Source organism: Triturus cristatus, chromosome 11 (genome assembly GCF_964204655.1).
Source record: "Triturus cristatus chromosome 11, aTriCri1.1, whole genome shotgun sequence".
Classification (NCBI taxonomy): domain Eukaryota; kingdom Metazoa; phylum Chordata; class Amphibia; order Caudata; family Salamandridae; genus Triturus; species Triturus cristatus.
In genome coordinates this window covers 36,676,109-36,820,287 of record NC_140594.1, presented here as the reverse complement: position 1 = coordinate 36,820,287, position 144,179 = coordinate 36,676,109, and positions in this window count along the sequence as shown.

Genomic DNA, 144,179 nt, shown 5'->3' with positions numbered 1-144,179 from the left:
TATAAAAGGAGACAGCAAAATAAACTAATGGTCCCACCATTACTGCTTCTAAAGTAACCAGAAGCATTGTGTGCCATGCTGGCCATCTGGGTTCTCACCTCAGAATACATGTAGCCAGAATGTCTGTCCACAGCCAGGGGAAAGGAGCTGAGTTTTAGGGCTAGGACTGGAGGTGAGATTGTCCTTGAAAATGCAAGGAAAGGGCAACAGCAGTTCCAACATCGCTGCTCACAATAATGGACATTGGTTGCCCAGGTAGGAACTGGAAAACAAGCACAACTCACCTGGAAAATGAGCCCAAAGCAAGTCTAGCTTCACTTGGAAGGATCTGTGTTCCAACCATTGAGGCAGAATAAAAGAAAGGTCAATACTTATTAACCAAACAGGTCTTGTGCCTGATGCTCATCTAGTTGGTAGTTTCCCCGAAGATGCAATGTTCAGAGCCCGAAGCATCGTTAAATCTGCACATAACAGCAATCAAGCAGTATTAGAGACAGGGTAGGCGGTGACAGCTTGACTGAAAGTGCAAGAGTGGGGCAGTGACCAAGACTCAGGAAGGGCATAGCACATGTACTCAGAGCTGCTGTTTCATCAGAGAATTTTCACAAGAACCTGCCACTGATGGAAGGTCTGATGGACTTAATCTAGTTCAGAAATGGGGAACCAAGACATCTTCTACTAAACATCTCACAACCTGTGTAAGTATCCAGAGTAAGGAGATAGATCTGTGTCGCTCTATGGGGGCATCGATTGTTAATATTGAGAGGGGCATCAGGTGAGAGTGGGATTGAAAGTGTAAGGATGAGATGGTGACAGAGGTTCGGTACACGGATATCAAGCTTCTTAGGCGCCGCTCTTCTATCAGAGCTTTATCACAGGAGAGCATCCACTGACGGAAGGTGTGATCCTCAGTATCCTGGTCAATATGGTAAACAAGTATAAATCTCCCTAAAATAAATGCAAAAGAAGCTGATCACCTCAGCATGATAGAAGACTCAAAGTGACAGACTGATGCTTGTGTTAACGTAAAAGCACCCATGCCAATGATCTGGAATCTATGTCATCTAAACGAGGGGAGCATGAAGAAGAGGGGAATTGATTTTATGCAGCCGCACTTGATGCCCAATGGGAGAGTTCCATTTATTGAATGACAGCCAATGGCTGAAGTGGGCTGACCCATTGTCCAATGTTCTAGGCTGTCCTGTGAATGGAAGACATCTATGAATTTAATGAGCCAGACCAATAGCTGAGGACGATTGACCCAAAGCCGCCCTTCTATGTACGTATATGTATGCATTAATGTACGTATTTGTTATTTTTGTTATTAATTATTTTGATAACTAAGTCAGATCAAAGTATAGGTGTAGATGGTTCCCTTGCCCCTCAGTATGGACTCTCTCTCTTCGTGCAAGGACTGCGAATCAGCACAAAAAACTCAATAGTCCTTGACTTGAATGATGGCAGTGTTTCTGCCATCCTCAAAGGCCCGGCTTTTACTCTCCATTTGGCCAATGATATGGCTTTGGTACCTCTGTACTGTCTATTGCATTTTCTGGATAATTGGAAAATATTCTTACAAGATTCCAAATATATTACTCGGATCAGAGAATAAAACAAATGTTTGTTCCGAATTCCGAAAAGATGGGATGTTGATTAGCAGATGCTGGCTCTCGAGACTGGGGCTCGTGGCTTCCGAATATCTGAGCTTGGTATCACCGTTTGACAACTGGGAAAATAATCACACATTCAGAATGTTGAGATATAACTAGTGTAGTGGGCAAAAGAACGATGGATTTAACCCAGATCTCTTGACTGGGGGAGAATGTCTGCATTGTCAGCATTCCGTCCATCATTTGTTTGTTGTAACGCTTTTCGCCCTAAGTGGGATGGGTATTCCCAGACGTGGGACCCGTGCTCACTACGCCACTGGAGTCAAGCTATCCTGGCTGATGACGGCTGATAGCCAGAAACCGGTCCTAGGATGCTTGATTCCGGTCCAGGGAAGACATGGCTTGGCAGTTCGGGCTGGACTGTTCCCATGAGGCACAGGGTCAAGACTGATTTGCATATGGCCATGTCTAAACTGGGGTGGCGTAGTGGGCAAAAGAACGATGGATTCAACCCAGATCTCTTGACTGGGGGAGAATGTCTGCATTGTCAGCATTCCGTCCATCATTTGTTTGTTGTAACGCTTTTCGCCCTAAGTGGGATGGATATTCCCAGACGTGGGACCCGTGCTCACTACGCCACTGGAGTCAAGCTATCCTGGCTGATGATGGCTGATAGCCAGAAACCGGTCCTAGGATGCTTGATTCCGGTCCAGGGAAGACATGGCTTGGCAGTTCGGGCTGGACTGTTCCCATGAGGCACAGGGTCAAGACTGATTTGCATATGGCCATGTCTAAACTGGGGTGGTGTAGTGGGCAAAAGAACGATGGATTTAACCCAGATCTCTTGACTGGGGGAGAGTGTCTGCATTGTCAGCATTCCGTCCATCATTTGTTTGTTGTAAGCCTTGGAAGTAAACAGAGACAAAATCAACAAAAATATACAGATGTCCTTTAATTTTTATTAGCAGTTCTAAAAATGCTATATGTCAACAAGGAAAACGTATATGTGTGTTCTTCATGCAAAACGGAGGCAGGTGAGAGCGTTAAATTGTGCTAAATCCACAATAAATGTTTTGGGATAAAAGTTAGAGGAGAACGCAGTGTCATTTAAGAAAAAAACTTAAACGAGAACTGCTTGGGATGCTAAAGAGAATAAAGGCTGGTAAACAGTAATCTCTCCTCGTATTCATCCTCTAAAGTAATGTGATTTTTTTTTAAATTTCGATTACAGGTTGAAAAATTCATCAATGATATTTTAATCAATAATACAGCAATGACGCATTATAAAGTGTTATTTCTTTAGCCTGTTACAGCAAGAGAATGGGTGCTTCTTCAATGAATATTTACAGTTCGCCACCTTTCTGCCGTGATTTTAGGGTGCAGCCTGTGGATACGGAGCAGGAGAGAGAGCAGTTCATCATCGTGAAGCGTAACCTTCTGCACATGGTATACATTGTCTCCGCCTCCTCTCCTGCATTTATCACTTCTCGTGACCTTTTAATCAGCTAAGGTGAGAGATGCACGAGACCCCGAACATTTAACCTGCAGCTTTTCAAAACATTCTCAGACAAACAAATCCTGTTTGTAAAACCGGGCTAATGCTTGCCCCCAATGAGGAACAAGTCTGCTCATTGTATAGGAAGGCAACATATGAACAAGCCCTATGGAATGCATGGCAGGTACCCGGCTGCAGCAGAGGCTGGGTTCCACCTGGCAGTATAAGGCAGTGACCTACAACGCGAGGTCACGCTGTCTGCTGAACCAGCCCACTTCTGCGGGTGTCAGCATGCTTTCTGTTTTAGTGAGTGCTGGTCAGTGTCCTGGCTTCTCCCCCCAGGTCCAGATCGCATGAAGTACCGTTATAGCCCAATAGGCGTTTGCTCCCACTTTACACACCCCTGGCCCCTCTGAATGACAGAAGGGGCCGCAGAATATTGGATGCGAGGGGACACCTTTGGCCTTGTGCCAATCCAGTATTACCAACATAATCACGTGGGCCGAGCAGGTGCCACTTGCAAAGTGGCACAACATTAGTGCACCACCAGAGGATGCTTTTTGAACGAAGTCTGGGTCCCTCGGGCCCCTGGCACTGGGGTGCAAACTGCACCCACCTGTGACGGGGAACCATGCCAGCTCCCAAAGGTCAGACCAGTCACATGACTGAGTCAGATGCAGTCCTACGAGCTTCAGCCTGCGCTGGGGAGAGCACATTGGGGCAGATTTATGAGCCCCTTGCGCCTCATTTACGCCGCCGTTGCGTCACTTTTGTGACGCAGCGGCGGCGCAAATCCTGCGCCATGCTGCGGGGTATTTACAACGTGACGCATCTGGCAGATGCGTCACAGTGTAAAGCCCTGCGCCACATGTAGGCGTTCTGGAGCAGGGGGGGGCGTTCCGGCGCAGGAACGCCTCCTAAAAGTGGCTGAGTGAAATCTACAAAATTTCACTCAGTCCCTTTTAAGGCCATGCTGCCTCAAAACCCTACGCCTGCTTGAAGCAGGCGTAAGGATTGACGCAGCATGTAAGGGATAGGGCACCCCCGAGCCTTGCTGGAGCTGCGTCGCACTTGCGACGCAACTCCAGCAATGCGTCGCCTTTCCGACAGAAGATGCGTCACGCATCTGCCCATCCGAGTGCCACGGTGCGCCGCATTGTAAATGCGGTGCATCAATGGTGGCGCACGGGTGGGCAGATGCGTCGCAACTCTTCTGGCGCAGATGCGCCAGACGTCATAAATCTGCCCCATTGTATTTGTAACTGTCACACTTTACCCATCATCACTCGCACACCCATTGAGGGTGAACTCTCCACTGATGAAGACCCTGCCCCCAGGTACAGAGAACGCGACAAGTGTTCTTTAATCGCCACGTAAGGTAGTGGCATCCTTTGAGCACCACTGCATGGTCAAGTGTCGAGTGTGCCCCATGTGCCTGTTGTACTCTTATAACCACAGTAGTCTGAAACAACTCTCGGCGCCTTTCAGATGTCTATAGCAAAGTAACACAATAAATACACACCTCTCTGTGTCTCTGACTTTGGGAGCAGCGTTACATCCTTGAGAGGTTGCGCTTGCCTTGATACCCAAAGGCGCACAGAGTATCACACGCGGATCCATACTTCGGTGTTCCTCAGCGGCTCTGACATTCTGTGGCATTTGCATCACACGACTGGAAATGCCACCTTCTGTGATGGTTTATGATTGAGGTTCTCACTTTATGGTATTTATGTTTTTTACATTTCGGTCTGTCTTTTTACGGATTTTGTCTGTATTTATTAGGGGTGGGCGGAATTTGCGTAATTGCGTTACGCAAATCTCCGCGAAACGGTAAAAAATCTCCGCGAACACGCAGAAATTCCGCGAACACGCGGAATTGCTTGTTCGCGATGCTTTTTTCCTGTTCACAATTGCTGTTTGCGTGCTCGGGGAGAAATATCTCGCGAACACGCATTTTCAGAACGCGAACAAGCAAAAATTTCGCGAAATCGCAGAAAGCAGACTTTTGAGCAATTTCGCGTTCGCCGCGGAACGCGAAATTACGCAAATTCCGCAAATTCCGCGAGCGGAACGGAATTTACCGCCCAGGCCTAGTATTTATCCACATTTTTATGCCAAGGAAATAAAGCAACATAGCTGGTTGTTATTCCCTATTAATTACGATGCAAAATTTGCATGCATATGAAATCAAAAGCACAACTTTCCTCATAATAATAGGAATGTGTATTTAAACATATATTGTGGCAATACCTGTCTTGTGAGACTACTTTCCCTCAGGGACATCCTTTTGCAAACATGGGCTCACACAGCCTGTTCCATGTAGTTATTGAGCTGTAAGCGAGACCTACGGGTGACACACGCGCCTAACACATACCAAATACATACCAAACACATACATAAGCCCACTGTCATTTACCAGGCAACAAAGTGGTGTCCCAGCTCGAAGCGTTGACCCTGGTGACCCCGTCTTTGTGCGACTCAATAATTTCATGAGAAGGTACATGGGTGTAAACTCTGGATCATGTCCTTCTGAAGAGTAACTCTCCAGAGGCAGCCAGAGAACTCCTGACAATACGAGAAGCAGTGAATGGCGTTTACATTGATAGAATTTGCCCATTTGAAACGTAATTACATAGGAGAAAACAGATGTTTTCTGTCTGTATTTATCTTTAAAAATCCATAAATATGGAAAACTGGGAACCTTTTTTAGGATATGGATCTCTTCCTGCATACTGATTTCAGGCTGCTGTTTTGCTGAGTGGAGGGGCCATGGTACATGGAGTCTGTAGGTGGATATTTGCAAACCCCTCTGCCTAAAGCTCCTTCCACATGTGATATATTATGGTTTCTTGAGGAGTAACCAGATTGTCGTCAAGGCATCGGTGCTACACTTGGAAACAAGTTCAATCAGATCCGAGAAGAAGGTGCGAGAGGATATATGCCAAGACCCATGGTTTCCGACCCTATGCGGGCCCTTCGCTGCCTCCTCCTGAGGGTTGCCACCATGGAGTCCCCACACACTGACCTGATGAATCCCTTTAAGACCATGGACCTAGGGGCCCTTTTAGAGAGTGGCCTCGATGGAGGCCCGTTGCCAGACAGAATGCCTGAGAACAGGGACGCATCCCTATCATAATTCTGGAAAGTCCAATCCAATCATTTCAGGCAAGGAAATAACTCATCCTTAACCCGAACAAAATGCAAAGTAGGAAATGACTCCATTTGCGGCGCTACACACTCCCTGTACCTTCTGAAATGCCTGTGTGTGAAGATCTACATTCGTATAACAGAGAGGAAATTTAAATGTAGGATTTTCAACCACAAGTCTAACATTCAAAGTTAACAAAGAGTAACAATAATTGGTAGCTAATAATTTTAAAGAATGGCCCTACAATGTGCAAATTTAAATTCCACTCCTAGATAAAACATATACAAACACAATAATAGAGATATAGAAAGACATAGAAAAACATTGTAATAGAAAAAACTTGAATGAAAGAAACCAAGCCCTCGAAGCCTGTTTCTTAGGCTCAACTGACAAGTGGAACTCTGATAATCGATAGGTTTAAGGATGACAGGTGCGATGGAACAGATCATGATTAAAACATAACTGACAATTTGGAGAAGAAAATATAACACATCAACTTCAAATGGATAATTACTATAAACATGCAGGGTACGGGCAATATTAACGAAGTATCCTAAGAGAATGGTTAAAGAAAGGTGTCCCCGGAATGATAAAATTATGAATATTGAAATTAATAATGTGTTTTCCTACATCAAAACAGTAAAATACCATAAGAAAATAATACAATAAAGTAATGTATCGAGTATGAGATGTTCACATATTCCAGAAACATATTGAGACAAGGTATTTACAACATGTCATATTAATCAAAACACCAATGCAATTTAGGTAATCTTTCCAACTTCCTAGGGACAGTCTATGCCTTGATTCTCTTGTCAGTATTATCAAGAATTCTTCTTCTGTAGGCTTTACACAACCTCTCCATGCTGCACACTTGTCTGTTGTCTACTTTTACCACATTTTTCTCAGCTTCTACAACATTCCTAAGTGGCGAATAATCAGCCATCTCCCTACAATATATATCATCATATCTGTGACCTGTAGCAAATCTCCTCATTCCCGTTAGCTTGTTGATAGGGCCCCACAAACTTAGCCATAATATCCACCTTCCATACGATATCATGGCTAAGTCAGTCCTGAACCAGGCGTAAGGAAAGTAGCGATAAAAGGGGTTATCGCTACTTTTCTTGCTGCTATGCTTCATAGCGTGGGGCTTGATGATAGGAGAAATGTCGCTTAGCGTCATTTCTCCTGTCATGTTAGGTCAGGAACGCCCACTTTGTATTTCATTAGAGATCCAAAGCTGGGCGTTAAGATTTTGTGCGCTACTGCAAGTTTTCATGCTTTAGCGTGACCTTGCTAATTAGGCAATAAAATTATCGCCGCTTTTCGGCTGAAAACGGCCGCAAAAGCGGCGATAATTTTCTATCGTCGTCTTGCTGATATGCCCCTAGGGGAGCTCACCATTCCGATGATTCTTTCAGTCCAATTATTCCAATAGATTTACATTTTTCAAGTTTATTCCTCAAGTGGTGTCTTATAGGTTTGGAATGAAACTTATTTTATGTAGACAAGATTAATCCCCTTTTACAAGTTAATTCAGTGTTAGAACACTTCAGGGAATTTCTTACAAACATCTATTTAGGTGAGAGCTCTTTCTACACGGTAGATTAGATCTGATCTATTAGGATCAAGATGTCTACTAAGTTCTTTTTCATGAACCAAACCTAATAAATATGGGCCTCTTTTTCTATGTAAACCGTTCCTACTGTTGATCTGTCCTTAAAAGAAATATCATTCCTTCTAATGGAATGGACTCTTTGTTATAACTGCCAGAATTAGTATCAGGTTCCTCCAATATGTGCTTGTTAGAATCCGGGTTCTCTGGTTGGCACAGGTAGATACTTGTGACAAGCAGGGAACCGTTCCTCTAGTCAGGGTAAGGGGTTACACTTACTAAAACAACCCCTGCTCACCCTCTAGGTAGCTTGGCGCGAGCAGACAAGGCTTATCTCAGAGCGTTATAGGTTAAGCATTTGTGACTACATACAGTAACCAAGTGACAACACTACAAATGGACACCACACAGGTATTTATACTAAAAATAAGGATTCGTTATATAGGATTATCACAAGACCATTAAACGATTAAAAATACACAATACGGTTGCTTAGTTGGTAGAAGATTGCTTAGTTTCTCTTAAGTTCTTAAATGCGACACTTTAAGTCAATGTACCTTAGATGCGACACGCAGGGCAACAAAAGTGTTGCAGCGATGCAGATGCGTTGAAGTTCTTGGTGCAAAAGAAATAAAGACGGGATCTTCCAGATTTGTTACGCTTCTCCGATGTTGCGAGAAGACTCGACTCGATGCGTCAGCTACAGCGGCGTCACCCTTGACGAGATGCGACGACAGCGGCCTGGCAGCGGCACTCTTCTCAGATGTTACGAGACGCTTCCGCTCGATGCGATGCTGCAGCGGCGACACCCCTTCTGCGAGATGCGACGACAGCGGCTCCGACAGCGGCACGCTTCTCCGTGGATGCCAGGCGCTTTTCTGGATGCAGTGCGATGCGACAACTACGATGGCTGCGATGGCGACACGCTTCCTCCTAGATGCGAGACTCTTCTCTCGATGCGGTGCAATGCGACAGCTACGATGGCTGCGATGGCGACACGCTTCTTCGGCGTTGCGAGACACTTCCGGAATGATGCGAGACGCTTCCGCTCGATGCGATGCTGCAGCGGCGACACTCTCTGCGAGATGCGATGGCAACATCTCCGACGGCGGCACGCTTCTCCTCCTTGCGTCGCGCTCCCAGCTCCTTGCGACACGCAGTCCCTCAGAAGGCCCAACAACAGCAGCAGGCACTTCCAAAAGACTCTGGGGAGCTGGAGGTGAAGTCCACTGGTCCTGGGACTTCGTTCAGGGGGCAAGCTCAGTTCAAGCCCTTGGAGATCTTTTTAAAGCACAAGTTGAAGCAAACTCTTTAGTAGTCTTTCTCCTCTCCTTCAGCAGCAAGGCAACCACTGCAGGCAAATCCCCCAGGTCAGGGACAGTTACTCTTCCTACAGCTTTCCCAGTTCCTTCTCCTCTGGCAGAGGTTCCTCTTGTTTCAGCAGGATCTAATTTCTTGGCAGCAGGCTCCCAATACTTATACCCCTAATTCCTTTGTTCCTCTGGGGTTGAGGGGCCTTTGCCCAGTCCAAACAAGTTCTTGAGCACTCTGTTGACATGACTCTGCCTTTCTATTCAGGGTGCAGGGCAGAGACATCAGCCGCTCCGCAGGAGGTGGAGCCAGCATTGTGGTAGCAGAGCACAACCCTATTCAGAGCCCAGGTGTACTCCTCCCACCCATCTGACTGCCAATCTTCCTATTCACCACCAGGCTACCTAGCCCTGCCCCTCCCGGTTTCCCCAGCCCTGTCACTCACACAACCAGACAGGCAGATACACATCATAGCAGAGGCGGGCTGAAATGGTCAAGCAAGCAAATACCAACTTTCTAAAAATGGTATTTGCAAACACAGAATATTAAAATAAACTTTACTAAAAGATGTATTTTATTATTCTGAGTTCATGCATACTAATCTCGAATTTCTACCATGTTCCCTGGGTCTGTTAGGATCATAGAATGTAACAATTCTAACAGCCCATTCTGGCCTATGGAGAACAGGTAGCCTTACAATAGTGAAAAACGAAAATGGCTGTAATTCACTATTAGGACATGCCACACACATCAGGGCTTGTCCTACCTTAGGCTTACAATGCACCCTGCCCTTGGGCCTACCATAGGGGTGACTGATATGAAGTTAAGGGAAGGTTTTGGGACTGGCAAGTGTGTGCACTTACCCAGTCAGCATGACAGTACCCGACTGCATGCAGGCTCTGCAATGGCAGACCTTAGACACATTTTACCAGGCCAGTTCTGTGGGTGGCACAACCAGTGCTGCAAGCCCACCAGCAGCATTTGTATTTACAAGCACTGGCACTCCCGGTGCACTTTACTGGGGTCTGACAGTAAACCAAATAAGCCAATCATGGAATCCAACCAACATATACATTTTAAATAGGGAGCACTTGCACTGTTGAACTGGTTGGCAGTGGCACAGTGCTTTGAGCAGCTAACACCAGCAAAACACATGAGGCACAGCGACAAAAAGTGGAAGGGAGACTCACGCCAAGGTGCCAGGTCTAACACGTGTCCCCTCCAGCTGAAAAGTGGGGAGAACTACCCTACCCCAGGGAGTTCCTCATCACTAAGGCGGAAAAATCTGGACAGACCGTCAGCATTGGCGTGATCTGTACCAGGGCGATGTTCCACCGTGAAATCCATACCCTGTAGGGAAATGGACCACCTCAACAGCTTTAGATTCTCACCACTCATATGCATCAACCATCTGAGGGGTCTGTGGTCTGTCTGAACCCGGAAGTGAGACCCAAACAGGTAGGGTCTTAGCTTCTTCAGCGCCCAGACCACAGCAAATGCCTCACGCTCAATAGCACTCCATCTCTGTTCCTGTGGAAGTAACCTCCTGCTAATAAAGGCTACCGGTTGATCTAGGCCCTCTTCATTAATCTGTGAAAGAACAGCCCCCACACCATGCTCTGAAGTGTCTGTCTGAACGATAAACTCTTTGGAGAAGTTGGGAGCCAAAAACATGGGCACCGTGCACATAGCAGCTTTCAGGGCCTCAAAAGATTTCTGACAGGTGTCAGTCCAGATCACCTTCCTGGGCTGCTTCCTTGAAGTCAGCGCTGTCAAGGGGGCAACCATGTTGCCATACCCCTTGACAAACCTCCTGTAGTACCCGGTGAGACCTAGGAAGGCTCTCACCTCTGTCTGGGTTTTGGGCGACTCCCAATTCAGGATGGTTTCTATCTTGGGTTGAAGGGGTGCCACCTGGCTACTCCCAACTTGGTGCCCCAAATACACCACTGAACCCCGCCCGATCTGGCACTTATTCGCCTTGATCGTGAGGCCTGCCCTCCACAGCGCCATCAACACTTCCCAGAGGTGGCGCAGGTGTTCCTCCCACGTGGAGCTAAACACTGCGATGTCATCCAGGTATGCTGCAATGAACGAATCCAGCCCAACCAACACCTGGTTGACCAACTTCTGGAAGGTGGCAGGGGCATTTTTCATCCCAAAAGGGCATAACCCGGAACTGGTAATGCCCATCAGGGGTGGAAAATGCTGACCTCTCTTTGGCCCCTTCGGTCAAGGCGATCTGCCAGTACCCAGACGTTAAATCAAACGTGCTGAGGTAGTTGGCAGCACCCAGCCGATCTATGAGCTCATCAGCTCTGGGGATGGGGTGTGCGTCAGTCCTGGTGACCGAATTGAGTCCTCTGTAGTCCACACAGAACCGGAGTTCAGGTGTGGCTCCCGGCGCTGCAGCCTTTGGGACCAAGACCACTGGGGTGGCCCAAGGACTGCTTGAGGACTCAATTACCCCAAGGACAAACATCTTGGAGACCTCCTCCTTGATGCAGGCCCTTACCCTGTCAGTCACCCGGTAGGCCTTGTGCCTCACAGGTGTACTATCCCCAGTGTCCACATCACGGACGCACCAGTCAGTGACACCGGGAACCAGGGAAAACAGGTCAGAAAATTGTCCCAGCAGCTGGCGACAATCATTCTGTTGCTCAGGGGTCAGGGTGGAAGAGATGATGACACCATCCACTGACCCATCTTGCTCCTTGACTGACAGGAGGTCAGGAAGAGGCTCGGTCTCCTCCTCCATCCCAGCATCTGTCGCTAAGAGCATGCCCACTTGGGACCTCTCCAAGTGGGGCTTGAGGCGGTTGACATGTTGGACCCTTAAGGGGTTCCTAGGAGACTTCAGGTCCACCAAATAGGTAACCGGACTCTTGCGCTCCACCACCTCAAAGGGACCGATCCACTTATCCTGGAGCGCACAGGGTTTCCACTGGGGCCAAGACCCATGCCTTCTGTCCAGGCTGAAGCTCTACCAGAGTGGCATTCTGGTCGTACCACCGCTTCATCTCCTCCTGGCTGGCTTCCAGGTTTGACTCAGCAAGTTCCCTGAAACGCCTAGTCTGGTTCCTGAAGGCCAGCATGTAGCTATATACATTCTGGGGAGGTTTCCTGGGAGATTGCTCCCAGCCTTCCTTGACCAGACTTAGAGGTCCTCTCACTGGGTGTCCGTACAGAAGCTCAAAGGGACTGAACCCTAGAGACTTCTGTGGCACCTCTCTGTAAGTAAAGAGGAGGCATGGTAAGAGGACGTCCCACTTACTCCTCATGGGTCCTTCCAGGCCCATTATCATGCCTTTGAGGGTTCGGTTGAATCTCTTAACCAACCGGTTTCCTTGGGGGTGGTAAGGTGTGGTGAACTTGTAGGTTACACCACACTCTTGCCAAAGGGATTTCATATATTTAGATATAAAATTGGTACCTCGGTCAGACACCACCTCTAGAGGGAATCCCACTCGGGAGAAAATTCCCATCAGCGCACGTCCCACCACGGGGGCCGTCACTGTCCTCAGAGGGATGGCTTCCGGGTACCGGGTGGCATGGTCCACCAGGACCAGGATGAACCTATTGCCCATCGCGGTCCTGGGGTCCAGTGGCCCTACAATGTCAATCCCCACTCGCTGGAATGGGGTACCGACCACAGGGAACGGTTGGAGTGGAGCCTTCTGCTTCCTTCCACTTTTCCCACTTGCCTGGCAAGTTTGGCATGTTCTGCAGTGAGTATCTGAACTACTGCGCATTTGGGGCCAAAAGAAGTGGGTGACAAGGCTTTCAAATGTCTTGTCCTGCCCCAAATGTCCTGCTAAGGGTACATCGTGAGCCAGCCCCAGTAGGACGGCTCTGAAGCGCTGGGGTACCACCAGCACACGGGCTGACCCAGGCTCAGCAACCTTAGGCTCAGAATACAGGAGTTCGTTCCCCCAGTAAATGAAATGTGTTCCGGACTGATCACCATTGGCCTGGTCTGCGGCCTGCTGCTGCATACCCACAAGAGAAGGGCATTCTTTCTGCTCCCTGCAGAACTCTTCCCTGGAGGGTCCTCTTTCTTGCTGCCAATGGGTCAGCTCAGGCAGGTCCCCCAGTTCAGCTATCTGTTCCCCTGTAGGTTCCAGGGCATCCCCCTCAAGGTCTGCTCCCTCCTGGACCGTGGGAACTTCAGGGGCCGGCTTCCCGCGCCCCCTGCTCCTTCTCTTTAAGGCCGGTCCCTGGGCCTCCCTCTCAGGCTCCAGGAACTCTTGAGTACCTCTACTGGCTGCCATGGACCGTGTGGTGACACACGCCCAATCCGGCATATCCACCATCTACAAGTGAGCACTCCGCTCCACCTTAGCCCAAGGTGAGCTCTCCAAGTCGTTCCCTAACAGACAGTCTACAGGCATGGCAGGCCTCACAGCTACCTTAAGAGTACCAGAGACCCCTCCCACTGAAAGGGAACCTGAGCCACTGGGCAGTGACTCTCGGTGTTGTCGGCGGCAACAACCGGATAGAATGCTCCTGGGACAACCTGCTCCTGAGACACCAGGTGGCGCTTGACAGCCGTCACACTGGCTCCTGTGTCTCTGAGAGCTTCAACCCTATGGCCATTGATGGTCACCCACTGCCTGTATTTTTTAGTGTTCTCAGGCAGCTGGGTTTGGGGGACCACTTCACGGTCTCCTAAGGAGACAAGGGACATCTCTGTGGGACCCCACCCACCTTGGACACCCATCTCCTCCACCAGGGCTACACTAGTCACCTGCCAGGATGGAGCACCAGTGGGTGCTGGTTTACCAAACAATGGAGACTTCACATCAGAGGCAAAATGCCCCATGTTACCACACTTGTAACATCTGATGGGCCTCTTCTGAACAGGTGTACCTGTCGGGGCCCCAGTCGGTTTCTGTGGTGGGGGAGGCTGAGAACCTTTCCCTTGATTCCCTTGGGGATTACTTTGGGGCCTCTTCTGGAACTCCCTCTGTTTACCCTTGTCCCCCCCACTCTTCTGCTGAGGACCCTGCCCACCTTTGGCGGAATCTCCACTTGACCCTTGTGGACCCTGGTACTGACCCAGCGGTCCGCCGCCTCAGCAAGCTTCCTAGGGTTAGTCAGCCTACTATCAATCAGGTGCTGGCGTAGCTCAGGAAAACAATTACTAGACAAGTGCTCCCATGCCATTAAATCAAGAAGCCCTTGAAAATCATTTACTTTGCTACCCTTTACCCAACCATCCAGTGCTCTGCAAAAAAAAGTCACATATTCAACATACGTACTGTTTGGAATCTTGGTGCAACCCCTGAACCTTTGCCTATACAACTCAAGGGTCAACTCGTACCTAGACATCAAAGCAGCCTTCATATGGGGATAGGAATTATAATCATCTGAAGGCAAATCCAGCAGTGTATCCCGCCCCTCACTAAGGAACCGTCCCCACAACCCCGCTCCCCAATCTTTCTCAGGGACCCGGTGGGAAGACATGGCTACCTCATAGGCCTTAAACCACTGCCCTATGTCATCATTCTTGAAGAATTCCTTAACCACATCCTTGGGTATGTACACCCTTGATTCAGTCTGCACTGACGGTGTGCTGCCATCAGAGGGAGCCTTTTCTAGACTCTGAGCTTTCAGCTCCATCTCTCTCAAAACCTTCTCATGTTCATATTGTAGCTTCTTTTCTTCCAGGGCTAACTTTCTACTCTGCATTTCCAATTCTAACTGCCCACTTAACTTGAGCTTGGCCAGCTCCAATTCGTGCATCCTACACTCTTTTCTATCTGCCAGCTCCTCTGGAGATAGACTGTTGTTAGAAACACTGCTACCAGCAGGGGAAGGGCTTCTCCTTCCACTTAGACCTCCTGGCCCATCTAACTGTTCCTCTGCATTACCATCATCAATGGCATTCCTTGCTTCTACCCAGGCCCTCAGCGCCTTGTAGAACTCTGCCTTGTTTTTACATCCAGTTGTAGAAACTTTAAACTTTTTGCAAAAGGATTTCAGCTGCTTCGCAGTGTAGTTTTCCAATTTCTCTTCTTCCCATTCCAATTCCGTATTCACAGAGATTACGGATGCTGCTTTCTCCACCATGGTTACGTTTGGCAGTACTCAAAAATAGAAAGTCCCAAAAGAAATCTACCAACAAGTATTGGTTACGTTAAGGTCTGCACTCACTAAGTAGTGTTCACCAATCACTGTACATGAGTCACAAATGCAAGTCCAGAATCCTCACCGCTGACCACCAATGTTAGAATCCGGGTTCTCTGGTTGGCACAGGTAGGTACTTGTGACAAGCAGGGAACCGTTCCTCTAGTCAGGGTAAGGGGTTACACTTACTAAAACAACCCCTGCTCACCCTCTAGGTAGCTTGGCGCGAGCAGACAAGGCTTATCTCAGAGCGTTATAGGTTAAGCATTTGTGACCACATACAGTAACCAAGTGACAACACTACAAATGGACACCACACAGGTATTTATATTAAAAATAAGGATTCTTTATATAGGTTTATGACAAGACCATTAAACGATTAAAAATACACAAAACGGTTGCTTAGTTGTTAGAAGATTGCTTAGTTTCTCTTAAGTTCTTAAATGCGACACTTTAAGTCAATGTACTTTAGATGCGACACGCAGGGCAACGAAAGTGTTGCAGCGATGCAGATGCGTTGAAGTTCTTGGTGCAAAAGTAATAAAGACGGGATCTTCCAGATGCGTTATGCTTCTCCAATGTTGCGAGAAGACTCGACTCGATGCGCCAGCTACAGCGGCGTCACCCTTGACGAGATGCGACGACAGCGGCCTTGGCAGCGGCACTCTTCTCCGACGTTGCGAGACGCTTCCGCTCGATGCGATGCTGCAGCGGCGACACCCCTTCTGCGAGATGCTCCGACAGCGGCTCCGACAGCGGCACGCTTCTCCGTGGATGCGAGGCGCTTTTCTGGATGTGGTGCGATGCGACATCTACGATGGCTCCGATGGCGACACACTTCCTCCTCGATGCGAGACTCTTCTCTCGATGCGGTGCAATGCGACAGCTACGATGGCTGCGATGGCGACACGCTTCTTCGGCGTTGCGAGACACTTCCGGAATGATGCGAGACGCTTCCGCTCGATGCGATGCTGCAGCGGCGACACTCTCTGCGAGATGCATTGGCAACAGCTTCGACGGCGGCACGCTTCTCCTCCTTGCGTCGCGCTCCCAGCTCCTTGCGACACGCAGTCCCTCAGAAGGCCCAACAACAGCAGCAGGCACTTCCAAAAGACTCTGGGGAGCTGGGGGTGAAGTCCACTGGTCCTGGGACTTCGTTCAGGGGGCAAGCGCAGTTCAAGCCCTTGGAGATCTTTTTAAAGCACAAGTTGAAGCAAAGTCTTTAGTAGTCTTTCTCCTCTCCTTCAGGAGCAAGGCAACCACTGCAGGCCAATACCCCAGGTCAGGGACAGTTACTCCTCCTACAGCTTTCCCAGTTCCTTCTCCTCTGGCAGCGGTTCTTCTTGTTTCAGCAGGATCTCATTTCTTCGGAGCAGGGTCCCAATACTTATACCCCTAATTCCTTTGTTCCTCTGGGGTTGAGGGGCCTTTGCCCAGTCCAAACCAGTTCTTGAGCACTCTGTTGACATGACTCTGCCTTTCTATTCAGGGTGCAGGGCAGAGACATCAGCCGCTCCGCAGGAGGTGGAGCCAGCATTGTGGTAGCAGAGCACAACCCTATTCAGAGCACAGGTGTACTCCTCCCACCCATCTGACTGCCAATCTTCCTATTCACCACCAGGCTACCTAGCCCTGCCCCTCCCGGTTTCCCCAGCCCTGTCACTCACACAACCAGACAGGCAGATACACATCATAGCAGAGGCGGGCTGAAATGGTCAAGCAAGCAAATACCAACTTTCTAAAAGTGGTATTTGCAAACACAGAATATTAAAATAAACTTTACTAAAAGATGTATTTTATTATTCTGAGTTCATGCATACTAAACTCGAATTTCTACCATGTTCCCTGGGTCTGTTAGGATCATAGATTGTAACAATTCTAACAGCCCATTCTGGCCTATGGAGAACAGGTAGCCTTACAATAGTGAAAAACGAAAATGGCTGTAATTCACTATTAGGACATGCCACCCACATCAGGGCTTGTCCTACCTTAGGCTTACAATGCACCCTGCCCTTGGGCCTACCATAGGGGTGACTGATATGAAGTTAAGGGAAGGTTTTGGGACTGGCAAGTGTGTGCACTTACCCAGTCAGCATGACAGTACCAGACTGCACGCAGGTTCTGCAATGGCAGACCTTAGATACATTTTACCAGGCCAGTTCTGTGGGTGGCACAACCAGTGCTGCAAGCCCACCAGCAGCATTTGTATTTACAAGCACTGGCACTCCCGGTGCACTTTACTGGGCTCTGACAGTAAACCAAATAAGCCAATCATGGAATCCAACCAACATATACATTTTAAATAGGGAGCACTTGCACTGTGGCACTGGTTGGCAGTGGCACAGTGCTCTGAGCAGCTAACACCAGTAAAACACATGAGGCACAGCGACAAAAAGTGGAAGGGAGACTCACGCCAAGGTGCCAGGTCTAACAGTGCTCTTTGTTTTCCAAAATATAAAACAATATTTTACTGTCTATTATAGTGATGGGAAAGCATGAATCATCAAACACAAAAAATATATGTTTATAGAAGCATATTTCAAAAATAGGTAAACCATTAGTGATGCTCATTTTCCCTTCTATTTCATTTATTTGGAAAACCATTTTGTTTACTGCCTCTGCCATGTTATCTCTGCAGTTGACTTGATTGAAATCTCTGTTTTTGCAAAATGCAATTTTATTTCACTTACGGTTTAGAGAAATTTTAGCTGGAAATGCAATACTGATGACTAAATGACCAAAACATTTAAACATAGTATTGTCATTTCTATTCCTAATTCCTTTTATGCTAACTTCTTCAATCTTGAAATGATCATCAATTCTTCTGTGGTCCTTATTCTCATAAAAAGGTTGATGAGAATGTACCGTCATTTCATTCACACATATATCTATGTGTTCAATTCTTTTTGCAATGTCAATAGCATCTTTAATATTTGAATTGTTTGGCAACAGTTTTTCTTGCATTTGTGAGTTGTTAGTACATCTCACAAGTTGCACCTATTAAAAGTAATTTAAGTAGTCACCAAATTCAGATATATTGGATAATCTTTCTAAGCCTTTAATATAGCAAATAACTGTTTGTTATTTTCCTAGAATAGGACTAAAAACTTATGTCATTCCAGTACTACTTTCAGTTTTTTCAGTTTGTTAAAGTAACTAAAAATACTTCAACTTCTTTTCCAGCTACTTGTAGTGTTGGACTTACTGGTAGGTTTCCTTAATTGTTCCACCCTGAATGTCTAGGTTGTGCAGAAGAATATGTTGTTTTCGCCATAGACAAAACATCTATTCTCCAATGCTAATAAACTAGGATTGAAATAATTTAACCCATTATTTCCATGGTAGGATATTCTCTACACAGTCATTCAAGAATGGAGGCGATAGTGTCATGCTGGGGTCCACCATAGTAGAAAAAACTTTACTTGCCTTCTTTTATTTTTAAAATGGAAATAGTTTAAAACTACTGATACACACAATGAAGTTCATGTGCTCATAGTTGCTTTAGATAAGACAACAACTATAGAATAATAAACATCTGAACCTTGAAAATGGTGCAATGATATTGCAAAATAGGTACACCATGAATTGAGTGCCTATCGCGGCTAGTGATACACATCCTAAACTGTTAAAATATTACTAATTCAATGTGTAGTAGCTGGCAGTGAATACATATCACATATCGACACAGAGTAGTGATGAAAGTGATAAATGTGTGTTTTTATCACAGCAGTTAGTGCACTCATGATGTCTTCTTATACCCATAAATTAATGAAGAAACTAATTATTGTGTACAATGGCACCAAAAAATACATATGTAAATGTAGCATGGCTGTTACATCTGATAGAAAAATCAGTTAGAACTATCAAAGTCAGCATGGAATGGTCTCATATGCCATTTAATCCAGGTTATGCTAATCTTGACAACATTCCAATCTTTGTCGCCAATGCAGGCATAAAATAAACTATGTATTTGAAATTGGTTTACAGAAATGACAGCATCATCAAGTGCTTCCAGGTCCCCCTCAGCTCCAACTGCCAAGTAGAACTCTAAGTACCTAGATCTGTAAGGATTACAGTATCACTAAGCATGATAGGTGAGATGGAACAGACCGTGTGTAAAACATTACTGATAACTTGGAGTATAAAATATGACAAATATATTGTATTCGACTATTAACCAGCCTAATTGACAACCTCCCTGATTGACAACCTCTCCAACCTCGGACTCAGACAGCTCGTCACGACACCCACCCACTCCGCCAGCCACACGCTTGACCCCATCTTCTCCTCAAGCCCCCACGTCTCCTTCAGCCACACCACCAAACTCCACTGGACCGACCAGCGCTGCATCCACTTCACCTTCCGGAAACCCACCATGCACCACCGAACCCAACAGATCCCCCGCCACTGCTGGAGTAAAGTCACCGAAGACCAGCTAAACACCACCCTTGCCCGAAGCCTACCCGTCAACCCCACCGACGCCGACACCGCTGCCCGCAACCTCAGACAGTGGATCGACGACTGCGTCAACACTCTTGCACCGATCAAGAAACCCTCCAACAGTCACACCAACAAGAAAGCCAGCTGGTTCACTGCGGACCTCCAAGCAAACCTGCCGAAAACTAGAGAAGAAATGGCACCGCGAACACACACCGGACAGTCATGCAGCCCACAAGACCGCCATCCGCAGACACCATCACCTCATCAGATCCGCCAAAAGGGCCTCCTTCAAAGACCGCCTAGACAACAACGCGCACAACAGCAAAGAGCTCTTCAACATCGTGAAGGAACTCTCCAACCCCAGCTCCAATACCAATGACATCCCACCATCGCAAGACCTGTGCGAATCCCATGCCACCATCTTCCATCTGAATATTGCAGACATCCACAACAGCTTCAGCAACCTGACCACCCCGAAAGCCACTGAAACCTCCGACCTCATGGCCACCACCCACATCAATCCCCTGCTCACCTGGACAAACATAAACAACGACGACACCATCAAGATCATGAACACCATCCACTCCGGCTCTCCGTCAGACCCATGCCCACACCACATTTTCAACATAGCCAGCCCCACCATCGCACCCCATCTCTGCAAGGCCATCAACATCTCCTTCGATACCGTGACGTTCCCGGAGAGCTGGAAGCACGCCAAGATCAGCGCCTTACTCAAAAAACCCAAGTCTGACCCGAAGGACCTCAAGAACTTTTGACCCATCTCCCTGCTCCCGTTCCCAGCAAAGGCCATCAAGAAAACCATCAACAGACAACTGACCCGCTACCTCGAGGAGAACAGCATCCTGGACCTGTCCCAGTCCGGGTTCCGCAGCAACCACAGTACCGAAACTGCCCTCATCGCCGCCACCTATGACATCAGGGCCCTGCTGGACAACTGCGAAACTGCGGCCCTCGTCCTTCTGGACCTATCAGCCGCCTTTGACACGGTCTGCCACCGCACCCTACGCACATATCTCCACGACACAGGGATCCGAGACAAGGCTCTGGAATGGACCACCTCCTTCCTCTCCAGCAGAACCCAGAGCGTCCGCCTCCCCCCTTTCCGATCCGAAGCCACCGAGATCATCTGCGGCATACCCCAAGGATCATCCCTCAGCCGGACATTGTTCAACGTCTACATGGCACCGCTCGCTCACGTCGCCCGACTTCACAACCTCAACATCATCTCTTATGCCAACGACACCCAGCTGATTCTCTCCCTCACCAAGGACCCTCTCACCGCCAAAACCAACCTCCACGAAGGAATGAAAGCCGTTGCAAAATGGATGAAGAACAGCCGTCTGAAGCTGAACTAGGACAAGACGGAAGTCCTCATCCTCGGCCTGGGAGGACTCCTGGTGGCCGACCGCACTGGGAGCAGCACCGACACCCACCGACCATGCACGCAACCTGGGGTTCATCCTCGACTCAACACTCTTCATGACCAAGCAAGTCAATGCCGTCTCCTCCTCCTGCTTCAACACCCTCCGCATGCTACACAAGATCTACAGGTGGATCCCCACTGAAACCAGAAGAATGGTCACCCAGGCCCTCAGTAGCAGGCCGGACTACGGAAACGCCCTCTACGCAGGAGCCTCGACCAAACTCCTGAAACGACTACAACGCATACAGAACGCCTCTGTACGCCTGATCCTCGACATCCCTCGCCACAGCCACATCACACCCCACCTGAGAGACCTGCACTGGCTTCCTGGTGGCCGACCGCACTGGGAGCAGCACCGACACCCACCGACCATGCACGCAACCTGGGGTTCATCCTCGACTCAACACTCTTCATGACCAAGCAAGTCAACGCCGTCTCCTCCTCCTGCTTCAACACCCTCCGCATGCTACACAAGATCTACAGGTGGATCCCCACTGAAACCAGAAGAATGGTCACCCAGGCCCTCTTGCAGCAGGCTGGACTACGGAAACGCCCTCTACGCAGGAGCCTCGACCAAACTCCTGAAACTACTACAACGCATATAGAACGCCTCTGTACGCCTGATCCTCGACATCCCTCGCCACAGCCACATCACACCCCACCTGAGAGACCTGCACTGGCTTCCCGTCACCAAAGGATCATCTTCAAGCTCCTCACCCACGCACACAAGGCACACCACAACACCGGACCGGCATACCTCAACAGAGGACTCATCTTCTACACCCCAAACCGCCAGCTCCGCTCCACGGACCTCACCCTCGCCACAGTCCCCCCGCATCCGAAGAGCAAACACCAGTGGCAGATATTTCTCCCACCTCGCCGCCAAAACCTGGAACACCCTCCCCATCCTCCTACGGCAGACCCAGGACCTACTAGCCTTCAGGAGGCTACTCAAGACCTGGCTATTCGAGCAGTAGCAGCACCTCTCCCCCATAACCCCCCCAGTGCCTTGAGACCCTCATGGGTGAGTGGTGCGCTTTACAAATGTTCTGATTGATTGATTAAGCCCATGTGGCCTTAATGATAAAACAGAGACGTCTTGTTATTTGTTAACAAACATGATTTGCTGCCTGGAGATCCTCTCATTGGGTTATCATTATGCACAAAAGATGGCCTTGTATTTTAAAATGACATTAATTTGATGATTGCCACTAGTGGAGTAGTTATGTTATTTTTGTCAACTTAAACCTTTAAACAATTTAAACGTTTGAAGCAATAGGAGGTGCACCGAACACAAAACATGTACTCCGTTGTTGTTTCTTTTAATCTCTTCTTTTATTTCACAAAAGTTCATAAAAACAGCCAATGCATTTCGTTCCCCAAAGATAAAACCTTTTGGAACTTCATCAGGGCTCACTTGACAGATAGTATATTACCAATGTAGCAAAAATTATAAATGTTCCAAATTTAAACAATTCAAACGTATAGACTTTTACTCATGGATCGCCAGTCTTCATCAGCATTTAGCTTTCGCCACTGATCATTGAGTACATTACTAGAAAATACAGATACTGCATGCAAACAACTTTCGGTGGAGATTTATTTTGAATGAATGCAAATGAGGGAAAGTTTTTATCATATCAACTGCACATAAAAAGTCAACAAATTGTTCAGTATGGCATTCAGTCTAAGCATGATTGATAACCCCCTTCAAGTTGTTACAACTTCAAATTAATCCTTTTTATATGCTACATATTTATGACAGTAACAATAAACAAATGTTTGGAAATAGCTTTGTTTTTTCCCTTTGAAAAATGTTATTAGGAATTGAATATATGTCTCTGAATTGTGTAACATGTTTTAAACAGAAATTGGTTCCGATAACTATCTAACTGACATCCTATGAGGACAATCCTTGGTTATCACCTGGTGTAAAGGCTATGAACTGTCTACTCTAATGAGGATTGCTCACTTTTAAGTTCATTGCTTATTTGGCAACATGTAAAAAGGTCTACGGACCCTTATGCCTTGTTTAACTGAGTTAAGTCACTGTGTAGACCCCTAGGGATCAGGCAGCAGATTTATCAAAATGTCACACAGCAAGACACATTGCTGCTCTGCATTGCATGACAGGGAAAGGGCAGGCATGCGCCGTATTTAAGATCATAGGGTGCGTTCCTGTTGTATACTTGCACTGGCACACTGTGTACAGCCTAGCACCAGCACAGGCACCCTTGAACCACAGTGTAAGGGTGCCTGTGTTGCAGGCAGGAATGTTTTTGTGATGGACAGGACACCTTCCTGCACTTAAACAATCCTCAGGGGCTTGTTCCTTGTTATGTGTGTGGTGTAGAATACAGCACACGTAGAAAGAGGAAAAATGAGGAGAAATTGAGGAAATTCTCCTCTTTGTGCCTCCCTTGGTAAATCTGGTAATGCACCAAAATCGATGGGTGAATGCCTGGGTACACCCACGCTCCACCCATGTACCGCCTCCACCATAGAGAGGAAATCAAGACAGCTACCTGCACTGCCTTGTGTTACTCCAGATTTACCAAGCACCACAGGGCCACGGAAGGTGGCCTTACGTGGCTTGGTTATTCTCATTCAAGGTTTAGCCTCACCTTGCATCCCCTTGCGTGGCACAAAAGCAATGCAAACCCTTTGGTAAATATGCCCCCAGATATTTTAACAAATATGCTTGATTCATATTCTGTGATTTATTGCTGTGTGCTACAGCGGATCCTGTTACATTTAATCGCCTACTTAGTGTTTTTGTTCATACTCTTTGTTTAGGATGTTGTGATTACATACTTTACTCTAATGAAGCCGCCTGACAAAGAGATCATCTCAAAATGCAAGGGGACATGGCTCATGAACGCCAAAAAAAGTGGAAATTTGATGGAATCGCGGAAGGAATGTGTCATATTTATAAAACATTACGGATTCACAATAATTCATGGTTGTGAATTCCTATTAGCAATGAATGTATTCAGATCAGAAGTGAAGAGGATGTGGCATGTCAGTCAGGGCTGCTTTGAAACAGAAACCAAGGTTTTAATCTCAGCGTAGGCTCAACATCCTGTGATCCTAGGCAAATCACTTATTCTTCCCATGCATAAAAACTGAATGTGACCTTGTGTAATGTAACTGATACTCAGGTGTCTGTGTAATGTAAGTGGTGCTCATGTAAAGCAATCTAAAACCTTTCAGTCAAGTCCACGCTATATAAAAGGACAAAAAATAAAAAGTGGTTTACATCACTGTCATTATATACTTGAGTCCTTGTTTGATATAAATCAGTGTACATAAGTGACTTAATTGAATTCCTACCAGAAACAAGGGGGGCAGGGAATGACACACCTCATGAAATAGATAGTACAATTGTGTGACTATTGATCAGGGCTAAGTGTGATAATTTTCTGACAAGCATGACAGAGAATACGCTAATACTGAAAGTGAATAAAAAGGAGTACTTATTCGGGTGACCTCATACAGTGTAGCGGAAGCTTCATCATAAATTGTCTCTTACTAAAAACTTGTACAGAGACGGAATTACTGGTTGTGTGATCATTATCATACACTCATAGTTTTTTATCCCGATAGATTCCAACAGATCAAACCTGTTGGAATGTATAGTGGAAAAATGCCCAGTATTTGTCAATTCATTCAGATTTTTGTGAGGTGAACACCAATTCCACATGTTATTCCCCCAAAACTTGCAATCAGGTGATATTTATCGCACCTGATAAACTTCAACTCTGCAGAGTCAGATTCTATCAGGTGCGATATATGTCACAGCATTTACGGTCTGCTCATAAGGACGCCCTTTTTGGTGAGAACTACTGATTCAGAGCAAGTGGCGCTTACACCAGCGTCACCAACAGTTTATCATTGGCAGTCGGCTGTCTGCCATATAGTGGCTGCATATTTAGAGCCAACCTCCTAATTCAGATTTTCCTTGCCTCAGGACTCCATGTGGAGCATGGCAACATGGGTATCAAGGAATCATCGATGGCCCTGGGGTGTCAAACTAAAAGAAATGTTGAGATTGCAAACAAAATGTGGTGGCCATCTGGTATTGTAGTATTTGTATCCGACTAGCAGTAGTACGCTTGGAAGAAACATCCCAATGAGCACAGTTGCCGCTGACTTGGGGGTCCCAGCAGCTTCAAAATACCACTGATGGCATATGAGATCATTGACACACAAGCAAGAAATGGCTGTTTATTGTGCAACCTTTAATATAAATAGGCTTTCCTGTTTTCAGTTTCTATTTTTGTTCAATTCTGTGGGGGGGGGGGGTGTTTTCAGTGTTTTCAAGTGATTTCAATACCTTAAAAAACAGTGGTTATCAGCGGTTACACATTTTCTTGCCATTACAAACAACAGAAACTGTGTTTTTCCGGTGTTTATGGAATGTTTGCTTTTATTATTGCTTGCTTTCTGCAATGATAGTGCATGGTAGATAAACCGTGTACGTACAGTGTATATGAGGTCAAAATACATTTTTGCAAATCAAACTTACAATACTTCTTCAATGAGTCTTTGGTCATGTGTGCTTGCTCTTACCTTCCCATGTAAACTTTTTTCTGTGAAAAGACCCTTTCAACATTGGCACTTGAGGCGGGCAACACCAAAACAGCCAATACACAATTTGCTAACTCTGCCCACTGGCATAGCTTTCCATGCCAATACTGGTTTACTTGAAGATTGCGATTCTCTGGGCAGGTTCTGCAACATTTGCACTGAACTGGGTGCTTATGTCCTCAGAGTGACTGAAGCGGTAAGAAATGCAGCAGCACTTTTGAAACTACGGAGAAGATTCCCCTTTATGGAAGGAATCTAGAACTTGTACAGAGTACTGAAGTGAGCTTTCATTGACTTCAAATGCCATGGTTGGTGAAGGGACATTTCTTTGCATCATTGCAAGCCATTTCTCATACATTGTAAAGTAAAAGCTCTTGAATTGCTCTTCAACATTGCTTTGCTCATCAAGCACTCTAACATGGAACATTTTGCAGTGCCAGTCACTAAAGGTGTTGCCCAGCCTACTCTCAAGGTGATGTGTCACATATACACAAATTATGCAGAACACTTGGAAAACAAGGGAGTTTTCTAACTCTAGTTTTTTTTATTATTTCCGCTACAGCAGTCATGTTTTCCTGTAAAGATCTAAGAATGCAGTAGAGTATACTTTTTTCACATCACTATCAATATGTGACCAAAGAGCCTCACATTTCTTGCCTTTGGCATCATCACTCTTTCTGTAAATGGTTGGCACGTGGATAATATAGCAATCACAGCCTCTAGGACTGAGAACCACCAGCTATGACACATTTGGGATGACTCTTTCTTTGATGCCACGGAAAGCACAAAATGAAAAATATTTGCCTTTTAGTTCAGACGCATAACAAAAGAGTGCACCAGGATGGACAGAAAAGTCAATAGCATTCTTCATTCACACAAAAGATTGTAGAGATGCTTTCAGAATCCCATCTAGCAAATGACATGGATTTCTTCAGCACTTCAGCTCATGTATCGATTTTGACAAGGTCATCACACAACCTTTTCATAAACGTAGCTGAATCACTGCAAATATAAACAATATCACTCCAATCTTTGTTGAACTTTGAAAGAATTTTTGCAGCAGCATTCCAAGTGACACTGCGTTCCATGTTTTCTAAAAGTCTGGTGTCATGTTTTCACCACTATCCCAGATGCTTGGTGATAGCGCTCTTTTCACAGATACTTGTCACTATACCTTGCATTGAATGTTTAAAGCCTGAGGTGTTGGCAATTCACCAACAATCAATACTGACCCACTAGAAACTGGGGGCTGATGCATCAAGGGTTTTAACCCATTCTTTGTGCGTAAATGTGATGCCACATATTGGGAAAGATTCTAATGAAACCAGCCATTTTCTGTCGGACAACATTTCCGGGACGCCATAAGGGGAAACGACGGTGCCCGGGCTGTGGCTGGATGCCTACTTGGGCTCCGGTTGCCGCCCGCCGACCTGTTAAGGCCTGTGGTGTCCATTCTTGCCTTCTGCTCAACACCAGATCATTAGGCAGTCATGCCTTGGACATCTATGATCTGCTGGTCAGGGAAAGTCCTTCATGCCTCTTATTGACCGAAACCTGGTTGGGCGAGGCGTCTAACCCGGACATCTTCGCTGCCATTCCTCCAGCCTATAACATCTTTCGGCAGGATAGGGTCAAGGGTAGGGGAGGGGGAGTTGCGGTGGTGGTGAAGAAGAGTGTCTCCTGCTCTCTTCTCCCCTTGAATTCTCTCTCTGGCTCTGAGGCTCTTGCTTTCACGCTTGGTCTGTCCCCGCATCAAGCCTTGAAAGGGCTATTGGTATATAGATCTCCAGGTCCGGTAGGTTCCTTTTTCGAGGACCTGCAAACGGTCATGTACGATTTGGCCCTGTCCTCACAGCACTGTTTGCTGGCGGGTGATTTTAACTTCCATCTGGATGTGGAGGACGACTTAGACGCACTGAGACTGATGGATATCACATCTCCGCTGTTGTCTCGGGGCCTACCCATGATCGGGGTCATACTTTAGATCAAGTGTTCTCTTCGACCCCTCTGGCGGACATCGATGCTGTGCCAGTGCTATGGACAGATCACAGGCTAATTAGGTTTTCCATACCGGGGGATGTGGTCCCACGCAGTAACAATTCTACACAACCTACTTCAGCCTCCAGGGCATTGCACAAAGTTACGCCTGAGATGCTTGCGCAGACGCTGGTGGATCATCCATGCTCCGTCACGGGTGATCTGGAGTGGGATATTGAGGCACTGCAGCTCTGGCTGGCTGAAAGGCTGAATGACCTTGCCCCTGCAGTTGTCCCTCGGGCCATGACCAAACGATTATCTGCGCCTTGGTTTACAGAGGCGCTTCGCCTGTCTCACTGCCAGTGTAAGGTCGCGGAGAGGACTTGGCGCTCCCATTATGATGGGGAGGCTAAACGAGCCTACAGGGCGGTAGTGAAAGTCTATCACCGTGACATCGTGGTAGCGAAGAAGGAATATCTGGCTAGACGGATAGAGGTGTCTATGAACTCCTGTAAGGAGCTCTTCACTGTGGTAAGGGAGTTTATGACCCTGAGATCCACCGTGCCCCTCTTAGTGTCATCCGATACATGGGCTTGTGATCTTGCTAGCTTTTTTACTGAGAAGATTAAGGTCATCCAGGCCTCCTTTGCGGAGAGGACTGGCGAGGGGAGGTGCAGCACTGGGGTGGGTCCAGATCTATCGTCCATGCCAGATGTTGTGCTGGAGGAGTTTTCTGCTATCTCCAAGGAAGCTTCTCTATTGCTGCTGACCAATTTGAAATCTGGTTCGCCACTGGACCCCTGCCCGGCCAAATTTTTGGCCAGGATGGCATCAGTTGTGAATCCATTGGTCAACCCTCTCCTTAATGCCTCCTTGAGGGAGGGCAGGGTCCCATGCGCCTGGAAGAGGGCGATGGTGATCCCCCTCCTAAAGAAGCCTGGATTAGACGCCGAGGTGTTGGCCAATTATAGGCCAATTTCCCTTCTCCCGGCCCTAGCAAAAATCACGGAGAAGCATGTCCATGGCATTCTATCTGGTTTCTTAGAAACCAACCATCTCCTGCATCCATCACAATCTGGTTTCCGTCCCGGTTTAAGTACCGAGACGGCACTGCTGGAAGTCTCGGAGGTTATTCGGGAGACATTGGATGCAGGCGGCAAGGCCATGCTTGTCATGCTAGACCTGTCAGCGGCCTTTGACACCGTCCCCCATGAGGCGCTTCTCGCCAGGCTGTATGACATCGGACTTAGGGGGACGGTGCTTAAATGGTTTACATCTTTCCTCGAGGGCCGCCGCCAAACAGTCTGGGTTTCCCAAAGCACCGCAGAAATTGGGAGTCGGAGTTCCACAGGGATCTGTGTTGAGCCCGACCCTCTTTAATATCTTTATGGCCCCTCTGGCGGCACTAGTGGAGGCTTTTGGGGCCCAGATTGTATCGTATGCAGATGACACTCAACTGCTCTTCACGTGCAAGAAAGATCAGGCATTTGATGGTGTGGGCATTCGGGGCTGTCTGGGGATGGTCTTTGACTGGTTCCAGCAGGACAGTCTTAAGGCCAACTCCAGTAAGTCAGAGGTCCTTTTCTTTGGTTGCACCGCTGACCCTGAATGGCAGGTTTGGTGGCCTATGGACATGTGTCCTCCGGCTCAGTCCTCTCTGGTCGCCAAAAACCTGGGAGGTAAGATGGACAACAAGCTTACGCTAAAATCACATATCCTTGGTCTGGTTGGCACCTGCTTTGGCATCTTGAAGATGCTCCGCAAATTTTTACCACTGCTCTCTGAGGGGCATAGGCGGATCATTGTCCAGGCGCTAATAGGCTCGAGACTGGACTATGCCAACGCCCTTTTCTTGGGGCTTCCAGACTACTTGGTCCAGCGCTTGCAGGTGGCGCAGAATGCGGCGGCGCGTGCTATTTTTGGCCTCCGTAGGCGAGCGGGGGTCTCTGGGCTACTGCAAGCATTGCACTGGTTGCCTGTCCGGAAACAGATTATGTTTAAGACTCTGACTCTTATGCACAAAGCTCTGTTTGGTATAGGGGCTAAGTACTTGCAGCGGAGGTTGACTTTTTATCGCCCCGCCCGCGCTCTACGTTCAGAGGCATTTTACCTGGCTTTGGTGCCACGTGCCAAAAAAGCTCGTATTGGTGGGCGTTCTTTTAGCCTGAATGCCCCCCACCTCTGGAATTCGATGCCTCTGGCTCTACGCAGTATGTCCAATTTGTTTTTGTTCAGGGAGAGCCTTAAGACCTGGCTTTTTAATCTCTAGGTCTTCTACTTGTTCTTTTTATGTCTGTGCTGTCTCTATGTAGTTATGTTACTTTCGCTGAGCTGTATGCGCAAAAGCGCCGGGACACTCTATCGGAGTAGCCGAGCGCTATATAAATGCTTTGTAACATAACATAACATAACATAACATAACATGTATCAGTGAAAGAACCAAATGCAGCCAAAATACCAAATATGATTTTGATATTTCCTGATTCTCTACAGTTTATAAAATAATTAAACAAGACCTAGAACATTCTTCTAAACCCTGCATCTATAGAACAAAGACCACAAAACTGAAAAAGCAAAAGGAAGAAAAAACAATATGTTAGTGACATCCTTAAACAACAAAACTCAAGCAGAATAATGTTAGCCCAGTCTTTCTTGCTGCTAGCTTGTATAACAAAGTTACATTGTATTATCTCCTTCAGGAAGAAAAACATTACTCTTTCACTCTCCTTTTCCTTTCTGTGAACGGCATTCAGCTTGTGGTTCTGCAGGTGTTTTTCAGTGTTTATATGTTTACACTGGTGAGGGCTATTTCCTTTTCAGTGGGGTTTTATCAGTTATTATAGGTTTAAGCCTAAAACCGGACAGCCTAAATATAAATATAATACCCCCAAAGATGCTCATCTCACCTTGCCTTGATCATGCAGCACCAACACCTACGAGGTCTCCACTGGCCCCCTGTCGAGAAGAGGGTCACCTTCAAATTCCTCACCCACGCCTACAAATCCCTCCACAACATCGGACCCAAATACGTCAACCAGAGAGTATCCTTCCACATATCCAAGAGGAACCTCCGTTCTGCCGACCTCGCCCTGGCAGAGGTCCCCCGCATCTGCAGACACAAGACAGGCAGGAGAGCCTTCTCCTACATCGCAGCCAAAACCTGGAACGAGCTCCCCATGAACACCAGACGCTCCCCGACCCTGCACACGTTCAGGAAGGACCTCAAGACCTGGCTCTACCACTGATCTGGAGCCGCCCCCCAGCACCTTGAGACCCTCACAGGAGAGTAGTGCACTTTACAAACCCCTGATTGATTGATTAATTGATTGATCAGCATGTACAAGTGTAATCCTCCTTTGTTTCTCCCCTGGTCCTCTGAGAGGTCTATAACACTAATACTGTTTTTTATTTATTTCGTGACAAGCACCCTGCTCTTTGTGTGAAACCACCTTTCCTCTTTTCTTCAAGTAGTGGAATGATGCTTACCTTGCATTTTACTGCCCCAACTCATTCCTGAACATCCAGTGCTAAATTGTATGAGAAGGTGCTGTTAAAATATGTCCAAGAGTGGCCTCTTATACAGAACCTCCCTACTGATATGGTATCCTGGCAAGCTCTAGAGAAGGCATGGTTAGTCTTGGAACTGACCATCCTGTTCGCTGTATTTAATCCAAAAAATGCTGTCTCACTGATACACTGTCCACTTTGTCCTGTCATTCTGGATCTGAGTCAGGCCTTTTCCACTCTGCTGGTTTGACCAATATGTTAACTGATCCTTTAAATATACAAATATCTCTTTCTTCTGCGGATTCAAGTAGCTGGTTGTGCCTATAAGGCTAGATTTAATTCTTGGAGTTTTGGGCGAGCTCCATCTGCCAAGACTGTGGTCTGCCTGCCCGATTTAAATGCAGGTGGACTGTAGTTTGACGACAGCAGAAACTACTCCACCCCCTCTTTGGTCAATCTTCTCTGATGACCCAAGAGATTATGGGTTGTCGAGGTTTGGCAATTTGTCCACACACCTAATTTAGATGGGACGACATGTAGCCATTTTTCAATGCCTGCAACTGGCAAGAAGAACCTGGCAGTGCTCAAATCACCTCTTGTCATCGGAGCAAACTCCCATGGTGAAGGGGTCGGGTTTTTTTCACAAACAAAATCCCACTTTGGGATATAAAAGAACTTTGTACTTTTGCCGTTCAGCTCCATCATGTTGACGGGGCCATATGGCAAAATTACAATGCATTGACAGAAACTGTTGTGATGCTAGTTCCTGCCAATGCAAGAAATGTCCTCTGAGTCAGTGGACAATTTTTTAATTTGGCCATCGGTACCTCCACCAGGGCAATGGAATAAATTACTCCATCACTCTGGTGGAGGATGGGCCGCCCACCAAAATTTAAATCAGACTCTACAGTCTTGAATTCTTCAACTACTGTTAAAAAGGCAAAAACTAGCAAAGTGGATTATTTGTGAAGCACAAACAAATCAAAAACCAAAGGAAATGATGGACGGAGTGTTGAACATTGCAAGCACTCACCCCCAGTCAACTTATCTGGGTTTAATCCATCACCGTTCTTTAGCCCACTCTGCCACCCCAGTTCAGACATGGCCATATGCAAATCAGTCTGACCCTGTGCCTCATGGGAACAGTCCAGCCCGAACTGCCAAGCCATGTCTTCCCTGGACCGGAAACAAGCTTCCTAGGACCGGTTTCTGGCATTTCAGCTGTCTTCAGCCAGGCTTGCTTGAATCCAGTGGCAAAGTGAGCAAGGGACTCACGTCTGAGCATACCCTGCCAACTTATGGCGAACAAAGCAAAAACCAAAGGAAATGATGGACGGAGTGTTGAACATTGCAAGCACTCACCCCCAGTCAACTGATCTGGGTTTAATCCATCACCGTTCTTTATCCCACTCTGCCACCCCAGTTCAGACATGGCCATATGCAAATCAGTCTGACCCTGTGCCTCATGGGAACAGTCCAGCCCGAACTGCCAAGCCATGTCTTCCCTGGACTGGAAACAAGCTTCCTAGGACCGGTTTCTGGCATTTCAGCCGTCTTCAGCCAGGCTTGCTTGAATCCAGTGGCAAAGTGAGCAAGGGACTCACGTCTGAGCATACCCTGCCAACTTATGGCGAACAAAGCAAAAACCAAAGGAAATGATGGACGGAGTGTTGAACATTGCAAGCACTCACCCCCAGTCAACTGATCTGGGTTTAATCCATCACCGTTCTTTAGCCCACTCTGCCACCCCAGTTCAGACATGGCCATAGCAAATCAGTCTGACCCTGTGCCTCATGGGAACAGTCCAGCCCGAACTGCCAAGCCATGTCTTCCCTGGACCGGAAACAAGCTTCCTAGGACCGGTTTCTGGCATTTCAGCCGTCTTCAGCCAGGCTTGCTTGAATCCAGTGGCAAAGTGAGCAAGGGACTCACGTCTGAGCATACCCTGCCAACTTATGGCGAACAAAGCAAAAACCAAAGGAAATGATGGATGGAGTGTTGAACATTGCAAGCACTCACCCCCAGTGAACTGATCTGGGTTTAATCCATCATCGTTCTTTAGCCCACTCTGCCACCCCAGTTCAGACATGGCCATATGCAAATCAGTCTGACCCTGTGCCTCATGGGAACAGTCCAGCCCGAACTGCCAAGCCATGTCTTCCCTGGACTGGAAACAAGCTTCCTAGGACCGGTTTCTGGCATTTCAGCCGTCTTCAGCCAGGCTTGCTTGAATCCAGTGGCAAAGTGAGCAAGGGACTCACGTCTGAGCATACCCTGCCAACTTATGGCGAACAAAGCAAAAACCAAAGGAAATGATGGACGGAGTGTTGAACATTGCAAGCACTCACCCCCAGTCAACTGATCTGGGTTTAATCCATCACCGTTCTTTAGCCCACTCTGCCACCCCAGTCCAGACATGGCCATATGCAAATCAGTCTGACCCTGTGCCTCATGGGAACAGTCCAGCCCGAACTGCCAAGCCATGTCTTCCCTGGACCGGAAACAAGCTTCCTAGGACCGGTTTCTGGCATTTCAGCCGTCTTCAGCCAGGCTTGCTTGAATCCAGTGGCAAAGTGAGCAAGGGACTCACGTCTGAGCATGCCCTGCCAACTTATGGCGAACAAAGCAAAAACCAAAGGAAATGATGGATGGAGTGTTGAACATTGCAAGCACTCACACCCAGTCAACTGATCTGGGTTTAATCCATCACCGTTCTTTAGCCCACTCTGCCACCCCAGTTCAGACATGGCCATATGCAAATCAGTCTGACCCTGTGCCTCATGGGAACAGTCCAGCCCGAACTGCCAAGCCATGTCTTCCCTGGACTGGAAACAAGCTTCCTAGGACCGGTTTCTGGCATTTCAGCCGTCTTCAGCCAGGCTTGCTTGAATCCAGTGGCAAAGTGAGCAAGGGACTCACGTCTGAGCATACCCTGCCAACTTATGGCGAACAAAGCAAAAACCAAAGGAAATGATGGACGGAGTGTTGAACATTGCAAGCACTCACCCCCAGTCAACTGATCTGGGTTTAATCCATCACCGTTCTTTAGCCCACTCTGCCACCCCAGTTCAGACATGGCCATATGCAAATCAGTCTGACCCTGTGCCTCATGGGAACAGTCCAGCCCGAACTGCCAAGCCATGTCTTCCCTGGACCGGAAACAAGCTTCCTAGGACCAGTTTCTGGCATTTCAGCCGTCTTCAGCCAGGCTTGCTTGACTCCAGTGGCAAAGTGAGCAAGGGACTCACGTCTGAGCATACCCTGCCAACTTATGGCGAACAAAGCAAAAACCAAAGGAAATGATGGACGGAGTGTTGAACATTGCAAGCACTCACCCCCAGTCAACTGATCTGGGTTTAATCCATCACCGTTCTTTAGCCCACTCTGCCACCCCAGTTCAGACATGGCCATATGCAAATCAGTCTGACCCTGTGCCTCATGGGAATAGTCCAGCCCAAACTGCCAAGCCATGTCTTCCCTGGACCGGAAACAAGCTTCCTAGGACCGGTTTCTGGCATTTCAGCCGTCTTCAGCCAGGCTTGCTTGAATCCAGTGGCAAAGTGAGCAAGGGACTCACGTCTGAGCATACCCTGCCAACTTATGGCGAACAAAGCAAAAACCAAAGGAAATCATGGACGGAGTGTTGAACATTGCAAGCACTCACCCCCAGTCAACTGATCTGGGTTTAATCCATCACCGTTCTTTAGCCCACTCTGCCACCCCAGTTCAGACATGTCCATATGCAAATCAGACAAACAAATGCCAGGGATAACGCAATGTGCTATCATGCAATGAGGGCACAGCTCTTGAAGCACAATAAATCAAGAACATTTACAGGTGAGAATAAAATAAAGTCAGCAGTGTGGTCTATGTGGTGGAGCGGAAGAGTCTTCCCTAGATACAGAAGACCTTTCAAAGCCGGGTTTGCCAGAGGATGAGTGCCTGCAAGGGTGATTATGATGCCAGAGTCCGGTGCTGCTCTTCTGTTGAGATCACCCTGATAACCCCACCTGCATTGAGGAGGTGTACCCAAGGCAATGGCAGAAGGGGCATCAACCAGTTTTTAGCAATGTCCTGTTACCACCAACCTCTAAATGAAGTCTTTGAATATATGGCATGGGATAGTGATACACCACAGAACTTTCAAATGGTTAGTACATAAATGCTGTGTTGTTTCTTGTACTTCTCAAGCACCCACACAAAACGTTGTTACTTAAAGGCCTTCATATGGTGAAGCACTTTGACCTCCGTCTTGCCTGGCCATCTGCTGTATGGTTGTCTTTTGGTAAACTCTCCAATTCTTGCATTTCCCTATTAAAGATTGCCAGCTTGCGGCAAACTCAGCCCACCATACTCTTCCATGAACAAGACGATATCATACTGAGGTACACTGTACTGCCTAATACTCCATGTCCAAGGTGGTGGTCTTATCACATGCTGTTTGCAGAATGCTATGTGCACACCTGTGGGCAGGGGATTTTTTACCAGCGCCATTTCATGTCCGTTGTATTAGGTAAGACATTTCTTGCACCAAATACGTTAACTATCATTTTAAGGTAATAGTAATCAGGGTCTTATAATGTGTGACACGAATATTTGTTCATAATTGTTTTGTGGTACATTGTCCTGTTGATGAGGTGTTCTCTTTTTTGTGCTGCTGTGCTTTGGTGTTGCATTACTATAATGTGACTTTGTTGTATTATACCATGGTTGTTGTGTTCCATTTTGACTCTTCATTTGTGATGTGGTCTGTTCTGTTTTCCTTTAGATATGTCAACAGATATTGTTACATTTTCACCTAAAAGCAGCTCTTGTCTTGTAAGTTCCTCAGATAAGCAACCACTTACCACTGTATGAGGTGGTAAAATGGCGCTGCTGTAGGTCTTCAACTTCTTAAGCCAGCCGTCAGCCCAAAACTGTGGCTGAGACTGAGGGGTCCATTTACTAATATTTTACACAGAGTTTGCATCACAAATGTGAGTCAAATTACCTCAAAATGTTAATTTAAAATGTACTTTCCAGTGGAAAACTTGATTTGCTGTGGAAAGTCACCTAAAAGTAACGCAAAGCAGTGCCTAGAGCTGCTTTGCCTCAAGGGGCTACACACCTTGCACTGTTCTACTTAGGTGTGTGTGTGTGGAGATTGGCAGGCTCATTGTTAGTGAACTCTGGGGAGAGAGCAGGACAGGACCATGTCTCTGTACATTTGGCACTGTCCTGCTCTCTCCCTCTCAGCCAACGCCGCACAGCTGCATTGTATGAGATCTTAATAAATATACGCCTGAGTATTAACTTACCGCTCCCGGTGCTCACTGTTGGACCTGAGATCCTTGGCGTGGTTTCGCCCAACTTTCTTTCCTTCCGCCACCTGTTTTTGCTGGTCTTAGGACTCTGCGCACTTTCCCACTGCTAATCTGCGTTAAAGTGCTGGTGCTCGCTCGTTTCAACAAGGTCAATTTGGCTAACACCCAATTGGCATTACTCATAATAGTTTACTCATAAGTCCCTAGTAATGTGGTGCACCATGTATGGAGGACCGGTAAGTTAAATGTTACCAGTGAACCTACAGCACTTATTGTGCCACCCACTTAAGTAGCCGTGTAAACCTGTCTCAGGTCTACCATTGCAGCTTGTGTGTAAAGGTTTAAACTGCTGGTTCGACCTAGCAAGATAAACCTCGTGCCAGGTCTGAGCTTCTTTTTTAACAGGGGCGATTCCTCCATCGGAGAGTAGGGGTGTTGACCCTTTACCCCCACTGTGTGCCAAAATATTTGGATCCTGACTCTTTATTTAAAAACAGGTCCAAAATACTTTGTCATTTATCATTGCTTCCTTAATGGTGGTGGGACTACCATGTCGGAGCTGTCTCTCCCAGCAGGAGGCCTGATTGGAGCACTCAGCTGAGGCTGTGTAACTACCTGGGCTGCACATGTCAGATTGAGCGGTATTTTGCTGTGGCCAGCCTGACATGCGCAGTTCAGCTTTCCACAGTCAGTACTCTCAGGGAGCTGGGGAAGCAGAGACACAGTCCCATCAGTCTACGATGGAGCACTGTGTTTCTCCTGTCCCAGCCAATCCTGGCACTTCTCTTATGCTTTTTACTACTGTAGACAGCAATAAGCAGTGCTTCGATTGGCTGGGTGGGACTGGAGGTGTGGTACTTCGCTTTCACGAGCCCTGCCTTCACTCCATTACAGCCAGGCAGTGGGAGACTGCTGTATTTCCATAGCGCCGGCCCATCGGCCCTCAGGTGTACTGCATTTAAAAGATTGACGAGGTAAGATATTTCCATGGTCCTAGTAACAGTTACAAGCAGACAACCGCGGTAAGTGGATATAGCAGGCAGCCAGGACTGAGGAAGAGAGGGCAGTGCTTTGAGTGACAGGGATGTGAGTCCGGATGCACCGCTGTAAAGAGAGACACAGGCAAGAATGGTGACTTGAAAGGCACACATTTGCAAAGTGTCCATGAGCCTCGCGCACTGCTTCCTCAGCGTGTCCACCACTGGAGAGACTGCACTGCACATCTCCGCTGCTCGTTCTCTAATCTATCTTTATTGCTTTAACTTTTGTGACGGGGGGGGGGGCAGTAGGAGTTTGAATCTCTCCGAGTAGTTTAATAGTCGTACAACATACTGCTTTTGTAACTGGCATAAGGTTCCTTGTTAACCAGCCTTAACCCCACCCCACCTCAGGTTCACGGTGTGCATCATTACAATTCTGAGTTCTATCCTATGACGTAGAGTAAAACGTATTCGATTGATTGGTCCCACGTGCTGCCTAATGTGATTTCCCTTCAACTTCATGATTCCAATGAGCAGTAAATAAAGAGCATGCATGGGGCACTGTTTTAAAAAACATAAAACTTCGCTTGTGACTTGCAATGGGGAAGGAAGGCTGCGGTGGGTCAGCAGTCGTCTGACTGGGCAGCCAGTGTGCTTCTGTCTGATTACTCCTATCATGGGATGTGCATTGCAAACCACCATCAGACTGTGTAAGTGCAGGCTGCTTCACCCCGTGCCTGGCATGGGACACTCCTAGCCTTCGTTCAGCAAGGTTTGGAACATCAGCCTAGGGTTGCTTATCTCTGCCTGTATTTTTATTTTGCAAGGGTCGGGTCTGTGGAATGTTTTTATATCCCCTGTAACTTTCAGAATGCAAAATTAGTGGAGAGCAAGAAAATATGTATCTGTTGTGTATTAGGTGTGCACCAGGGTGCAGACACCAGGAGACTTTGAGCCACTTCAGCAATCCCAGTGCCGGGACACACTGCAAGGAATATGGACATTCCATAGTGGAAGAGCTTCAAATAGACCCCAGCGCTGCCTCAGGTCTGCCTGCTGAGCTATTATCAGATTGCTAAGAGGGCACGTGTAGTATTTCAGCAAACACCATCAGTTATTTTTTTTATTGTGCACATCCTTACTTCGAAGTTTCGAATTTTACTTTGTTCTTAAGATGTCTATACGGGTCAATCCTCACTGTCAATAAGTAGGAAAAAATGTTTATAGCAAGACACTACCTGCAATGTTATTCTATGCACCTTGGTATAAAAAATCTAAATTTAATATAGCTTCTAAGCAGTAAGCGGCATAGAAGCATCTACCTAAGGCTTAGAACATGCAACTGGCATAGTGGGATTTGTTACAAACAATATAGATGGACGCAGGATACATCTGCCATTTTTATTTCCAGTGTGGATATCTTCAGATCCACGAGAACTGATTTTGCAAAAGCCATTCTTCTATTTTACACCCTGACTTTCAAACTTCACAAGCCTCCACTGACTTTTAATACATATAGGTCACCCCACTGGCACTTGCAGCTGAATAGGCCGTGCTCTGCCTTCACACAAAGGACTTGTCACCACTGCATTGTTCCTGAAGCCACCTTCAAGCCAGGACATGGGAGGCAGAAACCTTTATGGACCTTAAAGAGAATGTTTCAAAACCTTCTCCTACTTCAAATTGGGCATCATATATAAACATTGGACCCTCAGATACAACTCTTCAATACACCTCTGGACCTGTAGAAGACTCAGAATGACTGCTGTGATGCTCGGAAAGATGGACTGCTACTCTGCTGCCTGTTGTCTTGCTGCCCGAGGGAAAGGACTGGACCTGCATCTTGGACCCAGGACCACCAGAGTGATTCCAAGGTCTAGTTGGCTGGCCGCCTGATCACAGGCTCAGGACAGAAATGGTTCAACCACCTTGAACCCAGCACCTGGATTCTATCTGCTGTAAGTCCTGCCCCAAAGTAGTGCCACCCTACTCCTGGACCCTTGGAAGTAAGCATGATGTGGTCCTGTGAAGCAGAAGCAATGCATGACCCTGCAGCTGCAGCGGATCTGCCGCAGCGGAATGCATGCACGATGCTGGACCTCGCATCACATTCTATACCGCCGGTGAGAGACACATCTTAGACACATGACTTGTAATTGCAAGCCCCTTATCAATGACATCATGAATGTCTTCCTGAAGCAGCAATTGTATGGTGCATCCTCAGCACGTAATCATGCGACACTCCGCACACCATGATTTAAGGTACTTTGTTCAGTGGTCCTAACATTGGTCCCTGGATCTGGCCTTTACTCTGTCACAGTCAGCCTGAACTAGTGACTTTGTCCCGGTCCAGCGCAACAGATAAATACAGTTAGTGCGATTATCCTTCTAGGCACTGCCTTACTAAAAAAAAACTTACATTGTATATCTCCGGTTTTACTGGTTGGGTTTTTGTAATTTTGTTCTCAAATAATTTATGCGATTCTACTCTAGTTTTCTAAATTTGTGAGAAATTTCTTTTGAGTAGAGTTTTCGCTTTATTACTGTTTGAAGTGCTGCATAAACACTGAACACATTGCCCCGAAGTGGAGCCTGACTGCTTTTGTGCCAAGCTACCAGAGGGTTAAGGAAAGGTTCATTTGGGGTTTGCTGGCTGTTGGACTTGGTCCTTTTTGACAGGTTCACCCCTGAACGTTTTGCCTTAAGCTCTGACATGGTGGTAGTGGTTTTAGGTCTCTGGGCACTTTAGCACTGTGGCCCAGTGTAAAGTGCGTGTGCTCTCTGAATGTGTGTGGTGAGATTGGCCTGTCCTCCCATTGGAATGCATGGGGGATATGTGTGTCCATGGTAATTCCTGGTATGAGGGGAGTGCAGGGTCGAGTTTAGTATGTATGAACTCGTGAGGATGAATGCTGCGCAATGGTGTGCGCAGATTTATGGTAACTGCTGGAGAAATGAAGTTGGCATTTCTGTGTGCTGTGTGTCTGCCTTCCTGATGTGATTTGCATGTCTGGCTTGTGATTGACAGGAGCAGAGGGGTGTGGGTGGCTCAAAGAGACAGGGTGAGTCAGCCCAGTGCTGAATAGAGAGATCTGCATGCAGATGGGAGGGAGGAGTTGCACCTGGGACCTGAATAGAGCTGTGCCTTCCCTCCACAATGCTGGCTCCGCCCCCTGTGGTGTGTCTGATCACTGAGCCCTTCACCCTGACAGAGGTTGTGAATACTGCTTGAGTGAGGTTTCCCCTCCTCAACCAGTAAGCTAATTTCCAACTCTAACTTTGTGTGATATGGTCATTGTGGCTGTGTAATAATTAACTAATGTTCTTGTTAGCAGCTCTAACAATACCGCAGTGTTCCTGAATGACACACTAGTCAGAAATGTCTACCACAGCAACAATCAAGGTTCTAAATCTGAAAGTGTGTCTGTGAAGCCTGAAAGAAAAACAGAGATCATTTCCAATCATTGAAGTTGACTCAGGTCTGGAGCAGCCAAGATGATCACAAACTCCTTTATGGCAAGTGAATGAGCAGGTCACAAAGACCAGAAACAATAAGGAAAAGAGTATGAACTAGTCGGGTCAAAGATTTACAAATAGAGCCGGCTCACTGGATATGTTCTGTGATCTTTGACCACTGACTGTTCTGTGAACATTTATCTGTTGGGACCACAAGATGTTCAAGCTTCAGGTGAATTTGGAAACAACGGAAGGTTTTATAATTCCCCACGAATGAGATAAGCGAGTCAGATGCTTGGTGACCTTTATTCTCCAGCGTCCTACAAGAGCGTGTTCTGTGTTTGAGTAGCTCCCTGAAGGACTTTAGGCTGTTGAAGAATGCTTAAGTAGATGCTGTTTCTTATCACGCACGTGCACCTTGAGATCCAGTGAATACCAGAAACAAAACAGCACTGCTATGCTCTCAAACACACTGACCCCACTGTGGCCTTCATTCACATGGCTTGCAGGTAGCTTTTCTTCAGAAGTACTTGTTGGCATCTGCCAATCATCAGGAAGTTATTCAGACCAAGTGCTTCCCTGTGTACTGTCATACTTTCCTTCCCACTGGCTTGGCGAAAGGTTTCTGTGTCCCTAAGCACTTTTGGGATAAGATTTACCCATGCATAGTGCTTCACCCTCTGGCAATTAACTATATCTCACTTTATCAAGACAACTAGTGACTCTCAAAACTCATACTGCAGCAGGAGTCAACATCCTCTCCTCTGCTCTTCTCTCTTCCCCTCTTCTCTCTTCTCTTGTCCTCTCCTCTCTTCTCTTCTCGTCACCTCCCCTCTCTTCTCTGCCTGTCCCACCTCTGCCTCCTCTTCTCTGCTCCCCTCTCTCATCTCCTCTCTTCCCCTCACCTTCCCTCTCTTCTCTGCCTGCCCCACCTTTGCCTCCTCTTTTCTCCTCCCCTCACCTCCCCTCTCTTCTCAGCCTGCTCCACCTTTGCCTTCTATCCTCTCTTCTACTCTCCTCTCCTTTCCTCTCGTCTCTTCTCCTCTCCTCTTTTCTCCTCTCCTCTCCCTCCTCTCCTCTCCTCTTCTCTAGTCCCCTCACCTCCGCTCTCTTTTCTGCCTGCCCCACCTTTGCCTCCTCTCCTTTTTCTCCTCTCCTCTCCTTTCATTTACCCTCATCTCCACCCTCTACTCCACCCTCTGCCCTACCGCCACCCCTCTCCTCTCCAATCCTCTCCTCCCTCAAACAGAGGTGTGTGTTTCTATTTAGCGGCCTGATTGCCCTTTAGGCCAGCCTGACCTTGTTTGAATCAAGTGACACAGACAGCACCAGCTGAGTTGCAAAGGTGGCCATTCACTGCCCTTTCAATGGGACCGACAGGATAGGCAGTTCTCCTTTTAGTTGGAGTTAGGGCCTGTTTCTCATTACCACCCCAAATGTGGATGATGCAGGCTCATAGGCCCAATGGGCTGACTATGGGAGGGGGGTCAACAGAGACACCTTCTCTGTCCACAGGTCACAATAGACCTGAACACTATTAAATATCTATATACACCCTTACTTCACTCAGATCCCCAGGGCATGGCTAAGAACGGGGCTGGGTAACCTCTGAGGAAAAACATGAAACAGTAAACTCTGCTTTGTATCCACGCGGCACTCTGTCCCTAACAGTAACATTCCTTTTTTATGAAGAATGAAACACACACTAGGGCTAGAGCTCCAGCTACACTGCGGGTCACAGATACTTCTTACCTCGCGTGGCATCCAGAGATCATCAGAGCTTTTGATGGACTTACACAGCCTGAGGTGACAAATCTTGGAAAAGAGCAGAATGGAAGATTGTAGGAATTAGAAGATTGCCCGTCATCTGGAGGAGGTTGGAAGGGAGCAGACCAGCAGTGTTGCAGAAGACAGCCTTTGTCCAACAGAGGCGGTCTGAGATGACCCTCAATGTTGACCTAATCACAGAAGCACACAGATTTTAAAAAGGTTTAACTGGCGAAACGTGGTGCTGTAGAAAAGTGCCTTATAAGCATTTTTCAAGTGAGGTATAACAGAGCAATGTGCACCTTCTTCTGAGTTCGACAGGTCCATTCACACCAGGGGGAGTACCTTCGATTATGTGGCTTCATCTGCAGAGGGTAGACTAGAACTTGTTGGCATTGACTGCTTCAGTAGAGCAATGATATGAAGGAAGGCGTTGGGATCCTGTTGTTCCTTCAACCTAGTTCTATTTAAAGCCCACACATGCTTTAAAATCAACCAAAAACATCAGGTATCCTGTTTGTGCATTAGTGCATCCCCCTCTATTTTTACTCAACAATGAGACTACCACGCCCTCACTTTACTGTCCTTCAAATCTATTGCTATAATGGTACCCTATACATCCATGTTACAAGTAGGATTCAAAACTATCACCCTTGTATGCCTCTTATAGACATACATTTTACATTTCAAGATGGTAGGCACTTAAATCAACCCAGTCCCAGGACACTTAATCAGAACTCAAATACCCAATTAAGTGTCTCCTGGAGACACAAACTGCACAATGGGCATACGAATCTCTCCCATCTCAATTCAGCTGACAGCTCTCCAACACAGTTCACTGCCGTCTCCACCACGAAAAGAGAACAAGCACCGTCACTCTTCAAGAGAGCTACATCTGCAGAACCCTTTCTGTCAAGTGACATAGAGGCACAACATTCACCACTGACTAACCTTGTTTTCCACAAATTACCCACAAGCTATCAGGCTTGACTTCACAGCCTTGTTTGTCTATCTGCATCTGTGCCCCAGGTCAACTTGTGAAAGGGTCTACCACAGACAAGTGTGAAGAACCACAACTACAGGCAATCTCCTGGACCCCCAGAGCAAAAAACTGACACCTATCTTAGAAGGCTTCCTGTTTGAGGTCTATTTGTGTCCTTTGTTTGGCTTCCCTTCCATAGCCTGAGACAAAGGGGCATATTATCAAGGAAACGCGATAAATATCGCATTTCCCACTTTGCACGATTTTGGCCAACGCCGGCTATCGCTGGATGTAATCGCCGAGATATCGCATTATCTCCAAGGCGATTAAAAATGTGGCGATAGCGGCGAAATGCGGGATTATCGCTGGGAATCCAGCGATAAACCTGCAGCGATAGGGGAATCGTTATTGCTAGGGAGTTGTGGACTTAGCCGTATAATCCACTTCCCATGATACAGATAGGCAAGTCAGGATTTTTGCAGACGTTAAGTACAGGCGATAACCACTTGGCTGATGACTGTTGACTAGCCAGAAACCGGTCCCAGGATGCTTGTTTCCGGTCCAGGGAAGACATTTCTCGGCAGTTCGGGCTGGACTGTTCCCATGAGGCACAGGGTCAGACTGATTTGCATATGGCCATGTCTGAACTGGGGTGGTGGAGTGAGCTAAAGAATGATGATGGATTGGGGGTGAGTGCTTGCAATGTTCAACACCCTGTCCATCATCCCCTTTGGTTTTGCTTTGTTCGCCCTAAGTTGGCACGGTATGCCCAGTCGTGGGTCCCTTGCTCACTTTGCCACTGCATTCAAGCTAGCCTGGCTGATGACGGCTGATTAGCCAGAAACCAGTCCCAGGATGATTGTTTCCGGTCCAGGGAAGACATGGCTTGGCGGTTCGGGCTGGACTGTTTCCATGAGGCACAGGGTCAGACTGATTTGCATATGGCCATGTCTGAACTGGGGTGGTGGAGTGAGCTAAAGAATGATGATAGATTAAACCCAGATCAGTTGACTTGGTGTGAGTGCTTGCAATGTTCAACACTCTGTCCATCATCCCTTTTGGTTTTGCTATTTTAAATAGACCCCACAGTGTGTGGTAAGTTAGAATGAGACAGTGTTACGTGTCTTCTTTGCCTTCTGCTTCTTCATTACAGCCAAATGGTTCATGGCAAGCATTATTTGCTTTCATTTTGCATAACTTTATTTATTGTTTAAGAACCAGCTTTAATTTAGAAAGTTTAATTAAAGTGGCGGTCTATTCTTCCAGACCCTATTTATGTCACACAAGCAAGGCCTTTTGATAGACACTGTTGCAGGTGATTGTGTAAAGAGTTCTAGAAAAAGAAAGACAAGGCCATTCAAAGTGACATACCCCAAAGATGCGGATGAAAGGTGAAATCTCTTGCATCCCTTCTGGCTAAAAAGGAAGCCATATGGACAATATTGTGTGGGTCAAGTGGCAGTGCAGGCTCACCAGCAGGAAGACTTCCTCAAAGGTCCTGGACCCTTCAGTGAGCACATCATTATAGATGCATCTTAGGTGCAAGTGAAGCAAGGGGAACTACAGGACGTATTGGCTCCAAGGTGGCCTCTTCTATTCCCATCCTTCTTTACACCAGCTTCAATTGAGCTGGGCCTTCTTCTGACTCTCAGATCTGGCAGCTCTACTGCAGGTTGCACAGCTCTGATCTCCCCAGCAGAGCCCATAAGTAATGGTTCTACAGATCCTAGGCTTTTCCAAGCCCTGGAGGAATAAAGCAGCATGAGGTGTCCTGGTGTAGTCACATGCCTTCTTTGAGCTTGGCCGACACATACAATACATATATTCTGATGGGCTGATTCTTCTACTATTCTGAGTTGCCCTAGCCGACATCAAGAGCCAATTAAACTAGTGCTTGATTGTTCAGGACCTCACAAGACTCAAGGGATGTATACTTCAGGAGACAAGCCACACTTCTGAAGCTGTGTGTTGCCTATTTTCAGGAGGGTTTCATCTCAATACAGAATGAAAGCCCAGAAAAGCTGTCTAGTTGGTCATACTGGTTTTAGTCATTTCTTCTCAATCACTCTGGTCTCTAAGCCAAATTTAGATTGCAACCAAGACAGCAGTGATACTGCTAAAGAGTATCCAAGGTGCAGCTCTAGTTATGATGGAAACCCAGGCTCGATCGATTGCCCCTGTCAAGAAACCCCCATTTACACCTGTATACACTGTGTCCTCTAAGAAGGGACCATTCATACCACACAGTGTACCCTAACACAAGTGCACACAACATGCATAAAGGGACCCAGTTACAGGACAATGCCTATTGTAGCGGCTTCCCCAGCCCTGGAGTGTGCAAATAGATTACGTCACACGAGAGCTGCAGTTAGGCCGTACTTTCTTCTCCAGCATTTTCTTGCAAACTGCGCAATACATCATACTTCCCATAACCACACCCTATTACCTCCCCCCGCATATCATGTAGTTCCTGTTCAGGGTGCGCCCCGGGACCACGAGGGTCCTAGTGCGCATGACATCAATATGCTACACTTACATTTCAGCAAGACACCTCTTCTGTAGTAAAGAATAAAAGTCATGTCTATAGGGAATCCAGCTTGTCCATTAGAGCCAGGTTACTCCTACTAGACACAAGTTTGAAATGTATAGGGTTGGTTTCTGTCCGGAATGACACACTGGGATAATTACTATAGGCTAAGATCAATTCAATCATTCCACTAATAATTTCTTTGCTTCTCTAAGTGAAGCATCTTAATTGTGACGAACATGCCCAGACATGTGTCTTGTGTCCACTGTGCCTCAGGACGTAAACTGAAGCTCACTGATGAGGGCCAAAAGACTGAAACTGGAGTGGGGCTGCTTGACTTCTAGACTAGAGGGGACCTGGCTGGAGACTCGGTTGTACTGTTCTTACTGGAGTAAGAAACAGGTCAGATTTGCTGATGATAAGTCTCTTTATTTTTTTATAGGGCTGATGTTCATGACTCTGGCGTAGGTCTACCTTCTTTCATCAGCTGTGCTCAGTCTGGCACCCTGCCAGTTCCCCAGCAACCCAGATTGCTTTGGGTCTCGGAGGTAAAGTGCGTCGTAGGAGGCAGGCGAGGCAGTATTTTATTGTATCTTTAGGAAATATAGCGCCACTAATTGTTTTTGAAAACCGCTTTTTAAGATCATTAGTGGATTTACCCCAAAGCTCCCCAATGAAACCTTTGTACATGGATCTGGTGCATAGAGAACTGATACACAAGGCGAATTATAGATTGCTAATGTTCTGGTTTAGACTATGGACTGTGGAGGAGCTTGAACCATACCGAGAGACTCTGCTAGATCTCTTGAGATTCCCCAAAGCGTCAAAAATCAACTGGTTTACTACTATACAGAAAATCTTGGAGAAGTTGGGCATGGATGTTTTTTGGACAAACCCGGGAAGCATGAGACGAATCTCAAGAGCAAGAATGAAGGAAGTGTTCTGGGAAACTATCTTAGCAGAGGATGTCATAGTCTCGGAATTTAGCCTGACCAAAGACATTTTTACATTTAAATGCTTCCTATCCTTCGAACTTGGGGGTATATTATCAAGAAACGGCGTTAAAATAATTGCCGCTTTAGCGGCAGAAAACTGCTGCTAAAGCAGCGATAATGGGCTTGATAATATGCCTTTGAGAATTCCAATAGAAGCCCATGTTCTGGTGTCAACATGGGCTTCTATTGGAATTCTCTGCGGCATATTATCAAGCCCATTATCGCTGCTTTAGCGGCAGTTTTCTGCTGCCAATGCAGCGATAATTTTAACGCCGTGCTTGATACTATGCCCCCAAGTATTGATGAAATCGTTCCCTCTTTTGCACTGAAGCTTTTTTTGCAATACCGTTATAAAACACTTCCTACCAAACAGTTTTGTTCAAAATGGTCGAGCAGTACTACTCTTGATGATCTCTGTCCGACATGCCAAGGAAGTCCTGAATCTATTGTCCATTTACTTTTTTTTTGCCCGCCCTACTGGCTACTGAGGAAAAAATGGATTCTCCTGTTATGTACTCTAGTAGAACGTGGTCATTACTTGGTGGTATTAAAAGCTCTGTGCACTGATACAGACAACCCATTGTGTTTGGTCTTTCAAAATTTTGGCATGCACTTTGGATTAAGAGAAGGAAACTATATTTTTTAAGCTTTCTGTAGCCCATAAGGAATGGCTTGTTCCGAACCTTTTTGTAATTGTTTAAGATCTTGTATCTATTGGCTCTGTAACTCAGCACATTAAGCACTTTAATTCTGATCAATCAGACTTGTTATTGGCTGCTATCACACGTTGCACTTTTTTCCTATGGCGTTTTAAAATGTGTAAATTGTGTAATTGTCTTAGTACATTTTTATATTGTTATTTCATTATTGTTGTACATTTTGGTTTCTGTTGTGCTGTATACTTTTCAGAATCCTTGTGATCGTAATAAAGTTACTTACTGGGTATTGTATCTTTCTACCTTTGCCGGTGCCTCGCTGAAACGGTAAGTGATTGCGAGCCATCATATATGTGAGCCGGGAGGACTTTCCTGCTTTAAACATGTGTGATATAGGGTTATTTGCAAAAATGAAGATACAGAAGTGACATATGTTGCATATCAACTTTCACCATTGATTTGACTTTAATTTCTCATTTAAATGTCACTATTGTCTCTGGTCCAAGACTTTGTGCATATAGAGTAGAGTTGCTGTACATTCAAGTAGCAGCACATGGACAAAGCTTCACTAAAGAGCATCTGCTGAAAAAAACTCTATAAAGAATTAAAAAGGAGCAGGTGACTTGGAAAGAAGTCACTCTCTTAACATCCACAATGGAGCATGAAGACATGCAGTTGGAACATACAGTTTTAAAAGGAAAGAGCACCAAGTAGAGCTGCACAGTAAGCAAACATATACCACTGACTAAAGGTGGTAACACAACGCTGCCTCAGTTTTAGCACTCCATGCAGAACCAAGCAGTCTAAAACTGTGCACAGACCATGCCTTAAATAGGGACTTCCAAGGGCTTATTTTCAAGGAGCTTGCACCGCAAATGTGTCAAAACTTTTGATGCAGTTGCGGCGCTATCAGTACTCCATATTTAGAAGGTGACATATCTTTGAGGATGCATCACTTTTTGGAGTCCTGCGTCAAAAGGAACCTACGTCGAAACCATTTAAGTATTAATATATGCAAGATAGGAGTTCTGTTGAAATTTTCACCATATAACTGATGCATGGATATTTAGAACATTTTAGCAAAGTGATTCAGCGGCAGCTTGAGTGGGCGGAAGTCAGATAGCATCAACAATCTTGTGCCTGTGAAACTCATGCATAGGAAATGAGAAGTTGGCTAGCTATTTAAATAGAAGCTTGGCAAGACAGTGTTGCAACCCCAACTACACCATGAAGTTAGTAATTTTGCAGCAGGGAGACGCAAGGAGAGGACCACCACCATCCAGCCATCCCCAACCACCCAGCCCACCCACCCCGACCACCACAAAGGCAACAAAGGAGAAGGGAGCACGTTTATCACCAGCGGACTACTCTAATAGTACTCAGGGAGGATGAGGTAATTGCCTATTACCAGCTGAGGAGGCAGTCTATCGTAGAGATGCTACACCAAATTGCCCCAAGGCTCCAGGTAACAAGTGATAAGTCTACCAACAACCCTCCACTAGTGAAGCTCATGATGGTACTACAAATGCTGGCATCGGGGTCCTTCCAGAGTTGTCAGAATCTCCCAGCCATCTTTCTCATCATTCCTTTCCTCTGTCCTGGATGCCATCATCCAGCTGACACCCACTCCACCTCCTCTTCCCCAACATCTAGGAACTGCAGCTGGAGCCCAATCAAGGCTTCTATACCATTGATGGGTTCCCACATGTGCTTTGAAGCATAGATTGCACACATAGTCAACTGGTAACCCCTGAAGACACATCCAGGAACCAGAAGCATACCCACTCCATAAATGTCCAGACCGTCATGGACCATCGGGCCTCTTCACCAACGTGCTAGCCAAATACCCAGGGAGTGTGCATGACACATACATATTCAGGAACTCATCATTAATTGACCGCTTCCAGAATGGACAGTAGGGAAATTGCCTAATTGTAGGTAAGCAAAACTAAAATACCTAATACACCCACACACAGTTAGAAATGGATGACATAATACCCATCACTGTGTCTGTTGATGCAGATATAAACATATGTAAGAAGCGTGTGGCTTATACATGCACCATGCATCATGACACGTATCCTTATAGTCCAAGGACTACATCTTCCTTGGTGACCTAACTTTCCACATCAACAACCGCAATGACAAAAACACTGCACACCTCCTTGACAGTACGACCAGCCTTGGATTGATCCAGATCATCCACGACCCAGCACACACACTGCAGGTCATATGCTGGACCCAATTTCCACATTTAGCAACTGTGTCAAAAACAGCCATGTCACAGAACTCACATTGACCAATCACTCCATCGTCCACTTCAGCATTTCCAGCCCCCACAATGCCACTCCCAAGATCACCAATACCCCCCACCAGAGGTGGAACAAAAACTCAGCTGGGTGAACGCCCTCAACACCTCCAACCATGCTACTGCCAACAACCTGAACAGGAAGTGAAAACTTCAACTCCTGGATCACCACCTGCGCAGACAGCATGGTCCTTTACCCCACCTGCTGAGGGCAATAAAGAAGACAGCCATTGCTTCATGCACCGATAGTAGTGCCAACAACACCAAGGAACTTTTCAACAACATTAAGGAATTCTCCAACCCAGCTGCCAGAGATAACAAGATCACACCCTCGCAGGAGCTGTGTGACAACCTCGTCTACTTCTTACATGACACAATTACAACCATATAGAGTAACTTCAAAACCCAACCCACACCTATGTACTTCCTTGACAGATACACCACCACCATAACTGACACAAACCGCACACTGAACAACTGGAACATCCTCTCCACCCAGGCACTACCTCCACCATGAAATTCATCATTTCTGATACTCCCACAGACCCATGCCTGCACATCTTCAGCCTCAAAAACCAAAGACTCGTCAATGAACTCACCACCCTACTCAACACCTCTATCCCCACTACAACATTTCCCAACTCCTGGAAACCCACAGAAGCCATACTCCGCCGACCCCAAGAAACTTAAAAACTACTGGCCAATCTCCCCGCTCCCATACTGGAAAAGATCATCAACAATCAACTCAAGACACACCTGGAGCAGAACCAGCTGCTGGACGCCTTCCAATCCGTCTTCCACAGCACCAAAACCACCCTGATTACAGTCACAGCGTCATCTGAACCCTTCTTGATGAAGAGAAACAGCAACTTCCTTACCGGAAGAACCCAGAGGATCCACCTCCCACCTTTCACCCCTGCACCCAAGGAGATCACCTGCGGTGTCCTCCAGAGCTCATTCCTCAGCCTCACACTCTTCAATGCATAAATGAATCCGCTTGCTAACATCATCAGATCCCACAGTCTCAACATAATTTCCTATGCAGACGACATCCAACACAAATCAAGTTGCGCCTATAAAGCGCACAGCTACTCTGAGAGTCTCCCAGTGCTGTAGGTACTGTGACCACGGAACACTACATGATAAAGTTAGAAGGCACCATTAAATAACCAGGTCTTTAAGCTGCACTTAAAAGCGCCTGCATCCTTGGTCACGTGAAGGTGCAAGAAAGGGATTTCCAACCACTGGCAGCCAGAGCAGAGAATTAGGAGGCTCTCTATTTATTCTGTCTTGTTTTGGGCCCACCACAAGCATTGCATTGCAGAATGCAGCCGACGCGCGTAAGGCAACAAGAGAGGCACTCGGTGAGGTAGCTCGGACCTAGACCATAGTAAGCTCTGTGGGCTAGGACTAGACCATTGAACTTCACTCTCTCCCATATAGGTAATCAGTGCAGTTCCTTCAGATGGGCCTGTATAGAGGTATATCAAGGGATCTTGAACAAGATCCAGGCAGCAGCGTTCTGCGTCAACTTAAATTGGCACAAAGGGATACCCCAGTATAGTCCATTAACATAGTCTAGCCGAGCTGTTATAAGGGCATGGACTACCATCCTTTGGCAACATTCTCCATCTAGGGTTTGAAAAACATTCTGTGACAAACTTCACTCCAAGGTTCCACACCACAGAGGTCGGAGTCGGAGGTGAGTGCTAGGCCTACCCCCACCATCCCAAAGTGGGGGAAGGGAACCAAAGACCAGCACTTATGTTTTACTTGTGTTATACTGGAGGTTACTCTGGCTCATCCAATGGAATATTGCTGACAAGAATAAAGCAAATCTTTCCTGGGTAACAGAGACGTTGCTGTCACAAGTCAGAAGAATCTGTGTGTCGTTAGCACAAGATATAACCTGCACTTCAAAGAATTCCACCAGGGTAGCCAAGGGAGACATATATACATTAAACAGTGTTGCACTTAATGCAGAGCCCTGGGTAACACCAGATTTGATGGGTTTGGAGTCAGATGCCAAAGGCGGCATCCATACAGACTGGCATCTGCTGGAAAGGGAAAAACCCAGCCACACCAACACAGTCCCACCTATCAGCATGTCACCTAAACGATGCATCAGGATTCGATTGTGTTGAACGCTGGCAGAAGATCCAATAACAACAAGGCAGCATTCTTCCCTTTGTCTACAGTCTGTCTCATAGCAATAGAGACTTCAACCAGTGTGGATTTAGTGCTGTATCCCGGGCAAAAACCTAATTGTGATGGATGGAGCAACTGATTGGTGTCAACGTATCTAGATAGTTGGATGGTAACCAGTTTCTCTAGGATTATTGAGAATGCTGGCAACAAAGAGATCGCCCTATAAGTATCTAGGACTTCCTTATCAGCTGTGGCCTTTTTTAGCAGTGGAATCAGTCTAGCCCTTTCCAGCAACGAGGGACAATGGCAAAGCCCAGTGAGTCATTTAGAAGGAGAGTCAGGGTAGGATTTATAGCTGCCACATGGTGGCCAGAAACTGAGAGGGGCAAGGGTCATTGGGGGGATCGGACCAGCAAGCTTTAAAATCGTGCTCAGAGTCCTTCTTCAGAATGGGAGTAAATTCTGTCCAAGAGGAGAAGTGATGCCAAAATGTCAGTCAAAGCGTTACAAAAGGGAGCGGTGATGGACAGAGCATCAGAACCAATCAAACACTCACACCCAGTCAACAGATCTGGGTTTAATCCACCACTGTTCTTTAACCCACTCTGCCACACCAGTTCAGACATGGCCATATGCAAATCAGTCTGACACTGTGCCTCATGGGAACAGTCAAGCCCGAACTGCCAAGCCATGCCTTCCTTGGACCGGAAACAAGCATCCTAAGACCAGTTTCTGGCATTTCAGCCGTCTTCAGCCAGGCTTGCTTGAATCCAGTGGCAAAGTGAGCAAGGGACTCACGTCTGAGCATACCCTGCCAACTTATGGCGAACAAAGCGGTACAAAAGAGAGTGGTGATGGACGGAGCATCAGAACTAATCAAACACTCACACCCAGTCATCAGATCTGGGTTTGATCCACCACAGTTCTTTAGCCCACTCTGCCACCCCAGTTCAGACATGGCCATATGCAAATCAGTCTGACCCTGTGCCTCATGGGAACAGTCCAGCCAGAACTGCCAAGCCATGCCTTCCCTGGACCGGAAACAAGCTTCCTAGGACTGGTTTCTGGCATTTCAGCCGTCTTCAGCCTGGCTTGCTTGAATCCAGTGGCAAAGTGAGCAAGGGACTCACGTCTGAGCATACCCTGCCAACTCATGGCGAACAAAGCGGTACAAAAGGGGGTGGTGATGCACAGAGCATCAGAACCAATCAAACACTCACACCCAGTCAACAGATCTGGGTTTGATCCACCACCGTTCTTTAGCCCACTTTGCCACCCCAGTTCAGACATGACCATATGCAAATCAGTCTGACCCTGTGCCTCCTGGGAACAGTCCAGCCCGAACTGCCAAGCCATGTCTTCCGTGGACCGGAATCAAGCATCCTGGGACCGGTTTCAGGGTTTCACCCCTCTTAAGCCAGGATAGCTTGATTCCGGTGGCGTAGTGTGCACGGGACCCACGTCTGGGCATACCCTTCCCACATAGGGTGAACAGCGAAACACACAAGATGATGGATGAAATTTTGCACATAGGCAAAACATTCACCCCCGTCACAGATCTGGGTTTAATCCATCGTTATTTTGCTCACCACGCCACCCTAGTTCAGACATGGCCATATGCAAATCAGTCTTGACCCTGTGCCACATGGGAACAGTCCAGCACGAACTGCCAAGCCATGTCTTCCCTGGACCGGAATCAAGAAACTTAGGACCGGTTTCTGGCATTTCAGCCGTCTTCAGCCAGGCTTGCTTGAATCCAGTGGCAAAGTGAGCAAGGGACTCACGTCTGAGCATACCCTGCCAACTTGTGGCGAACAAAGCAGTACAAAAGGGGGTGGTGATGGACGGAGCATCAGAACCAATCAAACACTCACACCCAGTCAACAGATCAGGGTTTGATCCACCACCGTTCTTTAGCCCACTCTGCCACCCCAGTTCAGACATGGCCATATGCAAATCAGTCTGACCCTGTGCCTCATGGGAACAGTCCAGCCCGAACTGCCAAGCCATGCCTTCCCTGGACCGGAAACAAGCTTCCTAGGACCGGTTTCTGGCATTTCAGCCATCTTCAGCCAGGCTTGCTTGAATCCAGTGGCAAAGTGAGGAAGGGACTCACGTCTGAGCATACCCTGCCAACTTATGGCAAAGAAAGCGGTACAAAAGGGGGTGGTGATGGATGGAGCATCAGAACCAATCAAACACTCACACCCAGTCAACAGATCTGGGTTTGATCCACCACCGTTCTTTAGCCCACTCTGCCACCCCAGTTCAGACATGGCCATATGCTGATCAGTCTGACCCTGTGCCTCACAGGAACTGCCAAGCCATGCCTTCCCTTGACTGGAAACAAGCTTCCTAGGACCGGTTTCTGGCATTTCAGCCGTCTTCAGCCAGGCTTGCTTGAATCCAGTGGCAAAGTGAGCAAGGGACTCACGTCTGAGCATACCCTGCCAACTTATGGCGAACAAAGCGGTACAAAAGGGGCTTGGCAGTTCAGGCTGGACTGTTCCCATGAGCCACAGGGTCAGACTGATTTGCATATGGCCATGTCTGATCTGGGGTGGCAGAGTGGGCTAAAGAACGGTGATGGATCAAACCCAGATCTGTTGACTGGGTGTGAGTGTTTGATTGGTTCTGATGCTCCATCCATCACCACCTCCTTTTGTACCGCTTTGTTCGCCATAAGTTGGCAGGGTATGCTCAAACGTGAGTCCCTTGCTCACTTGGACACTGGATTCAAGCAAGCTTGGCTGAAGACGTCTAAAATGCCAGAAACCGGTCCTAGAAAGCTTGTATCCAGTCCAGGGAAGGCATGGTTTGGCAGTTCGGGTTGGATAGTTCCCATGAGGTACAGGGTCAGACTGATTTGCATATGGCCATGTCTGAACTGGGGTGGCAGTGTGGGCTAAAGAACGGTGATAGATCAAACCCAGATCTGTTGACTGGGTATGAGTGTTTGATTGGTTCTGATGCTCCATCCATCACCACTTCCTTTTGTACCGCTTTGTTCGCCATAGGTTGGCAGGGTATGCTCAGACGTGAGTCCCTTGCTCACTTTGCCACTGAATTCAAGCAAGCCTGGCTGAAGACGGCTGAAATGCCAGAAACTGGTCCTAGGAAGCTTGTTTCCGGTCCAGGGAAGGCATGGCTTGGCAGTTGGGGCTGGACTGTTAACATGAAGCACAGGGTCAGACTGATTTGCATATGGCCATGCCTGAACTGGGGTGGCAGAGTGGGCTAAAGAACGGTGATGGATCAAACCCAGATCTGTTGACTGGGTGTGAGTGTTTGATTGGTTCTGATGCTCCATCCATCACCACCCCCTTTTGTACCGCTTTGTTTGCCATAAGTTGGCAGGGTATGCTCAGACGTGAGTCCCTTGCTCACTTTGCCACTGGATTCAAGCAAGCTTGGCTGAAGACGGCTGAAATGCCAGAAACCGGTCCTAGGAAGCTTGTTTCCGGTCCAGGGAAGGCATGGCTTGGCAGTTCGGGCTGGACTGTTCTCATGAGGCACAGGGTCAGACTCATTTGCATATGGCCATGTCTGAACTGGGGTGGCAGAGTGGGCTAAAGAACGGTGATGGATCAAACCCAGATCTGTTGACTGGGTGCGAGTGTTTGATTGGTTCTGATGCTCCATCCATCCCCACTCCCTTTTGTACCACTTTGTTCGCCATAAGTTGGCAAGGTATGCTCAGACGTTAGTCCCTTGCTCACTTTGCCACTGGATTCAAGCAAGCTTGGCTGAAGACGGCTCAAATGCCAGAAACCGGTCCTAGGAAGCTTGTTTCCGGTCCAGGGAAGGCATGGCTTGGCAGTTTGGGCTGGACTGTTCCCATGAGGCACAGGGTCAGACTCATTTGCATATGGCCATGTCTGAACTGGGGTGGCAGAGTGGGCTAAAGAACGGTGATGGATCAAACCCAGATCTGTTGACTGGGTGCGAGTGTTTGATTGGTTCTGATGCTCCATCCATCACCACTCCCTTTTGTACCGCTTTGTTCGCCATAAGTTGGCAAGGTATGCTCAGACGTTAGTCCCTTGCTCACTTTGCCACTGGATTCAAGCAAGCCTGGCTGAAGACGGCTGAAATGCCAGAAACCGGTCCTAGGAAGCTTGTTTCTGGTCCAGGGAAGGCATGGTTTGGCAGTTCGGGCTGGACTGTTCCCATGAGGCACAGGGTCAGACTGATTTGCATATGGCCATGTCTGAACTGGGGTGGCAGAGTGGGCTAAAGAACGGTGATGGATCAAACCCAGATCTGTTGACTGGGTGTGAGTGTTTGATTGGTTCTGATGCTCCATCCAACACCACCCCCTTTTTGTACCGCTTTGTTCGCCATAAGTTGTCAGGGTATGCTCAGACGTGAGTCCCTTGCTCACTTTGCCACTGGATTCAAGCAAGCCTGGCTGAAGATGGCTGAAATGCCAGAAACCGGTCCTAGGAAGCTTGTTTCCGGTCAAGGGAAGGCATGGCTTGGCAGTTCGGGCTGGACTGTTCCCATGAGGCACAGGGTCAGACTCATTTGCATAGGGCCATGTCTGAACTGGGGTGGCAGAGTGGGCTAAAGAATGGTGATGGATCAAAACCAGATCTGTTGACTGGGTGTGAGTGTTTGATTGGTTCTGATGCTCCATCCATCACCACCCCCTTTTGTACCGCTTTGTTCACCATAAGTTGGCAGGGTATGCTCAGACGTGAGTCCCTTGCTCACTTTGCCTCTGGATTCAAGCAAGCCTGGTTGAAGACTGCTGAAATGCCAGAAACTGGTCCTAGGAAGCTTGTTTCCGGTCCAGGGAAGGCATAGCATGGCAGTTAGGGCTGGACTGTTCCAATGAGGCACAGGGTCAGACTGATTTGCATATGGTCATGTCTGAACTGGGGTGGCAGAGAGGGCTAAAGAACGGTGATGGATCAAACCCAGATCTGTTGGCTGGGTGTGAGTGTTTGATTGGTTCTGATGCTCCATCCATCACCACCCCCTATTGTACCGCTTTGTTCGCCATAAGTTGGCAGGGTGTGCTCAGACGTGAGACCCTTGCTCACTTTGCCACTGGATTCAAGCAAGCCTGGCTGAAGACGGCTGAAATGCCACAAACCGGTCCTAGGAAGCTTGTTTCCGGTCCAGGGAAGGCATGGCTTGGCAGTTGGGGCTGGACTGTTCCCATGAGGCACAGGGTCAGACTGATTTGCATATGGCCATGTCTGCACTGGGGTGGCAGAGTGGTCTAAAGAACGGTGATGGATCAAACCCAGATCTGTTGACTGGGTGTGAGTGTTTGATTGGTTCTGATGCTCCATCCATCACCACCCCCTTTTGTACCGCTTTGTTCGCCATAAGTTGGCAGGGTATGCTCAGGCGTTAGTCCCTTGCTCACTTTGCCACTGGATTCAAGCAAGCCTGGCTGAAGACTGCTGAAATGGCAGAAACTGGTCCTAGGAAGCTTGTTTCCGGTCAAGGGCAGGCATAGCTTGGCAGTTCGGGCTGGACTGTTCCAATGAGGCACAGGGTCAGACTGATTTGCATATGGCTATGTCTGAACTGGGGTGGCAGACAGGGCTAAAGAACGGTGATGGATCAAACCCAGATCTGTTGACTGGGTGTGAGTGTTTGATTGGTTCTGATGCTCCATCCATCACCACCCCCTTTTGTACCGCTTTGTTCGCCATAAGTTGGCAGGGTATGCTCAGACGTGAGACCCTTGCTCACTTTGCCACTGGATTCAAGCAAGCCTGGCTGAAGACGGCTGAAATGCCAGAAACCGGTCCTAGGAAGCTTGTTTCCGGTCCAGGGAAGGCATGGTTTGGCAGTTGGGGCTGGACTGTTCCCATGAGGCACAGGGTCAGACTGATTTGCATATGGCCATGTCTGAACTGGGGTGGCAGAGTGGGCTAAAGAACGGTGATGGATCAAACCCAGATCTGTTGACTGGGTGTGAGTGTTTGATTGGTTCTGATGCTCCATCCATCACCACCCCCTTTTGTACCGCTTTGTTCGCCATAAGTTGGCAGGGTATGCTCAGACGTGAGTCCCTTGCTCACTTTGCCACTGGATTCACGCAAGCCTGGCTGAAGACGGCTGAAATGCCAGAAACCGGTCCTAGAAAGCTTGTTTCCGGTCAAGGGAAGGCATGGCTTGGCAGTTCGGGCTGGACTGTTCCCATGAGGCACAGGGTCAGACTCATTTGCATAGGGCCATGTCTGAACTGGGGTGGCAGAGTGAGCTAAAGAACGGTGATGGATCAAACCCAGATCTGTTGACTGGGTGTGAGTGTTTGATTGGTTCTGATGCTCCATCCATCACCACCCCCTTTTGTACCGCTTTGTTCGCCATAAGTTGGCAGGGTATGCTCAGACGTGAGTCCCTTGCTCACTTTGCCACTGGATTCAAGCAAGCCTGGCTGAAGACTGCTGAAATGCCAGAAACTGGTCCTAGGAAGCTTGTTTCCGGTCCAGGGAAGGCATAGCTTGGCAGTTCGGGCTGGACTGTTCCAATGAGGCACAGGGTCAGACTGATTTGCATATGGCTATGTCTGAACTGGGGTGGCAGAGAGGGCTAAAGAACGGTGATGGATCAAACCCAGATCTGTTGACTGGGTGTGAGTGTTTGATTGGTTCTGATGCTCCATCCATCACCACCCCCTATTGTACCGCTTTGTTCGCCATAAGTTGGCAGGGTATGCTCAGACGTGAGACCCTTGCTCACTTTGCCACTGGATTCAAGCAAGCCTGGCTGAAGACGGCTGAAATGCCACAAACCGGTCCTAGGAAGCTTGTTTCCGGTCCAGGGAAGGCATGGCTTGGCAGTTGGGGCTGGACTGTTCCCATGAGGCACAGGGTCAGACTGATTTGCATAAGGCCATGTCTGAACTGGGGTGGCAGAGTGGGCTAAAGAACGGTGATGGATCAAACCCAGATCTGTTGACTGGGTGTGAGTGTTTGATTGGTTCTGGTGCTCCATCCATCACCACCCCCTTTTGTACCGCTTTGTTCGCCATAAGTTGGCAGGGTATGCTCAGACGTGAGTCCCGTGCTCACTTTGCCACTGGATTCAAGCAAGCCTGGCTGAAGACGGCTGAAATGCCAGAAACCGGTCCTAGGAAGCTTGTTTCCGGTCCAGGGAAGGCATGGCTTGGCAGTTTGGGCTGGACTGTTCCCATGAGGCACAGGGTCAGACTGATTTGCATATGGCCATGTCTGAACTGGGGTGGCAGAGTGGGCTAAAGAACGGTGATGGATCAAACCCAGATCTGTTGACTGGGTGTGAGTGTTTGATTGGTTCTGATGCTCCATCCATCACCACCCCCTTTTGTACCGCTTTGTTCGCCATAAGTTGGCAGGGTATGCTCAGACGTGAGTCCCGTGCTCACTTTGCCACTGGATTCAAGCAAGCCTGGCTGAAGACGGCTGAAATGCCAGAAACCGGTCCTAGGAAGCTTGTTTCCGGTCCAGGGAAGGCATGGCTTGGCAGTTTGGGCTGGACTGTTCCCATGAGGCACAGGGTCAGACTGATTTGCATATGGCCATGTCTGAACTGGGGTGGCAGAGTGGGCTAAAGAACGGTGATGGATCAAACCCAGATCTGTTGACTGGGTGTGAGTGTTTGATTGGTTCTGATGCTCCATCCATCACCACCCCCTTTTGTACCGCTTTGTTCACCATAAGTTGGCAGGGTATGCTCAGACGTGAGTCCCGTGCTCACTTTGCCACTGGATTCAAGCAAGCCTGGCTGAAGACGGCTGAAATGCCAGAAACCGGTCCTAGGAAGCTTGTTTCCGGTCCAGGGAAGGCATGGCTTGGCAGTTCGGGCTGGACTGTTCCCATGAGGTACAGGGTCAGACTGATTTGCATATGGCCATGTCTGAACTGGGGTGGCAGAGTGGGCTAAAGAACGGTGATGGATGAAACCCAGATTTGAAGACTGGGTGTGATTGTTTGATTGGTTCTGATGCTCCATCCATCACCACCCCCATTTGTACCAAGATGTCAGTCAAGGCTGATCCCCCAATAGGATGGACTCCCTATAAAAGATTGGCCCTCAAAGTCACTGTAGCTGCATTTAGGTGCTCTACAATCATCAACTCATCCTCTCACTCACTGATGACCCCACCACTACTAGAACCAACTTTTACAGATGCATTACAAACATACCCGACTGGATAAAGAACAACTGCCTGCAGCTGAACACAGTCAAGACGGAAGTACTGATCTTGGCAATAGCAGCAACACATGGAACGACTCCTGGTGGCCATCGGACCTAGGACCAGCACCAACTGCCTCCAACCATACCAGAAACCTTGGAATCATCATTGACAACAAGTTCACCGTGAAATCACAGATCAACACCGTCTCCTCTGCCTGCTTCCTCACTCAGTGATTGCTATGTAATGTCTTCAAATGGCTACCCCTACACAGAAGCCATACCGTGACACAATCCCTCATCACCAGCCTACTTGACTACTGCAATGCCCTCTATGTAGGAATCACCGTACACCTTCTACAGAGAATTCAGACAGAACAGATTTCGCAGCCAGACTCATCCTTGGCCTTCCCCGATATACCCACATCACACCCCACCTCAGGAAACTCGACTTGCTCCCTGTACAGAAGAGATGACAATTCAACCTGCTGACCCACACACACAAGTCTCTACACAACCAAGGATGCATCTACATTAACCATTGCCTGAAATTCAAGCAACCATCAAGAAGCCTACGCTCCACCTCCCTTTCACTTGCCCATACTTACTGCATCTACTCAAGTAGATATGGATGATGCTCCTTCTCCCACATCACAGCAAAGACCTAGTATAGCCTCCCCACGCACCTTTGGACCCTCACCTCACTTCTGGAATTCTGAATGGCCCTCAAGACCTGGCTGTTTCAATACCTGGGGTGGCAGAGTGGGCTAAAGAACAGTGATTGTTTAAACTCAGATCAGTTGACTGGGGGTGAGTGCTTGCAATGTTCAACACTCCGTCCATCATTTCCTTTGGTTTTTGTTTGAATAAGCCTACGGGGCCTGCAAGTGCCTGGATACCCTATCGGGTTTTTAACCACACTTTATAAATCCTGATTCATTGATTGATTGATTGGCTGGGTCCATGGGGGATACATCTCATGGGACATATTGACTAGAGGAGTGTTCCAGTGAAAAGAAGGAGCAAATTGCCATTTGGAAGGAAAGTCCACATAGACAGTCCACACATGGATGAGATCCACAGGGGGGCAAGCACTTAGAGTGCATTACCTGTTAAGAGGCGCACTGGCATGAACATAAGCACAATGCATTGGAGAAACTGGCCCTGTGGCACATCACTATACTACCAGGAAGATTTCCTTTGCAAAGAGCCGCAGTCCACATCTTTGTCCTCTGATGTGTGTAGTGCCTCACATGAGGGTGGTGTTGGTGGAGGTATGCTGGAGCTGATGGAGGCACACACACATCAAGGGCTGAAGATGTGGACCCCTGGTTTCCAGCAGCATTTCCCCGTGCCAACAAGTAAAGGAGCAATGCACTTAGAAGTGCCTGTTGGTTTGCCTGCACGGCAGCAACATTGGTGGTAGGCATCCATTTTTGAAATGTAGGAGTCCTACTTGGCTCCATGGACTTCAGGATGTTGTGTATTGCCCCCAGCTGGTTGGTACCCTCGCTAGTGCCACTGTATGAGTGCATTTGCACATGCTTCTGCCTCATGACACCGTCGATGTCAGACAGGGACCGGTCCAAGCCATGGAGCGGAGAGTAGGTATTTCTTACATCCTCCGAGGTGTCCTTATTGGGGCTGAGACACCTACGTACTCCCTCTATGGTGCCCGCCATGGTCCCCAACCCTGCCTGCACCTCATCTAGCAGCTCCCACTGGACTCCTACTACATGATGTTGGAAAACTTTTAGAGGGTCCCCGGAGTCCTCGTCTGGAGGTTGGGTGGTAGGTGGTATTTGATGGATGAGAGGCAGATCATCTGAAGATACTGCAATTCTGTTGGCCCTTCCAGTAACCAGAGCGTTGTTTTGGATGGAGTCTAGGATTTTTTGGAGAGTGTCTTGGTCGAGAGTTGATAGTCTGTCATACTCCACATGATCCACTTCCAGGACATGCAGCTGGTCAGGAGTTCTTGTTTCATCCTCTGGAATGGAAAAGATTTATGTTGATGGTGATCCATGTCAGTTGCTCACATGAGTCAAAAGGTTGACAATCAGGGTCCATTTAAACGTTTATGGCATAGGGCAACATTGCAAGCCTTTCTGCTGCACTGCCCTACATCAAATGAAAAGGTTATAAATGCCCCATATTTATGAGATACTGCACATTCCTGTCCTCCTCTACAGCGCTAGGGCACAAATATCTGCCTTGCACTAACGCAGGCACTCTTGCACCATGGTGTCGTAGTGATAAATTATTTATGCAGGAAGAGGCACTTTCCTGCCCAAAAGCAAGTTATGGAGGCAGTTTCCTCTTTCTGTTTGTGCTGCTGAATGCAGCACACCTAGGAAGAGGAAAAAACACCTTCTCTGGGGAGGCATCAGATATTGATGCATTCCTGGGTTTCCAGCCTTTTGCAAATCTGGGAATGTGTCAAATGCCATGGGTGTTACCCGGGAACACCCACCATGAGGCCAATGGCACTCCTCCCCATTGTAGTGTGAGGTAATGCAGTGAATTGTGATGCATGGGTAAGCCCAGTGTGCAGCCGCAACGTCATTAAAAGAGAAGTTCCGGTGGAGCACTGGGCTTGTAAATATGGCCCCATGTCTTTGGATGTATTGACACCACTACTATGCACTTTGCACCTAATCCCCAGAGAGTCTGCATTCCCTGTGACCAGTACTCAGCCCTTCGCTCCTATAAAAGTGATGTGGCTTGGGACATTAATTAGTTACTTGTACGTGTACATGTCTCTTCTGGCAATTCTTTTTTTGGACCAGGGATACAATTTATTGCCCCACACTGATGGAGCCCAGTTCATACATTGACTATCATGTGCCTACAACAACAATATGCATCAACATGTCCAATAGACTGACATGGCAGCCTGTGTTTGAGGGCTCTAGGTCAACCTGAACCCCACATGGGAATAGTGCTGGAATTGGGGACATGTACCTACCCAGGTGTACCACACAACTGGGCCCATTCACGTCAGCCTCCTATCATCCTTGACTCAAAGGCTTTGCGGTGACAAACTAGTTCTTCCTATACATTGACTGATCTCTGTTTCACATCTTCCAACTTTGGTGTATGTGGCATGGTAAGACACTTTGCCTCCAGACTCCCTCCTGCCACATGGTACATCTTCAACTAGGGCCACATCACATGTAGGATGTAGTGCCCTAATTGGCTCCTCTCTGTCATTCTTTACCAGCTACGACACAAGTGTGACACTGTCAGACAAAGCAGTGCATGTGCATTTGTCAGGCTATCTTGCTGTACATATATGCTTTCTCATCTCCTTCCTATAGAATATCTCCACATCCAAACACACCAGCAGTTGTACATGCTCAGCTAGTGCTTACAATACACTTCACTGCCAGAGGCCGACCAGGCCCACATACCATCTTTAGTTTCAACACACAATGTCCTCTGGTGTTCATCACTTGCATTCACCCACAAACCTTAGTGCTTATTTACAAGCCCAGTGTGCCCCCAGAATGTTACTTTTCTTGACGTTACGGAGACTCACGTTACAGATCCATCTCCGAGAGGCCAGGCTAAGCCATATGGACATATAGAAAGAATAAGCAGCGCTTTGCACTGCTTTCCGTTTATCCGTACCTATAAGGCCATTCAAAGCCACACGAGGGTGGCTTAGAGTCGCATCATGGATATGATTGAGAGGCCTCCACCACCAGAGTGTCATTAAAAGTGAGGGTCCAGCAGCACAGGCCTTTTGCAACTAAGGCTTCATTTGTTTGCAGGGTTTCAGGAGACTTGTAGTTCTGGTGACTCATGTTCGTCATATGACTTAAGTGTCAGTTTACAGAGGTGACCGTGGACTGGTGCAGCACTTCACAAAGGGAAGGGAGAAACATGACGGAGCTGGAGTGAGCTGTGCAACATGTAACTGGGTAGCGTGACTTACATTTATGTCATGCTTAATGATACATGACCCACATACCCACCCTTGGCCCTGCACATGGCACACTGGAGCATTGGTACTTAGCTAGCTGTAGTGCAAAAATGACCTTTTTGCCCACTTTGCCCCTTGTTGCGACTTACCCTGTAGGGCTTGCTCTTCCTCATGGGCTGCACTGTCTTGTCCTGAAACTCCTGCCACCAACTCCTCTGGGATGACAGCGACGACCATCTCCTCCAAGGCACCAAGCTCCTCCTGTTTCCTGGACTTCCTCCTCCAGCCTGCATTGTGGCCTTCAAGTTGTTGGCCAGTTTCTCCTTCGTCCTGAGCTTTATGTAATGCCAGCGTTTCTTCAAGTCAGTTACTGACCTCTTCGTTTGTCCCACACTGTTGACCTTGGCCATTTTGGACTGCCACATGGCCTTTTTCTTTCCTAATGGCAATTTAGAGGTGACAAACAGCTGATGTTGACGGTCTGTTACCTCAGTGATCAGGATCTCATTCTCATCCCTGAAGTTGCACCTCCTCTTCCTCTACTCCTGGTCTGTCTGGACATCCTAGCTGGTGCTGGGGTTGTTGGGGTTGTTGTCCTGGCTGTAGGGCTCTTCGCCCCGCTCCATGGCTGCCTTCTGTGAAGTGTGGCATTAAAAAAAATATTGGCATTATTTTCTAAACTTTTTTAACATTACACACATTGAATAGAGAGGCTAAGATGGTTTGGGTAGTGATACGTGCTGCAAATCTGCCTCACAACACATTTCCAGCCTATACGCTAGTTTTTGCGCTGTGTCATAATGTACGTGTCAGCATCATTTCTTTTTCGTGTAGCCTGCAGCTTACGTCATGGTGCACCATACAGTAAATATAGCACATCCATGGCTTTTAAAAATGACGTAGTGTTTGGTAAGTGATTTTGATGCATCGCTGGTGCAGCTCATCGATGCAGCTCTTGTAAATGAGGCCCTCGGTACACACTTTATGTAATAAGATGTCCTGTTTAACCAATTTACACACCATCTTTCACACCCAAAAGACATGTAACTAATGGCTGTAAGTGGTTGATTCATACATGGAGGTTGGGTTAGGTGGGGGCTGCTGCTCCATCAGTTCCGACACCTCTTGCTTTTCTACAAGCTCCTTGAGCCTCTGGTGCATCACTTTTTATGATGCTCCGGTGGCATACAGTGCTGACCCATATCTATGAGGCCTTGTAAACCCACTTTTATGACCTTGTGGATATGGTGTAATGCAACGCAGTGCAAGCCACAGCATTGCCTTACACTGCGTCAGCGAGGTGTTCCATGGGTTTTGATGCATTTCCAGATCTACAAAGATCTGCAAACCTGTTTATTTCTCCAAATTCTTTCCTCTTTTATGTGTGCTGCATTTTGCTGCATACATAGAAAGAAAAAAACACCTTCAAGGATTGTTTATGCGTAGGAAGGTGTCCCTTCCTACACAAAAACAATCCTGCCAACAACGCCGACACCCGTGTCCCATCCTGCACAAAAACAATCCTGCCAACAACGCCGACACCCGTGTCCCATCCTGCACAAAAACAATCCTGCCAACAACGCCGACACCCGGGTCCCATCCTGCACAAAAACAATCCTGCCAACAACGCCGACACCCTTGCTCTCGTGCCTGCATTGGTGCCAGGCAGCCAAGAGAGTGTCAGCGCAGGGGGAAAGGACAGGAGTGCGCCGTGTACCATAAATACTGCACATTCGGGCCCCTTCCTTTTCATGCAGAACAGCTTAGCAGAGTAAATGAGCTCCCACACATTCACCCTGGGTTCTTTTCCAGCCTCCTCGCCCTACACAGGAATGATGCCGCGTGCCCTCCGGTGACCCTTTGCTGCATTTAATATTGCAGATACATAAGACCCCTAGTATTTATGTCTTCTGGCTCAGCAACATTATGCAGAGCATCATTGTAGAGAGACAAGTGCAGTGCTTATCTATATGATAAATAGGCTATAAATCTCTGTCTTTAATTTGAATTATTATATTTTTAAATCCGGTGTTTCCAACAGAATCCTTTATGGGCGAAAGTTGACGTTTAGGGGCTCAGGGCCCTCGCCATGGGAGGGCCCCCTCCTCGTGCTGTTGGCAGGTGGCTGAGGCTTTAATCAGCTTCTCTGACTTGCCTCATCTCTGGATCACCGCCCTGTCTCCTTCTGGCTCACAGAGTCCTACCCGCTGCGACAGCCGTATGCGCAGGGAGCTGCTTTGCAGCTAATTATCCACGGGGAGCTGGTAATGTTTGTATAATGTATTCTGGTTTAATATAAAATATGGTGTAACCCCGAGTGGCCTAGACAGTCGCTTGACTCGGTGCAGACCCAGTCGAACCCCACAATAGGGCCCTGGGGGAGCCCTAGATAAGGGCCCTGGACAAAGGGTAACCCTGGTGAAAAGTCACAAATTGCATTGCCTGACCAAGCAGAATGAGTCAGTCTGACTCCCACCAGGATGTCTTTCATGCTTCTCCCACCAAAAAGTTTGGGAAAATGGAGGCCAAATGCTGAAATTTTAAAGCACATTTCTTAAAATATGGGTGCTAAAAAGTCATATATATTTCACAGGTGGTCCTCAGAAGGAACCCAGGAAGGCCCCGACAATGAGTGGCCCATTAGATTCCAGTATGTGCAAAATTTCTGTTTCACTGTATACATACCACATTCACAACTTAGCGGTGAAAGAATATGTGGTAGAAACCAGGGCTTTCAGCTTTTAGTCCTTAAAAGCATATGGATCCATGTCATGTTCAGGCATTTCAGCAAAATTCATAATAATTACCAATTATCACAGCCAATACATTTCGAACCCTGCAAAGTCGGATTTTAGGAGATGCAGTAAGTCCTGAACCTTTTTTAGGACACTTGAAATCAGTGCCTATAGGTCCATAGCATCAAATCACACATAAGCACCTGAAGACATGGTGGACAATATTTGAAACACCGAAGGCCAGATTTACGTTTCCTTTATACAATGCAGCACAATGCAGCACAATGCAGAAAGGCAGCTTGCTATACTGCGTTGCATAAAAGAGAGAGACCAGAAATGCACCATATCTTCTGCAACATGTGCCCTTCAGCTCTCTCCAAGTGATGGTGCACTGCGTGCTGCAAAGCGCCAGTGCAGGCACTCGTACAATCGTGCAAGGGTGCAAGGGTGCCTGATTTACAGGCTCAACCTTCCTTTACAAAGCAATGCTTCGCGGCATATTCCTCTTTCTATGTGTGCTGCAGAATGCAATAAATGCAAAGCGGAAGTAACCAAGATAATGAAAATATTTCTCCTTCTCGCACCTCGGATGGGTAGAAGCACCATATTGGCACAAACCCAGGTTTACAAGCCTATGTTTATCGGTTTGCATCGAAGTCCATGGGTGGATGCATCAGAAAGCCCACGCTCCACGCATGTAATGCCTACCCGATGCAAAGTAATGCAAAGCATGCGCTGCTGCCTTTAATATTTTTTATTTTCTAAACCAGGCAAAGCAACGCAAATCAACTGTGCTTGGCATAGTAAATGCCAAAAAGGTTTTTGCGTCGGGGGCACAGCCACAAAAGTGAGAAATAACGAGAAGAAATAAAGATAATTCTCCTAGTTGTACCTCTATCGAGAAGGCATACCATCATGAAGCATTCCCAGTTTTACTACCCTTGGTAAATCTGAGAATAAGCCACAAAGCATGGGCGGATGCATGGGAACACCCACACTCCACCCAAATAACGCCTTCCCGGTGCAGTGGACTTGCGCCGCCATGCGTTACTCCAGATTTATCAGGCCACTCAGGGCTACGTAAGGTGACTTTACAAGGCTCGGTAAATGTGACGTACGGTTTGCGTTGCTCTTGTCTCATGCAAGGGCAACGCAGTCCGTTGGTAAATCTGGCCCTGAATTTCTTGAATGACAGCATTAACAGAATCGTTGTTTCTACTGACATAGTTCTGGTGATAGATTAAAACTGTAATAAGTTCTCCCTGGATTCCACAAAGTGGACAGTGACAGTGACACCGCTGTTCTGTGTATTGCCAATCACTCTGTAATATCTAGCAAAGATGATATTAGGAGGCAAAATGCATTGCATATTGGCCGGAGAATTGATCCGGAATGGGATGTGAAAAGCATGCTGGAGGCTGCAAAACTCTACTGTTTTCATGCATTGAACTCTCCTAAATTTGCAAAATCTGTCTTACTCACATGAGTGCAATCTACACCTTACGTGTATTAAACCTTTAAATTCAATTTTTGTGGAGCCCTTCTCGAATAATTCATGAAACTCAAATTCTTTCACAATACAGTATATATTATTGGCCGAAAGACAGTTCTTTTGTAATATCTCTCCACACATGAAAGAAACTCAGACAATAGCAATGCTTTATGTAATGAGTCTAGTATGTACCCAGGTTTCACTAGTTCCAAATGTAAACCGGAGTTGAGTCAGGGACCAGGCCTAGGCGAGGGTAAACAGCAACTACAGACGCTGAGCGATCATCTCCCCTAGGCCTCTGCCATCTTGTTTCCAAAGGGTGCAGCACCACATGTCACTGAAGGAGGGTGTATTTCATTTATTATAGATAGAGTGGAGGTGGATGCTAGACTAGCTAAGCATCCATAGCATTTCTACAGTGTTTATTATAAGTGAGTGAATCCCAGTCGCTTTACATTCTACTATAGCCTTACAACCCGCTGCCGAAGGCTGTGCCTGTTTTTAAAGGCCCCGAAGAAAAGTTACAGGCCTGAGCCACAGGTGAGGGACTACTACAAGGGTGAAGACTTTTAATAACAGGTATGGCCTGAGGCAGAAGGGCTATAAGGTTATCAGAACATTCCACCAAGGATAGAATGTTCTAAATTTAAAAGAGAGAAGCAAAAAGACAAATATTGGAATGTTATACCGGCCATTATAAGCCCGTAACACTCCACTGTCTTCAATGGAGCTCTCAACATTCCAATGTTCCAATTGGTTTTAAAGCTGCGCCTTCTATCCAATCATACCCCTACATACTTCAAGGAATCAACAGAATCAATGTTCATCTCTCCCGAGTGCCATAAACAAACTGCCATTATTTTTATTTTGAACACAGTCATCACCACATCATTAACATTCTTACAGACATTGATAGTTAATAAATATCTTTCCAGTCTCACCAGAGTGACATCACCAATCACAATACCATCTGCATATTGAAGCAAGGATATTTACTGGCGGCCTAGCTTCAGTAGAAACGTCCTTGTGGATTCCAGAGACTACCCCACATCTGCTGTAGACACATTAACCCCTTCAGCGCGGCGCGGATTTCCGCGCTGTGCTGAAGGTTCGGTGCACGGGCGGGGCCATGACGGAGCGGTTTCGTCATGCGCACAGCGCAACCAACGCGCATGATGGAACCGCTCCGTCATGCGCATCGAAAGGGTTAAAAAGTAGGGGAGCCTGCCCACAATCCTGCTTCAAGGCAGAGGAGAGAAGTTGGCCTAACGGCTAGGGCGCTCGACCTCGGACCTGGGGAACTGGGTTCGAGTCTGGGTAATGACGCTGGACATCCTGTGATTCTGGGCAAATCACTTAATCTCACCGTGCCTAACAAAAAATGAATGTGTGTCCTCATGTAACGTAACTGGTGCTATGTAAAGCGCTCTGATACCGGATTGGATTCGCACTATATAAAACTCTGCAAAAAAAAAAAAAGGCACTAGATGTCAGAGCTTGTTTACTTACCTCTCAGCCATCCTGGACCTTACCCCTTAACCAGGAATTTGAATCGAGAAATGGGATTGCTGAAAGGGGGGAGTAAGAGATGCCCCAAACCTTGGTTTGTTTTCCACAGAATTGCTTGAATAACCCAGTAAGTGGTATGAAAACAAGCATGCAACAGGATGTTGAGTGTTGTTACCGTGTTCAGAGCTAGAATCTTTAATGCTAATATGTTATCAGACATTTAATGTCCCTTCCTGAAACCATTCGATATAAGCAGAGAATATGTTTCTACTCTAAAGCTGATGCTAGTTCATCTAGCAATATTTGGGCAAGTATTTTTGCATAAGTATCCAAGAAGGCTACAGGTTGATAACCCCTTGAATTGTTGACGTTATGATTTTTTAAAAATGTGGAGGCAGAATCTTCCCTCTACAGGAGTTTGGGATTATTTAGGGTTGCAGAGAACTTGATGATCACGTCATTGGTTGGATCCAGAGCTGAGTCTGATTTCAGGAATGTCACTGGTACACCATTTGGTCCTGATGCTCCTGAAGAATCTGTTACTTTCACTTTGTTTGTCACTAAATCCCCTGAGATACTGTTTTCATTGGTCATGGGTTGTAGCGCCACCCATGGGCCAGCCTTACAATTATAAAAAAACAGTCAGAAAAGTGCTCCATCCTTTACCTGTTTGTTGATATCCTGGCTCTGCTTGGATCTCCCATCTAATCCTGTTAGACGCAACAGAGTACATTGGCAGGTAATCCCTCGGTCCTCCTGCCTCATTTAACAATGGGAGGACCATCAGTATACTGTAATGAAGCCCCTGTTAGATGCCTGTAATGGCCTGACAGAGTATGGGCCGTTGGAGGAAGGACATTACACTGGTCACTCTATTTATGGTGGGCATTATGTTTTCCTGTCCATCACTTCCTGGAAAAACCTGGTGGTGAGGAATAGGAAAAAACTAAAATGATCAGCTGCACCCTGGAAGAAACATCCCTGGGTGTGGTGGCAATTTTTTGTCTGTTTTCACAAAGAAACTCACACTTTATTAAAAAAATACCTTTTATAAAATTTGACAGCAACTGTCATGACTGACTGTACAGTCCGTCCAACTTTTCCAACATAGATAGGAATCCCTATGATGGCGGCTTCTGTCAATGTAGAGAGATGTACACAGCCCTGCAGATATCTCTACATTTGGTGGACGGGATGTCTGTTATGGTGACAGCGGGAAGTCCTCTATCACTCTGACAGACATTAGCCCATCCCCCAAAGTCTAAATTAGGCCCTTAGTATCAGCACATCTCCACAAGGTGCTTGTGAGTTTCGCCAAGAACAATTGCTTCTTGCGAGTCCATGCCCAAAAAAGAATAAATAGAGCACACCCAGAAATCTTATAGCACAATAACACACTAGTATTACAAATAGGAATCCCGGGAGCATATTTACAAGGGCATTGCGTCACCAGAGCATCATGTTTTGCGATGCTCAAGTGGTGCTGTGCCCTTCTCCAGATTTACAAGGTGGCGCTAAGCATCTTTGCATGGCTTAATGCCGCTTTGTAAATATGGTCCTCCTCGAGGCAGTTTTCTGCAACAAGGGGGCATGCGGTGGGTGTTGCTGTGGGCATTCCCACACAACACCCATTGCTTTTTGACACTGCTCCAGATTTACAAGGATCTGTCAATCAGAGGCAGCGACAAAAACGTACGCCTCCCCAGGGGAAGCATAAGAGTGGCACAACGAGGAGAAATAATGTCATTTCTCCTCGTTTTTTGCTCTTTCCATGTGTGCTGCATTCTGTAGCACACATAGAAGGACCAAAATACGACTGATGATTGTTTTTGTGCAGGAAGGTGTCCCTTCCAGCCCAAGAACAATCATCCCTGCAATGCAGGCTCCCTTGCAGCAAGTTGCAAGGGTGCCTGCGCCGGCGTTAGGCTTCTTATTTTGCACCGCCGCAGGGCTGAGTACAGGATTGTGCCGTATTGTTGTAAATATTGCTCATTCCTGAATTTAGAAAATGACCCAGCTCGGCGCAGCAAAATTGCTTGCAGCACCGCGGTGCACCATTTTCTTACATTTATGCCCCCAAATGTGGTTGGAAATCACATCCAATTATCAGAATTGTTCTTTGTTAATCAGGCACGGTACATTCCACTCCTCAAACAGGAGGTAGCACATTCTTTCCAGGCTAGTCTTGAAGTCTGTCCTTATTTGGGTGGCATGTAACATACTAAAAAATTATCCTTTCACATCTTTTATCAATGTACCTTATTTTGTATTATGTCATATTTATTATCTCTCTTGTCGACTTGTTGTGATATTAAGCCGAATTAGATCATACTTTGGAATATCAAACCATTATCACTATAGCAAGACCATGTTTGGAAAATCAAGGGCCAAATGTATTAAAAAACGCAATTTCCAAATTGCGAATCCTTATGATTAGCAATTAGGAAATCGCAAAACGACATGCACAAAAGTGTGTTGAACACTTTCTATGATTCCCAGTGGGTGCCAAATGACCGACCTCATGAATATTAATGAGGTAGATTGCAATTTGCGACTGATTAGGAATCCCAAAAATCACAGGGATGGTGGCCTGCAGACCACCATGTCTGTGACGGCTTTGAAATAAAACAATATTTTTTTACTAAAGCAGTCCGTTTAACTCAAAGGAATAGAAAATGAAAAGTTTTTCTTTTATTTTTTAGGAGCAGGCTGTGTTCCTTGGGACCACTGCCTGCTCTTAAAAAACGTTTTTGCATACATTCAAAAAGGGCCCCCCTTCTCGTTTGCAAATGGGTTACCACCAACCTAAAGTTGGTGGTAACTGCAAATGTTTTGCAACCGCACTCATGGTCGCAAAAACATTCATACATACTAGTGCAACTCGCTATTGAGAAGGGACACGCTTGGCATACCCCTTCCTAATAGCGACTTGCAAATCCTATTTTGCAAATTGGTAATAGGTTACGTTTGCGAGCAGTAAAATGCTTTATAATCTGGCCCCAAGTCTTAATGACTAAAATTTGAAGAATTTTGAGCTAGGTAAAAACAGAAAGATGGTTAGCTAAAAAACTTTTTCTATTATTTTCAGTCTCTCCATCTTGATTTAGCCAAAATAACAATGTTTGGATCCTTAAATGTAAAGTTTTCGGTACCTTCATACACATTCATAATCATTAATTAATTAGCAACTTTGATTTGGGCTATCTTGAAAAGCCCCAAATCTTGCCACTGTCATCCCTCGCCCCTCAATTTTGTATTAAAAGCTCATTTCTATTATCCCGCTTCCTTGATAAAAACATGACAGCAAGGAGCAGCCATTCCAACCTTTTCCCTAACAACCATGGGCTGATTCAAGGAACACTTATAACTGCACAGAACTAGTCTTATTGACAGAAAACATCTGACCAAAGTTACTCCTGCCCCTATGTAACTATATTCACGCCTCTTCTAATCTATAAAAATGTCACTTTCTTCACAAAATATAAACAATTGTCTTCTAATGTACTTGGCGTTACCAATATGTTCAGCTTGGTTGTATCAAGGACTGGTGTTGTACCTTGACTCCAATGTTATGCTTGTCCTCTCGGTGGAATCTTGATGTGAGAATGTTGGGAGTCAAATGGCCACAGTTGGCTGGGCTGAGCAGCATGCTGGCTGCTCCTGGTGGGGTCTCGCTGTGATCTTGTACCATCTTGAATAAAACCTCTTTGAATCACCTGAACCTGCGTGGACTTGATCACTATAATTTTTGGCGACGATCTTCAAAAGAACCTGCATCTATCACCTCTTCAAACTTCAGGCAACTTCAACAACAGTCTCTACAGTAGCTCAAGCTAAGCATCTACCCTCAACTGGCATCCTTGACCCCTCCAGAGACCACCCATCGGTCGCCCACAGCAGTCTGCCAGTTGTTCGTGTTCCTGGGGAGGTGCTACTTAAGGAGCATCCACCTAAGGCTGTCTACTCTCCAGAGTCCATCTCTAAGTTTCAGAGAAAGCCTACGTCTACTTGTGCTGTACCTTCATGTGAGGGTAAGCCTACTAACGTCTGGGGAAGTGCTGTGCCTTCAGTGAGGGTAAGCCTGATGCTCTTTAAGCCTCCCAACGTCTATCTCCTGTGCTGTGCCTTCAGTGAGGGTAAGCCTGCTTTTGACTCTTATGTGAATCCAAGTTGTCTCTCCTACCTAGAGAGCGCCTGCTTGGGCAGTCACCAAGAGAAATTTCTGCTACTTAACTGGACTGCTGTCCCTACAGCGTCTCAACAATTTCTACAAGAGTTTGAAGCACTTCAGGCTGTTCTTACAGTGTCTACTCTCTACATTGATGATGCTGTGTTTTCAGGGAGATTTAGCCTGCCACTTTTCAACGTCTGCACTTCCTTGCGAGAAGAGTGCTACTATTGAGGAGTTTGCTGCCTTCCTTGCGGTACTTTGCTATCCCCGATCTTGTCAACAGCTTATCTGCACCTTATTTGGAGACAAGGCATCTACTGCGGAGTAGCGGCAAAGTTTTACTCCTAACATTGCTGCCAAACTACTGCGAGGATTCAAGTTTATGTGCCACGGTTCGGCACATCTCCTAAGGTACTGTGTATTCAATCGAGTGTTGTGTGTTCAATTTTAACAGGGGGAATACTTTTTAATAACGTTTTAAGTAATTGATACTCAGCGAGGCTACATGGCAGTTCAACTGCTGCCTTTTGAAAGCTCCTCGTGCCTCTCTACACGCGCACATTCGCAACTCGCGCTGTGTTACCTTATGCACGGTGCCTCCATGCTGTCTCTTGTGACGTATCAGCACTCTTCAAGCTCTGTGTCGTGGAGGGTTTTTCGATGCACGTTGTTGCCGAAAGCCACTCGGCTCGGCGTCTTGATGTGTGGCGCCATCTTTGGTTGGCGAATTTCTATTACACGGTGTGCTTTACACTTCACGTTGCCAACCACGTTACTGGCCTACGTTGCTACCCACTACGGTCCTGTGGTGTCAATAAAGTTGATTGACTGTTTCATTCGACCAAGAATTTTACGGGTTGAAGTTCAGGTTTTCTACACTATTCCTGGTTTTCGATGGACCTCTATGGAAGTGCTGAGATGACACAGGTTTATATTGTGCTTGTTCTTGACTGTCAATGTGTTTCATGTTTGGAAGTTTTTCTCCGTTTCAACTCCAGTAAAAGAACTGAACTTGTCTTGGGAGCATATGCGCATTGACTACTCACCCAAGTTAGTCGCTCACCGGCGTGGGTCAAGAGTCCATTGTTGTCTCATGCATACAATTTGTTCCCTACACTATTTATCTATTTTTTTATTTACAAGGGAGCTATGCAAAAGTTCACTGGTTCGCTCTCAACACTATTGTCCATGGACCCTAGGTATACGCCAAGTTGGTAAACGCCGTCAAGAGTCCATTGCACTATTCTGTTTTCCCTCTCACAGAGAATCTATGCAAGGGGTCGCCGTCAAGAGTCCATTATGCATGTTTTATGTTCTCCTACACTGGGTTCACAGTGGGTCTCAGTCCCACCTGTTGTTTCCCTTCTTACAGGGGATCTATGCAACGGTTTTAGTCCATTTTGCAACCATGCAAGGGCTACAGTCCTGTTGCATATGTGTCTTTCTCTATAACCTAGAGACTGTTTACAGGTTCTTACCCACACATGTCTAGTTGCTGGGTTCACATCCATACACTTTTTCACACGTGCACATTTTTCTTTTGTCTTTCTATGCAAGGGTGTCATTCCTTTTGCATCTGTTACGCATCTCCATCCCAAGTGATTCGTCATGGGTTCTCACCCATGCAGTCGGGTTTACATATTTAGCTTACGTTTTATACAATTTTTGAGTGCATTTCATGCTTTCAATGCTAGGTATGTACTGTTTATATTTAATTTTCTTTTGTGAAATATGCACTGTTATCTTTATATTACAATCTTTTCATATTGTAATGATAAAGGTGTTTGGATGAGGAATCCCCTCTAACTTTTCCTCATCTTCCTTGTTTCTTTCTTCATTTCTGTTTTCCTTCTGAGGTCTTCTTCTCGTGTGTCACTTGTGGATGCTGAGCTTTTCTCTTCTTTTCTGTCGTGTTTCCTTACTCTGCGTTCTTCGCAGTCTGTAGCCCTGTATTCTGTTAGTTTTCCAATTTTAGCCTCTTTTCATTCCTGTTCTGGCCAGTGGGTGTGCATTGGGGTAGTTTTTTGTGTTTCTTTTTTCTCCTCTTCTCTGATGTCGTTATTTCTCTTCTTTTCTGTTGTGTATAGAAGGGAGGATGGTTTCTATGTTTTTGTTATCCTTTCTTCTCTGCTTCTCGTTTTTGCTTATGTTGCTCTTCATTCGATGGTTTTACGGTTCTGTTCCCTTCGTGTCTCCTCTTTCTTGGTTCTTCTCTCTTCTTTTCTCATTGTTCTTTTTTTTCATTAAGAAGAAAGGGGGATATGTTGTACCTTGACTCCCACGTTATGCTTGTCCTCTCGGTGGAATCTTAATGTGATGTCACGTTACAGAATGTTGGGAGTCAAATAGCCACAGTTGGCTGGGCTGAGCAGCATGTTGGCGGCTCCTGGTGGGGTCCCTGCCGTGATCTTGTACCATCTTAAATAAAACCTCTTTGAATCACCTGAACTTGCATGGACTTGATCATTACAACTGGTTATTGTCATAGGGTGGTGGCCGCTGTCAAAGAGTCAAAGATACTTTTGGTACTGCTAGATTATGCCTTGTTAACGGTGGAATGGTGAGCTACAGATTCTGAGCCAATCACCTGCAACTGAGAACAGTATAATGAATGATTTCTTATTCAATATCTTCATCCTAATTTGAAAATATCTTGAAAGTATTTTGAGATTGCAGGTTTATTTATTTCTTACAGTGTTTTTAACTCATGTTCATGTAGAAACCCTTTTGGCAAACTTGACTTCTCTCTGAGACTTTTTCTGATTTGTCTATTTGGTTCTTACAAAATAGCTCACTGCAGGATACAAGGCCAACGCTGTCTTTTTAACAAGTGCGTTTTACACCTGAACATCCATTTCCAAATACCAAGAGATACATCAGCTTGTATGATGTGTTATTTTATCGATTTACCTTAAAAATTTGAAAAAAAATAAAAATTTGAAATATATATATATATATATATATATATATATATATATATATATATATATATATATATATATATATATATATATATACATATATATATATCCGCTACTTTCCGCAGTTTTGTTGAGCACGCCCACTTCTGGTACCAATCCACAACACTACAGACACGGACCTAGGTCTTCAGTGCAATTTTTTATTTATGAATCTCGCGTGCTAGTCGCCATAACGTTTCGGCTCCACCTGAGCCTTGTTCACATGACAACGTGTAATACAAAGAACCACCCTTATGTAGACGTAACTCACTCTGCACGTGATGCTGGTAAATATGCATAAACATGGTAGAAAGATTGCGAATAGCACATCAATCACTTGAGCAATGCTCTTACAATAGGTGGATGTTAAGAATTAACAACGCGCAAGCATAAAATATGGCAATTCTTGAGCAGTCCGTAAAATAGTTAAATCTAAATCACTGATAGGAAAATACATTATTATCTTGTGTATTCACTGCTATCAACTATAATAAAAGTATTATACTGTATGTTGAATATGCCTTCCGTGTTGATACTTCCAAACAATGTATTTGATCTCACCAATAAAAAAGCAGTTAATAACGGGTTTAATCCCACCATGTTGCAGCTGTTTAATCAGCATTTGTATCAATCTCCTGATTCCTGCAGCTATGTCAGCCTAAAAGGGTGTAATAAAGTGCCTAGTGATATGTGCAAATATAAAAAAAAAAAAAATGTTTTTGTGTCATTTATATGTTTATACTTTTCATATTAAATTTAAACTTTAGCAAGATAAAAACCGGTGTAGCAGCAGTTAATTATTTCAAGAAATACATATAGTGGGTAGCCTGAGCCCAGGCATACCACCCATAAATATATGTATGTATGGGCTATCAGTAAATGACTTCCCAATTAACAAAGTGGGTTTTATAGCTTCGTTTCTTACAATGATATGTAATCATAAATCACTGTGTATGTAAACAGATACTCTATCAATCATGAGGTTCAATAGGATTAGAGTGCATCAAGTAATAAGGTGCAAAGTGTGCAAATGTGCCAGGGTATAGAAGATATCACGCATTCATTAGTTGTAACTCAATATAAAACCAACAGTAGATCATAAAACGTTCATTGCCTTAAAACTCAATATTGGTAAACATTATTATACCTAAAATAATAAATAATACATGAGAAGATACAATATCAACCTCTGCGTGTTAAAACCCTTAAAATATTTTCTAAAATATTTAGTAAAATATCTTATAAAATATTTTGTAACATATATATATTTATTGATATTCAAACAGTAAACAGGAAAAAGAGGGGAAAGGGGTAGGGGGAAGGAGTGGGGGAGGAGGAAAACACACCTCGCAAGAGCAAAGCAGTGTGAGGTAGAAGAAGTCAGTGATATATGATATGAGGACAATAGACGATGGTCCACATGTACGACCGTCAGGGTTTGTTACTAGCAAACTGCAATTTATAGTGACTCGCAATTTTCGAGTCGCAAAACCTGATGTACAGCAGTGTCTCAGACACTGTTTGCAATTCTCAAATGTGTCGCAAGGGACCTGCCTCGTTAAATATTCATGAGACAGGTCACAATTTGTAACCTATTGGAAAAGGCCATTCAGCAGACCACCTTGTCTGTGGCTGCAGGATGCATTTCAGAAATGAAAATAAAAAATTATCTTTTATGTTTTTTAGAGTGGACAGTGGTGTGTGGGACCTCTGCCTGCTCTGAAAAATTGTTGGCATCCCCATTCACGAATCGGAAGGTGTCCCTCGGGGACCCCCATCCGTTTGTGAATGGCTTACCACCAATTTGAAATTGGTGCTGTGATGTTTTTAAAGGACAGTTCAAGGTAATTACCTTAATTTAAAAGGTGTCAAAATGAGAAACTATTAACGTCCTGCACCTTGACGATGTTTTCAGATGTGTTTGCTCAGTGAGAGCCCTGGGGGAGCAAACAAGAGTGGCCCAGATAGGGCAGTTTTACCTTCCTCTGTCAACACCAAAGGGATGAGATGCACACAATACTATTGTCCATAACATAACAATGCTCTACACCTCTGCACCAGTCATGTTTAGGGTCCTTCTTGAAACTGTATGCTAAAGACTGCAGTGTTGTGAAGAAAACAGTACCATTAACACTCCATGCCCATGCATTCTGACTGCGGCACGGTTTTGGAAGGGATAAGAGCTTGTCGCACACTCTTTTATATGCCAGACTGCTCCTCACTGATGCCCCCAGCGCATACACCGCCTCACAGGCATCAACAATGCTCTCCATAGGATCAGTAAACAAAGCAACAGATTTGGAAACAAAGATATGAAAATATTGCAGAATAGAAACAATATTCAATAAAGGGATGTGTCAGCATTGAGCTGTGAAGCGTGCCAAATCCGCCCTCTAAGGTAAAGATGGCTTATGTTTCCAGACTACTTGGTTTGTACAGCTGCACAATATATTTTAGTAAGGAGAGCAAGCTTCACAAGCTTCAAGAGTTAGCAAGTCACCGCCAAACCAAGCATGAAGGACACATCAAGTAGCAGATAACTACTATTTACAGCGAAAGTGCGTGTTTCAAACTGCTAGAGACTTACTTTAAAAAGAAGGGTGAAAGGGTGTACACATTCCAAACATGAAGAGGAGATTTAGTGGTTGAAAGAATGACTGACAGTGTTCTAGAAGGAGCTGCTGACAGTTATGGATCCCCATATCTAATCACCCTTCTCCATAAAACACTGTGGTGCCGATTACGATCCGGTAAAAACCGCGTACGAACCGTCGGTCGGAGCGAATTCCCCGTCCGACTCGTACCCGGTCGTAAAACTTTACAAACATGGAATTACGATTCGCACGGAAACACCATTTCCGTACGAATCGTAAAAAACACCGACCGACGAAAATATACATACGAATGTGATCCGGGAATGCTGCGACGTGACGTCGGGACGCTGTCAGGCAGCGTTTCACAAACCAGGAATTACGATTCGAACCGACAGCAGTCCGGACGGCAATATTTTCACGGCACCCAAAAAGTGCCGCAAAAGCGAAGTACGGCGCGAATCGACCAGAGTAGGTGGCCCGGTACGCACCGTACCCCCCCCAGCCCCCGTAGGTACGCGCCGACCCCCCCCCCAGCCCCCGTAGGTACGCGCCGACCCCCCCCCAGCCCCCGTAGGTACGCGCCGATCCCCCCCCAGCCCCCGTAGGTACGCGCCGACACCCTTGTGTGTACACCCGTGTACGGTGCGTACCCCCACCCGTGTATGTACGGTGCGTACCCCCCCCGTGTACGTTCGAGTCGAACCCCCACCCGTGTACGTTCGAGTCGAACCCCCATCCGTGTACGTTCGAGTCGTCCCCCCACCCGTGTACGTTCGAGTCGAACCCCCCCCCGTGTACATTCGAGTCGAACCCCCACCCGTGTACGTTCGAGTCGAACCCCCCCGTGTACGTTCGAGTCGTACCCCCACCTGTGTATGTACGGTGCGTACCTCCCCCCGTGTACGTTCGAGTCGTCCCCCCACCCGTGTACGTTCGAGTCGAACCCCCCCCCGTGTACGTTCGAGTCGAACCCCCACCCATGTACGTTCGAGTCGAACCCCCCCGTGTACGTTCGAGTCGTACCCCAGCCCGTGTAGCTACGCGCTGGGGGTACGCACTGTACATACACGGGTGGGGGTACGACTCGAACGTACACGGGGGGGTTCGACTCGAACGTACACGGGGGGGTTCGACTCGAACGTACACGGGGGGGGGTTCGACTCGAACGTACACGGGTGGGGGGACGACTCGAACGTACACGGGGGGGTTCGACTCGAACGTACACGGGGGGGTTCGACTCGAACGTACACGGGGGGGTTCGACTCGAACGTACACGGGGGGGGTTCGACTCGAACGTACACGGGTGGGGGTACGCACCGTACACGGGTGTACACACAGGGGGGGTCGGCGCGTACCTACGGGGGCTGGGGGGGGTACGGCACGTACCGGGCACCTGTTTGGACGTCTCCATGGTTGTTATGGGAGTTCGGTGCGGACGGTCTTTTCACCATACGGTTGTACATTCGGACGCCCGGGATGGATCGTGATTCCCCGGTCGGACTTCACCTTTCACGTTTGTACGGTGAATCGTACGAGGACGTGTCGGACACATTTTCCGACCCGAGGACGTGTGGGGAAATATTCCCAGTGCGGTTCGTATGGACTTTTTACCATGCGAATCGTGATTGCCAGTTCGTACGGCACTTGTACGATTCGTACGGTAAAAAGACCCGATACGAGTCGTACGGGGACATTTTTTACCGGATCGTGATCGGCACCTAACTATTTGCCTATCATAAGCAAACAGAAATGTAGAGGCATCAGTGATTCATTTATCTCCTCTTTGCACCACAGCATCAACATTTTTGTGCGAGTAGCGAAAGACGGCCGACACGTTTCTGCGTTTCCGCCATCAGCTGGACCTTAAAAAAAAAAACACACACATTTTCTCTCAAATGCACATTATTCACATGATTAATGGATAATGGTCCTTTTTTCTGCTACCATAAAGAGGCAATTCGTAATGAGAACACACTTTCTGTTTTTCCTCCCTGATAGCAGGAATGATGCATTACTACTCAAGGCAACCCACAGAGGGCACCCCAGCGCTAATATAGGTATGAGCCAGACAAGAACCTAACACAAGTGCTCAAACAGCCGGGACTTTAGGTCTTTAAGGATTTCCTAAAAATTTGTTTATTCAGAGAATTCTTGAGGACAGATGAAAGAGAATTCCATAAGTTGGAAGTAGGAGGGGAGAAGAAACTCTCTGGTGATTACTGCAGAGTAGGAAGTCGAGCATCTAAGGGTTCACGCTGGAGTATAACATCAGACCGGATGACGCAGCAGACTCGGACCCTTGTTGATAAAGGCTTTTAAAGATTTGAATTGAATCCTTATTTTAATTGGGAGTCGTTGTAGTTTTGCCAGAGAAGTGAGCACAGGTTGGTATCTAGGCATTGCGGGCAAAATAGGAGCTGCTGCATTTTGAACAATCTACCATTTTCCTTGTGCTGATTGAGAAAGGCCCAGCAAAAGTCCATTTCCATAATCCTGGCAAGATGTGATCCGAGGCTGGACTTCAGTGCTCTGGTTCAAGCAAGGCAAAAGACCCAGAACCCTTCTTATGGTTTGGAAAATAGCCTGCTTCCAGTTTCCTCACCTGAGCTTCAGATGACAGCTTGTTTTCCTGGACTCATCTCTATCAATGACCCAGCAGGTCAACACCGTCTCCTCCTCCTGCTTCAACACCCTCCGTATGCTTCGCAAAATCTACAGATGGATCCCTACTGGAACCAGAAGGACGGTCACTCAGGCCCACCGCCAAACCAAGCATGAAGGACACATCATATAACAGATAACTATTATTTACAGCGAAAGTGTGTGCTTCAAACTGCATGAAGTGTCATAGAGACTTACTTTAAAAAGAAGGGTAAAAGGGGGTACACATTCCAAACATTCAAGAGGGAGATTTAGTGGTCGAAAGAATGACTGACAGTGTTCTAGAAGGAGCTGCTGACAGTTATGGATCCCCATACCTAATGACCCATCTCCATAAAACACTATTTGCCTATCATAAGCAAACAGAAATGTAGAGGCATCAGTAATACATTTATTTCCTCTTTGCACCCCAGCATCAACATTTTTGTGCGAGTAGGGAAAGACGGCCGACGCGTTTCGGCATTTCTGCCTTCAGCTGGACCTTAAAAATAAAAAGAAAACACACACACACATATTCTCTCAAATGCACATTATTCCCATGATTGATGGATAATGGTCCATTTTTTCTGCTACCATAAAGAGGCAATAAGTGATGAGAACAAGATTCCTGTTTTTCCCCCCTGGCAGCAGGAATGATGCATTACTATTCAAGGCAAGCATGCTATGCTGTGCTATGGTGATTTGTAAAATACATGGCTACCCAGAGAGGGCCCCCCAGCACTAATAATAAGTATGAGCCAGACAAGAACTTAACACAAGTGCTCAAACAGCCAGGACTTTAGGTCTTTAGAGATTTCCTAAAAATGTGTTTATCCAGAGAAATATTGAGGGCAGATGAAAGAGAATTCCATAAGTTAGAAGTAGGAGAGGAGAAGTAACTCTCACCATTTCTTTTTTTGAATCTGGTGATTACTGCAGAGTAGGAAGTTGAGCATCTAAGGGTTCACGCTGGAGTATAACATCAGACCGGATGACGCAGCAGACTCGGACCCCTGTTGTTAAAGGCTCAGAGTGTGAATCATAAAGATTTGAATTGAATCCCTATTTTAATCGGGAGTCGTTGTAGTTTTGCCAGAGAAGTGGACACAGGTTGGTATCTAGGCATTGCTGGCACAAAGAGGAGCTGCTGCATTTTGAACAATCTACCATTTTCCTTGTGCTGATTGAGAAAGGCCCAGCCAAAGTCCATTTCCATAATCCAAGCAGGATGTGATCAGAGGCTGGGCTGCTGTGCTCTGGTTCAAGCAAGGCAAAATACCCAGAACCCTTCTTATGGTTTGGAAAATAGCCTGCTGCCAGTTTCCCCACCTGAGCTTCAGACGACAGCTTGTTTTCCTGGACTCATCACTATCAATAACCCAGCAAGACAACGCCGTCTCCTCCTCCTGCTTCAACACCCTCCGTATGCTTCCCAAGATCTACAGATGGATCCCCACTGGAACCAGAAGGACAGTCACCCAGGCCCTCGTCACCTGCGGCTGCTTTTTAATGCTGTTCTGGGTCTAGGGTGATGACCTCATGGTTGTTATCGGCATAGGATACCGAGGTACGATCAGAAAACTGCACAATAGCTGCCAATGAATGGATATACTAAAGTATACAAAAACGCTATGGATGGGATGCTGGAATTATTCTCAGCCACTGGTGATTATTGGGCCGCATCCCAATCTATTGTTACTATGCACACCATGTCACCTCACTTTTAACCCAGTAATGCGCAAATCAGATGTGGTTCTGCTCCAATCAGAACAGTCCAGACCGAACAGTCAAGCAAGGTCCTCCCTGAACCGTAACACAAGCATCATAGAACCGGTTTCATCCTAGTTATTGGCTCATCAGCTGGGTACAGCTTGGTTCCACAATTCATAATAAAAATTGCAAATATTCCATCTGGAAGCATACAGCTACCAGCCATGAAGAAGGAAAGTGTCTATGGCCCAATGTTTGCGATCCACTGACAGTGGCTAATTTTGAGCAGTAAGCCAGAAAACAAGCTCCTTTCTCAGTGTACTCTGATCCATCACCCTTGCTTTAGGAATGTCTGACAGAATATCGACGGACAGAAAATCGACCTACAAAAATATCGACACAAAAATATCGATGACAAGAATATCGAGATCCTATCTACAACATGGTAAGTACAAAAATATCGAAAAAAATATATAGAATGTCAAAAATATCGTTATTAAAAATATAAAGTATTTTTTAGTTAAAAAAAAATATGTAAAATAAACCAAATAATACTTATAAATAAAATAAACATAATTAAATATATGTTATAATGTTTAAAATTAATAATTAATATATATAATGTAATAAAACATTAATTAAACATATACATATAATATATAATATATATACTTACTTAATAATACATTTTAATAATTGTTTTAATAACTTATAACTTGTTAAAAATTATTATAAATTACAAATACATCATACACATAAAACAATAACATGAATAAAAATTAAATAATTATATATAACACATTTAAAAAATTACATTTAGGTGCCAATTCCGATCCGGTAAAAACCGGGTACGAACCGTCGGACGGAGCCTTTTCTCCGTCCGACTCGTACCCGGTGCGAAATCCATCCGAAAATGCAAGTACGATTCATACAGAAACACCATTTCCGTACGAATCGAACAAAACACCGACCGAACAGAAACTAAACACAATTCCGATCCTGAAAGGCGCCGACGTGACGTCGGTACGCATCCAGCCTACGTTTCACGAACCAGGAAGTACGATTCGAACCGACGTCATCCCGCACGGTAAATATTTACCGGCTGCCAAAAACTGCCGGGAAATCAGGACGAGACACGCAAGGAGCAGCTGGACGCGACAAACAGACATGGACCCGAACCTACGTGCCATCCCTGCCCTCCTAGCAGTCCACCTGGCGTACAGGAACCGACGCAGACGCCGCAGAAGGTCAGCACAACAACCAGGGGCAAAGGGGGGGGCAGGGGCAGGACACACAACACCAACACATGGTACCAAATCACACATGGCCTGGACATACCTGACCATCAGGGCCTGGACACTGCCAGGGTGTGGGGGCGAGGCCAGCAACGCAAGCGTCCGCCACAACGGAAGTGGATGGTTACGCGAACCGGTACGTACCCTACCCAGGCCGCAAGAGCGTGGGTACGGAACGTACCACGCGTCCCCCTACGTCACTCCAACAATGGCGGTACAGCCCGTACCCACGTCAGAAAGGCCTTGGTACAGCTCGTACCAGCATTGCTGGGGTCATGTAGGGGTACGCGTGGTATGACCCGTAGCCACGCCCCCAAGGCCTGTGTACGGTGCGGACCCCACGGCACCGCAACAATGGGGGGACGCACCGTACCCACCCACCAAAGGCATGGGTACGGCCCGTACCCAGGCACGCAGAGCGTGGGCAGGGGTATGTACGGACCGTACCCCCACCCGTAGAAGTACGGCCCGTACCCCCACCCATGCATGTACGCCCCGAACCTCCACCCGTGTATGTACGCACCCAAGCACCACCCGTGTATATACGCCCCGAACCCCCACCCGTGTATGTACGCCCCGAACCCCCAGCCGTGTATGTACGCCCCGAACCCCCACCCGTGTATGTACGCACCGAAACCTCACCCGTGTATGTACGCACCGAACCCCCACCCGTGTATGTACGCACCCAAGCGCCACCCGTGTATGTACGCACCGAAACCTCACCCGTGTATGTACGCCCCGAACCCCCACCCGTGTATGTACGCACCGAAACCTCACCCGTGTATGTACGCCCCGAACCCCCACCCGTGTATGTACGCACCGAAACCTCACCCGTGTATGTACGCCCCGAACCCCCACCCGTGTATGTACGCACCCAAGCAGCACCCGTGTATGTACGCACCGAAACTTCACCCGTGTATGTACGCACCCAAGCGCCACCCGGCCACCCGTGTATGTACGCAACGAAACCTCACCCGTGTATGTACGCACCGAACCCCCACCCGTGTATGTACGCACCGAACCCCCACCCGTGTATGTACGCACCGAAACCTCACCCGTGTATGTACGCACCGAACCCCCACCCGTGTATGTACGCACCCAAGCGCCACCCGTGTATGTACGCACCGAAACTTCACCCGTGTATGTACGCACCCAAGCGCCACCCGGCCACCCGTGTATGTACGCAACGAAACCTCACCCGTGTATGTACGCACCCAAGCGCCACCCGGCCACCCGTGTATGTACGCAACGAAACCTCACCCGTGTATGTACGCACCGAACCCCCACCCGTGTATGTACGCACCAAACCCCCACCCGTGTATGTACGCACCGAACCTGCAATAAGAATGGGGTGTGCCAAACACCCCCAGCAGTGCCCAGACACAGGAGGGGTGGGTGCAGGGTCCTCCCAGCAGTGCCCAGACACAGGAGGGGTGGGTGCAGAGTCCTCCCAGCAGTGCCCAGACACAGGAGGGGTGGGTGCAGAGTCCCCCAGCAGTGCCCAGACACAGGAGGGGTGGGTGCAGGGTCCTCCCAGCAGTGCCCAGACACAGGAGGGGTGGGTGCAGGGTCCTCCCAGCAGTGCCCAGACACAGGAGGGGTGGGTGCAGGGTCCTCCCAGCAGTGCCCAAACACAGGAGGGGTGGGTGCAGAGTCCTCCCAGCAGTGCCCAGACACAGGAGGGGTGGGTGCAGAGTCCCCCAGCAGTGCCCAGACACAGGAGGGGTGGGTGCAGGGTCCTCCCAGCAGTGCCCAGACACAGGAGGGGTGTGTGCAGAGTCCTCCCAGCAGTGCCCAGACATAGGACAATATACCCCATCAACAAGTTCAGTGACCTACAAGGGTGATACCCCAGATGCAGGCGGAGCCATCGCTGAGCCAGCATGGCTATATTGAACGGCAACCCTCGCACATCCAGGAAATGTAGACACAGCACAGCACAGCATTTGGGAGACACCCTGCAGGGAAAATGGCCTGCTCCACAGAGGATGGAACACACCTTGGGACAATGTCACCATACAGTGAGAGCAAACATGACCAAATACCATTGGCAGAGACCTTTGTGATGGCACGCAGATGGCAGGGTACACCCCATGAGCAGCACACTCCAACATTTCACAGACCCCTAACACATTATCACCACCCCAACGCAGGGAGCACCAGCACCAACAGCAAGTCCAGGAAAGCATCAGTGTGCAAAACCAAAATAAAAGGCTTTATTCAGCAGGAAAATATATCTGAGAAAATGTCCACTATGTACAAGGGCCATGGGCCAGCCCAGCAGCAAAGTCCGGGGGGGGGTACACATCGGGACGTGTGTCCCCTAGCTTGCCTGCACAGTTCACAAGTCCATTTCATCCACAGAAGAGGGGGCATCAGGGGGGAGGGTGGAAACAGGCACCGCAGGGACAGGAGGGGAAAGGGTAGGTGTTGTGGGTGCAGGGAGGGATGATTCTGCCACAGGGGGGGTGCCAGCGCCAAAGGTGGAGGACAGAATGGCGCTGCACACGTCGGCAAGTTCCCCCAGCGACTCCCCCGCACCCAATCCAACCACAGGCCCCAAGGAGGGGGAGGGGGCAAAGGGATGGGTCGCAGCGCCACTGGGGGAGGGTGTGGACAGGGTGGGGGACTCAACTCCCCTGGCCGGGTCCCGCCTCCACCGCTTGCGGGGTGGTGTCATCCTGGGGCTGGGGGGCACACTCGCAGTGGATGATGCTGTCACTGACTGTTGGCCAGGAGAGCTAAGGGGAGTGGATTTGGAGGGAGTGGGTTGTGTGGAATGCGGACTCCCACTGTGGCTGCGTGTTCTACGTTTCCCCCCCGACCCAGTGGGTGTGCCTTCCTCACCCTGTGTGTGCGTGACAGGAGGTGTGCGCTTCGACTTCCCTGGTGGTGTGGTGCCTGTGTCTGTTGGGGTGCGTGCACGCTGACGTCTGGATGTGCGTGGGACAGGCACGGGAGTGGGAATTGTGGATGGGGCAGGGGTAGGGGGTGTTACGCAGCGCTGCAGGAGATCCAGTGCTGCAGTCAGTGTGGAGTCTATGGACCTCAGCAACTGCCGTTGGTCAGACTGCGCAGCCGACATGCCCTCCATGTATGCCTCCATCTGGGTCAGCACCTGGGTGTGGGCATGGAGGACATTTAGCATCGCAGTCTGACCAACCTGCAACTGCCTCAGGATGTCCACAGACTCCGCACTCACCGCAGCAGTGGTGACAGGGGCAGGGGGTGCGGTGCCTGGCAGGAAGGAGACATGTGGGGACCGAGCACGGAGGGAAGGGCCACGAGCATGTGGGAGGCCGGTGATGGAAACTGAGGTGGCGGGGGGATGTGGAGGGCTGCCATCAGCTGGGGGGGCAGACTCCGCCACCTCTGGGAGCTCAGCCTCGGACCCGTCTGCGTCATAGTCTGTGTTGGCAGTCAACAGGTCCTCTGCCTCACTCCCTTCGGCCTCCGTGCCACTCCATGTGCCAGACAGGACAGCACTGCTGGCACTGGTGCTCAATCCCTCCTCCCGGTCCGTGCTAGTGTCTCCTTCCGTGTCCCCCGGCGATGCTGTGGGCAAGGTGAAGAGACAGGAGAAAATCAGACACCTGTACACATATGTCACATGAGTCAAATATACATAGGTCACATTGCATAGCCTGAAAAGCAACAGGAGTAACACCTACAAAACAATGTACACATGTAGGCCATGGAACACACAGTTTTTCGACCCACCATGCCACTGAGACACAATGGAGATCATGACACAACAGCAAATCACTGCACCTGAAATTTTAGGGAGGAGCCAGCCTCTGGGGACAAATGTGCACAGCACCTGCACCACACTGCGTCGTCAAAAAGGGATGAGCATGAATCATATCCATTTACTCTTGCCGCATGCTGCAAAGGCAATACATGAAACCAGGCCACACATGACAGGGTCACTGCACCTTGAGCGTATGTCCAGTCAAACATCACACACAGGCTAAACCCAGCAAGGAGGATGAAGCTTCTGACATGTAGGCCTTGTACGCACAAACCACCCACACCTGAGACAATCTCATTGAGACGGAGAAAGTATGTACACCTCTTACTCTGGGATGGAAACACATGGCCTCCACTAATTCATGACTGTACACACACAGCCCCTGGTGGCCATGTCCACACATCATTGACAGGCAAACATCATCAGATTGTCTCAACAACACACACAGGTAATGCCCACTGTGAGTATGCACAAGCAAAATGGGTCCCCCTGTACAGTGGACACATGTAGCAACCTGTAGGTCCTAACAGTTGAGCCCAGGGTACAATGCCACCCTACCCAACCCATGGTGAAGACACAGTGAATGGCCATATTGTTGGATGACGCACATGATACCTAGGAAGAGGTGCCCCAGGGCACAGTAGTGCCCACACTCCTCCATGGTCCAGGATGGACATGACTGCAAATTAAGCAACCGTCCCTGCACTTAGCAGGCCTCCCACTCAGGCACATCATGTCAGAGGGCACACAATTGGACATGCATGCTGGAAGGCTGTACATTTTGGAGACACACCCCTATGTCGTGATTCACAATCAGTGCCAAGTGACATGGACACCACAATGACTGAAATTGGCCATGGCACACGCAAGGTCCCCATACCTGTGGCACATCACCCCCACATATGATGCTGATAGCATAGGGCAACTGCATGAACTGCCTGCCTAAATAACCTTGTGCAAGAGTGGCTACAGACAGACCAGGGAACACATTGCAAGGAGGGGAAGGGAGGGAGTGAGAACAGCACTGTGCTACTTTGTGGAGAAGTTGACGCACTGCACAATCAAACCCTGGCAGTGTATCCATGCAACTGCACACTTACATTGGCTGGGGACACACAACTGACACACATGTACCTACCCCCTTCCTGCTGCTGCCTCTCCTGTAGGCGCCTGTCCATATCGGGGAAGACCACCGCCAGCACACGCTTCTGGATGTGGGTCAGACGACGGCGCCCACGGTTCTTACGGCTCTCAGGTGAGTCCCCCAGCAGGAGCCGTGCAATCCTCCTCGTCCAGCACCGGATGTCCTGCCAGCGTTTCCTCACCTGAGACAGGCTCCGCCTCCGACCCTCTGTACCCCTCACGGCACTGACGGCTTCCCTCCAGATCTCCCCCTTGGCAATGGCGCCTACCTGTGAGGATGCAAAAGAGAGAATACATTAATCCACATGAGCAAAGACACAGAGACACACATATAGAACAATCCTCATTATGAACAGGCCATGGTATGCATGCAACTAATTGCACCTTTGTCATAGGGACATTATCCACTGTGGAAGGCCAAATGCACTACGTGCCAGTGAAAGCACACGGGTGGCATGAGGGGTACCACACACTCAATGACCAGGGATCACACTGTGCCTCACAGGCTACACCAGGATTATGTACAGCACCTCACAGCAGTCACCTGCCCCAGCACACTGATGCTACCTCAGCAGAGTACACAGACACACACAGGTACAGGACAATCACATGGCATTGCCAACTGCGGGTACACACCTCACTCTGCCCATGTGCCAGTAGACGGGGGTGTCACAGGTGTGGGGCTGGCTCAGCACGGCATGCACACAGCACTGCTCCCTGCTCACATCGGATGGCCAGGCCATATCCATCCCTCATGCTGCTTGTGTGCAACACTCCCCATATGCACTCACCCACATGACAGGGGACTAACACACACCAATGTGCAGGGGACGAACACGGCCTTTGGACACTCACAGCACAGGTACACTGAACAAACACACATCCATGGGTACTGACACCTGTCACACTGGGGGGAACACAGGATCACATCAGGACTGTGGAAACAACATCCCCAGGAGGAGTATGCAGGCAGAATGTGGCATGCACCTTGCATTCATTGTCACAGTAGGCACTATGCAAGTGAGGAGTGCACACAGGAAACACAGCATGCTCTGCATGGGTGACATGAGGCCTTCCACACCCTGGGACCCACTCCAAACAACAGTGCATGTCTGTCACACATGGACACAATGCCAGAAGTCACTGTCACACAAAAGGGGCACAGTCTAAGCTAGTGGAGTCTGCACTCACCTGAACCCCTGGTCGACCATACAGGCTCTGGAACTGTGGGAGGATCACATCTATCAGGGCAAGGTTCTCCTCCTGGGTGAATGGCTGTGACCTCTCCACAGTCCTGGACATGGTGCCAGAGGAATCACTATCAGCAGCAGTGGTCATGGATGAATGGATGTGCAGGCAAGTGCTCTCTCATGGGACCTGGCTGCCTTATATATGCCTGGCTGGCCTGTTCATGTATAGGAGTACAGATTGATTGGTCAGTCACATTAGCATCCTACGTTTCATCCAATCCCTTCAAACCTACCCCAGTGTGTGGCTTTGCATGGTTTCAGTTTTGATAATGATGTCAAGTCAACATCCACATTGCAACAATGTAGATTCTTTCAAACTGACTTCTGCTGTGCACCTGGTGCTCAAATTCAAAAATTTAACTCCATGGCAACCATCATGCATTTAGGCCCTTATACTTGTCCCTCATGTGTCCCCTATGTGTTTTCAGACATTTACACACAGGTACGGTGCGTTCCACGCCCTAGGGCACCCCACAAGCAGTGATACCGACCGTACAAGCGCTTGTACGGTCCGGATCACAATATGGGCGCTGGCGTATGCGTACGCCACAGTAGTACGGACCGTACAAGCGCTTGTACGGTCCGGATCACAATATGGGCGCTGGCGTATGCGTACGCCACAGTAGTACGGACTGTACAAGCGCTTGTACGGTCCGGATCACAATATGGGCGCTGGCGTATGCGTACGCCACAGTAGTACGGACTGTACAAGCGCTTGTACGGTCCGGATCACAATATGGGCGCTGGCGTATGCGTACGCCACAGTAGTACGGACCGTACAAGCGCGTGTACAGTCCGTACTACTGTGGCGTACGCATACGCCAGCGCCTATATTGTGATCCGGACCGTACAAGCGCTTGTACGGTCCGTACTACTGTGGCGTACGCATACGCCAGCGCCCATATTGTGATCCGGACCGTACAAGCGCTTGTACAGTCCGTACTACTGTGGCGTACGCATACGCCAGCGCCCATATTGTGATCCGGACCGTACAAGCGCTTGTACGGTCCGTACTACTGTGGCGTACGCATACGCCAGCGCCCATATTGTGATCCGGACCGTACAAGCGCTTGTACAGTCCGTACTACTGTGGCGTACGCATACGCCAGCGCCCATATTGTGATCCGGACCGTACAAGCGCTTGTACGGTCCGTACTACTGTGGCGTACGCATACGCCAGCGCCCATATTGTGATCCGGACCGCACAAGCGCTTGTACGGGCCGTACTACTGTGGCGTACGCATACGCCAGCGGCAATATTGGCCCAGGGACCCTATACACGCACTCCGAGCGTATGTACGGTGCGTTTCACAACTGTCAGTGGTGACAGGCGGCACACAGACAGGAATGGAGCGGACAGGTATTGCCAAGGGTGGACACCAATGCATTGTCTGTGCAATACCACATGTGTGTGACACAGGTGTGTCAGGATGCGATGTGGCACTTTACCCCTGAGGTGTGGGCAAAGCACATGTACGATGAGCTGTGTACACATGTCGGGTGTGATGGTGCGCATTGTACAACACATCCCCTGCACTCCTTTGACATGTGTGCATGTCGTACACACTAGTGGAGCCATGAGTCACTTGCATGTCCCAGTCACGGACACCCGCACCTGTCCCCTGATGCCAGGTACACGGAATATTACACATGACATGTGTATGGCTGCGTTGCACGCTGCAACCATGTCATGTGTGTGGCATGTCTTTCCATGATTTTGCTGTAGGTGTGTGGTTCAATGCATCAGCAGTTGCTGCTGCCAACATGTGTCTGTGTGTCGATGGGCATGGCACACTGTTCCGCACACCAGCCCACATATGTGATTTGCCATGAGGTGTGTATGTATGCAACTACACGGAGTATCAACACAAGTACATATCCACATGCTCCCTATGTATGTTCTGTCTCGACATGTACTCCTCAAAGGCAATGTGTGTGGCCTGTCCTATTCCTATGACATGTGACCAGTGCATATCGCATCCAACTACCTGTCTGTACCATACGCATACTACTTCTGCACATGTGTGGATGTCTGTGAATCCTGTGATGCGTGTGCATGTTCACTCACACTGGCCCACAGCTAGTCTCATGCCATGTCATCGTGATCTTGCCCCCCTCCGTTAGTGGCTGTCCCTTGGTAGGAGTGTCACCTGACTGGCGTACGTGTCCAGGAAATGTGGCACAGACCTGACTCACAACGTGGCATATGTGTATTGGCTGTGTAACATGTGCTCAGTGCATTGACAATGTCGTTGTACAGTGCTCACTCTTCGGTGTTCCTTCCATTTCACTGCAGGGCTCCGCCTCTCCCTCGACGTATGCCAGACATGGCTGCCCTGCATGAACGGGACTGTATACGCCGCTACAGATTCAGCCAACGGTTGATTGATGAGTTGACTGGCCGGCTGGAAGCACAACTCCTCCCGCGCCACAGGTATCCCAGTGCACTGACACCCAAGTTGAAGGTGATGGCAGCCCTACATTTCCTTGCCACGGGTACGTTCCAACATACCATTGCTGATGTCGGGGGCATGTCCCAGACGATGTTCAGCCGTGTTCTGCATGATTTCTTAGAGGCCATGTTGGTTCACCTGGATGAGTACATAAAATTCCCAATTCGTGAGCAGTTGACAGATGTCAAGCGTGAGTTCTATGCCCTGGGAGGGATGCCCCATGTCATTGGGTCCATAGATGGGACACATGTTGCGTTGGTACCACCACAGGCACAGGAGGTGGTGTATAGGAATCGCAAACATTATCACTCCATTAATGCCCTTGTGGTGTGTCTGTCCAACATGGTGATTTCACATGTCTGTGTTCGCTTTCCAGGATCAGCACACGATGCCTTCATCATGAGGCGTAGCAGGCTGCCTGAAATGATGCTGCAGCTGCGGAATGAGCGAGCATGTATTGTTGGTGGGTAGACTCTGGCAGTTCAGTGTTTGGCGTCATCTTCCAATCTCACTGCCTGTGCTGACACACTTCTGTCCATGATGTTTCCTTGTAGGGGACGCTGGCTATCCCAACATGCCATGGCTGATGACGCCTGTCCGCAACCCCAGCACGGCTGCCGAGCACCGCTACAACAACGCACATGGGCGGACCAGGAGAGTCATTGAGAGGACGTTTGGCCTTCTGAAGAGCCGATTCCGGTGCCTCCACAAGACCGGCGGAGCACTCCCATATGCCCCGGTGAAGGTGTGCAAGATCATCATCGTCTGCTGCATGCTGCACAACATGGCAGTGGAGGAAGCTGTTCCACTCATACTGGATCAAGATGACCAGGACCATCCACCCGTGGAGGATGAAGGCCTTGGTGACGGGGCAAGTGATGTGGAGGAGGAGGAGGCTGTGGAGGACATGCGGAGTCGGCTCATACGCAACTTCTTTGCTTAGTGGTGAGTTCCAGTGTCTGAGTGTGCACGCATTGGGCCGTGTGTGGCATGTGTTGCAATGTGTGTGTCCATCTGCATGTCTGCCAAGTGAGTCAGTGGTGTGTATTGAAGTGTCACTCAAGTGATGGCGCAATGGAAGGATGTTGTCTGAGGGTCATCATTGTCACCTGTCATGTTGACAACATGATACGTGTTGAGTACATGCTTGCGGATGTGCTCCTTTGTGCTGACTCCTTGTGTGTCTCTCTTCCACAGGTCCATGTGCATGCTGTCTGCTGGTGGCATTGTTGTGCTCCTGCTACTCCTCATGAACACAGCAACATGTGCTGATTCAGCGTCACATGCACGGGCAAGTGTTGAAATCGCCTTAGGGTAAGGGATGCCTCACGTCGTTTTTGGTGTCTGAATTGTTTGTAGTCTGTGTGCACTTCTCCGGTTCATGTGTGTTCCATTTGCATACATGGTGATCCTACATGGGGAACATGACATGGGGCAGGCTTCACCTGGAGCCATGGTCAGACTTGGTGACTGTCATGTGGCAGGGGATTGGGGATTGTGATGAGGCCATCATTGTGTGTAACACTGGCCTCGGAAACATACAGGTTGCACCGGGTTGACATGGTGTGTGATTGCCCCATCAGGGCCTCAATGGTGTATAGCGGCCTCTCCGTGGCAGCAGGGGGTGTTTAGCTGTTATCCGTCACTTGTGTGCCAGGTCAATGGGATACCAGCATCTGTGTTGCAATGGGGGGTGCCAGTGTTGCTCCCACATGTTCATCCACATGACCTGTGTATGTGTTGACAGAGTATCATTGTCATTCCAACACACATGACTAATAAATTTGTCCCTCTGTCTCCAAGGTGCCTCTTCCCTGTCAATGGTGGCCTGTTGCCACTGTGCGTGCGGCATGTCTGGCATAGTTTTCATAGGTGGTGCATATGTGTCTATGTGTAGAGTGACAAGATGCTAGGGGTTTGTCAGGGAGTGGGAACTGTATTATGCACAAGATGCACAGTTCCATCCACCTCAAGGCAAGAGAGACCATCCCCCAGGGCAACTACAACATCCGTGTCGAATCCTACCCTGCAGTCTACGGACATGTGCCTTACGACTCCCATGGTACTTGTCCATATCCGGAGTGCATCTGCACAGCTCTGCTACTGCGTCGGGCAACCAGGCCACATCAACGTCCAAACGGGATGGGGGGAATGTTTCACAGCCAGCTGCAGGATGACCTTCTCGATCCACGCCCACACTCATGATGCAGGCCACAACCCCAACACAACCATGTGGCACTGTGATCCTAAACTGCATTCTGGCATCTCCATGCATCCAACCTTGGCCTAGCCACCATTCTCAACATCCGCCTGACGCAAGCATGCTGCACATTGTAGGGACACATGTCTAGACATACCTGGGAGCGGCAAGCCAGGTCACTCCACATGATCCCTGACCTCTGCGCATGACTGTTGCTCCCCTGAATGTGTCTGTAGCCACAGTTGTGCGGGAACCACTCAGCTGGTTGGGCCCAGCACAGGTGAGTATGGTACTCCATGTCTGTATCAGATGATACATTGGGACCCATGTGTGTCCTGGGCAAGACTGCGACCCCACGGTTTGGATGGTTGGAGTTAATTCTGAGATCAGGCATGCTTTGACTTCACGACACACACATGTATTGTAATAATGCAGAATCACGGCATCATCTTGTAAGTGTGATTAATTTATTTGTGGTGGGGTACGGGTTTGTGGGGATGACAAGAGGTGCACAGCGGGAGTGTAGAATCCAAAGTTCACTGGGGGAGTTGGTATCCTTGCCGTAGCAAAATGTCAGAGTCCATGCCACAGTCTTCGTCAACATAGGTCAGACAGTGACCAGCAAGTCCATGTGGCAGAGAATGTCATGTGCTGCTATTGGGCCAGAGGGCCAGGTGCCAGGCCAGGTGACCTGGGAGATGGTGATGTTCTGCTGACTCTCACAGTCTTTTTCGTGGACGACCCACCTTCCTGCGGGGACCCTCGGAAGCAGTCCGTGACGATGTCTGTGACGCTCCGTCGGATAAATCCTCCTCCTCCTGATCCCTCCCTGTGTCTGGTAATGGCCTTCGCCTGGTGCCACAGGGAGGGTTGCCCATGTTGTCGGCAATCCGACGGAGTACACCGGTCATTTGGGTTTGCACCGCCACGAGCTCAGCCTGTCTATCCTCCATCCTTCCTTGGTGTTGCAGTTGACAGGCATGTTGCTGGGACTGCAGGGTCTTCATCTCCTGGAGGGTCCCCTTGATGTCATTGAGGGTGGACGCAATCTGGTCCATGCCCCTGGTGTCACGCCGGTATGTATCCAGGATGTTGCTGACCTGGGACACTACCGGGTCCTGAGCTGCCTGGTCAGGTTCGCGCCTCCGCCGTCCTCCACTCCCGCCGCCCCTGCCCACGTGCACCTGGCCTGCCGTTGTGGGTGCATCGGGTCTCCGGGACCCCTGAGGGATGGCATCTGCGTTGCCGCCTGCCTCCTCCTGGGTGCCCGGAGGACCGTGTCCCTCCTGGGCAGACTGGCTGGGTGGTCGTGTGCGGGCAGGGCTCCTGGACGTCTCCTGGGATGTGGCAGGAATGGGGGTGGTGGTTGGCACAGTTGTACCTGACGCAGGTGCTGCAGGTGGTTGGACACCAGAGGGGCCAGGTTGGTCTGGGTCATCCACGGAGTGGTGAGAGTCATCACTGGCGGTGGGGTCCTCATCCCGCGGAGCCTGGTCCTGTGAGACTTCCCCCCCAGTGTTGGGGGGTGTTCGTCAACGTTGACCTGTGTGTGAGAGAGACAATGTTAACAGTGTCAGATGTGGCATCCATGTTGCATGCATTTCTGATTTGGCACTCTTCCTCTGGGTAGTTGGATCTGTCCTGCATTCCTCTCACAGTGCACTTGTGCATGGCTATGTCCCTTGGCCACAGCTGTCAGGGCTTTACGCATGTGTGAGACACAATCTTAGTTGATGCATCTATTTGGGTACACAGTCAGCAGTGTGGTGTGCGGGCGTAGCGAGCCATGCAGAGGTGCCTTACGTGTTGCACTGTACGTGGCCAAATGGTGTTTTGCCAAGGCAATTTGATGTTGCAGGTAGGGGACTGAAGCATTTGTGACAGGGTTCTTACCGACACAGTGGGTGTGTATACTGGGTGTGTGGTTAGGTCTGTGCCTGCAGCACGGATGGACTCGTGCACAGATTGACACATGGACCGGTCTTCATCTACGGAAGGGGGGGTTGAGGCACTGCCAGACCTGGTCTGCATGCACACAGTCCACCGGCTGACGAGTGGACATGGCCACACCACCCAAGGGTGATTTAGTCTCCCTGTGTCTCCCTTCCTCCCTCCCTCTGTCACCCTCCTCCCTCCCTCTGTCGGTCTCCCTCTGTCACCCTACTCCCTCCCTCTGTCTGTCTCCCTGTCTCCCCCTCTGTCTCCTTCCCTCTCATTCCCCCTCTCCCTCCCTCTCTTTGTCACTCTCTGTCACCTCAGGCCAGCTTCCTGGGCACACACAGTTAGCCGGTCTTTGAATGGCCATTGGCTTGTTCATGTGAGTTAGTCCCTGTTCTCCGGGCACCCATTGGGCAGTGTGTCTGAGTGTAGGCTGCTGCTGTGGCGGTGTGTGCTGAGACTCTATCAGAGCGATGCATCTTCATTGTCTGCTGTTATGTGCAAATTGTGCCTTCAGACCCATGTCATCCTGCATGGCAGCCACCATTTGCAGGCAAGACAGTACTGTGTGGGTACACACAGTTTGTATGGCTGTGCCCTGGGCCATATGGGCTGAGGGCATTGTTGTGTGCTTGTGAGATGCTCAATGTTAGTTTTGATGCCCCCACTCCCAGCATCGACCACATCCTGTGTTGTGTTGGTGTTTTGTGTGGCCTGTGACTTGGCATGGCCCTGATTGATGCATGGGGCATGGAGGCGCTAGTGGCATGTGTGTGTTTGTGGAGTGTTGTTGTGTCCGGTGGTGGCTTGGGGGGGGTGGCATGCATGATTGATTGTGTATGGCATCCCCCCCATGTGCGGTGAGTTGTTTGTGTACTCACCAGGGTCTGGGAGTCCTGGCAGTCCGTGTAGTCCCTCCACCGCCAGCGTGGACATCACCTTCTCCTCCCAGGGATGGTATTGTACCGGTCTGGGGGGCGGCCCTCCTCCAGTGATGTTCCCCTGGTTGTGATTGTCAGTCATCTTCCTCTTGACCGTCCTCCGCAGATCGTACCACCTGGATTGGCACTCGTGCCTGGTCCTTCTGGTGGTCCCAACAGCATTCACAGAATCGACGATCCTCTGCCACATGGCCGTTTTTTCGGATATGCTGGTCTGTCTGACCAATGTCCCAAAGAGCTGTGGCTCGACTCTGAGGATTTCGTCGACAAGGATCTCCAGCTCCTCCTTTGTGAACTTTGGATTCTTGGTGGTGGACATGGCGTGGGGTGTGGGTGTGGATGGTTGTGGGGGTGTGGGTGTGGATGGTTGTGGGGGTGTGGGTGTGGATGGTTGTGGGTGTGTGGGTGTGGTAGTGGAGGTGTGTGTGTGAATGTGATGAGGGGGTGTTTGTGTAGGTGGTTGTGTGAAGATATGCAAGTGTGAGGTTCAAGTATGGTGGTGTGGGTCGTCTGTGGGCTCTGGCAGCAGTGGGTCTGTTGCAAAGGCTCATGGTTTGTGTGTGTGGTCCATTTTTATTGGTCCATTTGTGGGTGTGGCTGTGTTTGAAATTTGTGTGGGTGTGTTATGAGGAGTGATTGAGTTTTGGGCCTCTGTTTGGCAGTTTGGCAGTTGCAGGTGAGTGTATGTGATGTTTGTGGGGTTGTTGGGCATGTTTGGTGGTGTGGGGAAACTCTACTTGACTCTCCTTGTGTAAGTATGGTTTGTCCTGGTTCAGTACGTGTTTTTTTGGCGTCAGTACGGTCCGTACATGCACTGGTGGGGGTGCGGTGCGTACATACACGGCTGGGGTGGGGGTTTGGTGCGTACATACACGGGTGGTGGTTCGGTGCGTACATACACGGCTGGGGGGGGTTTGGTGCGTACATACACGGGTGGGGGTTCGGGGGCGTACATACACGGGTGGTGGTTCGGTGCGTACATACACGGCTGGGGGGGGTTTGGTGCGTACATACATGGGTGGGGGTTCGGGGGCGTACATACACGGGTGGTGGTTCGGTGCATACATACACAGCTGGGGGAGGGTTTGGTGCGTACATACATGGGTGGTGGTTCGGTGCGTACATACACGGCTGGGGGGGGTTCGGGGGCGTACATACACGGGTGGGGGTTCTGTGCGTACATACACGGCTGGGGGGGGTTCGGTGCATACATACACGGCTGGGGGGGGTTCGGTCCGTTCATACACGGGTGGGGGTTTGGTGCGTACATACACGGGTGGGGGTTCGGGGGCGTACATGCACGGGTGGGGGTTTGGTGCGTACATACACGGCTGGGGGGGGGTTTGGTGCGTACATACACGGCTGGGGGGGGTTTGGTGCGTACATACACGGGTGGGGGTTCGGGGGCGTACATACACGGGTGGTGGTTCGGTGCGTACATACACGGCTGGGGGGGGGGTTCGGGGGCGTTCGGGGGCGTACATACACGGGTGGTGGTTCGGTGCGTACATACACGGCTGGGGGGGGGTTCGGGGGCGTACATACATGGGTGGGGGTTCGGTGCGTACATACACGGCTGGGGGGGTGTTCGGTGCGTACATACACGGCTGGGGTGGGGGTTTGGTGCGTACATACATGGGTGGTGGTTCGGTGCGTACATACACGGCTGGGGGGGGTTCGGGGGCGTACATACATGGGTGGGGGTTCGGTGCGTACATACACGGCTGGGGGGGGTTCGGTGCGTACATACACGGCTGGGGTGGGGGTTTGGTGCGTACATACACGGGTGGTGGTTCGGTGCGTACATACACGGCTGGGGGGGTTTGGTGCGTACATACACGGCTGGGGGGGGTTTGGTGCGTACATACACGGGTGGGGGTTCGGGGGCGTACATACACGGGTGGTGGTTCGGTGCGTACATACACGGCTGGGGGGGGTTCGGGGGCGTTCGGGGGCGTACATACACGGGTGGTGGTTCGGTGCGTACATACACGGCTGGGGGGGGTTCGGTCCGTTCATACACGGGTGGGGGTTTGGTGCGTACATACACGGGTGGGGGTTCGGGGGCGTACATGCACGGGTGGGGGTTTGGTGCGTACATACACGGCTGGGGGGGGGGTTTGGTGCGTACATACACGGCTGGGGGGGGGGTTTGGTGCGTACATACACGGGTGGGGGTTCGGGGGCGTACATACACGGGTGGTGGTTCGGTGTGTACATACACGGCTGGGGGGGGGGTTCGGGGGCGTTCGGGGGCGTACATACACGGGTGGTGGTTCGGTGCGTACATACACGGCTGGGGGGGGTTCGGTCCGTTCATACACGGGTGGGGGTTTGGTGCGTACATACACGGGTGGGGGTTCGGGGGCGTACATGCACGGGTGGGGGTTTGGTGCGTACATACACGGCTGGGGGGGGGTTTGGTGCGTACATACACGGCTGGGGGGGGGTTTGGTGCGTACATACACGGGTGGGGGTTCGGGGGCGTACATACACGGGTGGTGGTTCGGTGCGTACATACACGGGTGGGGGGGGTTCGGGGGCGTACATACATGGGTGGGGGTTCGGTGCGTACATACACGGCTGGGGGGGGTTCGGTGCGTACATACACGGCTGGGGTGGGGGTTTGGTGCGTACATACACGGGTGGTGGTTCGGTGCGTACATACACGGCTGGGGGGGGGTTCGGGGGCGTACATACATGGGTGGGGGTTCGGTGCGTACATACACGGCTGGGGGGGGGTTCGGTGCGTACATACACGGCTGGGGTGGGGGTTTGGTGCGTACATACACGGGTGGTGGTTCGGTGCGTACATACACGGCTGGGGGGGTTTGGTGCGTACATACACGGCTGGGGGGGGTTTGGTGCGTACATACACGGGTGGGGGTTCGGGGGCGTACATACACGGGTGGTGGTTCGGTGCGTACATACACGGCTGGGGGGGGTTCGGGGGCGTTCGGGGGCGTACATACACGGGTGGTGGTTCGGTGCGTACATACACGGCTGGGGGGGGTTCGGTCCGTTCATACACGGGTGGGGGTTTGGTGCGTACATACACGGGTGGGGGTTCGGGGGCGTACATGCACGGGTGGGGGTTTGGTGCGTACATACACGGCTGGGGGGGGGTTTGGTGCGTACATACACGGCTGGGGGGGGTTTGGTGCGTACATACACGGGTGGGGGTTCGGGGGCATACATACACGGGTGGGGGTTCGGTGCGTACATACACGGCTGGGGGGGGGTTTGGTGCGTACATACACGGGTGGGGGTTCGGGGGCGTACATACACGGGTGGTGGTTCGGTGCGTACATACACGGCTGGGGGGGGTTCGGGGGCGTACATACACAGGTGGGGGTTCGGTGCGTACATACACGGGTGGGGGTTCGGGGGCGTACATACACGGGTGGGGGTTCGGTGCGTACATACACGGGCGGGGGGGGTGGTGGGGTGTTCGGCGCGTATGCGGGCACATGTCTCCATGGTTGCTATGGGAGTTCGGTTCGGACGGTGTTTTTTGCGTACGGTTGTGAAATGGGGAGGACGGGAGGGATCGTACTTGCGCAGTCGGACTTTATTTTTCCGCACGGTGGGTTTTTCGACCGGGGACGTGTCGGTGACTTTTCCCGACCCGAGGACGTGTGGGGAAATCTTCCCAATGCGATTCGTATGGACTTTTTTCCGTTCGAATCGTACTTGGCAGTTTGTACGCTACTTTGACGATTCGGACGGAAAAAAATCCGGATACGAGTCGGACGGGGAATTTTTTTACCGGATCGGAATTGGCACCTAAATTTGAATATTGTTAAAATTAATTATATATTACATTAGCTAAAATAATACAAAAAATATTAAATATCAGAGAGAATAAAACTACTACTCCAGCTCCAAAAAAAAACAGTAAAGAAAATGTTGGATAGCGTAGAGCTAAAAATTACTATTTCCACTCCAGGGAGTGTAACAATAGGGAAAGTGTTGGATAGCGTAGAGCTAAAAATTACTATTCCCACTCCAGAGAGTGCAACAGTAGGGAAAGTGTTGAATAGCAGAGGGGTAAAAATTACTATTCCAACTCCAGAGAGTGCAACAGTAGGGAAAGTGTTGGATAGCGTAGGGGTAAAAATTACTATTCCCACTCCAGAGAGTGCAACAGTAGGGAAAGTGTTGGATAGCGTAGGGGTAAAAATTACTATTCCCACTCCAGAGAGTGCAACAGTAGAGAAAGTGTTGGATAGCGTAGGGGTAAAAATTACTATTCCAACTCCACAGAGTGCAACAGTAGGGAAAGTGTTGGATAGCGTAGGGGTAAAAATTACTATTCCCACTCCAGAGAGTGCAACAGTAGGGAAAGTGTTGGATAGCGTAGGGGTAAAAATTACTATTCCAACTCCACAGAGTGCAACAGTAGGGAAAGTGTTGGATAGCGTAGGGGTAAAAATTACTATTCCCACTCCAGAGAGTGCAACAGTAGGGAAAGTGTTGGATAGCGTAAGGGTAAAAATTACTATTCCAACTCCAGAGAGTGCAACAGTAGGGAAAGTGTTGGATAGCGTAGGGGTAAAAATTACTATTCCCACTCCAGAGAGTGCAACAGTAGGGAAAGTGTTGGATAGCGTAGGGGTACAAATTACTATTCCAACTCCAGAGAGTGCAACAGTAAGGAAAGTGTTGGATAGCGTAGGGGTACAAATTACTATTCCAACTCCAGAGAGTGCAACAGTAGGGAAAGTGTTGGATAGCGTAAGGGTAAAAATTACTATTCCAACTCCAGAGAGTGCAACAGTAGGGAAAGTGTTGGATAGCATAGGGGTAAAAATTACTATTCCCACTCCAGAGAGTGCAACAGTAGGGAAAGTGTTGGATAGTGTAGGGGTAAAAATTACTATTCCAACTCCACAGAGTGCAACAGTAGGGAAAGTGTTGGATAGCGAAGGGGTAAAAATTACTATTCCAACTCCAAAGAGTGCAACAGAAGGGAAAGTGTTGGATAGCGTAGGGGTAAAAATTACTATTCCCACTCCAGAGAGTGCAACAGTAGGGAAAGTGTTGGATAGCGTAGGGGTAAAAATTACTATTCCAACTCCAGAGAATGCAACAGTACGGAAAGTGTTGGATAGCGTAGGGATAACATTTACTATTCCAACTCCAGAGGGTGCAACAGTAGGGAAAGTGTTGGATAGCGTAGAAGTTAAAAATAACATAGTTATAAATAAAATAATTATTTAAAATAATTAGTGATTTAATTATTAAATAACTAAAAATTATTTACAAATACCAATAAATATTTATTACAAACATAACTACCAAAGAATAATTAATTAACAATACATTAATAATAAATACGAATAAATAATAATTAATAAATATTAATTTCCAAATAATAAATATTAAACGATAAAATATTTTTCATAACCAAAAACAACAGAATTATTAAAAAGTAAATAGCAATTAAAATATAATTAACCATTTAAAAAAATATATACCGCAAAATAATAATTATGAAACAATAATTACCAATTAAAAAATATTGAACTATTAAATATTTTTCATACGCCACACATTACTTACCAATTAATAATTACTTATTAATATATTAATTAGAAATATCAATGCATAATATTTAATTATATTTAATTCACAATTAATGATTAATCAACAATTAAGTATTTTTCATAACCAAAATATTATAATTTAAAATATTTACCAATTAATAATTATTGTCCAATTAATTAATTATCAATACCCAACAACTAATTTAATAATTACTTAATTAGATTTCAATTACTTCCAACACTAATCCCCTATAAACGCACGACACACTCCACTAATAAAATAATACACTTAACATAATTATCAATTAATCAACTAATTAAAACTAATTGCCAATTAATGAAAATTAATTACCAATTAATACTTAATTAACAATAATATAATTATCAATACCAATAAATGAAAATAAATTATTAATTAATTACAATTAAATTACTTCCCACCCTATTCCCCTATAAACCCACAACCCGCTACTGAACTTAAACGCAAAAATGTATTAAAATCAATTTATAATTCCTAAAAATGTATAATTAATTCCATATAATTAAATTACTTCCCACCATATTCCCCTATAAACCCACAACCCGCTACAGAACTACAGAACTTAAACGCAAAAAATAATTAAAATTAATTTATAATTCCTAAAAATGTATAATTAATTCCATATAATTAAATTACTTCCCACCCTATTCCCCTATAAACCCACAACCCGCTACGGTACTAAAACACAAAATTGACTTAAAAAACCATTGTTAACATATAAAAATTGTATACATATATGTTAAAACCAGTAGAACGCTTAACTAAAAACATATAACACATACATATTAAATACATATTAAAATACATAACAATAATATAAATATCGATATTAGTAACATCAATATTAGTAAAATCGATATATTTGATGTCGATATTACTAACTTCGATATTACTGACATCGATATTAAAATACTTACCTTAGTATCGATAATCTGTCCATAGATATTATTGACATCGATATTCTGTCCCTTCGATATTTAAAACTCGATATTTGTGTAGGTAGATATTTTAGTTTCGATATTTTGGCTGCTCACCTGCTTTAGACAGTAGCAATAACTGTGCAGCTGCACATTCTTGAACGGCTGCAGCATCATTGCTGAAGCAGCTCTCCCCAGCCCAGGGCAAGCTTTGCTATCTACTTGTGGCCATTCAATGGGTTATTCCAGTAATCAGAGAGATATTGACTTGCATTTGTGATCCATTCTCTGCACCTAAATGCCACCTAAATGACTGATTAGGGTTTGTAAACACAGAAAACTTTCATGTCCATATAACATCTTTTTTACCTTATTTTCAGATTGAGCAGCTGCATTAATTCCAGTGGGTTTCAACGTGTTTAAGAGAAATACACATCTTCTTTTGCTGACTCTAAGGTGGTTTTCAACCCCTCCTTTGTCCTGATGATGACCCAGGGACTTTCGCCACAGGGTCGAAACATCGACAGTTACTCCTGGAACTGAGCCAAACATACAGTTACAGTCTTTTCAATACTGTGCACTGCACTGTGCTTTTTTTTCCTTTCTAATGTTGTGGTATTTCCCTGGGACACATCATTGCTTTAAACAGTGTTTGCTTTTCAGCGTGCCACAAGCATATTAGCACCGTCATTTTCTTTATTGTTCTATTCAAATGTATGCTCTGTGATTATGAATTTAAAAAAAATATATAAGTATTTTGAGCACAGATTGTTGTGTGTGTTCCTATATGTTTATTTATCTAAACCTTAAAGCATTTATCCATTTGTCACCAGGTGAAGACACTGAAGTGAATGGGCTTAGAAAGGCATACGAGTCACTATTCAGAAGGAGTGTGCTTAGTATGTCACCACATTCCTTCCAAATATTTATTCGTTATGGAAAATATACCGAACCCTGAATTGGTGTAGTAATGCACTCAGAGAAATCCTAAAAAAGAGTTCATGAGGGAATAGACAGTCGTCCAGGGGACCACTGCCATGTCTTAAACAAACATTAAAACATATTTAACTTTACTTTTTAGGTACAGCCTGTTTCCTTTATAGACAATATTCTGTATTAAAATGTTTTTGCTTTATTTGAATGTGATCAGACATGCTGATCTGCTGACCTCAGAAGGCAACCATCCCTGTGATGGCATTTACTCCTAGTGAGTAGCAATTTCAGTCCTACGTCATACATATTGATGAGGTAGGGTGGATTGCTACTTACTATGATTTGAAATTTTGTAAATTGACCTATTGGAATATAAACAGGTTCACAAAACTATTTTCCTTTAGCCAAAATATGGTGCGCAATTTGAGACCACAGGGCTTATTTACAAGCCGCTAGCGCCACCAGTGTGTTACTTTTTCTGACGCACCGGCGGCGCAACCTGCTGCCCCATATTTACAAGGACACATAAAGCCACCCTGTGTGGCTTTTCGTTTCCTTGTAAGTATGGCCCTGTTACTCACAACACGTTAATGGGCATGCCATGGATCTTTCTCTGGGTGTTCCCACGCAACACACATGTATTCTGTCACATGTCCAGATTTATGAGAAATTGTAAACCTGAAAATGCATCAGAATGCTACGCCTCCCAAGGGAGGCTTAGGCAGGCGCAACAAGGAGAAATGTTATCATTTCTCCTCGTTTTTTCCCTCTTTCAATGTGTGCTGCATCATGCAACACACATAGGAAGAGGAAACCCCTTCTTGTGATTGTCTTTGGGAAGGAATGTGTCCCTTCCTGCACAAAAACAATCTCGGTGATGCAGGCAAGGGTGCCTGCGTCAGCGCATGGAAGCTAATTGGGCACCAGTGCAGTGAAGAGCAAAGGAATCCATCATATTGTTGTAAATATGCCCCATTCCTTTGTTTCGGAATTAACACAGTGCAGCGCAGCCAAATGCTTGCAGCACCTTGTAAGTAAGGTGCCACGTTTTGAATAATGGACATTTTGTGCATCTGGTCCTCGTTACTGTAAACAAAGGGACAGTATTTTTGTTGCATTCTTAAGAAAGCCTAGGTGGGCCTATTTCTGCACTCGGTCAACAAAAATACCAAAGCAAACAAATATACGAAAACATAAAAGTGATAACAAAACAAACACACACACTGGCTGCATGTCATGCCAGGTCTAAACTCTAACTAGATGCCCCCAACAAAACCTACTTGGAATATTAAAAGGACAATGCAACCTTTTATGAAATCCCAGAGTCGTGAGGGGCAACCCATCCAAGCAATGGCAAACCATAAAAAAACACAAAAAAGACAGCGGCTGAATGGGGACTAAACCAAAGTGTGTTCAGTTTTTCTTATTGTTCTCTTTTGAAAAATTGTTGACATTACGCAACATATGTACAAAGAAGTGGCAGAGTGAGGCGCTAGCCGTCATGGCTTAATGCCTCAGAAACGCAAGGCTGCATCATATTTACAAGAATATGGTGCAGCCTTGCGTTTCCCCCTGCGCTGGTGCTACACTTAGCTGCCTAGCACCAACACAGGCACCCTTGTACAATAGTGCAAGGGTGTCTGCGTGCAGGGAAAGATTGTTTATGTACAGGAAGGTGTCCCTTCCTGCAAATAAAAAATCTTTAAATGCCGTTTTGTCACTTCTATGGGCCTGATTCCGATCTCGTTTGGTAAGCAAACCGAACGACCCGTGTCTGGAATGCTTTCTGTATGACTTGTGTCAGGGGATTCCGACCGAAAAAGTATGATACATTTTAATGCATCCGGATACGATTCGGTCGGACTCCCATTTAGTTCAATGGAAGCCTGTGTACTAAACGCGTACACAGGCTCCCATTGACAAAATGGGTGGTTGGGAATAATCATACACCATGTGGCAGGCACCCCTTAGTGCCTACCCTTCTGTGCATGGTCTGAAAGGAGGGACCCATGGGTACTCCCATGGTCACAAGTCAGAAGGCCGTGGGTGAGAGGGTCCTACTACAGGCCCCCAAAGACTGATTCCGGCAGCCTTTTTGATCTGGGTAAAACGAATCGTAAGGACCGTCTGAATTGTTCATCGTGTTTGCTCACTTGGGACACCTACTCCATAGAGCTGTACAATTCGGCTCCGGAGGGCTCGGTCTCTCCGTATGGCTTCCAGAACCGATTTGGTCATCCATCGCTAAGGGTTTCCAGGCATCGTACTTGGTCGTTCGGAATTGGGAACAAGTTAGTCGGAAACAAGGGCGCCGGATCGGTTTAGGTAAATCTAAATCCGATTTGGAGCCTTTCCGACTGAGATGGGAATGCAGCACACAAAGAAGTTACATAATGTCATATTTTTTTACAGATTGTTTATGTGAAGAAAGGGACACCCCCCTACACATAAACAATTGACGACGTTTTTCTTTTCCCATGTGTGGTGCACAAGGCAGCACACATGGAAAAGCAAAAACGAGGATAAATAAAGCATTTCTCCTTGTTTGACCAAGTTAAGACCAGGTTTTCCCTGGCCTTAATTTTGTTGATGCCCCCTATTTATGCCACCATTGTATATAGGGGGCAGCATAAAAATCAATGGATGTTGCGGTGGAACGCTCCCCATAATCCCCACTTCCCACCCCTTTCACTCTAAGCATAGCATGAAAGAGGGCCTGATTTACAAGGAAGCATTGAGCCATGTTAAGTGACTTAATGCTGCCTTGTAAATAATGCCAAGCCCCTATCACCACAGGAGCGTCCTGAAATGTGACGTTCCTGTGGCGCTAGGGGCTTGTCCATATACCCCTAAGTCGCCTAGATAGCTTAAACTATCTGTAGTGAGATCTAAAAAGAAATGATTATTAATAGGAGGATCGTATTTAGTTCCACAGAACAACATGCACTGGCATAGAATCCAGGTTACCAAAGGGAGCTAAAATAAACGAGAACATTTGAGGTGGCGCTGGAGCACAGAGGACATTTCCACTTGAGAAAACTATGCAAATTAATCCACGTTAACACTGGTATGAAGTCAATTGTTTAACACTCCAAATAATGTGAATTTGCCACACATATGTGTGGCATGTAGCCAAAATCACTAAAATGCTAAATTTCTGTTTGTCCTAAATCACAAGGATAACCTTAGAAGTTCACTGAAACATCCAAAGGTTAAAGTGTTGCTATAGTTAGGAATTGTTATTATATCTTACTATTTTTAATGATAACGTACTTTACCTTGATAAAAACCTTGGAAATTCAAAGCAAATGATTACAATTTGGTGAAAGTTTCAGTGAAAACATAGCATAACATTTTAAACAAAAAAAACCCACTGAAATTGAATAGGCATAGTCATCACTAGTAGCTTTAACTCGTGTCATAAATACCTAGGTGCCGATTACGATCCGGTAAAAACCGGGTACGAACCGTCGGTCGGAGAGTTTTCTCCGTCCGACTCGTACCCGGTCGGAAAACTTTACAAACATGGAATTACGATTCGCACGGAAACACCATTTCCGTACGATTCGTAAAAAACACCGACCGACGAAAATATACGTACGAATGTGATCCGGGAATGCTGCGACGTGACGTTGGGACGCATTCAGGCAGCGTTTCACAACCCAGGAAGTACGATTCGGACCGACAGCAGTCCGGACGGCGATATTTTCACGGCACCCAAAAAGTGCCGGAAAAGCGAAGTACGGCGCGAAACGACCAGAGTAGGTGGCCCGGTACGCACCGTCCCCCCCCCAGCCCCCGCATGTACACGCCGTACCCCCCCCAGCCCCCGCATGTACGCGCCATACCCCCCCCAGCCCCCGCATGTACGCGTTGAACCCCCCCGTGTATGTACACCCGAGTACGTGTCGAACCCCCCCGTGTATGTACACCCGAGTACGTGTCGAACCCCCGTGTATGTACACCCGAGTACGTTCGAGTCGTACCCCACCCGTGTATGTACGGTGCGTACCCCCAGCGCGTAGCGCTGGAGGTACGCACCGTACATACACGGGTGGGGGTACGACTCGAACGTACTCGGGTGTACATACACGGGGGGTTCGACACGTACAGTTCAACACGTACTCGGGTGTACATACACGGGGGGGTTCGACACGTACTCGGGTGTACATACACCGGGGGGTTCGACGCGTACATGCGGGGGCTGGGGGGGTACGGCACGTACATGCGGGGGCTGGGGGGGGTATGGCGCGTACATGCGGGGGCTGGGGGGGGTACGGCGCGTACATGCGGGAGCTGGGGGGGGTACGGCGCGTACATGCGGTGGCTGGGGGGGGTACGGCGCATACATGCGGGGGCTGGGGGGGGTACGGCGCGTACATGCGGGTGCTGGGGGGGTACGGCGCGTACATGCGGGGGCTGGGGGGGGGTACGGCGCGTACATGCGGGGGCTGGGGGGGTACTGCGCGTACATGCAGGGGCTGGGGGGGGGTACGGCACGTACTTGCGGGGGCTGGAGGGGGGGTACGGCGCTTACCGGGCCACCTGTTTGGACGTCTCCATGGTTGTTATAGGAGTTCGGTGCGGACGGTCTTTTAACCATACGGTTGTACATTCGGACGCCCGGGACGGATCATGATTCCCCGGTCGGACTTCGCTTTTCACGTTTGTACGGTAAATCGTCCGAGGACGTGTCGGACACATTTTCCGACCCGAGGACGTGTGGGAAATCATTCCCGATGCGGTTCGTATGGACTTTTTACCATGCGAACCGTGATTGCCAGTTGGTACGGCACTTGTACGATTCGTACGGTAAAAAGACCGGATACGAGTCGCACGGGGAATTTTTTTACCGGATCGTAATTGGCACCAGTGTCTTTTTTCTGTGTCACCGTGGCAAGGGCCATCTGTTCCCACTCTAGAGACACCACTAGGGGCACTCACACTGCACCAGACCACAATGGTGGAATTCCTCTCTCACATTGGGATTTCTACATTAAGAAGTGGCTTTGAGTGATGGAGTCCAGGACCAATATTTACAAAGACTTTGCATTGGATTTGCTTCAAGACAAAGCTTATTGGTGGTATTTAAAGTCCAGCACAAATCGTGATTTGCATTGGGTTATAACCCAAATTAACGCAATGAAGCGTAATGTGTTGCCTTGCATTACTTTGCATCAACGGGGCATTCCACCGGTGGTGCATGGGCATTCCCAGGCAACCACCAATGGGTTTGATTGCAAATCTCTAGCTACAAAGAATTTTAGACAGGGATTTGCACCAAAATCCTTCGCCTCCCTGAGGCATGCGTTTCGCATTCTATAACACACATAGAAAGAGGAAAATTCCTTAAATCACAGTTTTTGCGCAGAAACGGACCACTGTGCTGAACACAACACTGACACCGTTGCAATATGGCACAAGTGTGTCTGGTGTGGCACACAGCTGCCAAAAGTGTTTTGCCTCAAGGAGAGAGAAGAGCTGTTGCCTTTTTAGTGCATATGGTGCTGTCGCGTTCTCTCCTGTTCTCAGAAAGCTGGGCAGCAACTTTACTTGCTGTGCTGCATTGCGTCATCTCTTTGTAAATCCAGCCTCTGGTGTGCTACAATCTAAAAGACTGACCCTGCCCTCCTCCTTCCTTTGATTGCTAATAATTTTGCAGGTGCACCACAAGGAGAATGGTTCACAAAAGGTGAGCTGGAAATGCGGTAAAAGCACTGTGATAAATTGTCTTAGAGAAAAAAGAAGGTATTTTTTTTTTCCTGAAGTTTATTAGAGCTCAGGTTTCCAATTAAACTTTAATTTTAATGAAAGTATGTTTGGCTTTCAAGCCAACAGGAAGGAAATTATGTAATTTAATGTGTAACCTTTGGACTTTTAAAACACAGTTCTGTTTAACTTTCTTGACTTTTTTAAATAGCTGGAAATTAACTTAGATTCTTTGGTGTTTCTTCAATGATAGGGTGTAGTTGGATTTTGCACATAATAGAGTGTAAACTGTAACTTTGATTTCATAATGGGACATTAAAGAAGCTTTTCACTTTTAAGTTTGTTTTCCTGAAAAAGACATCCTGCTTTGTATGTGTTTTTTGTAAGGGTGGGCGGAATTTGCGAATTTGCCTTTCACGAAATTTCGCGAAACAGCAAAAAATCTCGGCGAACACACGAAATTTCGCGTGCTCGCGGAGATTTTGTGCTGATTAATGCATTACTGAATTTGACCTTCAACTCGGGCACCTGCTTTATTTATATCTGTAAGTGCTTCCTGTTAAGTTTACATTTTTGTGACAGGAGCATCGTGCCAGAAGGAATCGTGCCCTGCATATTTATCCAAGAAGATGCCACTGTTTTGTGCAATACCTCTCCTCAACTGGAGTACTTTCTACTAGCTAATCAGTAAGTGCTACCTCGGTGGGTAAATGTATAGTGCTTTTACTACACTACAGCTGCGTAAAGGGCCAGAAGAGTTGCCTCCAGCGACCATGTGTGTCTGTAACTTTTGCCACCGCGCCGATGGGTGCCGGGGTCCCTCGAGTGAGCTGTCCATCATAGTGGGGAAAGGGCGGGAAGACGTTGCACACTGCTGGTGTGTGGGCTGGGGCCAAACGGGCGGGGCTTCTATGCAGTTCACAGGCCTCTTGTTTATAAAGGGTCAGAGACTGCCCAGAGCAGTAGATGAGGAGACAGAACTTCCTGGTGTCAGGAACTACACGGGGATTGCGCTCAAGAAACTCATGGATGCACAGACCTCCATCAAGGATTACAGCAAATTGTTGACGGTAGATATGAGGAGAAAGCACACCTGCCTAGCCTCTACCGTGCTCACAAATCTTTTGTGCTGATTAATGCGTTACTGAATTTGAGCTTCAACTCGGGCACCTGCTTTATTTATATCTGTTAGTGCTTCCTAGTGAGGTTTAATTACAGCAGCATCGTGCCAGAATGAATCCTGCCCTGCATATTTCTGTTCCGCCGCGGAACGCGAAAATGTCAAAGTTTCGCAATTTCCGCGAGCAGAACGGAAATTGTCTCCCACCCTTAGTTTTTTGTGTGAGTATTGAAAACATGTAGGCTCTTGCATGCCCGGACTGGCTGTATATGGCACCATGTGTTTTCCCGGTGGGCTGGCAGAGTGTGAGGTCATTTCACTGTTGGTGAGGGCTGTCTGTTTTTTGCTGGGGCTAGGCTAGTGATATTTCATGTCTGCAGTGCTTCGGCAACTAAGCAAAAGAAACGGGGTGATATTTATGAGGAAATGGCTGCTAAATTGTGTGCAGCGCTGAGCTATGTCATTTAAAAAATGCAGGGACGCTCCGTATTTATAGGAATACGGTACACTCCTGTTTTTTCCCTTGCGCTGCCATTAAAAGAAGCTGCCTAGAACCAACATAGGCACCCTGGCGTCATAGTGCAAGAGTGCCTGTGTTGCAGGGATGATTGCCTGCAACCCAGGCACCCTTTCCCCATGGTGTAAGGGCCTGGGTGGCAGGAAATGTTTGTTTATGTGCAGGAAGGGACGTCTTCCTGGTCATAAACAGTCTTCAAAGGCGATTTCCCCTTTCTATGTGTGCTGCTGAATGCAGAGCACATAGAAAGGGCAAAAATAACAAGAAATACAAGCATTTCTTCACCATGCACCAATCTAATGCCTGTTATCCAGTGGAGTTTGTTTTGGTCGCAGCCTCACGTTTACAAATTCTTATAAATCTAGGGCTGAGCCAAAAAGCAGTGGGTGTTGCGGTGGAACACACACCGCAACACCCATTGCACACCCCGTTCACTCAGATACCTGTGTGAAATGGTACAATATGTACAAAGCAGTGTTAAGCCATGAAGAGTAGCTTAATGGTGCTTTGTAAATCTGGAGCAGGACATTGTCCAATAAGAACATCGGAAAAATACGTCTGAGGGCGCAACCACCTTGAAAATATGCCCATAGTTTTAAAACGTCCCCAGTCGGACCATACTCCCTATAAAACCATTTGTCTTTTCATGTGGCTGATTCCTGTCTCTTCCATGGTCATCACCAGCAGCGCCGACCTTATGTGCTTTGAAGAGAAGATGGTGACGGGTAGGCCCATAGCCCGCATTGGGGGTCACAGCCCCTAGTAACATCTGAGGAAATGTCACCTGCACAGGCTTTCTGGGGGACACAGCACAATATATTAGGATTTTAAAGAGCATTTTACATTATTATGACCCTTTTACCAGAAGTATTTTAGAAAATTAGTAACAATTAGTGCAATTAAAGTAACATCCTACAGAGGTAGATAGCATAGGTACCATTGAGTTGACCACCAATAAACATCTGTTTTCTGTCAATAGCATTGAGAGCTCCACCAGGGGGTTGTCTTGCATTTGCTGATATCTAAGAATATCCCATAGCTCAGTCATTTTCAGAAGGCCTTTAAAAAGCATCTCTTTAAAGCCTTTTTTACACCTAACATTTCATTCCCCTTTTTCAATATGAAATCTCTATCTTTCCAAGCACATATGTTCTTTTTTCTGTACTTAATTTTGCTCTGAATAGCTGTCTGTTGCCTCCAGTTTACTGCTAAATATTTACATTCACAAATCAAATAAGCTTTTTAGGAGAATATGGTGCTTTTCCAAAATAATTCTTTTTAGAAATTAAGCATCAAATGTGACTTAAAGCTCTTTAGTCCAGCAACATGGGTAAGCATTGAATAGAAATTAAATAGATTTTAACATGAATATTTAGGGATTGTTCAGAAGTTGATTTATCTAAAACAAAAGTCTCTTAAACAATAAATACGGCAATTCATAAAAACACTAGAATGGAAAATCCTTTCACGCCATTACAGATCTTGCCAATGCACTGGTTACATGCAGACATTGCATTGAGAAAGTTGTGAACTACACAGACATAACAAGCTCCAGAGGCTCCTGCAACTGCCCAACTGACCTGCTGCCGGGACCTGCCTGGACCTCCCTGGACCCTGCCTGCCTTTGCTGGAGTGAGTTCCTGACCCCAAAGAGGTGCCGCCCATGTTTTGGACCCTTGGAGTGGCCTCAGTGGAGCTCCCCTAAATTTTCAGGGACTCTTTGTGAAAGCAAACATGACATGTGGCACCAAAACGTTGTCGCCCATGTCAACTACCAATACGAAACTATTGCAAATCAACAGCATCAACCACTCGCGGGGACTGCCAATGTGAAATGTCAGCAAGGACCATCTGCAAAGCTGACAGGAACTTTGCACCACAGCGACAACCATCTGAAAACACCAGCCTGCTCTTTGCGCTACTTTAACGGCCATCTGCAAGGCTCTCCCTGCTCCTTGTGGCCCCTTCCACCCTGAAAAGAACTCATTGCACTGAACTTGCAAAAATACTCTATCCGCAGGACTAACCTGCTCTCTTTATCCTGCCCCTGCTCCATCAGGGTCGGCCTGAACTTGTGACTTACACCCGGTCTCGCATAACCAGATATACACGGTTGAGTTTTGTGCTTTTTTGCACTATTTTCACTTGAATTTGCATATCTCCAATTCTACAATTTGTATTTTGTTCATTTTGGTGTCAAATGTTTTATTAAAAGTGACTCTGTTTTCCTAAATTAGTGTGGGGTTTTTCTTGTGTTGGGTTTTACTTTATTAATGTTTGAAGTTCTGCATAAATATTTTATGTATAGCTTCTAGGTTGAGCCTGACAGCCCAGTGTCAAACTGCCAAAGTGTTGAGCACAGGTTAATTCGGGGTTTGCTTGTGACTTCATCCTGACAAGAATTGTCGAATTGTAGAAATGTAGCACCACCCAATTAACCAGTAACTCAATTTCTTACATATACAATTCACATTCTGGTTCGGTATAAATACAGTAATGTTGTTTAATCTTCCCATAACTGAATCAAATATATTGTTAAATTTCTTTAGGCTAAATTGTTCTGAATTCTCAACTTCTGTCAGTTCTCTTTTAGTTTGTTCAGGCGGGGATTTACTTTAAAGTTATAACATTAGAATAGTTTGTAGTTCAAACAAATGTTTCCTTATCGCTTTAGGCCAATAATGGTCAGTGGTGATTATTTCATATTTACAAAACCTGCCAACTTTGGACTGGTCAAAAGTTATCAATTTATTCCAAAATCACAAGGTTTGGAAGTGAGCTGTGGAGGTCCATGACCGCATGTCAATTTCTACTCTAACTGCATGTGCCATAAAGCAATTTGGCAGTGATAAAAAACTTTTAGAACATTTTACTGCTTCCTTTTCCTAGTCTAAGTATCCACTTATGCTTAGTATCTCCACGCCAAATAAAAGTTATGGAAGTATCATTGCTTTATGGAATTCAAGAACTGGTTGTATTGGTGGCGTCTGATGGAAAATGGATCTTCTTGAAGGGTCACCACAAACCTTTTGCCATCCTCCTCCTCTTTTTCTAACCTTCTTTTTGTTGGCTCTAGGCTGCTTACCACTGCTAAAGTGCATGTGTCCTGTCCTCTAAACAGGGTATAGTTGGTTTACACTTGTTTCTGCATATTAGCTTTACTTGCAAATTCCTTGTAAAGTGGTATACCATATACCCAGGGCCTGTAAATTAAATTCTACTATTGGGCCTGGAGCACTGATTGCATCAACCACAGAAGTAGCCTTTCAGACCTGTCAAAGGCCTGCTATTGCAGTGACTGTGTGTGCAGTTTACGGCCACTTCGATTTGGCATTTAAAACTATTTGTCAAGCTTGAAAACTCCACTTTTATTACACCTAAATCACGCTCAATGTAGGCCCCATCCAGCCCCAGGGGCAGGGTGTTGTGTAAACAGAGGTACGCCATTTACTGGTAAGTTTTCCATGTCCTGGTAATGACAAACAGCTTATTTTGTTTTTCACTACTGTGAGCCCATTCCTCTCCTAGGCTATCTTTGAGAATTTGTTAATACACTTTTTAAGCTGCAATTCCCGATCAGATAAGGGTAGCTTTTTCATGTTTCATATGTTTGGAATCATAATGACAAATCCTCCCTACTGCTGAAATTGGATTTAACATCACTATTTTAGAAATGCCACTTTCAGAGAGTGGACATTTCTCTGTGCTTCTAACTCTGTGTGCTTTTCAGCTTATCTTCAATACATGTCTGGGCTGGGTGACAGCTACACTTTGTAAATTCTCTCTAGACAGTCACAATCACAGGAAGTTGAGACACATCTGTATTCTGATGCGTCATCCTGGGCAGGGAGGAATGGGAGGGGCTGCCACTTACACTTCAATAGAGAAGTCCTGTCCACACATAAAGCACTGATTTACCCCACACAGATAGCCTAGCAGAGAGGACTTGGTTGAAAGGTTTCCTTGTGCACGTCACAGAGTTACTTTGAAATCACCCCCTACATTTATAGGAGCTTGTGGGTAAAAGTACAGGGTCTCTGACCCCCTAAAATCAGACACTTCTGGATCTTGAACTGAACCTCTGACAGAAGGACTGCTGAGCTGCTTAAAGGAATCCACAGGACTGATTTTCTGGAAGGACTGCTTTTCTTATTGTTGTCCTGCTGCTGCTGCTCCCTGACTCTGCTGAAGGAGTGCTGGAATCTGCATTCCCTTTATGGGCACAATTACGATGCAGTTAGGAAGGCCTCTTAAAGGCATTTGCTCCTTCCGAATCAGATAAGGAACGTCCCGACCGAGGGCCAGATTATGATGGGGTTAGGAACATAGGCTCCCATAGAAGTCAATGGGAGTCCAACCAAATTGTATCTGGAAGCATCCGGATGCATCATACTCAGTTGGTCAGACTCTCCCGATCCGAGTCAGTCGGAAATCATTTCCAAACCAATTCGATCGGGAAGATTTCCTAACCCCATCGTAATTGGGCCCTAAGTGATCTCCAAGGGCTTACTGGCTTAGCTCCTGTTTTCTGAAGTCTCAGGATTACAAAAGACTTCCTGTAATTCTGCTGATGATGCTGGAATCTGCCTTCTGTGAGTCCTACACTTGCCTGACGTGCCCTCTACAAGTTCTGAGCCTCAGAAGAGGGTTCTGCGGCTTTTAAACTGCACAATCGATGCATCGTCACCTTTGCGCCAATTGAAACCAACAAAGCTGAGTCTGTTTGAGGACCATGGTTTCACAGCATGTACGGCCAGACAATGATGCTCTGTGCGGCTCGACTATGAAGCATTGCCTGCAGCTCAGAAAAGCTCGACAATGCAAAAGCAGCAGCAACCCAACTGCGTGGAAAAGATCGACACATCCTGCCCTCAGCGTCAACGCTTTGCTCCATCCAAGGTACTTTCTCGGCGGGCCCTGTGTGGGTCCGCTAACCAGCCTACCCTCCATCGAGGTCAGATTGAACTTTGGATTGAGTAACCTTTTAACGCTATTGACTTCAAAGCCCTGTTTTTGCATTAATTCTTTAAAAATTCATCTTTCGGCTTCTACTGATTAGATTTTTGTTGATTTTGTCTAGTTTTACTCAGACAAATATTTCCCATTTTTCTAAACCTGTGTGGAGTTTTTCTGTGGTGTAATTATTGTGTTACTGTGTGAGTGTGTTACACAAATACTTTACACATTGCCTCTTTAGATAGACCTGACTGTTCTATGCTATTATCTTTTAGTATGTATCTAGCTTACCCTGACTAGAGTGGTTGTTCATGCCTGGCCTGGGTGCATACATCAGCCAACCAGGAATCCCATTTCTAACAGCTACCATAATCTCTGTTAAGTGTTTTTAATCCTTCTATGGATGAAAGTGCCTTTGATTTTAAAGTGGCTACGTACTGTGACCACGCTGACATCTTACTAAAACTCATACCTAAATACTTTTAATTGGATAATTTTTTAACCCTACTCTTTCAAATCAAAAACATACAACCATACTGCTTTTCTCCAAAGGTTACTATCTTGATTTCATCCAGATCCAGAATAATTGTCAGTGTTTTTCTTTGGCAATAATTATTACAATCTGCTAAATTCCTAGGAAGCCCAATTGGGGTCCTAATGTTACTACCACACCGACTCTATAAAGTAGACAGAATATATGTCCTTGCTCCATCTTATGTGAAAAGACGTTGGGGTTAGATACAGTCTTTTGATGTCAGGTAATTACAGTGCAAACATCATTGGTGCCAAGACATATCCTTGGTGTAAATATTACTATGCAATTCTTTCAGCACGGCTAAACACAAAATCTCTTGGTTAACTACATCGAAAGCAGCCCAAAAACCTACAAAGCAAGGGAACAGGAATCCACCACTTTCAATTGCTTGCAGTGCTATTGTCCAAAGGCGCGAGTCTCCCTGTTCAAAAGGTATACGAATTTTCTCAATAGTACTACTTTCTTAATGCTTGCAGAATTATTTTGCAAAAGAAACAGCTGATGGACGGAATGCTGGACAATGTAAACATTCACCTCCAGTCACAAGGATCTGGGTCTAATCCATCATTCTTTTGCTCACCACACCACCCTAGTTTGGACCCGCCATATGCAAATCAGTCTTGACCCTGTTCCTTGTGGGAACAGTCCAGCCCAAACTGCAAAGCCAGATCCTCCCTGGACCAGAAACAAGCATCCTGGGACCAGTTTCAGGGAATCACCCTTCTTCAGCCAGGATAGCTTGATTCCAGTGGCATGGAGAGCATGAGACCCACGTCTGGGCATACCCGTCCCACTCGGGGTGACAAATGCAAAAACAACAGTTGATGAACAGAATGCAGAACAATGTCATACATTCACCCCATTACAGAGATCTGGGCCTAAATCCATCGTTTTTTTTGCTCATCATGCCATTCCAGTTTGAACCCAGCCAAATGCAAATTAGTCTTGACCATGTGCTTCATGGGAATAGTCCAGCCCGAACTGCCAAGCCAGGTCCTCACTGGACTGGAAAGAAGCATCCTAGGACCGGTTTCGGGGTTTCAGCCCTCTTCAGCCAGGATAGCTTGATTCCAGTGGCATGGGGAGCACGGGACCCACATCTGGGCATACCCGTCCCACTCGGGGTGACAAATGCAAAAAGAACAGTTGATGGACAGAATGCAGAACAATGTCATACCTTCTCCCCGGTACAGAGATCTGGACCTAAATCCATCATTTCTTTTGCTCACAATGCCATTCCAGTTTGAACCCAGCCATATGCAAATCAGTCTTGACCCTGTGCCTCATGGGAACAGTCCAGCCCAAACTGACAAGCCAGGTCCTACCTGGACTGGAAACAAGCATCCCAGGACCGGTTTCATGGCTTTTCCTGTCCTTGTAAATATAGCCCCTTTACATGCAGCACTTTGCATGAAAGGTGTGTTCCATGGGTGTTGCTGTGGGTGTTCCCATGCAACACCCATGGAAACAGACACATTTCCAGATTTACGAGGAATCATAAACCTGGAAATGCCCAACTATGCTACACCACCATAGGGGTGGCGCAGCGAGGCACAATGAGGAGAAATGTTTTCATTTCTACTTGTTTTGTTTCCTCTTTCAATGCATGCTGCATTCTACAGCACGCATTAAAAGAGGAAATTACCTTTAGTGATTGTTTTTGTGCAGGAAGGTACCCCTTCCTGCACAAAAACAATCTTCCCATCTCACAGGCATCCTTGCACCATGGTGCAAGGGTGCTGCACATGGCAGCTGTTTGTGCGCCAGAGCAGGGGACAGCACAGGAATGTGACATATTGTTGTAAATATGTCTCATTCCTGTGCTCTGAAAATGCCTCTGCGTGGCCCAGACACTTTCTCCTAGATCTGCCACTCGGTGTTTAGCATGTGTTTTAGCCGGTGAATATTCCATGAGCGAACAGACTGGCAGCCAGGTTAAATGAAATAATAATCAGTCTACTATACCCATACTGTTCTGGCAGGTCAGAGCTTAAACAGTTGAGATTATTGGACACATGTATATAACTGGAGATCCTTTCAGTCCAAGGAGCATCAGTTTTAAACTGCCTTTATTATTTCCAACTGATCTTATTTTGGTGTTCATGCACATTCCTTCCTGAACTAATTTAATTTGCTTGTGACATAAGTTGATAAGATGATTTAAAAAGGGTCTACAGAGAGGAGCCACCTTCTCTTGTATTTTACTTTGGATACTCCATAAGAGAATTATTCTTGCTCTGCATTTAAAATCATGTTTTCATCACAAGAGAGCAAAGCTTTATGCTTGTAACCTCATTTAATGACTTCACCTTTATGAAGCCCACCTATTTTGGGTGATCCAACCCACTTCTGAAATATGTGCAAAACCTTGGATCTATTCAACTTTTCTTATTTCTTTCCTTCTCTTTAAGGTCCTAACATTAGGGAGTCAGAATACTCATGTAGCTTTGCATCCAATGTTTCACCCTTAGCTGGTGCTTCTGTTATCTTAGGTTTACCCTCATGCTTTACTTGCCCCCATTGAACCCACTGCTTTAGGACTTTCAGGTTATTCCATGGGGGATCTTTCCCCTTACAATGCACGATGTTTCCTTTCTTCTTAAACTCAGATCCTGACTGAAAATAAGCACCTCTTTAGACATTACCTCCTTTCTTGCAATGTGGTGGACATTTCCATTGCTTGGTGAACTTGTTTAGTTAGGAGACTTTGCACTGTTTTTTACTCTGCTCAAATATACCGTTTGAAATCTTTAAGCTTAATAATTTTCCCACATTTCCTAGAGGATGTGGTAAATTGCTGTGAAATATATGGTCTACTCTCTTTTTGATGAGCATTTACCCCTCTGATAAATATACTTATGCTACTTCTTGCTCCCTACTTCTTTCCTTTGAATATCCCACTCATTCTCTGCCAGGGTTGTAATCCTCAATAGGACAAACCTATGTGCGTATTCAAGCCTTAATTAATTTTACCTCCTCACATTTGTTCCTCACAGACTAGATTTCTTTTTGATTTTAGCATTATTTAATTCCACAGATTTGAATATCCTCTGCAAGGTCCTCCTCATTAATGAGAGGGCACCCATCATTGAGAATGCTGAAGCAGCTGAGGTATCCACATTTGAAGGAGATAGCTGACTCGCGTGATTGTAAGTATCACTCTCATATGGTTTCATGTCCCCTCCAGAGTTTTTGCTCAATGAATATACTGGTCCCAGCAGATTGTTCTCTACATCAACGACAATCTCTTCTCTAGAAGTAATCTCCATTGGTTGATCTGATGGACAGAAAGGACAGATCCCAGGAGATGAAAACAGATGGTGTTAAAAGGAGTTGCACTTTCTGATTCTTGAAGGAGATGGAGGGTGTCAATGTCCAAAGAGGTGATTGACTGTTTACTCCTCCTTGTGTCTTGATTGACATGGTGAGAACTCAAAATAATCTTCTCTATCTTTTCTTCTTAAGTGCTTCCCAAAAACCTCTATTATTGAGGAGACCAATCTCCTGCACTCCCGAGGAGGCTTCTGAATACTAAGGGCCATATTAACAAGCGTCAGCAATAATTATCGCTGGCCTCTCTTAGCGAGAAAAATGTTATCGCTGGCTATCGCAGGAAATTATCGCCATGCTAGCGTTGTATTAACGTATAGCGCAATGGGAATAATTTCTCAGCGATAGCGATGTTTTCCATGGAACATCTCTGGTTTTCCAGCGATGTCCATGGAAAACGGCGATAACCTTGCTGATACGACCCTGTGGTCGTATCTGCATAATCCAGCCCCAATGGTAAGTATAGCTAAGTCAGGATTTTAGCAGACGTTAGTTTTCCGAGAAAACAGCTGTTTTCTCCAAAAACTAACGTCTGCTAAAATGCAAGGGCATCCTTGTAAATATTGCGATGTGTACATCAGCGATATTTACAAGGTTGTACTGCCCAGTGACGCCCACTTTGCATCTCATTAGAGATGCAAAGGGAGGTGTTGGGTTAAAGGGTGCTAACATGCGCTAATGCATGTTATCACCCTCTTGTAAATAGGGCGATATTTTTATCTCCACAAAAGCGGAGATTTGGCCCTTGTAAATATGCCCCTACGTTTGTAAAACAGGGTGGTTATACCCGGGTGTCCAACACAGTAGAGAGTTTTTGGGAATCCTGAGCATAATTTAACAAGGCCTTTTATTTCAACCTCCAGTTTCATTTACATGGCTTGTAGACATCGGCAAGTTTCTTTGCTGGTTCTTTTTTACTACAGTCCTCCTAATAACTCTTAAAAGGATGGCACAAGCCCAAGAACCTTTCTTGTACAGTAAAGTAGACAAGCTCTACTCACCACACTCCTGGTTTTGCAGTTCCTGCCGCCTATCCTCTCTGGTTGTATTTAGTCATCAAGTTACTTTGAGATATGTGTGTCTTCTTGACCCCACAGGTATCCTCATGGAGACTGGCCATTTATTTAGAGGTTCTTGGATTACCATATAAATCTGGTGCCACACAATGCTCAGACCTGGATGTCAGAGTTATGAGAATAATGGCACCAAGATCAAAGACACCTGAAAATGGCTTCTTAGGCTTTTCCTTGTTTCGTCAGCTGTGACAATACACACTTGTTTGTGCTAACCAGGTCAGCAGTCCTTCTCTGCTGACCAAGTGCGACCTTCATGCCCACTAGCAAACTCTACGGCAGCCCGCGATGCCCTGCCGCCACTGACCGCTGTGCCCTGAAAGAGCCGGATCCTCCTTGGCTCCTCTGAACCTGCCTTCTCTTAAGCGACCATTCACCATTCCAACCACCAGAATACGAAATGCCGCCACTACTGCTGTGATACCCGGTAGGAAACAAAGACAATTAACGTGAGTCCCCCCTAAGTACGTGGACGGGAGCAGCAAGAGAGCAAAGCAAGCAGATTCCAGCACACAAACACCAGAGAGGCACACGTGAGTACAATTGTTGGCGAGGGATTGAGCGCATAGAAAATGTGGAGGAAATAAGGGGCCGATAGTGTGATTTAAAGCACGCTCGACCAGTAACCTTTTTGGAAGTTTTGAGGGGTATTTAGCATTTGGCGGGCAGGGTACTTTGCCGCAAACGACAAAGTGATGGTTCACTAGCTCTGTTCTCAGAAACCCTAGACCAAAAGGCCAACTGAGGTGGGGCCATCCATGTAAATACATCAAACAGGCTGCACTATTAACGCACGTAGTCTGATTAAAAAGAAAATTATCTTCGGCACTACTAGAAAGATTTTGGTTGTCAAAAGCAGAATAAAAATAAAAGTGACCCTTACAGCCTCGGACAAAAACAGTTAGGCTGTCATGGGCATTAGCCTTTTGTTTTTCAAAAGCAAATTCCCACTTTGAGAGTTTGTTTTTGCAAAACAAGAGTTTCTGGGTGGCTCTATGGAACATGAATGGTGCACGGTAAGCTTTCAAAAGCCATCAGGAAACCGCTGTGGTGGCGGATCTTAACAGGACTGTCGAAGGTCTTTGAATATGGTGGGCCGTAGTCTGGCCTGGGTGCTGGCAGTAATGGCAGGCCTCCAACCAAATTCAAAATAAGGCCCTAAGTCAATAAAGTTGGTGGCATTAGATGAAATATGTAATAAAAGTTTTAAAGAGAGCCTGAGTGTTCTTTACCTTGTAATGTAATACGTATTCTGGGTACTGAGGGGGTGATTAGGAGTTTGGCAGTCCATAGGACCGTCAAACCTGTGGTAGCTCGACGGTTACTGCCGCACCGGCGGCCTGACCGTCCTATTAAGAGTTTGGCGGTCCATAGGACCGTCAAACCTGTGGTAGCTCGGCGGTTACTGCCGCACCGGCGGCCTGACCGTCCTATTAAGAGTTTGGCGGTTGCACCACTGCGGTCCTGCTACATTCATCAGGGAACCATGATTCCTCAATGGTGTTGCAGCGGTGTGAAGCAGTACTATGCTGGTGGTGCCATTGCGGCACTTTCAATCATATTATGAGATTTTCCCTCTGCCAGCCTTTTCATGGTGGTGAGCTTTCCATGAAAAGGCTGGCAGTGAGGGAACTGAGGGGGCCCCACAGGGCCCCCTGGTACCACAGGCCTCGAGAATGCATGCAGGGGTGCACATGGTGTGCCACCCTGTCTGCATGTACGCCCAGTTCCTACAAGATATGAACTTAATAGTCCATGTTGTGCAGGAACTTGCTTTGGTGTTCCCATCATGAAAGGCACCGCCAAAGGACCACCTGCCAGACAACGATAAAACTCATAATCTGGTGGGTAGCCGGCTGTGAGCTTTGGCATTGTGGGAGTGGGGCAGCTAAGTGGCGGCCCGCTCCCACACCGCAGAAGTTATATTAAGGCCCTTACAATGGTGAGGAGAGTGGTAATGATGTGGCTTCTTGGCTTCAGGCAGCGGATAGACTACCCAAATGAAATGTACTTCTAGCTTGTTATGTTATGTTATGTTAAACTTTATTTGTTTAGCGCACGTATACCAGGTTGGTTTCTTGGCGCTGCTCTGAAGGTGTTAAACTAGATGTTGCTAGTATGCCTGTTTAAATAGCCACATTTTTAGCAGTTTGCGGAAGCTCATGAGGTTTGTGCAGGATCTGATTTCAAGTGGCAGAGAGTTCCAGAGTTTGGGTCCTAGGGTGGCGAATCTTGACCCCCTGGCGCGTTTTAGCCTGAAGGGTGGGGTGCTCAGGAGGTGCATGTGGGCTGATCGTAGGTTGCGGGTCGGGGTATATCTGTTAATCAGACTGTTGATAAATTTTGGGCTTTTGCAATTCAGGGATTTGAATATGATGCATCCTACCTTGAAGGTGCATCTCTGAGGTATTGGAAGCCAATGTAGTCTCTTCAGAAGTGGGGTGATATGTTGGCGCCTGTTTTCTTGGAAGATCAGTCTGGCCGCTTGGTTTTGAACCATTTGGAGGCGGTGAATGAGGTAGGCCGGAATGCCAAGGTAGAGAGAGTTTGCATAGTCGATGTGGGACATCACCATGGCGAGGACTGCCTGTGTTTTAGCTTCTTGAGTAAGGTACCTACTGATTTTTCATATTTTCCTTAGTTGAAAGCAGCATGTTGAGATCACGGCCCCAATTTGGTTTTTCATGGTGAGGTCTTTGTTTATTATGACACCCAAGGTTTTGGCGGAGGTGGAGGGGGCGGGGGGCTGTCCCAGTTCTTTAGGCCAGAAGTGGGAGTTCCAGGGGTTCGAAGGGCCTCCTGTGAGGATCACTTCTGTTTTGTCTGGATTTAATTTGAGGTGATTGCTGTTCATCCAGTCGCTACCACCATAATAGCACCAACACCTCATAGCATTGCTGCTATACTTTCTATGGCAATGCCAGCAGCATATACTGATCAGCAGAACCAGGGCCAGATGGAGACTGGGACCCGGCACTGGTAAAAAATGTAAATGGTTAGTTCAGTTTGGATGGGCAAATCTCAAGGAGAGCTCGAAGGTCTGCCAAAGTATTTGGGAATACTATTTCTCAATAGCAGTATAATAGCAAATTGTGTCCCCAATGCCAGACACTAATTGTGCTTCAGAGGACTATATTTGTGTGATAGGTAAATCATTTCTTATCAGAAAAGTCCCATCTACAGGGAAATAGCATCAATTTAGAATCTTATGTTAAATAACACTGTAGATACATTTTATATATTCCTTTAGCATGTAGAACGAAATAAAAAATGCTATAGCAGTATTAACATAATTTTAAACCACTTCTTATTTAAGTTAAACATATTAGATTACATACAATTTGTTCTTCTGAACTTTAAATTAAAAATAAACTCCTACATAATGTAAAAAATGAAATGTGTTATTGTGCATTGTTAAATATTAAAAGTGATTCAAAGAATTATTGAAAAGTAATTCGATTATGCTTTAATAAAAAGAAATGTTACATTAATTTATAAATTCAAAACAAGTTGGTAAAATATTTTATAATTAAATTATAAATATGTTTCAATTTTTTACATTTTTTTTACCAGGAAATTTTTATTTATTACAATGTTTAACTATTTTAAACAACTTAATTTAATTTCATTTAACATTATTTAATATGAGATTATATTTTAGGTCCTTACAGCCATTATTTTCTGTGGGAGGGTGTAGGATTACAAGTGGTTGTCCATGTGTGGTGCTGGACTTAGTCTAGCTCAGAGGAAGAGTAATTTAAAACTGTTTAGGGTCCCTTTTTGGCTATTATAACTTTAGCCGCGCAGTTTGTTCATAGCAAGGCGTTTATTCTTTTGTGGGTGAGTGCATGTCACTCTCAAAACCCCTCCTTAACCCTCACTAAACTCCCCTGGTCCATCCCACTATTTTTACTGAGTAGCAAACTTACATGTGTGAGGATCTCCCATAGTAAAGATAGGAGAGGTGAAGTGGAGATTTACACTTGTGAAATCCATTTTGTGATACTTTAGTTGTAGTATTGTAATATTACTAAATTTACCACAAAATGCAGTTTGTGAATATGCTCTACAGTGTCCACGTTTGCGGTAGGACATTGCCTGACATTTTGACTGCCATACCTCAGACTCAGCATAATTGAACATGGCACTTAAAACAGTGTGCTTTTTCTTAAGTGCCATAAATAAAATATGCAACTATTAACCAATTTATTGTTATCTAATTTTTCAACCTCAAAAGTATTACATTGAGAGCAGGTATTGCCAGGATTTGTATTTGGGGTCTGCAGGTGATACCAGCATGGGGCATATTTACAAAAACGTAATGCTGCCGTAACGTAAATTTTTTGACATTACAGCAGCCTTTTTTATCACCGTATTTACAAGTTGCTGCTTACTCCAGTTAGCGACAATTTACCAGCGCAGATGTGAATTTTCAAGATCGCCACTTCTGTTAGCGCAACTAAACCAAAGTAAGATGCAAGGTAGACGTTCCTGTGAAAAAACTGCCGCTAATCACACAACGTTACATTTACAAGAAAATCCTAGTACATCAGCAAAACAGAAAAACTGCTGCCAAGTCAAATTAGCAGCAGTTTCCTAACATCAATACTTACCTGGTCTTAGAAATTGGTCAAACACACTTGTATATTATGAAACATTCCCAGATCATCATTGGCAACCTCAGAGACGCCATGCAGCTTCTACAATGGCAACTTGGAGCAGCATGAAGGTCACCCCCACCACAGAAGAGAGCAGGTCTACCGCCAAAGGATCACCCTCATACACCTCCGTCCTTTTGAGGTCATAGCCCATTACAGGCTAAAAAGGTCCTCCATTCTATGCCTACTCAACCATATAAATCCAAATCTGAAGGCCACATCCCAGTGCAGCACAAACATCCCTCCACAGACCAAGCAATTTGCTGTGCTGCACATGTTGGCCTAAGACACTTTCCAACCTACCACTACCAGAAGGCCCGGAGTTTCCCAAACATCCTTCTCTAGGTTTCTCCCCACTGTCCTGGATGCCCTCACCAGCCTGATGCCGCAGCATCTACACTTTTCCAACACTGCGCAATTCACCAACAAGCAAGGATTCTATGCCATTGCTGGTTTTCTACACGTGTTGGGGGCAATGGACTGCACCCATGTGCAACTTGTGCCTTCTGTGGACACTGCACACATCCACAAGAACAGGAAGCGCACATACTCAATGAATGTGCAGGTAATAGTTGATTATCATGGTGTGTTTTTGAATGTCGTGGCCAAGTACCCTGGCAGTCTCCATGATTCTATTATCTGCCACCAATCAGTCATCAACCAGCGGTTCTGGAATGGCATCTATGGAAATAGACTGCTAGTTGGCAAGAACAAATTGAACACACCATAAACCTTAATTCACTCAATCATGGAGGTCAACTATGCAAAAGAGCACAAGTAGCAAATTGCATTGTGTTATGTATATATTGTTATGGAGCCAACTACCATACACAAACACATAATGGCAAAGAACAACATATATGTAATTAGTCCTGATAAGGGAGTAGGATTGAATTGCACTCACAACCCACTAAGTCACTCATGGAATACAGATCTCGCAGAACTCGTCAGCCAAAAATTGCAAGGAAACAATGCAGCGGGTGTCACAAGCCATCTGCCTGCGCTGTGCTGTGTTATTTCTGAAACAAAGGGATGTGTCATATGTACAATGGGATGATGGAGCACCTCATTGCACATAAACAATCACAAACATTTATTTTCTCTTCTTATGTGTTGTGTCAGAATGCAACATGCATAGAAAGTGCAAATAAATCAGAGAAATGTAAATGTTGTGCATCTCTACGCCTCCCCTGGTGTGGTGTATCACTCGCCTCCTCCAAACTAAGGGGCCCATTAGGATGGCGGTCGGAAAACCACCCCAACCGCCATGGTAGCAGAAAACATCCAGCCGCCGGTACCGTGGCAAAACCGGTGGTCCGATTAGGATCCGCCGGCCAAAAAAAACAACCACGGCGGTAAGTGCCACCGAAAAAACGCCCGTAGGGGGCGGAGAAGGCAAAAACCCATCCGTGGCGGTCGGATTCGCAGCAGAAACACACCAACCTGCCGCCAGGACAGCGGAGCCACCGGCTGGAAAATTAGGATATCCCCGATGTGACCACGGTATGTTCCGCTGTTTCCGACCACCGTGGTCGAAAACAGTGATGAATGGGAGGGACGGTGGAAGGGCTGTAGCATAGCCACCGCTGTGGACGCTCCATGAAAGAAAGGGCGGTCGAAATGAAAATACACAACAAGGCCACCAAGTGCACACAGCAAACTAGTTCTGCCCCCAAAAACACCGAACACTAGGGGTGGGCGTAATTTGCGAAGTTGCCTTTCGCAACATTTCGCGAAACGGCAACAAATCTCTGCAAACACGCAAAATTTCACGTGCTCATGGAGATTTTGGGCTGATTAATGCGTTACTGAATTTGAGCTTCAACTTGGGCACCTGCTTTATTCACATCTGTAAGTGCTTCCTGTTGTGGTTTACTTTTTGTGACAGGAGCATCGTGCCAGAATGAATCCTGCCCTGCTTATTGATCCATGAAGATGCCACCGTTTTGTGCAATATCTCTACTCAACTGGAGTACTTTCTACTGGCTAATCCGTAAGTTCTACCTCGTTGGGTAAATGTATAGTGCTTTTCCTACACTACAGCTGCATAAAGGGCCAGAAGAGTTGTCTCCCGTGACCATGTGTGTGCTACTTCGTTGGGTAAATATATAGTGCTTTTCCTACACTACAGCTGCGTAAAGGGCCAGAAGAGTTGTCTCCCGTGAACATGTGTGTCTGTAACTTTGCCACCGCGCCGGGGTCCCTTGAGTGAGCTGTCCATCATAGTGGGGAAAGGGAGGGAAGACGTTGCATACCGCTAGGGTGTGTGGGGCGGGGCCAAACAGGCGGGGCTTCTAAGCGAGTTCACATGCCTCTTGTTTATAAAGGGTCGGAGACCGATCAGAGCAGCAGATGAGGAGAAAGAAGCTCCTGGTCACAGGAACTAAACAGGGATTGCGCTCGAGAAAGTCATCGATGCACAGAACTCCATCAAGGATCTCAGCTAATTTTTGATGGTAGATATGGGGAGAAAAGCACACCTGCCCAGCCTCGAGCGAGCGGAACGGAATTTGTCGCCCACCCTTACCGAACACATCCCAAAGACACACCCCATGGCAAATTCAAAAAGTACAAACCCCAGGACAACCCACACAACACACCTGACAGCAATACCACATCCTGACACACCCACATAGCTGAGTATAAAACTAGCCCCCTCCCTGACCACAATCCTTTGCAACACTCCAGAAGTGAAGGGACAAACACCACAGCTGAAAGGAGAGGCAAATCATCACACCTCACACACATCACCACCACCACTTCCACACCTCCACATCTAACCACTTTGCACATCACACCCCACACACATCACCTCACCACCACAACCACTACTTCCACAACTGCACCTCTAACCCATTGGCACATCACACGCCATGGCAACACAGAAAATGCCAAAATTCACAGAGAGTGAGTTGAAGGTTATGGTAGATGAGATAATCAGAGTTGAACCACAATTGTTTGGTAACCTGGTCCAACAGACACCATTAGCCACCAGAAATCAAATGTGGATAAGGATAGTTGACAAGGTCAATGCAGTAGGGACTACCCCGCGCAACAGAAATGAAATAATGAAGCGGTGGCATGACCTGAAGACAGTCGTGAAGAAGAAGAGGAGCAAGAACCGTGAGCTGGCTCAGAGGACTGGCGGTGGCCCTCCCATTCCACTAAAAACATTCACTTCATGGGAGGAGAAGGTTCTTGCCATACTGCATCCAGAGAGTCTCACAGGAATAGCTAGGGGAGTGCAGGCTGGTAAGTACAAACAAATGTATACCATCACTCTGCTATGTACTGTCTTGCAAAACTACAAAGCTACACCTCCTAGGCCCAAGTCCATCCATCTGTACCCCAATACCCAACACAGGTCTCACAGATGTAACATTCACTCCAGCTGATTCACACCAAAGCTACACAACATTTACAGGGTGGCATGTGTCCAGGCAACCAGCACCACAACTCCCACCAGGCACCCCAGTACCACCCCGAGCAGGATGGAGCACTCCCCCACACCCAGAAGAATGTGGCAGCCATTGTATCTCATCAACCAAACTCACAGGTAGGTAGCCATCTTCACAGGGAGGGCTGTTTGGGTGTGGGAGGCCTGCCCCACAACTCCCACCAGGCACCCCTTTCCCAGCCCTGAGCAGGATGGAGCACACACCCCCACTCAGAAGCATGTAGCTGCCATTAGATCACTACAAACAAACTAACAGGTAGGCAGCCATTTACCAAGGTTTTTCTGTCTGTGTGTGGGAGGCCTGCACAACAACTCCCACCATGCCCCCTTGTTCCCCAGCTCATCAAGTTGGAGCACTCCTTCCCACCCAGATGGGGGCTTTCTCTGCTGTGGTGCGACTGGCTGTTTGGGGCATCCTGATTTGTACAGCAGACAGGATGTCATTCCGCACGGTGGTGAGTCTCCATTGGCTCACACAGCTGTGGTGGTGGGCGCACATTGGTGCCGGTTCGCGTCGCACCGCGGCGGACGGAAAATGGGCTATGTTTGGCCATACTAATATGGCGGGCGTGAGGACCGCTGCTGGCGTGCGGAAAAAAGCATTTTCCGCCACCGGCAGCACCGTGGTAGTGGCTCCGCCCACCATACTAATAGACCCCTAACTTTGACAATCAGATTCCATTTTTCCCAGTGCACCAGGAAATCATGGCCATATAAGCAGTGTGCCTCCTCCACTCCATGTCCACCTTCTAATAACCTGGACATCAAAACCAGGCCCCAAACCACTCTCCGAATATATGTGACTCAGCCAGCAGATTCCTCTCCCAGTCTGTATTTCACAAGCATGGGTAACGCAGTGTAATCCGAGTCTGCAGGGGAACCTCCTGATGCAGGTGATGCAATTGGCCCCTCTTAGGTGCTTGGTCACGGTTCTCCTGCCACACAAGATTTGTGCAGCTCAGGGGCCTTATCCTCCACAGTGTTCGACCAGAGCATCCTCCTCCGGGCTGATGATGCCGATGGGTGCAGCCCAACATTGGCAATCTCCCCTGTCACCCTGTTGTAGTGTTCTTGCGTGTCATGCAATGTAGACTACCCTTTTTTGTTGTGCTGGAGAGCCTTGACTGATCACAGCTCCAAGGTGCACCATTAGGGCTTCTCAGGTTAGCAATGTGCCTACATGTGACCTGCCAGACTTTGCCACCATGCAAGGGTGATCTCTGATGTCTCAATGTAACCAGCCGTGGACCAGAGGCTCATGCACAATGCATGCCCTGCCTCCACGTCAGTCTGCAGTAACTCAGCAGCACCTGTGCCTACCACTCCCGGTCTGAGACAAATGCACAACGTGGTCTCAAGGCCTGAGGACTGCCTGCGCTTCCAGGCATTGCACGCCATGGTGTCGCAAGGATTACAAAATGTAAAGTGCTGCATTGCTGTTTATGGGTAACAATGCACCACTTTTCAGAAATGAGGCACCAATTTGGCATTTCTTCTCCCCTGGGATTCTGGCTCGACATCATGTTTTTTTACAGGCTTTGTGGGAGTTGTTGACCTGTGCAGAATTTGATCATGGCTGCTCCATTCAGCATTCTTCTGCATACACATTATAATTTTTCATCAGAGGTGTTTTTTTAAGCTAATTTTTGCCTCTAGGGGCTGAGAAGTGATAGAGGTCTGAGTTACGTGATTTTTTTTTTACCTACACAATTGTGTCTGCTACGAGCTGATTCTAGCACCATGTAATGACGTATGGTACAGACGTCGCTAACATTTGTCACTTAGAAAACTCTAAAATGTGTAGCACAGTTTTGTTGAAGTATGCCCATGAGTGCCTTTGCATAGACCAATGTAAATGTGTACATATTTGCCTCCAGCTAAGCAAATACTCCAATGTGATTCTGTAGTCAATACAAGTAGCGACTGCTTGTTGTTCACGTTGTTGTGTGAGTGAGGCACACTTTCATTATGTCCTTGGGGGTCATATGTACAAGCCTGTGATGTCACTCAGCGTTTCCATTCTTGGATTGACAGGGTTCTCAGTCATATTTTCTACATTATGTTGCAGCACGGCATTTCGGCATGCACATGTTCGAAATGTAGCTGCCTAGCCACAACACAGACACTTTTGCACCATTGTGCAAGAGTACCTGCTTTGGTGCTTTGGTGCTAGGCAGCTGCATTTATCACCAGTGCATGTTGTGACACACGACTGAGCCGTATTGTTGTACATACAGTGCAGTGCTGCATTTCTAAACTGGCAGAGTGCTGCGTTGAGGCAAGTAGGCTAACGCAACACTCAATCACTTATGGGCAAGAGTTGGGAGATATATGACTGGTCATTTGTCATTGTATATATGCATGTGTGCTGGATTACAAGTCCCTTACACCACCATTATGTGTCTTTCTATGTATTTGTTAATGATGCCAACAGCTCAAGGGACATGTGAATTTTCCCCCAAGTACCTATGTAGCTGGTATTTGATCTGCACACAGTGTGGGTGGGCACTGACAAATAGTTAGAGGGACAGAAGCAACATTACTCCCCCACGCCCATACCCTACCCCCATGTCCATGGTTGTTACTTACCCTGTTGCTGATGTAGCTGGTCATAGTCAGCACTATCCTGTCCCTCTACTCCAACCATCGACTCCTCACAGATGACTGTGGACACCTGTTCCTCCAAGGCAGCAAGCTCCTCCTGTGGCGATGGACCCCCACCTCCAGTCTGCAGGGCTGCCTGTCGATTGCTGGCCAGTTTCTGCTTAGTCTTGCGCTTGGCATCATGCCAGCACTTCTCACAATTGGCCACTGTCCTCTTGACTTCTGCTACTGCGTTCACCTTGCTGACAATGGACTGCCAAATGGCATTTTTGGTCTCCAATGACACCCTGGAGCTGACGAATAGCTGGTGTTGATTCTCCGTCACCTCCGCAATCAGGATCTCATTTTCTTCCTGACTGAATCTGGATTTCCTCTTCCTCTCCACCTGGGTCTCTGGCTGGTCATCCTGACTGTTAGAGGGGTTAGGAGGGGGGAGGGGGTTGTCTGTTGCTAAACTGGGTCCAGGCAGCTCCATTTTGCTTTCAGGTAATATTTCTTTTTTTTTGTGTGTATTTCGTGGTCTTTTTCTTTTTTCCCGCGAAATGGAAAAAAGTGACTAACGTGAGTTTTGTGGAAGCTAATTAGCCAGACGTCACTTTTTTCACATTAGCGTCAAGATTTCTATTGCAGTGACACTAGTGTTTGTGTCAACAATCGCCGCCACTAGCTGATCCTATCGCCATGTACTGATGCATTGTAACTACATCACTAACAAGGCAATAGTTTTCGGGAGATACGCAGCATTAGGAAAGTTGCCGCTAAACAGCGCTAAGTTTTCTTAGTGGCTATTCTTATAAATATCCCTCTGATGTCAGACATTTTCTGGGCCATCTTGACTTCTTCAGTTAGAAAGCCTGACCGTCTACTTCACAGGCGGGCTGCTATACCTTTTATGGAGTGCATCCACATTTTTGGAGAGGGCTGCTAACTTATTTTGATGTTATAGCCATTTTCAAGCTGGGCTGCTAAAATACACAAGGACAGTGTCAACAGTTCCTAAAAAGATGCCATACATTTTGGACAATACTAACACTTCACAATAGGGTATCTACTCTTGTAATAGGGCAATCCACTTATAAACAGGCTTAAAAGTAATTTCATCTCTCCGTACTTCACAAAATGGGAGCTCTTCTTCCTTAGCATTCTGAGGCATGTCAAAGGTTCAGTAATATCTGTCATTTTTAATTATCAAATCCCAGCAATCACGTAGTAATGAAACACAATGCAAGGGACTCAGAGTATAAATAGAGTGAGGGCGGGGGGGGGGGGAGGGAGGGTGTCATACTCATCTAAAGAAGGGGAGAAAAGTTAACATGAAGCAGGGAATGGAATATTTGCAAAATTAGTCAGTTTGTTATTTATTGACATTGAATGAATTATCCAGGAGGGCAATGCTTACAAAACATGGGTGTAACTTGTACAGTGAAGACAATATGCTTTCATGTGAGTTTACTTCATGTCTGCTTTCTTTACTAACAGAACAACCTAAATTTTGCAGTCATAACTTCCTTATGCACCAATAAACAGATGTAAGGTATTGGTGTGACTTGCACATGCTTGACATATTCTATACAATATAAATGTAGGCATAGTTCATCTGTGAAAAGATGACACTAGAAATTGTTCTCATATTCTGTTTATGAATGGACAATCTGCAAGTGGTCAGGAGTCTCCAGTCGTACATTAAGCTGCAGTGCACAGGCGTGACTACTGGAAACCTGGGGAAATCCGGTGGAATTATAGCTCATACTTACTGAACTACGACCCTATTTGTAACCTAGATGTTCTCCTAAAAAAAGATGAAGTAATTGTGAAACAATGGGGCGTAATTTGACCTCCACCTGCGGAGTTGTCTCTGGAGATATTCCTTCATATATGCAAGCAACGTGTGCAAATATTCACTTATGCAAAATTTACACCTGCGCTTTCTGTAGACAAGTCAGAAGATTATTTATGTTAAAGGAGGAGTATGCATAGAAATCTATGACATTTCCACATTTACTTCTGGGGAGTATTATGATGGAGTCGGTGATGTGGCGAGCACAAGGTAAGTGTTTTTCTTTTTTAATTTAAGTTCCCCTTGTCGTCGTCTGTCAACTCTCCCCCACCCCACAGCTCTTACCTACATGGGCCACGCCTGTGCTTTGATCTGCTCCACTTCAGCTTTCCCTAACGCAGAGCTTCACCACCAACTGCCTATAAATGCTCTGCTGGCATTGGGTTGAAACTGAGCTGGCATTCTGTAAAACCAGGACTGGTGACTTGCTCATAATGGGCTCTAGAGCTGAGTCCTAGACTGAGTCAAGCAGCAGAGATATTATAAAAGGATCTTCCTACATCTACGTACACAAAGAGAGTAACATTGCCCTCTGTATAAGTGTGCAGCTTTCATCAGCAACCTTTTTGTTTGTGCATGATGGGCACTCTGAGCACCATCCCTGAATCACCCAGCTGATATGCAAACCTCTGAAGGAGAAGGGGGTGGGACAGTAGCTTGTTGAACAGAAGTTCCATGGGCGCTTGGTGCAACAGCCCCAGCATCAGATGTGTCCCGTGGATGAGGCACAAAAAAGATTCTTACTGCTTCTCCTGGCTGCTATTACCTCTCACTACGCCACTGGAATCAAGCTATCCTGGCTGAAGAGGGTGAATCCCCGAAACCGGTCCTAGGATGCTTGATTCCGGTCCAGGGAAGACATGGCTTAGCAGTTCGGCCTGGACTGTTCCCATGAGGCACAGGGTCAAGACTGATTTGCATATGGCCATGTCTGAACTGGGGTGGCGTGGTGAGCAAAATAACAATGGATTAAACCCAGATCTGTGACTGGGGGTGAATGTTTTGCCAATGTGCAACATTCTGTCTATCATCTTGTGTGTTTTGCTATTACCAAAGCAGCTCTCAGTGCTTCTGAATGCATTTGAATATATGATAGGTTTCAAGGCTGCTGTTTGAGAAAACAAGGTGGCAGGGAATGAATTCCTGTCCAGGTGGATATGCACTCCATGACAAGAGCAGACGTATTCTGCGTCCCAAAATTAAAAACTGTCACAGCCTGTGTTGAATTTAATAAGCATCAAAATGACAAAATCCGTTCTTGCACCAGGCCACGACAGAAGCCGGCCGACCCCAGGCTCATAAATAAACCTTTGTCATTAATCATCCTGAGCTCTTTTGTACCAATGAATAACTCAAAATTGTTTTGCCTTTTGAAGAAAATAAATATACTTGAATTTTTAGTCTGAGCCATCTTGCCTTGAAATGTTCTCCTGTTCGCATCATCCATGATGCATTGTTAGTGGGTAACAGCCTGGTCCACCCATAAGAAACTTAATAGGCTTTTTTTTTCCAGGTGCCAGTTCTTTCTCTGTTCCCTTATTACACGTGTATTCTTGTTTTTCATATTTTGCTGTTGTCTTCTGATGTGCATTGTCTATTTTCTGCCTGACATGACACAGCATGCTCACTGTCCTAAAAACACAGGGTCATATTCACAGAGGCTATTTTGTGATACGTAAAGTCGGTCTGGGCGGTGCTCGTGGAGTTCCGCTGCGTGGAATTCCGCAGAGAGCCCCAAAAAATCTGCAGCACTCAGTGGAATTCCACAGAGAGCCCCCAAAACTCTGCAAGACTCAGTGGAATGCTACGAGTGGATGGAGCTGCTTAACGCACACATTCATGCTACATTGTTGACGCTTGGCAACGCGATTCACGTTCTCACGTTCAATATTGTGCACGAAAGGCAGCATGCAGCTTGCATGGGCGTGGCCATTTTGTTTGCTGCTTTTTGTGAATGGTGCTGTAGCCTGCTTCTTAATTCACCCTTAATCTTTTCAATCACTCAAGTCTGACTCATCCATCATTATTTTCCTTTATTGTATCAGTGTGGTTTTTTTGTGTTTAAGTATTTTGGGGCAGATTTACAAGCCCCCTGCAACATGTTTACTACACCGTTGTGTCACTTCTGTGACGCAGCTGCATCGTAAACAATGTCCCACCATGCGACAGATTAACAACGTGACGCATCTAGTGAGATGCGTCATGTTGTAAAGCTCTGCACTGCATTATACCTGCATCAGGTATAATGTATGCAGGGTGGACATTCCGTCGCAAGGAAGCCTCACTTTTATGTCCATGCTGCGTCAAAACCCTGTGCCTGCTTGAAGCAGGCGTAAGGAGTGATGCAGCATGTTGGGCATAGGGCACCCCTGAGCATTGCTGGAGTTGCGTTGCACTTGCGGCACGACTCCAGCAATGCGCTGCCCTTACGCCAGAAGATGAAACACGCATCTGGCTATCCTTGCACCACGGTGCGTCGCATTGTAAATGCGAAGCATGCGTGGTGGTGCAAGGGTATTCCTGTGTGTCGCATTTTTACTGGCGCATCCCTGCTGATATGCAGGGAAGTGCCATTCCTTGTAAATCTGCCCCCTTATGTTTTTCTGCTATTAATAATTTTTTTCCTACTTTTTTTGGTTTTGACTTTAAGTCTATCCTTTTCCTTTCTTTCTTCACCTATTACTTCTTTTTGGTTTTTTTGGACCAACCAGTGCCAATTCAGAGCAGGGCGAGAGAGGGAGTGGTGGCACCAGGGCCGATGTTAGCAGCACACCTTGCAGTCATCGGCACCGCTAAGGGGTGCAGTACAATGCCATTTTCTCACAGGTGGGGTTCAAAGCACTAATTTTTTATTTGTGGCAATCCCTCCTCTCTATGAGGGCATCAGGCAGCTGGCCTGGCAGCGAGTACAGCCCCAACTTTTGTGGGGGTGGGTGTGCCAGTGTGTGCGCCGGAGCTCTGGGGTCCAGCGCACCTAGCTGCAGTTAACTCACCGGTGGGCCGACATCTTGGACAGGGAACAGAACCTACTTGACATGCTGGGTGTGGAGGTTGCGTGGCTTGGTGAGTTACTACTTAATTGTTGTGTTCTTTCTATGCTAATATTTTTTTCCAAATAGCATGCTGCTCACACTCAGAGGTAATTTAAGTTTACGTTACAAATATTAGGTGATTCAGCCAGGTGCTACCTAATAGTATCGCTGGCACTTGCTTGTGGTGATTATTTTGGAATTCATGCATGCTCCTCTGTCCTGTCACAAATATAGTGTTAGTAGTAGTAATATCAGTGAGTTAGCATTCTTTGTGCCTTTCTTTATGTAGATCATACAGTCCCAGGCAGTGATGGTTTTGATGCATCTGTGCATTGCAAAAAAGTGAGACTGAGTTGGCCCGTCAAAGGGGGGAGAGATTGAGAAAGAAGCAAAGATCATTCTTTGCAATGCATTAGTAGTTGCAAAATGTAGTTTAGGAAATTTGGAATAGGGAGTAGTTTTAGGGAATTAGGAGTAGGTCAATTTGATACTAGGAGTAGTAACTGTGTTTGCCTTTGCCTGTTAAAATATTTTTGGGGAGATTATTAACTGAACCACTAATCTTTCTTATTTTAGCTCCTTTATTTCTTACATCAGTATACAGGGGCAAGAAGGGGGCTAGCAACGTGGAGGCTGTTCAGGGAAATAGGGGTGCCACCACCAGTGCCAAGGAGAGTGGAACTTCCACCTTCACCACTATTACCAGTGCCGCGGCCAAAGTCCCAGTAAGTCTGCCTATTAACATTATTCTTTTTTACTACGCCTGCCTCCTAATTTTATTTTTTCCCATCTCCTCTTCAATCTGCTTCTATTTAATGTTTGTTAAATTCATGTTATCCTTGCATTATCCTAGTTATTTTCTATATTTCAAGTTTCTGTAGTTCACTTACACCGGTCTGTACTAGTCTTTCTGTAGCTTCATTTTCTCTGCTTCTATATCTTGTGAACTGGTAATGCAAGACTAAGAAAAACGATTTTAGGACAGGTACTCTACTGTGAAGATTGCCCGCCCAAGTAAGCTATTCATATTCTACCCATGTTCATTGAGAAGGCTTTCTTTATCTTACTCATGCTCAAACAGCAAAACTAGTGAGTGGCCAGAATCATAGGTGGACCGCCACAATGAAGTGTATGTATTCAACCATACAGTAGTATGGCTGGAAACTAGTATGAGGATGGTTACGTTGCATTTGCCAACCATAACCAGTTCTCTCAAAGTCGGACAAGTCGTCCCCATCTTAAAAAATCCTACGCTGGATCCTGCTTCCCCTGACAACTATAGACCGATCTCGAACATCCCACTCCTAGCAAAAGTTCTGGAGAAATGTGTGCAACAGCAGTTGAGCCAACACATTACCAGCTTCCACCTACTTGATGACTTTAAATCCGGGTTCAGACCTGGACAGAGCACTGAAACCACCCTCCTCCACATCGTGGATGATGCCCTCCTAGCCCTTGACCAAGGCAAAACCTGTCTCCTAATCCTCCTAGACCTATCCTCGGCGCTCGATACGGTCAACCACAAAATGCTCCTGGATCGCCATAAACTCTGGATGGGATTGGATGGCACCATTCTTGAATGGTTTAGGTCCTTCCTCCAGAATCACTCACAGGGAATCCTAATGAACGGTAACTTATCCGCTCCCTCTCCAATCACGGATGGAGTCCCCCAAGGATCAACCGTGTCCCCTACCCTCTTCAATCTTTACCTTGAACCGCTCACAAAGGTGCTACGTTCCGCCAACATCTCTTATCACATGTATGCAGACGACACACAGATCTACATTAAAATCGCTTCCCCTGAGGACATTCACTCCCTGAATGAGGCTTTGAAGCTGACGGTGCATTGGCTCACCTCTAACCATCTCAAACTTAACAAAAAAAAACGGAATTTCTCCTTATCTCCCCACCCAAAACCAACTCTGACATTCAGGAATGGATCAAGGCTATCACAGCGTTAAGATGCCCCCCTACCATTGTGTACTCTGCTAAATCACTGGGAATAACCCTAGAATGCAACTTGAATATGCGTGGACATATCAATTCGATTGCCAAAACTGCTGGATTTCACCTGAGCTACCTAAGACACCTGAAACCTTTCCTCAACACCCCCAACCTAAAAATGGCAACCCAGGCACTAGTCTTCTCCAGACTAGAATATGGGTGTTCTACCCTCGCAGGTCTACTCAAGAACTCTTGGGCCCCATTGAAAGCCTGCCTCAACGCCGCCGCCAGACTCCTAACAGGTTCTAAGAAATTCGACCATATTTCTCCCCATCTCAAAGCTCTAGTCTAAACTGGCTTCCTCTCGAGGCCAGAATCCAACTTAAGCTGGCTTGCATCATTCACAAGGCTCTATACTCCAAATCTCCAGCGTTTCTCACCCAGAAACTCGTGATATCCGAGGAGCCAGAAATTCACGATCTGCCAAAGACCTTTTGCTCCAACCTGCATGCTTGCGGAGAAAAAAACGTACAATCAGGCCTTCTCTGGGGCCACCCCAAAAATATGGAACTCACTCCCGCCCACCATCAGAAGACTTCCTTCTTTGGCACATTTTAAAAAGGAGGCCAAGATTTTCCTTATAGGCAAATTCCTCGCTTAACGCATGCATTTCAATCACCGCAACGATTTGTTTCTCTTCTATTACGGCATTACCCATGGCTCTTCTGGTTGACACCTACCTGGCACTTCTGGTCATCCCATCTGGGAATTGAGACAGCTGTCCTCTCATATAATGTATCTACCTGTTTTTATCCCAACTGTATCCGGGATATGCTACTGCCTATTATTTCTTCCTGTTCCTACCCCAATTGTACACACCCTTCCTAAAACTGTTTTGCACCACTTGTCCATCCTGTAAAGTGCTCTGATACCCTCACGGGTCTGGTTTGTGCTCTATAAAACGCTAAAATAAATAAATAAATGACCATGTGTCCTTCATTGACCAATTATTAATCCTCCCCTTCGTTGCACGCCAATCACTCAAGAGCCATCATAGCTCTGTCCCTCCATTACAAAGCGTTTTTGGTTGGCTTGACTACCTGGATTTTCAAACATTGTCAACAAACTGCACAATGTGATATTTTGATTGGAGACACTGCAACTGAACTGTAGTGATGCATTTTGGATGAATTGTACATAAAAAATAATGAGGAGAGGTGTTGCTGGCATCTCAAACGTATAATGTTTTTTTCAAGCCACACAGACCATTGCAGGAGCCCGCGGCAGCAGCAGCAGAGCAGATGTGAAAGCGATCGAAGGGGGAGTCGCACACTGGCAGGGATGGGCTATGGTAACTCACATTGCTTGCTTATTGACAATTACTGGTATACTCACTGCAAGGGTGTCATGAACCCCCTGCCCCCTCCGCTTTAGCAGCTACAGCGCAGTTGAATTAATGGCTTCTTCTATCTGCAACTCAGCAGCCAAAAGCTCATAATGAACACTAAAATGTATGGGTTGATGGATAATGGAAAAAAGGATAGAATGAGAAAGGATGGGTGAAATATTATATGAGTAAAAGGATTTGTGGGTGAGTGAAAGGATGCATAGGTGGGTTATAGGATACATAGGTGGGTGAATGATGGGTTTATTGGAGAAAGGATACCTGTCTGGGTGGGTGAAATGGGTGATGGATTAAAACAATTCTTCTGGGATGGGTTAAAGCAGGATGGGTGAATGGGTGGAAGGATAAGTGGGTCGACAAATTAATGTATTTGTGAAAGGATGGTTGATAGCAGTGGACAGGTGAATGAATGGATGGATATCTATATATGGATGGGTGGGTTTCAATAGTGAAAGCCTGGATGAGAGAATGTATAGCTTAATGGTGGGTATCAAAAAATGAGGAATACTACAACAATGAAATGATGAATGGATAATTGCTTGGATGAAGAAACAAGGGTGTTCTTCTGGAGAAGGGCGTGGACATCTACTTCGCTTGTTTGCAATGGTTTTAATCGAAACTTTGGTTCAAAGCAATGGAGGTATTTCAGTCTACTCCCTACACTCACTCTATTTGTTAAGCGAGGCAGATATGTATCCCACCCATCAAATCCCTTCACATAGCATTTCACCAGTGCCACCCATGACGTAACTGCTGCATAGTTCAATTCAGCACTGCAGTGTTGGCTGTGCAATGTGTGTCTGCTTCAGGTAATGTGGCATTTACAAAGTTTTCTGTGCAAGGGAAAGCGAAAACAATGTGTGCTTTCATTCCATCCCAGTGCCCACTCAGTCACTATCTTGCACTTCACTCCTTTATTCTTTCCTAAGTTCTGTCCCTGCCCAAAAAATTGGAAAATCCATTTTTGGGATGTGCACATTTTTCTGGCCTAGTGATTTATATATTTCATGGCATCATAACAGATTTATCCATGTTCACATTTTTCCCTTTCAACATTTGTCAGCTACAGTGACAGGCACATGATGATAATCAGTGACATCCCAACAGTATTCTGTAGAAAAATGTCTACTTACTTACCCAGCCTAATCCCTCTGACCTACCCTGCAGAAGGGGAAGTTAAGTTTCCTTTCCGTACTGCCAAACAGATGTACCTGTTGTAAATAATTATAAATTGTGGTGGAACGTGAGGCCAGAGCGTAAAGTGGGACTCAGTATCTTGAGTTTTGAGAATGGGTTAGTCTGTGAAGAAAGTGGCAAATA